The 142,617-nt window shown below is 38.6% G+C and overlaps 9 protein-coding genes, 1 long non-coding RNA gene and 1 pseudogene across 19 annotated transcripts; 4 read left to right on the top strand and 7 right to left on the bottom strand.

Annotated features, from left to right (window-relative positions):
• Positions 1 to 22,467: 22,467 nt before the first annotated feature.
• On the bottom strand, positions 22,468 to 23,770 carry LOC138138651 (uncharacterized). Its single transcript, XM_069058653.1, has 4 exons — positions 23,540 to 23,770; positions 23,184 to 23,491; positions 22,660 to 22,989; positions 22,468 to 22,597 (listed from the first exon to the last, which is right to left on the bottom strand). The coding sequence occupies exons 1-4, from the start codon at positions 23,768 to 23,770 to the stop codon at positions 22,468 to 22,470; spliced, it is 999 nt and encodes a 332-aa protein (XP_068914754.1).
• A 23,883-nt stretch (positions 23,771 to 47,653) lies between these two features.
• Ctu2 (Cytosolic thiouridylase subunit 2) lies at positions 47,654 to 49,218 on the top strand. Of its 2 annotated transcripts, none has more exons than XM_069058530.1 (6): positions 47,654 to 47,831; positions 47,882 to 48,153; positions 48,212 to 48,458; positions 48,509 to 48,644; positions 48,692 to 48,967; positions 49,008 to 49,218. In XM_069058530.1, the coding sequence occupies exons 1-6, from the start codon at positions 47,755 to 47,757 to the stop codon at positions 49,014 to 49,016; spliced, it is 1,017 nt and encodes a 338-aa protein (XP_068914631.1). In that variant the 5' UTR covers positions 47,654 to 47,754; the 3' UTR covers positions 49,017 to 49,218. The 2 variants fall into 2 exon arrangements, with proteins under 2 accessions (XP_068914631.1, XP_068914630.1); XM_069058529.1 differs by having other exon boundaries at positions 47,655 to 47,831; positions 49,017 to 49,218.
• A 74-nt stretch (positions 49,219 to 49,292) lies between these two features.
• Positions 49,293 to 76,520, top strand: l(2)gl (LLGL domain-containing protein l(2)gl). 4 transcript variants are annotated; one of them, XM_069058516.1, is made up of 14 exons: positions 49,293 to 49,437; positions 49,660 to 49,760; positions 56,717 to 57,138; positions 57,348 to 57,565; positions 64,172 to 64,401; positions 66,644 to 66,875; positions 66,928 to 67,461; positions 67,518 to 67,706; positions 67,764 to 68,054; positions 68,116 to 68,635; positions 68,708 to 68,957; positions 69,006 to 69,252; positions 69,401 to 69,441; positions 75,565 to 76,520. In XM_069058516.1, the coding sequence occupies exons 2-14, from the start codon at positions 49,677 to 49,679 to the stop codon at positions 75,658 to 75,660; spliced, it is 3,354 nt and encodes a 1,117-aa protein (XP_068914617.1). In that variant the 5' UTR covers positions 49,293 to 49,437; positions 49,660 to 49,676; the 3' UTR covers positions 75,661 to 76,520. The 4 variants fall into 4 exon arrangements, with proteins under 4 accessions (XP_068914617.1, XP_068914620.1, XP_068914618.1 ...); XM_069058519.1 differs by lacking the exon at positions 69,401 to 69,441 and having other exon boundaries at positions 49,294 to 49,437; positions 69,006 to 69,111; XM_069058517.1 differs by lacking the exon at positions 69,401 to 69,441 and having other exon boundaries at positions 49,294 to 49,437.
• LOC138138549 (uncharacterized) lies at positions 64,181 to 65,129 on the bottom strand. Its single transcript, XR_011162051.1, has 2 exons — positions 64,953 to 65,129; positions 64,181 to 64,900 (listed from the first exon to the last, which is right to left on the bottom strand). It is a non-coding gene; the product is annotated as an uncharacterized lncRNA (long non-coding RNA).
• Positions 76,521 to 76,878: 358 nt separating the features above from the next.
• LOC138138543 (aldehyde dehydrogenase, dimeric NADP-preferring pseudogene) lies at positions 76,879 to 104,578 on the bottom strand (annotated as a pseudogene).
• A 9,575-nt stretch (positions 104,579 to 114,153) lies between these two features.
• On the bottom strand, positions 114,154 to 116,627 carry LOC138138544 (aldehyde dehydrogenase, dimeric NADP-preferring-like). 3 transcript variants are annotated; one of them, XM_069058527.1, is made up of 2 exons: positions 116,474 to 116,627; positions 114,154 to 116,040 (listed from the first exon to the last, which is right to left on the bottom strand). In XM_069058527.1, the coding sequence occupies exon 2, from the start codon at positions 116,029 to 116,031 to the stop codon at positions 114,538 to 114,540; it is 1,494 nt and encodes a 497-aa protein (XP_068914628.1). In that variant the 5' UTR covers positions 116,032 to 116,040; positions 116,474 to 116,627; the 3' UTR covers positions 114,154 to 114,537. The 3 variants fall into 3 exon arrangements, with proteins under 3 accessions (XP_068914628.1, XP_068914629.1, XP_068914627.1); XM_069058528.1 differs by lacking the exon at positions 116,474 to 116,627 and adding an exon at positions 116,322 to 116,339; XM_069058526.1 differs by lacking the exon at positions 116,474 to 116,627 and adding an exon at positions 116,104 to 116,182.
• A 6-nt stretch (positions 116,628 to 116,633) lies between these two features.
• Positions 116,634 to 117,121, top strand: LOC138138548 (ubiquitin-like protein 4A). Its single transcript, XM_069058534.1, has one exon. The coding sequence runs from the start codon at positions 116,634 to 116,636 to the stop codon at positions 117,024 to 117,026; it is 393 nt and encodes a 130-aa protein (XP_068914635.1). The 3' UTR covers positions 117,027 to 117,121.
• maf-S (MAF bZIP transcription factor K) lies at positions 117,066 to 117,661 on the bottom strand. The gene is made up of 2 exons (XM_069058533.1): positions 117,519 to 117,661; positions 117,066 to 117,463 (listed from the first exon to the last, which is right to left on the bottom strand). Exons 1-2 carry the CDS (start codon positions 117,555 to 117,557, stop codon positions 117,098 to 117,100), a joined length of 405 nt encoding a protein of 134 aa, XP_068914634.1. The 5' UTR covers positions 117,558 to 117,661; the 3' UTR covers positions 117,066 to 117,097.
• Positions 117,662 to 117,697: 36 nt separating this feature from the next.
• On the top strand, positions 117,698 to 118,261 carry LOC138138546 (uncharacterized). Its single transcript, XM_069058532.1, has 2 exons — positions 117,698 to 117,829; positions 117,877 to 118,261. Exons 1-2 carry the CDS (start codon positions 117,748 to 117,750, stop codon positions 118,221 to 118,223), a joined length of 429 nt encoding a protein of 142 aa, XP_068914633.1. The 5' UTR covers positions 117,698 to 117,747; the 3' UTR covers positions 118,224 to 118,261.
• Hrs (Hepatocyte growth factor regulated tyrosine kinase substrate) lies at positions 118,214 to 120,588 on the bottom strand. Its single transcript, XM_069058525.1, has 5 exons — positions 120,400 to 120,588; positions 120,263 to 120,347; positions 120,105 to 120,208; positions 119,387 to 120,046; positions 118,214 to 119,336 (listed from the first exon to the last, which is right to left on the bottom strand). The coding sequence occupies exons 1-5, from the start codon at positions 120,434 to 120,436 to the stop codon at positions 118,300 to 118,302; spliced, it is 1,923 nt and encodes a 640-aa protein (XP_068914626.1). The 5' UTR covers positions 120,437 to 120,588; the 3' UTR covers positions 118,214 to 118,299.
• Positions 120,589 to 120,653: 65 nt separating this feature from the next.
• On the bottom strand, positions 120,654 to 123,054 carry LOC138138541 (zinc finger protein 559-like). 4 transcript variants are annotated; one of them, XM_069058523.1, is made up of 6 exons: positions 122,964 to 123,054; positions 122,621 to 122,820; positions 122,517 to 122,564; positions 122,383 to 122,427; positions 121,978 to 122,331; positions 120,654 to 121,926 (listed from the first exon to the last, which is right to left on the bottom strand). In XM_069058523.1, exons 5-6 carry the CDS (start codon positions 122,246 to 122,248, stop codon positions 120,707 to 120,709), a joined length of 1,491 nt encoding a protein of 496 aa, XP_068914624.1. In that variant the 5' UTR covers positions 122,249 to 122,331; positions 122,383 to 122,427; positions 122,517 to 122,564; positions 122,621 to 122,820; positions 122,964 to 123,054; the 3' UTR covers positions 120,654 to 120,706. The 4 variants fall into 4 exon arrangements, with proteins under 4 accessions (XP_068914624.1, XP_068914621.1, XP_068914622.1 ...); XM_069058520.1 differs by having other exon boundaries at positions 122,517 to 122,820; XM_069058521.1 differs by having other exon boundaries at positions 122,517 to 122,799; positions 122,964 to 123,041.
• Positions 123,055 to 142,617: the final 19,563 nt, after the last annotated feature.

Below are 142,617 nucleotides of genomic sequence, written 5' to 3'. Positions count from 1 at the left end.
TTTCGCAAATATCGATAGTTTTGAAAAAAATAATTAATGAATTTCGATTAATCAAAAATGCGCATCGTAAACTTCACTCTGCTGGGACCTTTGTGAAATATTGAAAATTTCGATACACATGCAGCGAGTCAAATGTAACTAAGATATTGGAAAAGTTTTTAAAAAACGAATTAAGTCGATAGCCCGTGTACTTTTTGAGAACAGAATTTTTTTATTCGACGATCAGAAATAACCCAGAACTTTGTATTTTTGCTAAAATTTACCTATTTTAAATGCTTTCTTCGTCATCCCCATTCTCATGTAAACAAAAAACATTGTTCAATTCTATGTTGACAAAATCAAAAATTGGTTTTACTCGTCCGAAATATAATTTTCGAATTCGCAATTGACACGCAAACAATTAATTTGGCGAACTCAAAGCTACCAAGCACTAGAGTGGTGGGAGGCGAAAACCTTTTTCCGCCGGTCTCTGGTAATAACCCAGATATCGCCAGTCTTCCGCCAAAATTCAAACATTTAAAATTTCAAACTAAACCCGCGAAATTGAACAAATTGGCCATGTCGTGATCGTCACCGAAGCGGTAGGACCTCTACCACAGATTACTCATATAAGCAGATAGTGCACTTGACCAGCAATGCATTGATTGTAGCGGTCCAAGATTCGTGCCGCGGTAGCTTTCGTTTGGTTCGCGCGAATTTAAAAAGTGAACCGATCGACGCGGAATACTAAAATTGTAAATAAAGCAAATAAAACGAATATATGAGTTCTAATCAATTCTATTGATGTTATGTCCATGAAAATTATACAGAAAATAAAACCAGAATAAAATATTAACGTAATATATTTTTCAGAAAGAAAAAATAATGAAAAAAAGGAATACAATTCAAACAAATCAATTATTCTAAATAAAACAGTAAAAATGGAAACGGTCTAACTCATACAGACTTAATTGTGGCAAGAAATAAGTTTAAATTTTGTTGTAGTGAATTTAAACTACAGTTTTATTTATACCAATTAATTGTAAGTTTTCGTATCCCACCTCCACCCGGCGGCACGGCAATTTTGCCGGAGTACATACACTATTACGGATAATACTATCAAGTAATAGTGCAGTGCTTATCAACATAATTACCGGCGTCTCGCCTCCACATTTTGACTTTTTTGTATTTTATGTTCTGTGTCAATGTTAAGGAATTTCCTCACGATGTGACATGAGTATAATAATATACCTTTTTGAATTTCAACCACCAATGTGTTCTCTAAGTCCAAAATTTTTAAATTTTTAAAAAGAGATTGCGGTACTATTCCTGTTGCTGAAATTATAAATGGTAAAATCGAAATTTTTTCTAAACACCAAAGATCTCTCATAGCAACGGATAGTTCTAAATATTTATTAATTTTTGTATTATATGTCTGTGTTATATTGTGTGAATTTGGAACAGCTATATCTAAAAGATATGCTTGCTTTTGTTGTTTATTTAAAATAATAATGTCTGGTCTGTTATACTGAATGTGAATGTCAGTTAAAACTGTGCGATCAAAATATAATTTGTAATTGTCATTTTCTAAACAACTTTCTGGTTTATAAATGTAATGTGGTTGTGTATCCTTTAATAAATTGAATTTAACTGCTAAATTCATGTGTATAATTTTTGCGAATATATCATGACGTTTTTTATATTCGCTTTGAGCCAAAACGGTGCAAGAAGAAATGATGTGTTCAATGGTTTCCCCTTCAGTTCCGCAAATCCTACATTTATCGATGATCGATTGTAAACCGCATATGTGTTTTTTATAATTTCTTGTATTTATAACACGATTGCAAATATGAAACCCTCCGTCTCAGGGTGAATATTTGATTTCTTAAGCCATGCATGAGAGGCCTGAATATTAACTTCTGATTGTTCCAGTTCTTTAAAGTATCTCCCATGTAAAGACTTCTGTTTTATATTTGCAATTGTGTCAGGTATATTTGGCTTAACAATGTCTAAAATTATATTATCATTTAAATTTAAAGGTGTGTAGTCTTTATCGGCTGAAACCAAAGCATTGAAAAAGGTGTTATCACGAGCTCTATTGAGGAAATAATTTTTTAGTGAAGCAATTTGATTTTTTAGCAATATTTCTAGATTTGAAAAACCCCTACCACCGTTTTCGCGTGGTAAATTAAATCTTTCAATAGCAGATTTAGGATGGTGTTTACTAAATTTTGTAAAAAGAACTCTAGTTTTAATGTTTATGTTCTGTAAATTAGTTTTGGACCATTTTATAACACCGAAAGAATAGGTCAGTAATGGAACAGCATATGTATTAACTGCTTTAATTAAATTATTACCGTTTAATTTTGATTTTAAAATAGATTTAATTCTTAAATAAAATTGTTTTTCTAAATTTTCTTTTATAATTGAATGTTGAATATGATTTGATTGATTAATACCTAAATATTTATAAAATTCTCCTTTATTTAAATTTTTAATGATTTCTCCTTCTTTAGTTATATATTCTAAATTTTCGTAATGACCGCGACATATTGATTGCGTTTTACACTTATCAATACCAAAACTCATGCCAATATCATTTGAGAAATTTTCAGTTATTGTTAGTAAAGATAAAATGTGATTCTTTTTAAATGCATAAAGTTTTATGTCATCCATATAAAGAAGGTGATTTAATTTGGATAGTGTGGTATTATTAACTCTAATATTGAAACCATATCCAGTGCTATTTAATAGATTTGTCAAAGGATTGATGGCTAGACAAAACCATAAAGGACTTAAAGAATCTCCTTGATAAATTCCCCGTTTAATTTGAATAGGCTCGGATTTTAATTTAGTATTGTTTATTGATAAATTTAAAGTAGTTTTCCAAAATGTCATAACATGGGATAAAAAGTTAATCAAATCCAAATTAATTTTATAAATTTTAAGAATTTTAATTAACCATGAATGTGGTACTGAATCATAGGCTTTTTTGTAGTCTATGAATGCGGTACAAATATTTCTATTATTTTTTCTAGCTTGTTCCATTATTACCGTATCTATTATGAGTTGTTCTTTACAACCAAAACACTCCTTAACACAACCTTTTTGTTCTTCATTAAGTATATTTAATTTTTGACAATGGTCGTAAATTATTACTTTAATGCAAGATGTCATAATTTTATAAATTGTAGGCAGACATGTGATTGGCCTATATTTTGATGGATTTTTAGTATCGGAATCTTTTGGTTTCAGATATGTTATACCATGGGCCAAAAACTCTGGAAATGTGTTAGGTTCCCTAATAAATCCGTTAAAGTGATCAAGTAAGCATTTATGAATACAAGTAAATTTTTTTAACCAAAAGTTATGAATTTGGTCACCTCCAGGGGATTTCCAATTATGTGAACTATTAATATTTTTAACTAAAATTTCAAGGCTAATTTGAATATGATGTGGATTATTACTATCTGGTATCTCATTTTCTAAATTAGGAATCCATTCTGCCTGATTATTAAACTGAACTTCATTTGACCATATTTTTGACCAGAATTCTTTAATTTCATTTATATTTGGCAGACCATTATTATTTTGAGTTTTATTATCTGCTAAATTTTTGTAAAACAACTTCTCATTATTTCTAAATAGTTTGTTTTCAAATTTCCGTTGTTTATTATTTTTATATCTTTTTAATCGTTTAGAATAAATATTCAATTTTTGTAATAAAGTGTCTTTAATTTCTATTAATGTTTCATTATATTCGTTATATTTTAAACAATGTATTCTGTTTTTATTTAAAATCGATTGAATACAGTTATTTAGATGATTAGAATTTATACCCTTTAAATATTGAGTTATTCTACCTAAATCTCGTCTGATATTGTTAATGCGTTTATTTAGTCTTCGTTCCCATTTTGGTAATTCTTTAGCTTTTATATTATTTGTCTGGTCAATTTCTTTTGAACCATTTAATCTGATAATTGTTAAAGCTCCACTATATATAATACTGTGTAATTTTTTAAAACTTGTCGTGTTATTTACAAATTTAGGTCAAATTAATTGATTTAAAATTTCAATCATTGCAAAGAATTTTTTGGAGCTTTGTTGTTTAGGTAATAGTGGTCTATTAAATGGTTCTATATGTTCAAATTCGTTCAGAGTTCTATTAAATTCATCTTCAATTTGTTCTTTAAAATTTTGATGGTAGTAAAAATTTTGATTAATAACATGTATATCATTATAACTCAAGTCTAAATTATTTATGTCGTTTTGTATCGTGTTGTTTGGTGTTGAATTACTTTGATAACAGAAAGAGTCATTATGATTTGGTAAACTTTGTAAACTTTGCGGTTCAACAGAATTTTCAACTAAATTATTAGAAACTTCATTATTGTCAGAATAATTAATTGACAATTCTAACTTTACATCATTTTTGATCTTTTCGGAAATTGCCGAAGGGATATAGTTTTTCTTCATAATGGCTCTCCTCTGGTCAGCTAAATTTTGAATAGTAACAGGAAACTGGGGGTACTTACTTTGGAATGCTTTAAATAAATCAAGCCTGTAAGTACTCACAACATCCTGTAGTTTCGTGATCCGAAAATATTCCCGTATAATGAAAATATTCATTTCCATAGTCCATTTTTTGCGTTTTCTAACTAGTGTAGCACCATTGGATTATTAGGCTTTGGTTCTAAAGATATTATGTTATAGTCAATTATAATTATTATATTAAGTATATATTTCTATATTTTCTGGGTTAGGCCGTTTTATCTTTTACACTACCTCAAATAAATGCTTCACAAAGTCACAAATGCGATACATTCAATAACATTCTGTTTTTAAGTGTTGGGCAATTTATGTTGCGGTTATAGGTAATATTTTAATGCATAATAAATTCTCACGTGGAGATACAGTTTTAGAGAATAATCTAAGGGAAAATTCTTCTTTATCGTATTTATTTACAAAACCAACTAAACAGGTTTTTCGTGCGAACCAAAAGAGAGACTTGCGCACTGAAACTGGAAACAATTCCAGGTCCGAGTGCACTATCTGTTTATATGAGTAATCTGTGCCCCTACGTTGTGTGTTGTGTGTTTTGTACAAAATGACGGCAGACTAGCTCGGGATGCAAATGGCGGACCTGCAGGGTCGACAAACTTCGAAATAAAAATGCATAAATCGGTGGGGGGACGCCTGTATTTATTTTACGCATACATGAATAAATACATTCTCGTTTTCATCTACAGTGCTGATCGTAGAGGGATATGGAGGGAGCACTCTTCAAAAAAGTTGCTACGACCGCGCTTTTCTGTAGACTTAATAAAAGGTCTCCAGATGAGCCGAGCGAAACCGAAGTTAACGCAGATATTTCATCTTTCCAGTGGCGTCCCTTTAACTTTTTTTCAGGGGACGATTTTTGTAGGAATTGTAGGAAGACGACCGTAAATATTTAGTTTAAAATAAAAACAAATCACAGTTATACAACTGAAAAAATACAAAGACAATTCACCAACCGGTTCACGTCTAAAAAACCACATCCCAGTAAAATGACGGAACACCGACGCCTATGAAGCATCTGATGCCCAACGACCCTCGTCACGAAATTTCACGAAGTACTGGCGGTCATTTTAAAAGGCGTCATAAAAGGTTTCCGCACAGGTCTCGCGACGTGCCGCTTTCTTTCCATTGCCAGCATAGGCAGTGCTCCCTCCATATCCCTCTAGGGTGCTGATTGATACCAAACCCGATTACATGATAAATTAAACAACTTGGCGGTGCGACTTTACATGACATAACAAGAAAAATACATAACACAATAAATTTGTCTACCGACCTCTTGTGGAGGGTAGAAAGTAAGAGTTCCTTTTCTTTTTGTTTTTTTTTTGTCGGAACGAAATTATACAACAAATAAAATTACAACAACGGTTGTTCAGAACCTAAACCCGTAATACAAGAACAAAGCGGCACCGTGAAACAAATGATATAGGTATCTAGAACCTACACTGTAAATGGGATGAGTAAAACCCCCAAAAATCATCCACAAACGATGGCGCACCATAATCTTTTCAATTGCCAAAGTTACACAACATGTTACATAAGATTTCGCGACAAGACTCTAGATTACAATGACAGACAATCGAATTCCTTAAATGAATATTACGGACCTCGGACTCTCAGCTCTTCAAGATAGCACGTGGTCTCCGATCGCGAATTTAACCTAGTACTCGCCCCCCAATCTCCTAATTTCTATCCTATTGACGTCGGGTCGTCCAAGTTCCTGCGACACTTAACGCGTTATGGGTACAGTGCCCCAGCTTGTGTCCTCCGAATCGCCACTGCGAAGACAACATATGATGAAACAGAGGCCTTCCTCCAAGGCGTTCGAGAAACTCAGCGGCCAAGATCACACGTCATGAAGGGGCCCTGCGGGCGCAACAAAGGCCCCCCCACGTCCGGCTGTTTTGGCTGGCTCTCGTTTTTCATTGGAACGTGGTAACTCTGCCCCACACGTCGACAATCTCACTTCGGCCAAACATGTGCCGCGTTCTCTAAATGGACTCCCGTTTTCCCAATTTAAATCGCTGACGTAATATTGTCTGCTAAACATTTCTACCTTCCTAGCCCTACCCTGAACATGAACTCGCCCAAAGGATTTTTAACTGTTTGCCTCTAAATAACTCTGCTTTTAAAGCTTGGACGCGGCCACCGGATTCCCACGGTTCACCCCTTACTCCCTCTAACTTTGAAAATGGGCTCGTCCCACGGATTTTACCTACCTTATAACTTTATTGCGACGTTCCCTCAAGAATTTACCCACCCTATCAATTCCTACTTCACCCGAGCTTATCGGAATAACAAAACGAAACAACAAACCTGCTAGACACTACTTGTTGTCGGTAAGATCATACTACCTGAATTACAACGCGCAAACTGTCGGCGACACACGAGGTTCGCACCTGTAATCGACCAATCCGTGTCTCCTCCGCGATTGGTGAATGTTTACGGAGCACGGCCCTGATTAGTGATTACATTGACAATACACCAGAAAATGCACGACTCGAGATTCGTAACCGCAATAACTACGGGGTACTCAAGAAGGACTGTTTAAGTTGGTAACACTGGATCGTATTTTAAATCGTATAACAGGAGGAACTTCCGGTTGTTGGTGGCTTGTCGTTAGTAATGCTATACCTATATCAGATATTTGTAAAATAAACCAACAAAACATATCCATTTGCAGTGTTATTATAAATAACCGAATTAAAAAATTTTCTTAATTGTACTGCCAACTTAAACAGTCCGTCTTGATCACCCGGTACATTTTCAACTAAAACAATCACAATGAAAACGACGGTTCAACAAACACCACCGATCACTTCGAGAGCTGAAAATCCAGTCTCGCGTTTTTCGTGTACCAACCGTACGTAATAAAAATTTACCAACAGTGCACAACAAAAAAACCAAAGAGTTCCTCTTGCGTTTGTTTCGGCGGTGGCAATTTGAATTAAAACTGGGGTATTACAAGTTTTTAGAAATATGTTTATTCAATTAAGATTTACACGCATTAACATTCCTGGAGTGATAGATCTGCACAGATATAGTTGAGTTGAGACAGCGAGTCAATGGGCAGTATTAATAAAAGGTAGCAAATGCTTTTGCTAGCTATTTTATAAGCAATTGCTTTAAGTGATATTGGGCAGTATTAATAAAAGGTAGCAAATGCTTTTGCTAGCTATTTTATAAGCAATTGCTTTAAGGGATATTAATAAAAGTGTAGTAAATGCTAGTGAGACCTGGCTAGCAAATGCTTTTGTTCGTTTTAGAAAGCATTTGCTTGACGATATTAGGATTTGCTTCTTTTACTATTAATAAAGTTTAACATTTACTTGAAATAGTAAGCAATTGCTAGGATAAATGACATTCTCCTTCATGTCATACTACGAGTAGTATCGGCTGTTAAAGCACCATAAAAGTATGTTCCAAGTGCCAAGAAACCAAGAAAATTTTACAAAGAAAGGAAAGACAATACCATTACAAGAGAAGATGATGTAAAATTGTTTCATTTCCGAAATGAAAGTGTTCAGTGGATTGCTGATTTTCTTGTGAATGACCACCGAAGGGGGAGGATTTTTTCAAAGGAAGGAACCTCTGCCGGGCCATGGATGTGTGTGTATGTCTCCTCGGGGCTGACGGTAGGGTGGTGGAAGGAAGATCAACACTCTTTCGGCCACCACCGCGAGGTCAGCACGGGTTCGAGTCCCGTCGGGAAAAGGCGCCCATGGGTGTATAAATGTTGTTGTGTATGTCTGTGAATGTGAGGTGGAATGGGCGTGGGTGGCCGGGGAAAGTGCCCCGGAGCCCCGTCGCATCACCTGAGAAAGGCAAAAGGAAATTGTAATGGAAAAAGCGGCCGACCGAAAGGTACCGTAAAAAGCCGTATGGCTAAAAACGGGAATGGCAATAAAAAAATAAAAAAAACTATTTATAGGATTTCAGATTGGGGTAGCTGAACTCATGGAAGTAAGTCAACCAATTGTATCGAATGTTGTAAAATTTGTCACGGGAAAAATTATAGACAAGGCACGACTTTGGATACATTTTCCTGGCGCCCTGCGTTGAACGGCAAGCAATTACTTGTCAAGATGTCAAGTAACTAGCATATGCTTTCGTCAAAAGGATTTGTTTATTAATACGAAAACAAGCAATAATTGCTAGAAGCAAAAGCTTTTACTTTAAAGTAAATGCTAATGCTAAGTAGCAAATGCTTGGAAGCATTTGCTTATTTTTATTAATATCACCCAATGGAGTAAATGGAGTAATAAACTGGAGGGGGATGGTTTCTTATTGGTTAAAGGGCGCGCGAAGTATGGTGCAGCTCAATGCACACAGCCGACAATTTCAAGCTTCCATAGTCTCCTTGCTGTCTTGTTGTATGCCCCATGCTCTTGTGTTTTTTGTATTTTTTCAGTTTTTTCAGTATTTCTGTGTTTTATTTAAATTTATTTTCGACTGATGAAAGCCAGCTATTCATGATGACGCTACGAACCTATGACCTATGAACTATCAGTATACAGTGCCTGTTTTTTAACGCTGGCCATAGGGATTTACATGACAAAAACTTTGGGTCGTGTTAATAAGCTTTTTAGCAGGAATTTTTAAGTGAAATTTGGCAGAATATTAGATTAGTATTTTATACATCAATTTTAGTTTATTTTATACTACAGAATAAAATAATTACGGAATTAATTTAAAAAAAGTACTTTTAATTTCTTACATTATTTTTTGCTCAGAAGGTTCTATAATCGTTAGACAGTTACAAAATGTTCGACAAAATTTTTATGATCGTCTTGGTTAGTGTCTTGCAGCCTATAGAAGACAGTTTGAACAATTTATGAAATGAAAATTCAATAGTTATTTACACAATTAGTGGGATAAAAGCAATATTACAGGATTCGAATGTGAAGATTGCAGATGACACGGGCGTTAGCCCGAGTTGATCTGTAATCACACGAGTTTCCTGTAATATGCTTTAGCCCACGTGTTATGTACAAAATTTTATCTAAGACCGCCCCGAATTAAAAAAAAAGTAAATCTTATTTATTTCCGCCAGTTTCATTACACCACTCAGTGGAATAATAACTTACTTATCCCACTGAGTGGGGTAATGAAGCTCACTTATCCCACTGAGTGAAGAAATGTGTCCGGTAATGAAATTCCTTATTCCAGTCAAATGAGTGGGATAAGTGTCATTTATCCCACGGGATTAGATAAAAATAATTAAAATATGTAGTTTAATATTGTTGAAGTAGAATTTTATTTATTTTGATGTTATTATGTTTCCTATGTTTTATGTTTATGAAATAAAACTGTACATTTTTCAAAGTCTATCCCATTCAATAATTTCTTTATTTGAAAAGGTGTCCATTGAAAATTATTACTGTTTGACGTTTGTTGGGTTTACATTACGTCAGCCTACTTGGCAAGCTACGTGGTAAATTTAATAAACCTGTTTTTGCTATAATTCCGTGATTATTTTGTTTTGTACGATGGACCGAACTGAAATTGATTTATAAAATACTAATCTAAGATCCTACCAAATTTTACTTAAAAATTCCTACTAAAAAGCTCATTAACAGACCCTAAACTTTTTAGCATGTAAATCCCTATGGCCAGCGTTAAAAAAAGGCACCGTATATATCTTTAGTCTATGGAACTATCATTGAATATAGTCCGGACGCCTTTAGTTGACAAATTCCGGCGCATACCGAATGAAGTTTCGTGTCTAGTCGTCATAGCTGGATACAGAAACGCAAGAGCCCGTGACAGTGGCGTAACATTTAAAAGACTTTAGTCACGTAACTCACATAGACAATTTATTAATGTTAAGAAATATGTATTAAACAAAACAATAATGGATAATTTAGACGAATCTGAGCGACAAATAGCAGCAAATAGAGAGCGACAAAGACGTAGGAGGGAACAAGGAAGCCAAGAAGAAATAGATAACGAAAATGATCGTATAAGATTAAATTATACGCAAAGTAATAGCGAAAGAGACACATACTGAATCAAGCCGTTTGTCACAGGAAAGAAGAAGCGAAGAGATGTCAGATACTCAGACAAAAATAATGTTTCAATATTTTATTGCTCCGTGTGTAAGCACGGACCGGTCCACTGGTTATGATGATAACCGACACAGTACCTAAATGGGATGAGTAAAACCTCCAAAAATCATCCACAAACGATGGCACACCATAATCTTTTATAATTGTTAAATTTATACAACACGTTACCTGCGATTGAACAAACAAGACTTTAAATTTACAATAACTAACCCCCTAACGAAACTACACTCCTCTAACTCTCAGCTCTCCCGCATAACACGTCGTTTACGATCGCGGAGTGAACCTAACCTAGCTGTCGCCCCTATATCTATTATTCTCTACACTACCTCGCGCTCGTCCAAGTCCCTGCGACACCTAATACGTTATGGGTGCAGTGCCCCCGGCTTGTGTCCTCCGAAACGCCACTGCGGAGACCACACTTGGTGAAGCAGAGGCCTTCTACCAAGGGCGGGTGAGAAGTCCAGGATCACACGTCATGGGGAAGCCTCGCGGGTCCCACGTCGGTTCCTTAGCGGCCATCGTCTTTCATTTCCTCTTTTTTACTCTGCCCTCGCGTCAACTACCTAACTCCGGCCAAACACGTGCACACGATTTTTCTTGTGGCAAATGTACCTATGTTCGTCCCCGAAATGGACTATCGTTTATTCCACCATTTCCACCCCACGACGCCCCGAGTTTTATCCGCTCATATGAAAACCCCACGCTATTCGTCCATACCTCACGGATTACTCGAAACCCCTGATTTGATCAATTCGGCCGTACATCATCGGAATAAACAAAGAAACAAAACATACCTGGGAAACACGTGTAGTAATTTAAATGGTCCTACCTGAATTAAACCACGCACCTCTCTAGGATATCGAGTCGCGCCTTTGATTTGCTTTCGACAGTAAAAAAATGGACGATTCAAGGATTATACTAACAAACACTCAATTTTTAAATAAAGCAACAGAAAACACAACCGTTCAGTTCGAGAGCTAAAAGTCGAGACTCGAGAGAGCCCATTTCTTTTTCAAAATGGAACCCAAAAAGTGATCCCCCAGTACACAGCGGTCGGAACTTTACGTCGATCTTCGTCCGTCGTCGCTTCTGCCTAGTTTCTTTTGGTTTGTTTTAGTTGGTTTCGGCGGTGATAATTTAAATTCAAAGTGGGGTATTACAACCCATTCCGTTAAACAGGTAGGTCTACTTTTTGCCCATTGTCAAAACATTTAGTGATTGTAAATTGCATCATTTCTGATCTTATTCCAACTCGAAAATGTGTCCGATCAAGCCGGGTTGTTTTATAGAGTTCTGGAAATTCTGAAATTTGTGAAAATCTTCAGGGGGTGGATAAATTCAATAAATTCGTATTTATCTCCACACCAACTTGGAGTTGCAACTAAACTAGGATGCGAAGCAGCAATTCATACCACACGAACCTTTGTTAATAACGATCAAAACCGTGGCAAAGTTCTTCTTAAATTAGATTTCAAAAACGTCTTTAACTCAGTCGAACGGGATTGTATTCTGAAAGAAGTCCAATGTCATAACCCACTTCTGTACCCTTATCTTTATCAATGCTATAGAAATCCTTCAACTTTATTTTTCGGTAATCATTTAATTTCTTCTTCTGTTGGAGCCCAGCAAGGAGATCCCTGCGGTCCCATGATTTTTAGTCTTGCCATTCAACCAATTATTTTTCTTTGGATTCTCAAATGAATATATGGTATTTAGATGATGGAACCTTAGCTGATTACCCAGAAGTAGTTTTATCCGACTTTAAGAAAGTTATAAATTTATCTCAGGAAATTGGCCTTGAATTAAACTTTAACAAATGCGAGATCTTTTGCTGTTCTGGAGACACAGATTTAAAAGTCATAAAGGAATTTCAAAATTTAGCACCAGGCATTAAAATCTGTGACCGAGAAAGTCTTTTAGGTTCTCCAATCTTTGACCAAGGTTTCAAAAACACCGTCGAAAAAACTATAATTACAGTTGAAAATCTTTTAAACAACGCTGAACTCTTTAACAGACACGTGGCTTATACTTTAATCAAAAACTGTCTTTTTATACCAAAATTTAATTTTTTATTAAGAACAACTCCATTTTGGAAATTTTCTAATTATGTTAATTCAATTGATTCTTCTTTAAAGTCTTGTTTAGAGAGAATACTTAATTTACGTTTAACTGATTTACAATGGCGTCAGTCCACTTTACCGATTAGATTTGGTGGTCTGGGAATTCGTCGCATTTCCGATATTTGCCTCCCTGCTTTCCTATCTTCAATTAATGGGGTTAAAAAGCTTGTTTCTTTATTACTAAACTCAAAGGATAATGAGCTTAATATTCACCATTATGATGAAGCTTTAGCAGTCTGGGGTGTAGCAAATGAGAACGAAATACCAACAATCCCACAATTTCAGAAGAATTGGGATAATATTAATATCAAAGGAATAATTGCCAATGACTTAATCTTTAATTCACCTAGAGACTTGGCTCGTTTTAAGGCTTTGCAATGCAGAGAATCAGGATCTTGGTTACATGCAATACCTTCTCCTAATATTGGTACTCTTTTAGATAACACTTCCTTCCAAGTTTGTATTGGTTTAAGATTGGGTTGTAATCTTTGTACACCTCATATTTGCAAATGCAACGCGAAAGTTGACGAAATTGGCACCCACGGTCTAAGTTGTTTCAAAAGCAGTGGTAGATTTTCAAGACACACTGAAATTAATTCCATTATCAACCGGTCTTTAACTTCAATTCATGTGAATTCAACTTTAGAACCAAACGGACTGTCTCGGGATGAGGGAAAACGCCCAGATGGGATGACTTTAGTACCGTGGATTAAAGGTCAACCTTTGGTTTGGGACGTTACTGTTGTAGATACACTTGCAGACAGTTACGTATTGAAATCATCTGAAGTCTCAGGTTTTGCCGCTGAAATGGCTTGCAAACGCAAACATAGCAAATATAGTTCAATCATTTCGTCAAACTACGTGTTTAAAGGTTTAGCATTTGAAACCTTAGGCCCTTGGTGCAAAGAAGCCATCGATTTCATTAATGTCATCGGAAACCGACTTATCGCGGAATCAGGCAATTCAAAATCAAAGAAATTCCTTTTCGAGAGGATTTCCCTTGCCATTCAACGTGGAAACGCTGCAAGCATTCGGGGCACTTTTCCAGATTCCGCAATATTATCGGAAATTTTTGTATTATAAAACAAAAATGTTTATGTAATTATGTTATTAATATAGCACAAATATAACTAATTCAATAATAATAAAGTTTTTAGGTTCCACATCCAGATATTTTTACACACATGTGAGGGGCGCAAAATACCTTTTATTAAAAATGCCTGTAATAACTTTGATGAAAAAGAAATTGAAACGAATACAAAAGACAGAAATTAAGGTTAACGAAGTACAAGAAATTAACTAGTTGAGTACATCACAAAGATAAACGACAAGATGAATGCAATAATATTTAAAATAACAGAAAAACGGGCACATGACAGACAAAATGACAGTTTAATGCTTGCAAAACAAGTAAACAAATTATAAGGCAGTTATTACAGACAGGGACGGATGAAAAACCCTCTTCAAAAACCGTATCCCAGGTATTACTCATATTTTACAATTCGATTAATGACAAAACAATGTTTAATTTGGAACTACACGGTCAAGGTACGCCAACGGGAACTTAGAGCTGGAGGTAACAAACTTTCGGCCGCGAGGGGACTCAGAAAATCTGAATCGTCTTGAAAGCAGCGACATTTATAGGTACTCGGGGTATCGCGTGTCGGACTACTGTGTACCGACCAATTCCGAGTGATATAAGCGTTCGGGGTTATACGATGAGCTTCTCAGAGTCGCGTAGAGCAGAACTTGTTCCACCTTCCCCAACCAACCGTTTCCGACAAACTCCCAAGATCCCTATAACTGCGACGGGGGCTTCACGTCAGCTTCTCAGAGTCGCATACAGCAGAACTTGTACCACCTCCGTTATACGGTCCTACATAACCGTCGCCCCCACGGAAATTTGACTAAACAACTCCTCCGACCTCCTGAATGTCACCTAGCTCCCATGTGATCGTACTTACAACATTTGAACTCTAACTTTTCCGAAATCTAGCAACAAGACAAAGAAAAACAAAAAAACCGAGTTTAATTCAAACAAACGAAGAGTAACATTCAATGATGGGAAAATCCAGCAAAACAGAGCGCAACATTAAACAATGATAAAATAAGCAAAACAAAACGCAACATTAAACAATGATAACATAAGCAAAACTAAACGCACATTAAACAATGAGGAAATAAAAGCGAACAAAACGCGAGGCTAAATAACGATAAAATAAAACGCTTTAAAAGGGAATACAATACTCGCTGGCAATACTAAACAAAAAAAATGGCGGGTCGGGTGCCGTTAGAAAATGTTAGTGAAAGAAAAACAAAATGGACGCACGCGGTCCGGACGACGGCTACTAATCTTCGAAATTAACAGATTGTCAAAAATGGACCTCCCGGGAGAAATTTAGGGATAACGCTTAAAATTAACAAATGGACGCCTCTTAAAGAAACAGCATGCAACAAAATGAAATCTACAACATACCCTTACCACGTGGTCCTGGTCCCAAAACAAAACACAAAAAAAAGGCAACGAAAGTGGGATAAATTACCCAGGTGAATTAAAAACGTTGAATTCTTCACGGGGACACAAAATATCTACTCGGAACGGTAGTGTAATCGGTTCAGATGTAACTTACAGATTTTTGGAATATTGGATCGCTCTTCGCAAGGTCTGTTCGTTTCGAAAAACCAAACAAAAGTGTCCTACCCCCTTCAACCGCCCGCGCGAGCCCGTTTCATCCCCGCTATCTTTCCGCTTTTCAACAGCGTCGCCAACTCGCCAAGATTACCAACCCCATCCCTTAGTTCCTAGTCTAGCCGCTAGTACCTTCCCATTTGGCGCGCTCTCGTGGCGGTACCGGGAATTTTAAAATTTTAAATTTTAAACTGGGTCACTACAACGTATTGAAGGATGTTCAACTACAAACTACATAAAAAGAGTAATCAAATTAATTTGTAATCGAGTTATCCATGAATCTGAAACCGTATGTCGTTACTTGAACTCCATGCTATAATAATCACAGCGCGAAACACAGGTTAGATCTCGACATATTAATCGCAAAGACATACGGATTCAAATCCATGGAAGACTAGATGACAAATTAATTTGATCGCTCGATATAATTGTAAGTACGGTGCGATCCATTAAAAAATAAATCGAGTCGGTGTGTTACCTATGGCAACCCATGCTATAGCATAGGCTCCAAAGCCAATTCGATTTATTTTTTAAATGATCGCTCGGTATTATTGGTGACAAATTATTCTGGTCGTCAAAGTCATTTGAGTGACATAAAGTTGTAAATCAAGCATTATAGAGATTAATTTGGAAAAATATTCGTTCAACTGTGGCACTTGAATGCGGCAAACTTAGCAAATTAAAAATAAAAGCACATTAATTAGGACACATATAAACCATTCACGATTATTTCAAATTCGGACTATCTATGAAAATCTGACATTTTAGTTGGCAGTATTGTGATTTGTCTTAATAAATCTATTTTAGGTTATAATTCAACCGAACACTGCTCCCAAGTTGTTACATTTTTTAAATAATTGAACGCATTAGGAACAATAATCGTAAAATTGTAATTGAAATGAAACATACATATTTGTAGGGCAGTTCTGGGTAAATTCGTATTAACTAAATTAATGACGGACCTCAACGGCAAACGCAGGCTTTCCACTCTTCTAACGCATGATGGCAGCTGACAGGGGGATAGGGAACAAATCTTTAAAACCACGGCTTTCGAATGAGACCACCCCCGCCCCATTACGACCCCTACAGTCTGAATAGCGAGCATTTCAAAAAAGGAAGTTATGTTGTCGCACCCTGTACAATGCTAAAGTACGTGTTGTTGATCACCATTGATCACACTTGATGTTAAAACTCAGCTGACGTTAAATCTCAATTAAGTTCAAATTGTCGATGCGCGCACAATGACAGATTGTGACAGATGACATAACCTTTCAAAATGAATTTTCTTCATAATTTTTTTTTCGTTAGTTATTCGATGTTTTAATAGTTATTCTGCTAATCGGGGCGGAGACAAATCCAACAATATAAAGATCATAAAAATCTGTCCAGCCGTTTTGAGTTATAAATAGCGTAACTAACCCGACTTTGTTTTATATATATAGATAGTATATTATGCACCGAGGGAGTGAAGTGGATGATTTTTACCCGAGGTGCAGTTTGTAGCCCGAGGGCGTACCCCGAGGATTCTACAAAGCACTGAGGGTAAAAATCATTCACTCCCGAGGTCCATATACTATTTTTTGCAGACCCTCAGCTGACCAAGATCCATAGGATTTATCCACACGAGATTGACCTTGAAATTTGCAAATAGCAAATGGCAAAGGCGGTGTACCTCTGGCATAAATACGCCTGCGTCAGAACAGAGCACCGTGGCTGCGTGGATATCGCGTCCGGTTTAAATTTGGGAGGTTCGAGGTTCAAATCCCCGACCAGACTGTATTATAGTTGAATAGGGTTTTTTTTCAGAGGTTTTCCTCGTCTAGTCCTGTGTCAGATTTCAAAATCAAATACCCCAAGATAATTAAAAAACTCGGTGATGTAGGTGGTATTAACGATTTCAAACATTTAAATTTAACATAATTATTAATTAGAAAATGGATAGAAATGAAATTCAAAATTGTCAAGATGGTGTGCTTGCTTGGTAATTTATTGAATTATCAATACAAATTATTTATAAAAAATTTGGGGAGACCACGTCCCGATCTTCCAAATTTGCAAACCGTTGCAGGTAGTGTTACCTCTGGCGTACGGTGGACGGGCGATCGTAACGCTCCGGAGTGACAGAGGAAGCTGACCCCGGGTGGACCTGATGGACCGTCACCGACGAGTTGGAGATGCGTCCCGTTTGGTACGACTTGGCTCTGATAAGGGCCGGGAAGGTAAGGGCCGGGAAGGGTAGAATAAAGCACGTCGTTCTTCTGGATAGGTTGGACTCAATTGCCAGTACGGCCGCCGGTGGTCGCTTTTATTTGCTGTTCTCATTTAGGCGCCGCCATCTCAGCGGGTGTTCGGAAACGAAACGTTTAGGTTTCCACGTAAGGCCTGCCCTCGCAGCGGGTGGTCAGAGACGAACCGTTCGTGTCTCCACGGAAGCCCCGTCCCCGCGAGGTGACACGCTCGCTCCCCCAGAGAACCCAACATCGGTAAGGCGACCGGCGGCGTCCTGACCGTCCATTTTATTATTATCAATACAATAAAAACGAACTAAAACTAACAGTAAATGAAACAGAAACGAGGTTATCAATAGGTACAATACAATAACACAAAATGAGATGCGAGATTAACAAACAGTGAATGAAATTATCAAATAACACAAAACGAAATGAAAAAAATAACCAGTGAATGGAACAGAAATTAAATGACAGGTACCTTTTTCCTTCTGGAGTGACTTCATACAGCCCCATGAAGTCGATGGCAATGGTCTGCCAGGGCTGCTGTGGAGTGTGGGCTCGCAGCGGGACCGCGGCTTTTACGGGACCTCTCTTGGTGGTCGCGCACATGAGGCAGCTGCGGACGTCCCGCTGGGCTGTAGGCCAGGCATAGAACCTCGTGAGGGCCCGGTATGTTTCGTCTTGGCCTGGGTGTTCGGCCTCCGGGGAGTCATGGAACTCTTGCAGCACCCGAGGTCTCGCGGCCTCCTGTACCCACAAAAGTCGGCGCTGTCCGTCCTGTTTGACAAGACTCCCGTCCACGATATGGTAATTCTCGGCAAAGGCTCTCTCGGGGTCCCTCCGCTTTGATTCGCTGTAGCCGGGCAACCATTCCTGGGAACTCCGGTTCAACGTGTTGTGCTAAATTTACCTCTTCCCTCATCGGCACCAGCATCCGGTCGTCTTCTTACGCCTCCTTGCACACGTGGTCGTCGCTGGGCTGTCGTGACAGCAAGTCTGGGAGCTCGTTCTCTTTTCCGGGGACGTGCTCGACCCGCAAGTTGAATTCTTGAAGCAGGAGCGCGCATCGCGTGAGCTTGGCGTTCGATTCCTTGGTGGTGTTGAGCCAAAGGAGTCTCTTGTTATCTGACCTCAGGACAAATGGCCTCTCCTCCAAGTACGGCCGGTACTTTTTCACGACGCATACGATGGAGAGATATTCCTGTTCGTTGACATTCAGGCGGGCGCTGACGTAGGATGTGATACGGCGTTGTGATTCGTGCTCCTGGAACAGGATAGCGGTGATACCCACGCCGCTCGCGTGTGTCTGAAGGATGAAGCCCAGATCCGGATCTGGACGGTGCAGCACGAGTGGTCGATCCAAGGCCTCCTTCAAGTTCAGAAGGGCTTCTTTAGCGGCGGTGGTCCTCTTGAAGCTCTTACCTTTGTGAAGAAGGTCTGTCAGCGGGGCGGCGATCTCGGAGAACCGCGGTACATATTCCCGCATCCAGTTTGCGAGCCCCAAGAAACTCTGAAGTTGTTTCTTGATCCTGGGTGTGGGCGCATCACGTATCTGCCGTAAATGTCCTTCCTGGGGCCGATTGCACTTACTTCCGATTACGTGTCCCAGGTACGGAAGTTCGCATACTCCGAACCGACATTTTTCGACCGCGCAATGAAGCCCGTACTCATGGAGCCTCTCGAACGCTTGGCGCAAGTGTGAGACATGCTCTTCATGTGTCCTTGAGTATACGATGATGTCGTTCAGGTACACATGCACGCACTTTCCTAGGAGTCCTGCTAATACACGTGTCATTGGTTTTTGGAACGTGGCCGGCACGTTTTTTAGCCCGAATGGCATCACTCGGTACTGATACAATGTCCCGTCGGACGTCGCGAACGTGGTGAGATGTTTGGATATCGGGTCCATCGGGATCTGCCAGTAGCCGGATTTTAAGTCCATCGACGAATACACTTGGGCAGTCCCGAAGTCGCAAAGCATTTCCTGAATCGGTAGAAAACCGCACTGTGCCGTCCTTCTTCCGCACCAACACTACCGGCGATCGTTCGATCGCGTCCGACGCCAGCATGTCACTAACGCACTCGAACAGAGTGCCCTTCTTGTCCTGCGATGGGTGGTATGGCCGAATGTGGAATTGTTCGTCCCTAACTAGCCTAATAGTGTGACTTACCGCTTCCCGGCTGGCCAGCTCCAGCTGCTGCCTGGTAACGTCCTCTGCCTGGAAGATGCGACCGGAGACGAAGTTCGCTGATGCCTCCGAGTCTAAGATAGCCTGGAAGGTCCGTTGGCCAATGCGGACCTCGACCCGGGGAAGAGAGGCCTCGGTGGCGCTCAAGCGGTTGGCTCGGACCGTGGTGGGGATCTTCCGTCGGTCCTGCGCCAGTTTTATTGGGTCTGTTTCCTGGGTGCTGGCCTCAAGTACGCGATAACCTCCTTGGCAGCAAGTCGAAGATCTACCAACCTCTGGAGACCTTGGCCAGCCAAGATAGGTCGGGCTTGAGTCGGCATTTGCCCGATGAGTTCCTTTACCAGTCGGACTTTCGGTGTTTCCGGGAACAGCCGCTAGCGAAGAACACTTCCACCGGCTCCTCCCATCCTAGACTGCCCCTCTGGAATTGCTGGTAGAGGCCCCTGAAGTTGGCCTCGACACCGAACTCCTCCCTCAGGCGTGCTTCCACATCGTTGAGGCATCGGTCTCTGGTGGCGAAGAATTTGTTTTCTCGGGCGGCTTGTCCACGCAGCTGTCGGTGGGCGATCTTTGCCTTGACCCGTTCGGGCAAAGCCGCGTTGGCTGAGGTGGTGAAAAACTCCCGGACTTCGCTGATGAAATCCTCTGAGTCTTCATCCGGGTCGCCACTGAAGGTGGGCAGGTACTCCTCGCTCCGGAGTACAGCTGCTAGTGCTGCAGGCCACAAAATGGACGTGGCACTGCCCCCAGTGGGCAGTACCGGCTGGAGGGCTCCGTCGAGGCTCATGGTGACTACGGACTCCGGGGCTGCTTGCAAATTGTGGGTCGACTCACCTTCGGTGTTGGTTTGTGGCGGTTGAACGTCGTCCATGACGGGCTCTTCTACACCTCCTTCGAACAAACGGAAACGGGATCTTGTTATCCTCGACGATTCCAGTTAGAGGACTTCCTAAAGGGGCTCTATGGGCGCCAATTTGTTACCTCTGGCGTACGGTGGCCGAGCGACCGTAACGCTCCGGAGTGACAGAGGAAGCTGACCCCGGGTGGACCTGGTAGACCGTCACCGACGAGTTGGAGATGCATTCCGTTTGGTATGATTTAGCTCTGATAATGACCGGGAAGGGTGGAATAAAACATGTCGTTCTTCTGGACAGCTTGGACTCAACTGCCAGTACGCAATATAATAATAAACTGTCTGACCTTTAGGAGTGCGAGTTCGGGACTCATCTTTCTCCTATCTGAATAGTAGGCGCCTATACATTGATTGGTAGGGCTGATCAACAGACTTGTCAAGCATCGGGTTACTCTACCCCCTAGCTGATCGGCCTCCAGTTGCGAATCCAGCAGGTCGGGAGCATGGTAGGGATTTTGGGAAAAGTAAAAACAAAAATCGCGCGCGAGTGGGGAGGGTGCGGCTGCAGCCGACGTCGACGGAATGCTCCCGCTTGTGCGTTACAACGATGTTGGAGCCGAAGAAGAAATGAAGGAAAGGCTCGAGAGAATAAATATAGAAGAAACTATAAAAATTAACCCAGTTTGATTGCGCATTAGCTGGTCCTCTGGAGCTGGAGTCTGCCCTGGAATGAAATCTGAAACATACTCGGAAATGTTTGTCCGTCGAGATCTGTAATAAAAACACCGAAAAACTTCGCGAAAGACAGGAGGTGTCACTTCAGTCCTGTCAGAGGAGCAGACATAGACGGATTCGCGCACGAGGGGGTTTGGGTGATTATCATCGTTAACATCGTGCAGGTACTCCCTGATGGTTGGAAGATTTGCTTCCCGATGGAGTTGAGCGTTTCTGACAAACCAGGGTGCGTTGAAGGCGGCCCGGAGGAATTTGTTTTGCATGACTTGTAGTTTCTGGAGTTGCGTGTTGGACACGTTACCCCAGACCGCGGCGCCGTACATCATTGCCGGTCTGACTATCGTTCGATAGATCGTTATTTTGTTCTTTGTGGACAACTTGCTTCGCCGGCAAACCAGCGAATTAAGTTTCCCACGAACAGTCTGGGCGCGAGTTTTCACGTGCTCCACTTGAGCGTTGAATCGGAGGTGATTATCGAATTTGATTCCGAGGTATTTTGCTTCGGTTTTCCACGGGATGGCGCGGTTTAATATGACAATTTGGCCGGACGGTCGGTGAAGCCGCCGGGTGAGGAGAATCGCACTATTCTTTTCTGGATTCACGTCGATTCGCCACAAGCGAAACCATGTTTCCAGACTTTCAACAGCGCTTTGGAGCCGCTGCGTCGCTAGTTCGGGGGACCACAAGCGCGTGAGAATTGCAGTGTCGTCTGCATACAACGGGATCTTTGTTCCGTCGGGTTTGGAGATGTCGGCAGTGAAAATTGCGTACAGGGTCGGCAAGAGCACCGAACCCTGTGGGACGCCTGCTTCGATTTCGCGTTCCGTCTAGAGTGCGTGTCCGATATTCGCGTGAAAAACGCGGTTTTCGAGAAACGAGTTGATGAGTTTGACCATCGCCAACGGTAGGCCTGCCGCGTGGAGCTTATAAACAAGTTCATCGTGCCAGACGGTGTCGAAGGCTTTGGCCACGTCGAGAAAAATCGCGCCGGTTGATCGTTGTTGATTCATACCGTGTGATATAAATTCGGTGACGTGAATTAATTAGTCCGCGGTGGAGTGTTTGGGGCGGAACCCGAACTGTTCGTCAGGAATTGCGGCGTTGTTGTTAGCCATTTTGACCAGCCGGGTCAGAATAACTTTTTCAATGACTTTTGCTACGTTCGAGAGAAGACTAATGGGGCGATAATTTTGAGGAAATTTCGGATCTTTCCCGGGCTTGGGGATGAAAATCACGTAATGGGGGTGTTGTTTGGTTCCGAAAGGATTTCTTCGATTTCGTGCTCGAATACTTCCATGTGATCCAGGTCGGCGTCGGCGATGTTCGGTCTGCACTGCAGCTCCAAACTGTCAGCGAACGCCTCTGCTTTTACATCGTTCGAGAAAACGAGTCCGCGCGTACCGTGATTCGGTGGTAATGGCTTTTTGTTCGAGCGGAGCGCTTTCGCCATTCTCCAGATCGAGTTGTCCTCCGTGGTGAGAGATTCGAGTTTTCTTTCCCACCGATCATTGCGGTGATCGATGAGCGCGTATTTAACTTCGTTGCCGAGGCGGTTTGCTTCCATCCTGTCAACGGCACTGCCAATTTGGTAGGCTTTCCGCGAGGATTTCCGCGAAGCGCGGCCAATTCGTGTTTTGGAGGGTTGAATTTCTGTTCGCGTCGTTTGCTTCGTCGCCGATGTGAATCAGCACGGGGAAGTGGTCGGAGTCTAGTGCCTGAGAGGCATGTAGGCGAGTTTGAAAAAGGCACGTTTTTTAACAGTGCGATGTCGAGCGTATCGGCGTGGAAGTCGCGAGCGTCGTAATATGTTGGCTCCGGGGGAGCCTCAATTAGGATGTCGATGTTGTCCGCGTGTTCGATTAAAATTCGACCGTTGCGGTTCGCTCTTCGACTGCCCCAGGCCTCGTGCTTGGCGTTGAAATCGCCCGCGGCGATGACCGAGGTGCCGGAATCTAAAACTTCGTTGATGTCGTTTTCCCGGAGCAAGAGTCGCGGGGGGTGATAACACGAAATGAACGTCAATGGACCGGTCGCGGTCTCGATTGTCACGGCGGTGGCTTCCAGGTTCTGGAGAACGGGAAGCGCAACCTGGTGGTGTCGAATTTCACGGCGTACGTAAATGGCTGTTCCTCCTCCGGGACCGCGAGTGCGGTCGCTACGATAAAGATCGAAGTCCCGAATGTTGGGGTCTGGGGTTCCGGGTTGTAATTTGGTCTCGATGACCAAGAACGCGTCGAGATCGTAATCGTCTGCGAAGACTTCCAGCTCGTTGCGGGAGCTTCGCAGACCACGTGCGTTGTAAAATGCGATCTGTAGCGACCTAACACTTGACTGTTGTACTGTCATTAACATTGGTTATGCTGTTGGGGATACCCCCAGCCTCTCTGCCCAAGGAGCGTTAGACCGCACCGATGTGCTTCTAGCGTGTCCACGTTGCCACTAAGAGTCCGTTCCCGTGGGAGGGCATCGGCTAGGCCGATGGGCTTCCCTCCCCCCTTAGTCCCACACATAAATTGCGAACCGCGACTCCCGTTGCCCACGGAGCGGTGGGATTGGGCAGTCTGCCGGAACGCTTTATGGGTAAACAGATTGTGGTCTGCCGTTTACCCGTACCACGCCTGGGGACTAGACCGCAGTCTCCCCCGTCCTCTTCTTGCCCGCAGGCAAGAAAGGTCTTACACCGCGCATCGGTCCCCGAGACGGGGACCCTTGCAGTGTGTCACGAACATTGGTCCCCCGAAGGGGACCCTCTCATCATCCACTCATAAACCGTTCTCTTAACCATGCACCGCGAATCCGTCAACTTCGGGGAGCTGTCTGCTCCCCTAATCTCTGGGGCCCGAAGACCCGCACCCCGTCCACCTTCCGGGGACGGTTCACGTCGGCCCGAAAGCCCCACTCTCGGCCTCTGCCACAGGCCATCGCCAAATCCACTCGTTACCATTTCATTTCCCTTAACTTTGCCTTGTCACTTCTTCGGGGAGCTGTCTGCTCCCCTAGTTCAAAAGTGGGTGACCTAAGGCCACCCACCCCTGTCCACCACACGGGGACATCATCCGATGAGCGAAGCAGATAAACCTCCTTCTGAACCGCCCGATTTGCCCATAAAGTCTGCTACGACCGACCGTAGACCACGGGGAGGTCTGGGCGGGGTGTACACTCACGATCTCGGCAAACCACCTGTCGCGGCGCGATCTCGGGTGGTGAATGCACACCTTCTGCCACCACTGTCATTAACAGTCGAGAAGAATTTTGGGGATGATGGCGAACACGTTTTTGAGGATCTCCTCCTTTGAGTTCGACGTCTGAATCGCGTGAAGAATTTCGGTCAGGGCTTTACCGATCTCGGGGGGTTGCTTGGCGGTGGCCTGCGGGGGGTGGTTGCGGGCGCGGTGTTTTTAGACGCGGCTGCGTCCGCGAAGCTTTTCGATGCGTTGTTTGTTGTTGGTCGCGGTTTTGGTCGCGGGGGCGGTTTTTGTGGCTGAGGGCCTGATGAGGGCTGCGGGGGTAGCGGATTGTTTCGCGGGGGCCGCGGCCGGTTGTTGCGGTAGCTCGCGTGTGAGCACCGCCGCAATTTGCGCATTTTGCCGCATCATCATTTGTTTTTTTGGACAACTGGGTGTCGTGACTTAATCCGCATTGGCATTGACTTGGGGTCCCCTTTTTATGGGGCCGTTCGACCGTGACCGACAGGTGACACACGGCTTTCAATTCAAAAATCGCGCCCTTGTCCTTCTGGACCTCGACGAGGACCCAGGGGCAGAGGTTTTTTCGACCTGGAGGAGGTCATTCTGCTCACCTTGATCGGTGCCAGGCCCAGTTCCTCCAGGTCGGTTCGGACATCGTCGATGTCGATTTCGCACGGGACGGTCCGCAAGACGGCTCTGAGTGTTTTTTGCTCGAGGAGAGCGAACGAGTGATACGGCACTTTCCTCTCGTCGAGTAGGCGAGTCAGTGCGCGGAAGTCGTCGACGGTGACGGTGTTGACGCGAATACCGTCGATGCAGGTCTTCGCCTTGGAAAATTTGATTTGGAGCGTCGTCATCGCTCGAGACGGACACCTATTTTGCCGCGTCGCGGATGATTATCGGCCGGATTTTGTTCTCCGCCGGAGGTTTGTTTTGCGTCACTTGTTTGGCGGGCGCGGATCGATTGGGGTTGACGAGGGGCCTGGGGGTTGGTCTTTTTAACCTTCTTTGGGACCTCCGCTGATGGAGACCCCTGGCTGGGAAGTGTGTTTTTAATGGGACATGATCGGAAGTGACGGTTGTTCCTATGCTGCAATGGGGGTACAAGAAGGGGACGAAGTTTTCTGTTGAGAGGATGTGATCTGTGATGGAACAACCTGAGTGACTTAAAAAAGTGGGATCGGTGTTGTGCAGACGGCACAGCGGGAGAGTGGTTAAAAGGGAGTTCAGTAACCTGCCGTTGGGGTTCGTTAGAGTGTCACCGAAGTCTGTGTGACGGGCGTTAAAATCTCCGAGGACGATTGCAAAGTTATGTTGGGCCGCGTAGCGAAGCAGATCGGCGGAAAGACTGTCTTGGGGGCGGTTGTAGTAGGAGATAATTAGGATGGACATATTTTGGAGGTGGAGGTTGACTGCGACGGCTTCTAGATGATTGAGGTGGTTAGGGAGTGTGTGGGGAGTGGGGGCGAGGTTCTGGGCGACGAGGAGGGCGACGCCGCCGCTGCGGGTGGGATTAATTTCAGAGTTCCGCTGATAGCAACGACGATTGATTTTACCGTGTGGGTTTCCGAAATGGCCAGAATTGAAATTTTATCCTGCGCGAGAAATTTTTTGAGGGGATTGTATTTACGATTTATGCCACAGATATTTATGCATCCCATTTGTATCGGAGCCATTTATGCATGACAATTGAAAAAAAGGGGGGAACGTGGGGGCCACTTCACTGGTCGAAAGTGAGGTGGATTTTGTGTCCGTAGTGGGACACTTTTGTCACGACGTTGAAAACCGATTTGGAGGTGTTTTCGAGAATGGTTTGAATTTTCGACCGCTGCATGGGGAAGAGGTCGAACAGAGTCTTGGTCATGAAGGTGATGGTGGTGTCGTTTTCGAGGTCCGAATCGGAGTCGGTCGGTTCGGCGATCGCGGTCGGGGGCTCGATGATTTTGACGGGGAGAACGGGAGTTTCATCAATCACTAGGATCTGTTTGAAACTCGGGCACGCGTGCGACCATGCAGGGTGGGGGCCATTGCACGAGAAGCAAGAGGGCTCTTTCGCGGGGTATCGGTTTGGCGGGTAGCTTTCGGGGCATTTGGGGCAGGTGGCTTTATTAGTGCATTCGGCCTGACCGTGGCCGAACTGGAAACACCTGGGGTACTGCAAGGGTGTGGGGGTGGGGGGTGTGAGGTCTCGCACTCGAAGGTGCGGCCGTAAAGAACGATACCGTTGATTACATGCTAATCAACGGTATCGTTCTTTACGGCTTATCGGTCGTCAGAACGCGGATGAAGGAGGTGGGGCGATTAGATTTCCTGGAGACGATTCTCCAGGCCTTCACTATCGACAGTGAAGGGCAGAGGGTGGCGATCTCCTCGGCGGAGATATCTTGGGAGACGTCGCGGATGACCACCGACAAGGTGGGTTTTTTGGAGGCAGACGCGGGTCCGGGCGTTTTCCAATTTATGGGGGCGATGGTGATCGTTGGGCTGTTCGCAGCGACCTGAAGGATCTTTACGAAGTTGGGGGCGAGAGGGGCTTTGGTGATGACGGTTTTGTTATAGTTCACCCTGTAAAAAAATCTACTATCGTCTATACTCCATTTTGCGCTAATCGTTGGCCGCATATCTGCGCAATCCCATATGTTATTATTTGTCATTTGTTTTTCCAGCTAACTTAATTTGGTTATTACATTGTAATGCAATGCATTTTGATAGCTTCTCAATTGGTGTTCGTCATTTGTTTCAAAAGTTAGTGTTATTTTTTTTATGTGACGTTATACTTGTGACACATTGTTGTTTTCAGAATAAAAATCTCTATCAGAATTACTACAAAAAAATATGTATTCCCATTTGAAAAAAATATTTTGACAATTTAGCCTTGAAGCTCTTGGAGCTATACGTGAATTTAGTATGGCGTTTTGTAGCCTATTCGCAATCATTTAATTTAGTGTATAGATAATTAAAATCCTCCGATAAATAACGGAGCTATGGACTCGTATTCTTTTTTGGGAACACCTGTATATTAAAAAAAAAAAATTGTTACACAGTCTAGGACTGGTTTTACAAATCTATGAGTGAGGGGCATGATGACCAACTCAATAGACCGGGACCAATGGCTTAATGTGACTTCCGAATCACGAGATAGAATATAGCCTTTTTTTTTCGCCCTGGGAATTATTATTATTATTATGTCAATTGAATAATACTGACATTTCGATGGAATAATATTACTCAATCGTTATGTCAAAATTAAATTTAAACTATCAAACATCACAGCTGTAAAAAAAATAGGGGGATGGAAATCACCCGCTGTTGCCGAAGATTATATCGACGACAACCTAAATAACAAGTTACAACGAGGAAGAAAAACTGTGGGAAAAATTTACAAAAGCAAGGAAAATCTATCTGTAACTTTTAATGACTGTACTAATATCACTATTAATTATAATTACCATTTTAGATATAGCTGTTCCAAATTCCCATAATATAACACAGACATATAACACAAAAATTAATAAATATTTAGAGCTCTCCGTTGCTATGAGAAATCTTTGGAGTTTAGAAAAATTTTTTATTTTACCACTTATAATTTCAGCAACGGGAATAGTACCGCAATCTCTTTTTAAAAATTTAAAAATTCTGGATTTATGGAACACATTGGTAGTTGAAATTCAAAAAGGTATATTATTATAGGTACTGTTACGATTTAAATTTCGCGGTAAATCGTAAAGGCGAGAACGTTCTAGAACATTCCAGAACGGGCTCTCGGACCCCGACTTCCGGTACCGGCCGCGTCAAGGCGACGAGAGGAGGGGAAAAAGATATAAAGGTGGAACCGACGCCATGAAGGAGGTTCTCGACAGGTTCTCGACTAGTGCAGGAGAGGTCAAGACCGATCCGTGTGTGAGTGTCGTGTTCGAAGGGGGAGATAAGGGGGTGTTTTAGTGTACAACAGGAGCTGGCGAACCCGTGGAGGAAGACCAAATCGGCTGGAAAAGCATCTTAGAAGAATCCCAACCGAAACGCCGCGGCGGATAAAGGCTTCCTTCACGAGGGTCAACGACCCTACGCACAAGCGGAGTAATTTCGTCACCCTGTTGGACCGGCGTCATCCCCAAGGACCCCTCCGGAGAGCAGGACCTCACTCAGGACTGTCCCTGGCCGAGGAACCCGAGTCCAGGAGCAACACGTGTCTGGCAAGGTCTTCCAGCGTCTTTCCTTCTGTAGTCCGCCATCTTGGCTCATTTCTTTTACATTAATACATGTTATCAGACCGGGAGTGACCTCGCCAGAGACGACGCGCTCGCTGGGTCTCAACGTTTTTTTTTGTATCATCTTATCACTTTGTCTTGTAGTTTTTCCACCTTTTCGCCGGGGCCCAAGGCCTTACTGTTCACGTTTTCCTCTGGGAAGGGTCGAGGGGAGGAAGGACCCGAGGACTATCCGAGGATACGGGCGGCGTGATTGATCAGCGGCGAAAGAAGGACTCGGAGGACCTTCCTCCAGCTCCGTTCTTCCCAGGACTCATCTTTTAGATTCCAAATACGAGGCCCGGTGTAAGGGAAGTTTTGAAAAATCCTTTTATTGATCTTAAATTTGTGACTTATTAATTTAGAAGTTTAGCCTGGTAGTACCGGCACTTTTTGTGAATATCACTAGTTGTTTAAGCGCCATCAGCGTATCATTTTGGATCACTTCTGGACTTCATTTCCTTTCATTTCACATCTTACCATTACTTTGAACCCTTTGAATTGTTAATCTTAATTGTTTTTGTCGTAAGAGTCAATGCTTTAACTTAGTTTTCAGTGTAACATTTTGAGTTAAATTCTAATATCTCCTTATTAGACTACAGTGTATCGCCCGCAGTGGCATCTAGGTTGGCTTTATTTCATTAATTTGTCTCACTGTATATCTAAGAAACGAGGATTAAACTCAGTTATTATTATCATCTGTGTTTCTATCCAACACCTGGTATAACACCGTGTTTGTAAATCAGCATTTGTACTTTTCTACAGTCTTGCTCTCGAGACGTTAGTGTGTATGTGTGCCGGACCTGGAGACAATCAGTCACGAAAAGCGTTATTTTAAATTATCCCCGGAGTAGTTGGGAAATTTAAATTTTCACCAGTTGTGGTAGAGAATAATAACGTAACAGTACTCATGTCATATCGTGAGGAAATTCCTTAACATTGACACAGAACATAATACACAATAAAGTCAAAATGCGGAGGCGACACGACGGTAATTATGTTGATAAGCACTGCCCTATTACTTGATAGTAATATCCGTAATAGTGTATGTACTCCGGCAAAATTGCCGTGCCACCGGGTGGCGTAGGGATAGATTACCATGGTAACAAAAATTTATCATAGTGTGTGTCTCCAGGGCACTTATATCAACCGATTGTTGATTATAAGCCTACCTAAGCGAAGAGCTGTGTTACGGGATTCGCGATTCAATAAATTCAAAAACGACTTACCGTTGGGGCTGGACGTCTGAATTTCGTTCGTGTCTCTGTACGCGGTGGAACTCACTTCGTGTTCGAGATGTTAGAGTTTTGTAGTTACCGACGAAACGAACTCTCTGAAACTGACTAACTTTCTTCTTTTTTTTTCGGCCTCCCCGAGAGGGAGGGTTTTATGGTCGTTTTCGAACAGACGAATCGTGAATCGAAAAACGCGCCAATGATACACGATGGTAGAGTGCAACCACTTTCAATGAAACTAAATGCTAAGATCTAATAGATAAAGAACTAAACTAACTAAAATGTAAGGAACAACAAAAGAAAAAGTAAAGAGAGAAAAAAGGAAAAAAGATCAACTATGTACAAATTCAAACATTCTGCCCGCCAAAAATGCGGTGCATTTTTCCTATTGCGATGGCAACGGACACAACTTCACCACCGGGCGTCGAATGCTGCCGTTGGTAGTCTTCATCGTCGCGACGCGGACTACCCCATCCCGACCGGGATGAACCTGCTCTACGCGACCCAAACTCCATTGCAACGGTGGAACTTGATCGGTTTTGATTAACACGAGAGTACCGGGAGTTACCTTTGTCGAAGTGCTACTCCATTTGGATCGTTGTTGTAACGTGTGTAAATATTCCCAATGCCAGCGATTCCAAAACGACTGATGCATCCGTTGGAGGAGTTGCCAGCGAGAGAGACGATTAAGTTCGATTGACAGAAGGTCGGGCTCCGGCAAACAGGTTAGGGGTGCCAGCGTTAAAAAATGTCCAGGTGTAAGCGCGGTCAAATCGTTTGGGTCTGAACTAATTGCACAAAGGGGTCGCGAATTGAGTACAGCTTCGATTTGTGTCAAGAACGTGTACAGTTCTTCAAAAATTAGAACCTGCTCGCCAATTGTACGACGCAAAGGAATTTTTACCGATTTGACTCCGGCTTCCCACAATCCGCCAAAGTGTGGCGCGGAAGGTGAATTGAATTCCCAAATTATCTGCTCTTGTTCTGCAGCAGCTCGCATTAACTTTTGGATTTCCCGGGCCGCTCCCTTGAAATTGGTTCCGCAATCGTTCACTATTCGGGTGCAACGACCACGGCGCGCTATGAATCGTCGAAGGGACGCTAGAAACACCTCGGTGGACAAATTAGAAGCTAGTTCTAAGTGCACAGCCTTAGTTGTGAAACACACGAACAGACACAAATAGGCTTTTGTGGACTTTGCCCCGCGACGACGGATTTGGGCAACAGCAAAGGGACCAGCAAAGTCTACGCCAACGCATTGGAATGGTTTTAGCTGTTGCACTCGATGAGAAGGTAACGGGGCCATGGGTTGCGTAATGGTCACAGGACGGACCCTGAAGCAGACACCGAACGAATAGCCCTTTGCGGGGATAAAATCCAGAAGTTTTGCAGCAATAAGAAATGGAGAGTTCTTAACTCCGGGTGAAGATGAACTCTGTGGGTGTGTTCAATCACAAGTTGCGTGAACCGATGTGAGCGCGGAATGACGCAGGGTGTTTCGCGTTGAAACTCAATTGGGAGTTAGAGAGTCGACCTCCAACCCGGATAATTCCGTTTTGATCAAGGAACGGAGCTAGTCGCTGAATCGGCTTGGCGCATTGTTGATTGTTTTCCAGTTTGAGGATCGTGTCTTCAAAGGCCGAACGTTGCGTATGTTTGATCAAGACGTTCATCGCGGTGGTTTGTTCGTCGAGCGAAATTGGTCCGAAACGACGATTCGAATTTGAAACACGGCAATTGTGAACGAAACGAAGAAGATGCGCTATGATGATTTTGATCCTTGACAACGACGAACAATTTTTGATTAGGCGATCTAAGGCGTCTTCTTCGGTGGCGATTAACAAAATGGTGCGACGCGTTTCGCTGTTAATCATGGCTTCTTCACGGAGGGAAGCCGTCGACGGTTCGCTAGGCCAAAAACCAGGGTCTTGGTGCAGCCAGTTCGGGCCGCGCCACCACAAATTGTGATTTTTCACTTCGTCGGGAAGTAGGCCTCGCGATGCGCAATCTGCTGGGTTATCACTAGACCGAACATGACGCCAGCATTCCGAAGGTACCTTGTCCTGAATGTACGCAACTCGATTGCTCACGAAAGTTTTCCAACGGTGAGGTGACGCCCGCAACCACCCTAAAACTATCATCGAGTCGGTCCAAGCGGTCACGACGGTGATGTTACATTCGACGTACAATGAACTGACATAACTAAGTAGTTTTGCCAGCAGGTGAGCACCACAAAGTTCTAATTGGGGCAAGGACCGACGTTTTAGAGGGGCAACTTTTGATTTGGCCATCACCAGGCTGATCGACACGTCACCGTTAACGTCCACCACGCGTAAATACACGGCCGCGGCGGCGGCGGCGTAGCCCATCTCCGAGGCATCGCAGAATCCATGTAACTCGCACGAGAGGTGTTGCCCGGTTAATAGGTGACGCTTTAATTCGGACATCCCCGGTAATTGAGATCGATATTGCTCCCATCGGTGGGTTATTTCGGTAGGGGGGGTTTCGTCCCACGACAAACCAAGACACCATAGCTGTTGTATCAGGTGCTTTGCGAAAAACGTTAAGGGCGATAAAAAACCGAGAGGGTCAAATTTCCGATAAAATGGTTCGCTTTGTACAAGTGCGGTCGGTCGGTTTTACGTTGAAAGAAAAGACATCTTGCGATGGTAACCACTGCAGACCGAGAATCTTCACGGAGGCAACTGAATCTCCGGAATCAAAGTTGCGAACGTCCTGCCGGAAAGAGGAGTCCAGATGTTCGATTAGCGGGAGCGCGTTGCTCGCCCATTTTCTCAGTTCAAACTGGCCACATTGTAGCAGCTTAATTAATTGCTCTTGCAATTCGAGGGCGTCTTGGACCGAATCGCAACCGGTGACGATGTCGTCCATGTAAATGTCGCTGCGAACTACGGCTGCCGCTCGAGGAAAACGCGATTGTTCGTCGCTCGCAAGTTGCAGGAGCGTACGAATAGCTAAAAAGGGGACTGAACAAACTCCGTAAGTGACCGTGTTTAGGTAGTAATCTTGCAGCGTATCGTCTGGAGACGACCGCCAAATGATCCGTTGGAATTCCCGGTCGTTGGGCGCAATCGATATTTGACGGTACATTTGGCGAACGTCGGCTGTAAAAACTACTCGGTGGAGGCGAAAATTGAGAAGTACCCTGACGATGTCTTGCAAAAGCTTCGGTCCGGTGTGCAGGGTGTCATTCAGAGATTGACCATTGGCGCACTTGGCGCTGGCGTCGAAAACTACCCGCAACTTCGTGGAAGCCCTGTCCGGCTTTTGCACACAGTGGTGCGGTATGTAGTAGCTTCGCGCTGTGGTGCCCATCGCGGGTGGCGCCAACGACATGTGACCCGCTTCCAAATAATCCTGCATGAACGCGACATAGTCTTTTTGAAGAGCGGGGTTCCGAATTAACCGATTTTCGAGGAGAAAAAACCGTCGCACTGCAATTTCTCGGGAATTTGGAAATTCTCTTGCCGATGTTTTGAACGGTAACGCGACCGTGTACCTGCCGTTTTCACTCCGAGTTACCCAGGCTGAAAATAATTCCTCGCATTGCGCGTCGGTAGGATTTGCGAATGTTTTTTCCGGTACTTCCTCTAGTTGCCAAAATCGTTTCAACGTGAACTCCAAGGAGTCCGAATCAACCGTGGTGAGACATGCATGAACTACCGACGGGGTGCGAATATCGACGGGTCCGTTTATCACCCAGCCGAATACGGTGTTGATTGCAGCGGGTTCACCGGGCCCGGAGCCTAATAAAACTCCTGGTTTTAAAAGGCTGGCGTAGAGGTCACCGCCGAGGAGCATCTCAACGCGGTGGGGAGTATTGAAATCCGGGTCCGCGAGTTCTAAATTGCAAAGGTGCTTCCAATTGCTGATATCTACGGGACCGGCCGGCATATCGCCCGCTAATTGGGGTAGCACATGGACATTGATGGTTTTCGATTGGTCTGGTTTGTTTCGCGGCTGGATACGGCATTCAACAAATCCTGGGGAGGTTGACTCCGCGCCAGGGTTAATTCCTCTCACACGAATTTTCGACGGTGTGAATCGCAGACCTAATCGACGAAGACATTTTTGGGCGATAAAGCTGCCTTGGCTGCAATTGTCCAAAACGGCTCGAACGCGCTGAAAGTGACCTCGAGCATCCTTTACTTCGATCACCGCCGTTGCGAGAAGCACAATCGCGCTAGTCAGCGTTGTTAATGACGAGTCAACAGTTGACGACGACGACGACGACGATGTACCGGCGACGGTGGTACTGGACGCGGACGGTAGCGTCGACGATGGTACACCGAGAGTGGCCGGACTGGCGGACGATTTCTCGAAATGCAACATGGTGTGATGCCTCTCTTTGCACACACGACACGACGATTTCGAATTGCAAGCATTTGCATTGTGTGCAGGGCGAAGACAATTGATGCAAAGTCGTCGAGACTTTACAATTTCAAACCGTTGTCGCGAAGTTTTTGGCGTAAACTCCGGACATTTGTAAATGACGTGCTCTCCAGTGCACAGTGCACAATTTTGAGGTGACGAGTCCACTATAAAAACCGATTTCGCTTTCGACGTCGTGTTTACCTGACGAGACGAATTGTTTGTACTCGCAGGTTCCCGTGGTTTTCCTAGTGAATCCAAAACGCGACACTGACCTTCGATAAAGTCCGCCAATTGTTTGAATTTTGGAATCTCGGCTGGTCCCAGTGTACGTATGTCCGACTCAAACAATTTCCGAGTGTCCGGGTCTAATTTTTCCAACAGCAGTTGGAACCACATAAAATCTTCCAGCGATTCTGCAAGATTTAAAGCCATAAGGGCGGACCGATTTTCTTTGAACTTATCCGAAAGCTTGCGTAATCCGGACGCTGATTCGGATGTCAATTTGGGAAGCTGTTTGAGCGTGTTCCAATAGTGGTATGATAGTTTCCGCTTGTTTTCGTACCGATCTACTAGAGCACTGTACGCAATTGGGTAATTTTCCTCAGAAAGAGTTATCGCTTTTAACAAATTTAAAGGCTCCCCTGTCAGGCTACTAATCAAATATTGAAATTTCTCAATCCGTGCTAACTCCGGCCGCGAGTGAATTGCATTGTTGAAGAATTGAATGAACGAGGTCCATTCGCTAAAATTACCGTCGAAGGTACGTAATGATAATTTTGGCAACCGTAAGTGCGAACACGTTGACGAAGAGGAGTTGATCGAGTTGGGATTGGATGTGGGGCGTTCTACTTCCGGAAACTACCGTACATATGCCGCGTCAATTTCGTCAAATGCCTCGAAAAATTCTATCCGTATTTGTTCTTCGGCTTCCAAATCGGATTCGGGTTGAGTGGCGACGTAGGCAATAATCGCGGAATGTAGTGGCTCAAATTTTTCAAAAATTGATTGGGCTCGTGCAAAACGTCTTTTTAGCAGAGCTCGCAATGCTGGTTGTTCCGTCGCGGATTGAGCAACCTCTCGAATTTCGCGTAATTGGTTTATCAAGCTGTTTCTCAACGCACGGTTTTCTTTTACTTTTGCGGCCATTGTTCCAACTTTGTTTTGATGCGATAATCCGAAATGGGTGGTCAGGTACCAAGGGAGGTAAGCAAAAGGGTTGGGAAACAAGTAATAAATTTTCAACAATTCGACGACCGATAGGAACGAAATTACTACCTCTCTTTCGGCACTTGGCGAACAGATGTTGGAAAAACCCGAAAAGTACAATGAAGTACGTACGTACGTACCGTTATTTTTCAATTGATGATTTGCGACTTGAATGAAAACGAATGAAATGAGAAGAAATAGAATTAAAATGCGAACTAATGATAGTGCTAATCTACTTGCTAGACGAAAGTGGTCACACTGCGCTAGAGACACTTAGTACTAAATTTTGAATTCAGTAATTGACAACGAAACAAAACAAAACAAAATAACAAATTGAATGCGATCCGGCTCGAAGGACCAAAAAATGTGTGTCTCCAGGGCACTTATATCAACCGATTGTTGATTATAAGCCTACCTAAGCGAAGAGCTGTGTTACGGGATTCGCGATTCAATAAATTCAAAAACGACTTACCGTTGGGGCTGGACGTCCGAATTTCTTTCGTGTCTCTGTACGCGGTGGAACTCACTTCGTGTTCGAGATGTTAGAGTTTTGTAGTTACCGACGAAACGAACTCTCTGAGACTGACTAACTTTCTTCTTTTTTTTTCCGGCCTCCCCGAGAGGGAGGGTTTTTTGGTCGTTTTCGAACAGACGAATCGTGAATCGAAAAACGCGTCAATGATACACGATGGTAGAGTGCAACCACTTTCAATTAAACTAAATGCTAAGATCTAATAGATAAAGAACTAAACTAACTAAAATGTAAGGAACAACAAAAGAAAAAGTAAAGAGAGAAAAAAGGAAAAAAGATCAACTATGTACAAATTCAAACACATAGAATTGATTACTTTTGTGTTTAATAAAAGGTAATCTTGTTTATTGTTTCTTCTCTGGTAGTTGTAGATAAAGTATAGTATTCGACTCGCGTATAATAGCTATTACCCACTTAGATGATTATACATCACTCGCTGACGCTCATGCTGTAAGTTTCATCTTCGTGAGTAATAGCTATTATTATACACTCATTGAATAATATACTATTTCATGGCATGACCAACTTCGCAGCTAAGGTCAAGTTTATTTACATCTCATCTTACTAACCTCTGGTACGTCACTCCAGGCCTCAAGATCACATCCTCGGTGTTCTAGTAAATCTTGCTCCTCACTCTGTCGCACCCTTACGAAGGTGTGCAACCCTCATTGGAAATTACCAAAAGAAATGAAATCTTAACGAGAAGCAGCTACACAAAAAGACGAAAGAATGGTTATATGACTTATTGACGAAAATAGAAGTTAAAAATAAAGTCTTAATTGCCGGTGGCGCTCACTAGCGACTTCCACTGCTGGTACCTTTGTCCGTACATCCCCGGCAAACCCCCCTTGCACCCGTATCCTCCGAGCTTGTGGATGGTGGTTACAATCCTGCAAGTGACACGTGAGAAACAACCAAAACTGGTACATACCACCCGTACCTGTTGGAACTTCTGCATGTATCCTTGCACCGCCAGGACCGAGCAGTAGGTGTCACGGGCGCAGTGTCAATTAATGTCATACAACATGATGATAGGTTATGATAGGTATTTACGACTGTTTTACAATGGAGCATTTTTGATTGTGTCAAAGAATGACCTTGACGATCAAAATTTATTGCTCGCGACTGTACTTAGATTATCCTCACTATAATAATGATACAATTGGACAGATTTGAACACGTGATCAAAAATGCTGATGAACTATTGGAAGTTATAAACATGAAAAAATAATCAGTATAATTTTTGATATTTTTGTCTTTACACCACTGTACAAATTTTTCATAAACGACCTTATGTTTTCTTGATTTTGTTGGCAGTAAATTTTGTATGGCCACATTTGCGGCTTCCCTAATCTCGGGAGGAGTACAAGAAATATCACTAATATCACTCATAGGTGGATATTGCACAAATATCTTCGAACAAAACTCACAAATTATTGCAAAAATTGAAATGTCAAGTGAAGTAGTTGTTTCTAATAATCAAAGGTCACTGCGTACTTGGTTTTATGTTCGTTTATGTTTAATGTATTAAAACAAAAAATTTTAATTTAATGTTCGCACAAAAAATATCGTACGAGCCACTTGCGTAAAGTCATCTTCCGCTCATTCACGCATTAATTAAAGGCAGTCGCTCCTTCGTCGCTCGTGCTTTAAAAAATGCGCCCATGCGGGAACATCGTCTTCCCGCACTTGGTTCGTAAATAACTATTTTGTATTAAGTGCGCAAAATGATTGTTTTTTTTTGGCGCATGAGAATGAGTTTTTGGTCGAGACTTCAAACTCATTCGAATGCGCCAACAAAACAATCATTTTGCATTGTACGGCAAACGGCACGCGCCGCTTTCCAACCTTTTCAAACCCAACCTTTGTGCCCGTTAATCGCTCATAATATCCAATAAAATTTTACGACCTACAACCAAATTGAAATTACAATACAAATACTTCGACTGCGTCTTTAAAATTTAATTTCATACTGTCCGGTAGATGTTCGATTACATTATCAATAGAGCATTAAGCATTAAAAATCGGTAAAATAGGCAGGGAAAAAGGCATTAAAAATTCGAAGATAAACATTGACAATTAAATGTTGCTATAAGTATTATTGTTTCAGTGATTCACTGTACATTATAGAAAAAAAAAAACATCATTTACAACAATCAAATACATTTTCTCAAAATTCACTGATTTTTGACAGATCTTACAAAAAACAACACGAAAACATCACTTGAAAAAATAAGACTTCTAAAGTTCCGCACAAATTTATTTAATTTGTCGGTAACTTTCGACATTATGACAGAAACGATTCTTATTGTAAAAAATTTGAAAGTGAACGAATATCACAGAAAGAAAGTAATTTCCAGGTAAAACGAGATAAAAGCAGAAAGGGGGATTATAGTAAAACTCGAGTCAGGTAATGTAGATACCGTAATGGGATGGGATTTTCTATGAACTGTAGATAAAGTTAGTTCGTTGCTGCTATGTATTCCATGAAAAACAAAATTTATGTCAAAATTGGCAGTTATATAAGCCAAATGGGCTTTTTTTAGGAAATGATCAATTTGAGTCCGGTAGGTGAGTTGCAACAGGGAAGCAATACTTACCAGACTGTTTTATTTTTATAAATCAAATCTGACAGTGAAAAGTTAAAAAGTCAAAAAAAATTCGGTCATTGTTGTAACATAACATATTTAGCCGTGACAACCAAAAACAAGATAGTGGAACGTATTGATATGAAGATACAGGGTGTTTCTGAAATAAGTACATTAATTTTAACTGGTAATAGAACTCATCAAAAGGAACAACTTTTCTCTCTGTCATTTTGGCGAAAAACGTTGCGTATGGCTTAAAAAAATAGGAAAGATTTTCCTAAAACCGTTCATATCTCGGGCGATTCGAAACTCCGCACGGATCCAGGTAAAGGGATTAAAGGTGCATGAATCTCCGCACGTTTAAAAAATTTGCCCATTTTGGGTGCACTAAACTCCGCACCAGTCGGGCACAGGTAATCTGGACGGGCGGCGCAGAGCCCGGTAGTAATTCTTAGAAGGGTTTTTGGAAAAATTATAAGATTTTAAGTTTCTTAAACGTTTTTGAACAATTTTAAACTTCTTCCTTAGTTTTAAGTGAGCCGTTTGTTTTAAAAGATGTATCCCATACGTGAAACCACTAGTCAACGAGGTAAAAATCAAATTGTGTGTGAAAATTACATGTTTAGTTTCCATCATGTGCTTGGTTCAAGTGAATCGCGCTGGAGGTGTATAAATAAAACCTGCAAAGCGTTTATACTTACTGTTGGTGAAGGAAGTCAAAGAATATTCTCTTCCGGAAAATTTTCACATTACCTGTCCTTCGTGCGGAGTTTAGTGCACCCAAAATGGGCAAATTTTTTAAACGTGCGGAGATTCATGCACCTTTAATCCCTTTACCTGGATCCGTGCGGAGTTTCGAATCGCCCGTTTCGGCTAGCTAAAGGATCATTATTGGACGACACCGTTATTCATCCCCGTTTCAGGTACAATCTTGAATATAAATATGCTGAGTTTGTTTATACATATTTCTATTTATTTTGACTGCGTCCTAGTGACTAGAAGTTGAGTTATTATCCGAGTACGTTTTAAAAATGGGTGTCCATGGCAAGAATAAGATTTCTACAAACGGTTACCGGAAAAGTATAAAACGTAGAATGAAGGCAATACGTAATAAGAGGTAAATATAATGAATATAATTTCTTTTTCAATTTTACTCTGTCTTACTTTTCGCAACTGTACGACACTTGCATTTATTTCATATAAATGTTCATCAAGTGAGCTGTGCATGTATAAAAGCACGTTTAATTTAGTTACATTACAAAAGTAACATTTATGATAGATCCATGATCCATTATAGGTTATCGCCAATAATAAATCTTTATTTGATGAAAATACGGTGTGATCAAGAATGACTGAATCTGTTGGTAACAATGAAATTTGGCAGATTTGAAATTTACCATCAAGGGTTCATTTTTATAAGAGCATAAACATAACCAGCATAACCAAAAATGTTTTTAATGTCGTCTCAAGTTAAAAAAATTCAGCCAGTGCGGATTACGAGACAAAAAAAAAACAGTACTTTTCAATTGTTTCATTGCCAACAGACTCAGTCATTGTTGATCACGCTGTACAAAGACAAAAGCAAATAAGAATTATATTATAATTCAGAATAAGTGGCATCGCGGTAGGCGTTGGAAATTCAAATTTACGTTGGCAGCAAGACCCTTGCTAATAATACCCTAGTTTCGATGCTGTTGGTAACCTTCGCTTTTAATTTGGCCTTGATATTATCATTGGAATCGTTTTGTGTTTATTTTCTTGTTATGTTACCTCGGGGCTTGGGGCCGGACGGCCGTGATGCTCCGGAGTGACGAAGGAAGCTTGCACCTGGTGGACCGTCGACGACGAGTCAGATTTGCGCCTTTTTGTAGTGAGGAGTTGGCTCTAACAAGAGCCGGAAGGAGTGGAAGAAAACACGTTTTTACACCTTGACTGCCTGGACTCAACTGCCAGTGCGACCGCCGGTGGTCGCTTTTACCGTTTGTTGGGTCCTCACTTAAGCGCCGCCCACTCATCGATGTCGCTGAGCGTTAATACTGTACATGGAGGCCACGCCCTTACGGGGGTAACACGCTCCCTCCCCCAGAGAACCCAACATCGGTCAAACGGCCGGCGGCGTCCTGACTGTCCTCTTTATTTGTCAACATACATCACAAACAATGAACAAAACAAGAAACAATTTTAAAACCTAACTACCCTAAGCGAGGTTCAAATGCCCCCCCGTCGTCCTCGGACTCCGTGTCCCCTTGCGGCTCCGAGTCGCTGTGTTCGACCTCCGATTCCGACCGGTTGGCCATCCAGATCGGCTCAGGTGGAGGTCGAAATTCTTGGGGCATTTCCCTTCGGTTCTCCCGGACCCGTTGGCGCGCGAGATGTCGGCGCCGGTGTCGTTGGAGTTCTTCTTGTGTGGGAATTGGTTGGTCGGGTAGAAGTTGCCCCACAATGGTGGGTCCCGCCGCCACGTCTTCCTCTTCAGGTGGTGGTTCCACTGTCGGTGTGTCCTCCCTGTCGGGATGGGGTTCTCTGGTTGGTGCGTCTTGTTCGGGTTCCGCCGGGGTCTGTACTGGTGCTGGCCGGAGGTGATCGATATGCTCGCGGGTGGCATAGGCTCCGCGTTCGACCCAGTAGCAATTGCCACGGGCGTTGGCGATGACTCTAACAGGACCTATCCACTTGGGCTCGAACCCGCGTCTCGCATGATGGCGAACCAGCACTTGGTCGCCGGCTTGGAACGTCTTTGTCGGTGGTCCGGGTCGTACGTACCGCTCCTGGTACCGCCGTTGGTGGCTCCGGGCCCGCTGATGTCGTTCCTCAGCTGTGTCCGGGATGGGACCGCGATCCCATTCCCACTCCCCAGGTGCGCGGAGGTCAAAGCCCAGGAGGAGATGGCTGGGTGTTTGGCCGGTGGCAGCGTTCTGTCGCCGGCGAAGGTTGAAGAGCCCCTTGGCTAGGTGTCGGTCCCAAGGTTGATTCGGGAACGTCTGGTGCGCTATCCTCAGGATCTTCTTTACCTCCTGGTTTCTTCTCTCCGTTGGGTTAGCCCGGGGGTGGTAGTTGGCAGTGGGCCAGTGCCGGACTTGCCAACGATGGCAGGCTCGCTTGAAGGTGTTACTGCTAAACTGGCTGCCATTGTCCGAGATGATGTCCCGAGGATACCCCCATCGGCTGAAGACTTCCTTTTCCAGGATGGTGGTGGTCACCCTGGCGGTGGCGGCTGCCACGGGGAAGGCTTCCACCCATCTGGAGAACAAATCTGTTACCACTAACAGGTACCTTTTTCCTTCGGGAGTGACTTCATATGGCCCCATGAAGTCGATGGCGATGGTCTGCCAGGGCTGCTGTGGGGTGTGTGCCCGCAGCGGGGCCGCAGCTTGCACGGGGCCTCTCTTTGTGGTGGCACAGATTAGACAGCTGCGGACGTGGTTGCGTGTGTCCTGCTGAGCGGTAGGCCACGTATAAAACCTCGTGAGGGCTCGATACGTTTCGTCTTGTCCTGGATGTCCGGCTTCCAGAGAGTCATGAAACTCGTGCAGTATCCGAGGCCTCGCGGCCTCTGGTACCCACAAGAGCCTCCGTTGTCCGGCCTGTTTGACAAGGTTTCCGTCTTCGAGGAGGTAGTTCTCTGCGAAGGACCTCTCTCCGGGCTCTCTTGGTCCCTCCGCCAGGATTCGTTGTAGTCGGGCGACGATGCCAGGAAAGTCCTGGTCAGCGTGTTGTGCTGCCTTTACCTCGTCGGCGAGTGTGGGGACGTCAATGGCGTTGAGGACCTCTCGATGCTGTGAGTCCCTCATTGGCACTAGCATCCGGTCGTCTTCTTCCGCCTCCTCGCACACATTGTCGTCGCTGGGCTGGCGTGATAGCAAGTCGGGGAGTTCGTTTTCTTTTCCGGGGACGTGCTCGACCCGGAAGCTGAATTCCTGAAGCAGAAGCGCCCACCGCGTGAGCTTGGCGTTCGACTCTTTGGTGGTATTGAGCCAAAGGAGGGCCTTGTTGTCTGTTTTCAGGACGAACGGCTTCTCCTCCAGGTATGGCCGATACCTCTTTACGGCCCACACGATGGCGAGGCACTCCTGCTCGTTGACATGGTACCGTCGCTGGGTCTCGTTCAGGCGAGCGCTGGCGTAGGACACGATGCGTCGCTGGTCTGCGTGATCCTGGAACAGAACGGCGGCGATACCCACGCCACTTGCGTCCGTCTGGAGGGTGAAACTCATGTCCGGATCTGGGCGGTGTAACACGAGTGGCTGATCCATGGCCTCCTTCAAGCTCAGGAAGGCTTCCCCAGCGGCGGTGGTCCACTTGAAACTCTTACCTTTGTGAAGGAGGTCTGTCAGCGGGGCGGCGATTTCGGCAAACCGCGGCACATACTCCCGCACCCAGTTCGCCAGTCCCAGGAAACTCTGCAACTGCCTTTTGGTTCTGGGTGTAGGCGCATCACGTATCTGTCGTAAGTGTCCTTCCTGAGGCCGGTTACACCTACTCCCGATCACGTGTCCTAGGTATGGAAGTTCGCTCACTCCGAACCGGCATTTCCCGACCGCGCACCGAAGTCCGTACTCGTGGAGTCTCTCGAACACTTGGCGTAAGTGTGAGACATGCTCCTCATGTGTCCTAGAGTACACGATGATGTCGTCCAGGTACACATGGACGCACTTCCCCAGAAGTCCTGCCAACACTCGTGTCATCAGTTTTTGGAACGTGGCCGGCGCGTTTTTTAGCTCGAATGGCATCACTCGGTACTGATACGTCGCCCCGTCGGGTGTCGCGAACGCGGTGAGGTGTTTGGACGCCGGTTCCATCGGGATCTGCCAATAGCCAGATTTCAAGTCCATTGACGAATACACTTGGGCAGTCCCGAAGTCGCGAAGCACCTCTTGAATACGGGGTAACGGCGCCGCCTCGTCCTTGGTGTTTTGGTTCAACCGTCTGTAATCGGTGCAAAACCGCACTGTGCCGTCCTTCTTTCGCACCAACACTACCGGTGAGCAGTATTCACTGTCTGATCGCTCGATTACGCCCGACGCGAGCATATCTCGAACGCACTCGAACAGGGCGCGCTTTTTGTCCTCCGATAGGTGGTACGGCCGAATGCGGAATGGTTCGTTTTTGACTAATCTAATAGTGTGACTTACCGCACTGACTGTCCTGGTCACACTTTCATCGTTCATCACTCCCGCGAACTCGCGCAGAACGTCCAAAAATTCGCGGGCACATGACGACGGAAACTCGTGGCGCACTTCGTCTTCTATCCTGCATGTTCCACTTGCTTCTGGCTGTCGCTGGTTCCAGTAGGTGGTCCTCCTGGTCCTGGCACCATGGTGGACGCAGCCCAGGGTGAAGTCCATCGTTGCTCTCGCGTTCCGCAGCCACTGGTGCCCAAGGATGACCTCATCCCTTAGCTCGTTGACGACTAGGAATGGTACATCTTCGTAGCACGCTTCTCCGATGTGGAGTGTGGCGACGATCCTTCCGGAAGTTTCGACGGTCGCTTCCCGACTTGCCAGCTCCAGCTGCTGCCTGGCAACCTCTTCGGCTTGGAAGATGCGGCCGGAGACGAAGTTTGCTGAGGCCCCCGAGTCCAAGATCGCCTGGAAGGTCCGCTGGCCAATGCGGACCTCGACCCGGGGAAGTGAGGGTTTGGTGGTGCTTAAGCGGTTGGCTCGGACCGCGGTGGGGTTCTCCCGTCGGTCCTGCGCCAGTTTTCCTGGGTCTGCTTTTTGGCTGCTGGCTTCAGATGCGCGATGACCTCTTTGGCAGCGCGTCGGAGGTCCGCCAAACTCCGGAGACCTTGGCCGGCCAAAATGGGTCGGGCCTGAGTGGGCAACTGCCCGATGAGTTCCTTCACTAACCTGGTTTCCGGTGCCTCCGGGAAGAGTCGTTGGTAGAGGGCTGCTTGCCTAGCGAAGAACACTTCCACTGGCTCTTCCCAACCAAGGTTCCCTCTTTGGAATTGCTGATAGAGACTGGTGAAGTTGGTCTCTACGCCGAACTCCTCCCTCAGACGTGTCTCCAGGTCGCTGAGGCATCGGTCTCGAGTGGCGAAAAATTTGTTCACTCGCGCAGCTTGTCCACGCAGCTGTCGATGGGCGATCTTCGCTTTGACCCGTTCGGGTAAGATCGCGTTCGCTGGGGCGGTGAAGAACTCCTGGACCTCGCTGATGAAGTCCTCCGGGTCTTCATCTGGGTCGCCGCTGAAGGTGGGCAGGTACTCTTCGCTTCGGAGCACAGCCGTTGGCGCCGTGATCGACGAGACGGGAGTAGCACTGCCCCCAGTGGGCAGTACCGACCGGAGGGTCTCGTCAGGCCTCATGACGACTACTGGCTGCTGGGTCACTGGCGAACCGTGACTCGACTCACCTTCTGTGTTGACCTGTGTCGGTTGGGCGTCGTCCATGGCAGGCTCTTCTCCAACTCCCACTAGTTGACGGGAACGGAATCTCGTAATCATCGGTGCTCCCCGACAGGGGGCTTCCTGGAGGGCTCTCTTCGACGCCTTGTCGAAGTTGGCCCCACGTTGGGCGCCAATTTGTTACCTCGGGGCTTGGGGCCGGACGGCCGTGATGCTCCGGAGTGACGAAGGAAGCTTGCACCTGGTGGACCGTCGACGACGAGTCAGATTTGCGCCTTTTTGTAGTGAGGAGTTGGCTCTAACAAGAGCCGGAAGGAGTGGAAGAAAACACGTTTTTACACCTTGACTGCCTGGACTCAACTGCCAGTGCGACCGCCGGTGGTCGCTTTTACCGTTTGTTGGGTCCTCACTTAAGCGCCGCCCACTCATCGATGTCGCTGAGCGTTAATACTGTACATGGAGGCCACGCCCTTACGGGGGTAACAGTTATAAGTATTTGGAATTTCCTTGTTTCATTTATGAAAAGTGTATTATTTGTCTGGGGGTTATCTCTGCTGTGGGTGAAAACCATGTCAAAATTATGTAACGCATAACCTCAGAATAAAGTAATGACGGTTTCACATGTTTACTAAATTTTTTGACATAAAATAAAGCTCACTTTTGAGAATCAACGCCTACCTCGATGCCACTTATTCTGAATTATACTATAGTTAATTACTTTAATTTAAGCAGTAAAAAAACGTAACAGTGCTTTTGAAATCAACAATATCATATGCGTAAGATTACTACTGGCGGGAATTAATCTGCACTGTGTTGTTTTGGAACTCGTAATGTAAAGTACAGTATTTACCTGCATGTCACTATTTACAAAACATAATTACAGAGCCAAAAATAATGTATATTTATTTAATTATGAAAATAAACTGATTTATAATTTCAAAATTTTTATTTTCTTACTTATAACTTTAAATCATATTCTGGGGAATCCGACGGAAATTTCGTAAAGCGGCTCGGGATTTAGAAACAGGGCAGAGTAGCAGGTAGTCTCCTTTGGGCGAAGTGCTCCTCTTCACACTAGGAGGTAACAAATACTAATCCCCTCATTATTAGCACTGCCAGTGTTGCCAGATGATATTTTTAAAATCCCCCAACTGGAAGCACGAAATCCCCCAAAAATAATGGTATTTTGCAGAAAAACCCCCAAAATTTCCAATAAATAAAACATTTATTTATTATACTCAACTTGGTAATTGTTCACTTTAACTACTTCTGGAATTTTCGCGTTTTTTCTGGCTAGACAGTCTCAGGACGTCCTCCTACATCGTTTCCCACCAGTCAAACCTTGTGCAAATGAAAATTTTCCTTATCCTTTAGTTATACTAAGACTTGGCGCGACCTTGACGCGACCTTGAAACACAACAAGAGAGAAAAAAAAGGCATTTGCACAAGGTTTGAATGGTGGGACACGATCTAGGAGGACGCCCTGAGGCTGTCTAGCCAGAAAAAACGCGAAAATTCCAGAAGTAGTTAAAGTGAACAATTACCCTCAACTTAAAAAAAAAAAACAAAAAAAAAATCAAATATGTATACTTAACGCACTTAACGCCTTCAGGCACGCACAGGAAGTCCCAAAAATATAAATCAAATAGGTATACAAATTAAATTAATTCATCAGATTAAAGACAGCTGAAAGTTGTACAGTTAAATTCAAAATATTTTGGTCGTCTATGTTATTTTTTGACAAACTTTGGCGTTAATTGTGACATTGGCGCGGCGATGTCAGGCTCATGATGGTATCGTGCGTTCACTTAAATTTATCCTCAAAGTTGGCATTGAAGAGTCGATTGTGATCGCACCACTCTTGTAAAAACGTAAGATTTAAACAGCTAATCCGTGATCCGTAATACGTATAGTGCGTTCACAATCGACTCTTCAACGCCAACTTTGAGGATAAATTTAAATGAACGCACGATACTGTTGACGTTTAAATTATTTTTGATTTTTTGATGACAATAAGGCTTGATTACACAGTGTAAATTATAAAATTCTGAGTTCTGACATAAACGAATAATTTTTTAGTGACATTGGCGACCAAAACGTTTTGCATTCGACTGTTCACCTACCTATGAATTTAGGGTATTCCTGAAAAAAGTTCTAAAATTGCTACATCTTCTGCTCTGCTACACATGTAAATAAATTTGAAAACATTTTTTTAAATAGTATTTTTATCTTGAATATTGATAATATGCTAGTTTCTTCCTCACCACCAAAAATAATTTCCCCCCAACAAAAACCCCCAAACATTTATACCCCCCAAAATTTACCCCATCTCTCTAAAAAACCCCCAGTTTTGGGGGAAAAACCCCCAATCTGGCAACACTGAGCACTGCATGGTAGTGCCTGTCGTAAAACGGTCAGCAGGTGTTGTATGGTTGGTTGTATAGTTACGAAATAGATATTTTCGTTGGGTGATGGGCACCCTTAATCACATCATACATAATGATGATACATAACCTCAAACTCAATGAGTTTGCCACACAACACACACTGCTTAAGCACTGCTTCATAATTAATATTTTTAAGAATCAGTATGTGTAACGTGGGTGACGATAATATAGAAGATCTCGAGAATATTAAATATATGCCTGTTAAAGAAAAATTGTCACCGTAAGCGTTTTATATTTTAAAAAACACTGATTCTAACCTAAGTTTTACAGGTTTTCAAAGTGTAACAAATGTAGGGAACAAACGTCCAGTATAGTACTACGTTCTAAAGATAAATATTGCAAAAGCTGTTTCTTAGCTGGTACCGTTCACAAATTCAAAGCTTTATTGGGAAAACACAAATTAATCCGTCCAAATGAGAAAGTCATGATTGTGCACAAATGTGGGCATCCAAGTACTGCACTTTTACATTTTGTTAAAACTGGAATAGAATTGGAAACCCATAAAAAATTACACTTTGATCCTGTTGTGTTATTTATTGAAGGTAAATAGGTATATTGTAACATAATGGTCATGTAAGTATGTGATTCTTGTTATTTTAGACTATTTACATCTATCTTTAGAAGAAAGACAAGATTTAATTAAGAAAGTAGAAAAAGAAGTGGGAAGTTTTAAGTTTCCAATGCATTTTACAGCTTCAGCAAAATTAATTACAGATGATACAGGTGATACTCTGAAAAGTAGGGGTAGAGATTTGGAGCTCACTGACAATGATTCAAGTATTGTTCATAAGTTCCTGGAAAAGCAAGTCAACAATACTAATAAGAATGATTTTTGGAATATTGTGATGTAAGTGATTGGAGTAAAAAAATTCAGAAATGATACTCATTTAATTTTAGGCAAAAATTTCTAATCAAGATTGCCAAACAGCTTGAGTGCAAATATATTTTTATACCAGAACTGTCAAGTGATGTTGCATCTAAACTTTTAATAGATGTATCTTTGGGCAGAGGAGACCACATTTCGCTCAATACAGTAAATTTTGTGTTGTATCTATTATAAAGATTAACTTGTTTTTGTAGGGATTTTGTGACTCCAGGGATGATGCTGTAAAAATTTTAAGACCATTGCGCCTTTTTGATGCAAAAGAATTAGCTCTGTACAACTATTTAAACAATTTAGAACCTGTTACCTTCAGAATACCCCTAGATAATCCTTATAAATCAGTGCAACAACTGATGAAAAAGTTTGTTAATGATTTACAAGTTAACTATCCAGCTACAGTTACAACAATTTTAAAAACAGGTGATAAATTGACAGTCAGTAATAAATTACGAAATAAATGTGAATTTTGCGGTGTAAGTTAATGAATTAGTATCACACTTATATCAGAACAAGTTGTTGTAGGCCCCAATTGGAAAAGAAAGGTCGGAGCTAACCTCAGCAGAGTCAACACAGTTTTCGCATTGGGTGTCGACAAGGCCACCTGATGCATGTTTGACCCCTCAAGAACGTTATGCAAGCGTTTCAGCGTCTTTCGACAATTTAAATAGCAACGATTATTGTTTCGGTTGTAAAATGTTACACAAATAAATTTTAATTTCAAATATTTTTTAAATTGATTTGTGCGGAGCGCTCTCTGTATAGTTTAGTGATTTTTTTGTTTTTCGGTTGGCAACTGGCAACAAAGCGAATTCTCCGCCTACTTTTCATATTCCGCCGGTCAGTGACTCAACTACGTGTAATGGTGCGTTAGCGTTAGTACAGAAACTGTGGTTATTCGTGCAATTCATGAATATAAAATTGGAAGTGTGACATAAATCGACAGGTAAACAACGGTCTTTTCTTTATAATTAAGACACCACGCGTACGTGTTTCACTTTCGACGGTTTATACTTGTATTTATCGGCATGTCGAGCAGGCGTTGGCCAGTAAAAAGAAACAAAGTAGGGATTTGACATATGTCAGAATTGTTTTGTAAATAATTCCGGGTTCCGATCGAACGAGTAAAGATGTTGTGTTCAATTAACAAACCAAACGGTTGTTACAGAGTAATCCACAGGAGCGATGTTCAAATTTATAAAGGCCAAAGGACCTCATCCTACAGCTGAACGCCAGAAACTGCAAAAGGATTTGTTCTGCTACAGAAGGGTGAGTATAAACCCCGAAAACAGCGTTTGCAACAAGTCAATTTTCACGAAACCTTAATTGTTGTGTAATTTCGCAGAGTTTAAAGGGCACTTTGTCTCCATTTTCGTAAAAATCGTATTGTTCTGTCGCTTTATTATTATCTTATCAAAACAAACACTGCCTAGGGTTGGGCTACAGGTGTTCTAATTATCTTTATTATTAATGTTAAATACACCGAAACTTACCTAATCTTTATTTGGTTAAGGTTTATGTAACGTCTCGGTCTAAATTTTTTGATGATTTATTGTTCAAAAGTGCGTAGAATTGGAAAAATCTCTCGTTTTGGAATAAGAAAACTCCAAATTCTTGGTGCTGCATGGTTTTTTTCTCTCAACCAACAAGGTCAAGGTTGATCAGATCAAATTATGTATTATTTCTGCACCATTGCCGACATTGCTATTTCACCGGGAACGGTCAGAGCATGGTTTCAAGATAGGTTTTAATAAGCCATTCTCGTCAATAATACAATTGTTATCATTCTTCTGTTTGTTCTTAAACAATTTCTTGTTGTGCTGACACACATTTTTCAATTTTTATTTATTCAGAAGAACAATAACAATTGACTAGCGGAAGGTCTCAACTCGTGCGGTGGTTGTTTAGAAATTTCATCGTCTCGGTTTGTGATCGCTATCGGTTCGTCATTGTGTAAACACTTTTATCTTTATCATTTCCTAGAATTGGTTCGGTGGTACTAAATTGTTATAATTATCTTGATTTGGCCAATAGTTTTTCCACTAAGATCTAGGTTGACAAACCCTTTTCTTATCTTGTTCCGTTTATTTGTACCCTCTTCTAGGTACAAATAAGTAAATACCTGTCGTCCGTTTCCCAAATTATGATCAAATATTTGTGTGCAGACGGGTTTACCTGTCAACTACCTGAACACGTTTTGTGTATTTCGCAAACGAAACTTGTCTCGACAGAGATAACGTACATAATGTATTAAGTAAGTTCGATCAAAACTTGCTCGAATACGGTAAATACGAGAACTTCTGTCGGACGACTAACGCATAACTGTTTCCGTTCATTTTTGCCTAACCCCGATTTGGTTTTTGGATGTTGCGGAGTCGATCTGATGGTGCATACAGATAGTGCCTGGTGCTCGTGAATGATTCATTCCATCAGACACATCCTGTTGATAATGATGATCAATTGGTTAACGATATTTTCCGAAAATCGCTTCGTGATGCGACTATGATTTTGTAATGATCGTCACGTCTCGTTTCTTTTTCATATCTCATTGATATTCTGCGGATTAATTTGTTCGGTTATCGTAGTATTACACATCGGAAAATTTATATGAAGTGTCGCTTTATTGTACTTTGTAAGAACAGAAAGAGTTATGAATATCTTTATTGTCTTGAGAAATGAACGAAAGGTTTTTAGAATTTGTCAATTCCATGAAAGGAGTGACAAAACGGAAAAATGTACAGAATGTGTTAATCGTGAAGTAAATGAAAATAGTAAAATAAGCAGCGTTAAATATTGGTGTTTATGTTTCTGTCTCAAATACCTATATACCGCGTGAGCAACAATTACTGTTTGAGTTGGCAATAAAAAAATGTACTTGAAATTGGCAAGACTGTGAATTCTACCTATTTCCGTTTGTTTCATTGTCATTATTAACAGCTGACAAATTTCAAATGTAAACGTCTCGATTTTTTTTTTACTTTGCATCCATATGGATGCACATGGCGCTTAACGTGTTAAAAACTCATTTTTCAATAAACCGTTGCTTCGCTCGCATCACACATAACCTAATTTTCGGCGATCGATCAAATTCGCGTGACTTCCGGTTATGTGACAAATTAGCCAACAGGGACGCAAAAAAGTCACCATAATTTTATTGCCAACTCAAACAGTAATTGTTGCTCAAGTAGTATTATGCAATGAGCGCCAAAAGTTTGGAATAGTGGAAATATTTTCTTTCGGTTGAATTTTACGAAAATAACTCGTGCAGATCAATTTAATTTTTTTTCAAGAAATAATTTTCCTTTTTCGTCCTTTTCCGTTTCCCGATAATGACGTTACTGTCAATTTGTTTAAATGGCAACCCTAAATTTTTGTTGCAGATTTGGATAGATTTAGATTTTGAGGTCATTGTTCACTTTAACTACTTCTGGAATTTTCACTTTTTTTCTGGCTAGACAGCCTCAGGGCGTCCTCCTACATCGTTTTCCACCACTCAAACCTTGTGCAAATGAATTTTCCTTACCCTTTAGTTATACTAAGATACTGGCGCTACCTTGAAACACAACAGGAGAGAAAAACAGGCATTTGCACAAGGTTTGAATGGTGGGAAACGATCTAGGAGGACGTTCTGAGGCTGTCTAGCCAGAAAAAAACGCGAAAATTCCAGAAGTAGTTAAAGTGAACAATTACCGATTTTGATTCGTACCCATACCACAGATTACTCATATAAACAGATAGTGCACTCGGACCTGGAATTGTTTCCAGTTTCAGTGCGCAAGTCTCTGTTTTGGTTCGCACGAATTTAAAAACCTGTTTAGTTGGTTTTGTAAATAAATACGATAAAGAAGAATTTTCCCTTAGATTATTCTCTAAAACTGTATGTCCACATGAGAATTTATTATGCATTAAAATATTACAACCGCAACAAATTGCCCAACACTTAAAAACAGAAAGTTATTGAATGTATCGCATTTGTGACTTTGTGAAGCGTTTATTTGAGGTAGTGTAAAAGATAAAACGGCCTAACCCAGAAAATATAGAAATGTACTCTTAATATAATAGTTATAATTGACTATAACATAATATCTTTAGAACCAAAGCCTAATAATAACTTACAATTAATTGGTATAAATAAAACTGTGGTTTAAATTCACTACAACAAAATTTAAACTTACTTCATGCCACAATTAAGTCTGTATGGGTTAGCCCGTTTCCATTTTGATTGTTTTATTTAGAATATTTGATTTGTTTGAATTGTATTCCTTTTTTTATTATTTTTTCTTTCTGAAAAATATATTGCGTTAATATTTTATTCTGCTTTTATTTTCTGTATCATTTTTATGGACATAACATCCATAGAATTGATTAGAATTCTTATTTGCTGAATTTACAATTTTAGAATTACGCGTCGATCGGATCACATTTTAAATTCGCGCGAACCAAACGAAAGCTACCGCGGCAAGAATCTTGAACCGCTACAATCAATGCATTGCTGGTCAAGTGCACTATCTGGTTATATGAGTAATCTGTGCCCATACATCATGTATGACATTTGGACTGATGGTTCTTGAGATATCGATTTTTAAAATCGAAAACAAAAAAAAATCAATAAGAAAACGATACATGGTTTAATTTCGATATTTCAATATCAGCAAAGTAATGTTGGAATCAACAAACCAAAAGAATAAATGTAGGTACATTTTTGAAAATTAAGGAACTTATAACGCGGTGCTCAATTTAGAATTCTGAAGAGGATTTATTGAATGACCTGTGCGGTCTCCCAATCTCACCCTATTGAATATGTTACGAGCTACGAGGTTATGTCTGAAGCAAGGTTTACTTCAAATAAAACGAAAACGGACGGAAAACTGAAAATTATCGAAAACATATGTACGTTGATTAAATACCTGCCAAGCCAAGCAACTTTCACATGAGATGATCTTTTTTGTTCCCAATAGAAAAAGAAGAGTTTATTTAGCAATACTGGATATTTTCTAGTTCCGAATAGGGACGGACATTTATTTCTAAAAGGAACTATGTATGTAATATGTTACAATGCGACAAATTATGTCATGAAGAGTTTCTCAAGAGATTAATTTTTTTAAATCAAATGCCAGAAAAAAATGTCATCATTGTTGGTACGCCCCAGATCGCTGTTATATCACAAAGAAGGATGTTCAAATAGTTTTCTACAAGAAGTAGTTATTTTATGAGCGTGTTCGAGAAATTTCATGTCCGAGTGGTCATAAAAACGACCCAACTTGTCATCGGGAGCAGTAGACGTTATATTATTTGTGCGACCATCTTTACGTTGCTTTTAAATAGTTACGACACTCACGTTTTTCAAGATATTTCACATTTGTCTTTTTATTTGAATTACTGCCAACTTCTTCCACGTAGTAAAAGCTAAAAATTGTTCGGCCAAATCAGGACCTAATTAAAATTTGACATTGTTTGCAACGTTCTAAATATTTTATTTCTGCTCAAGTATTTTCTATGTAAAGATGACTCTATTTACTGTTCACATCATTAAGATAAGAAAAGTTCTAGTAAGTAGTAACAACAGTAATTTCAACACACGTACGACGTAGATCACGTTTCAAGAGTGTACTGATGTTAGTTTTGTAATTATGTATGTATTGTTCCGGGCCGCGTCATTCGTTACATTATTAGGTGAAATATCTTTTGTCATTTATTATTCTGAACAAACGTTAGGTTGTTCCATAATAAATGGCAGTCAGTGCTAGTTAAATTCAAATAAATACGTGTACCTACATAAAATACATCAGAGTACATTTCGAAATGGCATATCACATTGAGATTTACGTACTCTAAATCAGTTCTGATTTCCATGAAAAATATTATTTTAATTCTGAAGAAAATCTAGATTCAAAACAATCCTACATGGGATATGAAGTTGGAAAGATTTAGCGGTTTTTTAAAATATAAGATACGATCAACCATTATTCTGCAATTTATTACCAAGTTTTTATTAGCTCGAACTCTTCATTTAGTTTGAATAGCTTTTTGGCATTTTTATCTTTGTAGATTGCCGAAATACCGGAATTGAGCAAACGAACTACAACTACAACACTTACACTCGTTAAGTCATCAATTAATGCGGTTTAATTTGAGTATTTCTTTTTTTATTTATCTTGTTCTTATTCCGCCTGCTCGTCCTTCGGATTCAACAGAATCAAGCGTTGTTTCAGATAAATGATTAAGTATCTTGGCAAGAAATTAATATTCCTGACAGCTTGACGTTAGATCTTCCTTCTATTGTTGTATCGGGCGTTCATTTAAATTTATCCTCAAAGTAGGCGTTGAAGAGTCGATTGTGAACACACACCACGGATTACAGATTATGGATCAGCTGTTTAAATCTAACTTAACTTTTTGCGTTGTTTGTGTTTTTACTCTGCAAACTAACGTGTGGTGCGTTCACAATATAATACATATATCATCTTTTCCGCAAAATAACCATCACATCTGTCTCATCTCTCTAAAATTGATGACTACTGGACAAGAATTTCCGTTCATATTAATGAATTCACGTGGATAGTTTCATTTTATGAAAAAATTGAGCGATTAATCGACGATATACTGTTGTATTATATTCAAAAAAAATCGCGTACACCTACAGGCCATGCCCATATACAGAAATTTTTGCCGCTTTTATGTGAACTGTCAATTTTTAGGTGAAAAGTGCGGTGATGAGGCTTTAATTTATTTTTTTAAATTAACGATTCAAAAATATTGAGTTGTTTTGCACCTAATTTAGCTCCTGTAAGTGTCCAAGATTTTTTGCTCTTTTTTACCAAACGAGTCGTTTTGTGTGATTAACTGATTAACCAGTCTCTATTTTTTGAATGAGAATTTTAATCTTTATATGTACTATAACAATGTAGCTTTTGTGACAAGACTCCGTTTCTATCACAACAGAAAATTTTCGCCCTTACCCATAGGCGGGTACACATTTTGATAGCCAATTTATTCCAAATTTTAAATCAATTTGTAAGGCTTTTCCGTAAAAACTTAAAATAGGAAAATGTTTTATTTAATAAGTTCTGCTACATATTAAATTTAACACACGCATTTTAGATATCGCGCGTTCAAATGAAATCCTGGGCTGAGTAGGCGTTGGAAAAATTAAACCGTCTAGAACAGTGTAAAGTTTGAATTTCCCGCCGTTTGACAGGAATGACATTTGTTTATATTTAATCGCAACATAATTAAACATGTTTGTTTTCAGCAAAGGGTGCCCTTAGATATTTGCTTCGAGGATAGAAATCGTTACGTTATTCTATTTTTGGTGTAAAACATGTCAAAGAAAGAAAAAAATGAAAAAATTTTTGGCTCTAAATTTTAGGTTAGCTGTCAACATGCTCCAATTAATCTACGCTTTAAAAAAGCACAACAATTGACGGTTTCCAACGCCTTCCCAGCCCAGGATTTCCTTTGAACACTCGATACAATCTGTATATATTTTTTTGTAAACTGAATTTTACTCTTATCGTATTACCGGATTAAACAGCTTATACATTATGAACTGTATGTTGGTGAAAGGAACGGGAATCATTTTTGTCGAGTCACGTGTCTTAGATCCCGTAATCATTTTGTTACTGTGCGAGGTAATTACACGATTAGATGGTTCTACTCGAGCAGTTTTCACCGATAATCACATCTTAAAAATAAAAAATGACGATCCAGGTTTCAAAGATTATGTTTTTAATTCGTTTTAGAATTCCATAAGGTGGAGTTATTCTACTTGGTCGGTCCAGAGAGATGAATTTACAGTAGGAAAGCTAGTCTTTCCATGCAAACCAAAAAGAACAATTAAATCCAATCGTACGGCCATCAATTTGTGCACTGATTGATTCTTTAACTGTATTAAAAGGTTGATAAGAATCGACCGGTCACGTTTTCGTCCCGCTTTCCTGAATTCGTTATTGAGATGTCATTGCATTTATTAAATCAACGTCCCACACAACGTTTCCAAAGGTTAAATTTATATAAATCGGAGGCCCCAAACACGTGTCCCATCTGGAACTGGTAGCGTCCAGTGAAAAATATTTTTTCTCACAAAAACGTCAACATCTTTGATATTCGAATTGGTGATGGCGCCATCTGACATGTTATGTTTGTCAACAATAGTTGAAATGAATCGTGAAGAATTCCGAAGGCGATCGTTTTTGCAAAATGTGATAAGTTTTCTCTGATTCCAGACCCTGCAGCATGGATTTCCGCACAAACCAACGGCGCTGGCCTGGGACCCATCGTTGCGCCTCCTGTGCATCGGAACGGCCACCGGGGCTGTGAAGGTGTTCGGCCGCCCGGGAGTGGAGTTCTACGGCCAACACCAGAACCCCATCGCCGTAACCCAAGCCGTGTTCCTCCCGAACCAAGGTCGCGTCGTCACCCTCTGCGACGACAACTCGCTGCACCTGTGGGAGGTGAACAAGAGCAGTCTGGTCGAGATGAAATCGCAAGCTCTCGAGGGCAAACTGAAGAAAATCTCGACAATGTGCGTCGAAAGCGCCGGCAAATACCTACTCTTGGGTACGGAAGGCGGCAACATATACCTCCTCGACCTGGCGACCTTCACCATGACTCCGGACATCATCTATCAAGACGTGGTGATGCAAAAGTAAGTTGTCCCCAACGGAGGGAAAAGATTGTCGCCAGTTTTGCTAAATCTGCGAATTCTAGTAGCGGGAATATTTTCGATCAGAGGCAATTGTTGAGCATTTGTCGCACGTTTAAAGTAAAAGTGGCGAGGATCAAGTAAGTTGTGTTTTTTTTCCCGACGTCGAGCAGTGACCGACGATCCATTTGATTTCGGTGATGTCGTTGCAGTGTTCCTCAAGATTATAAACTGAATCCGGGAGCGGTCGAGGCGATATTCGAGCAACCAGAACAGCCGAACCACATTCTCATAGGATACAACAGAGGCCTAATTGTGCTGTGGAATCGCAGCGACAACTCGTCAATAAAAACTTTTGTCTCGAATCAGCAGTTGGAAGCACTTTGCTGGCACGAAGATGGCAAGACGTTCACGAGTTCCCACAACGACGGTAAGTCGTCAGGATGTCCGTGAGCTAACCACAACGTAATTATTTAAATTGTGCAAAAATATACGCTCACGTTACTTATTCGTTTATTCGTTAAGATTGAAGTTTAATAATCGATTTCTTGAAGAGGCTGTGCCTTTTGTGAGTCGTTAATTTATTCTGTGTAGTTGAATAGGAATGTACACAGAATGGTTAATGGCAAAAAATTTCCAGAAACAACTATCTTATCTTTATTATCATTGATCTATTTTAAACTGTTCTCTGTTTTCGAGACTGTAGAGGAAACATGAAACATGACTCTACTGATTAATTACAACTGATTAAAAATCCAAATACAGTTTTGAAAATGTTTGTCAACATTTTTTAACGAACTTCAAATTTTATGTTTTCACGTAAAAATGCGTGTTTTAAAATAAACTGTTTTTAACACAAATACAGTCGAAGTTCCCGATATGTAACATCTAAACTCCAGAGGATCGTTAAAAAGTACAGACACTGTTAAATATTTTGAAAGCGGTTTATGGGAATTTAGTGCAGAGTTAGGGGTATTTAAATTCTATTATCTGCAATCTTTTCAGTTTTATACCATTATGCTTTTTTGAGATTGAAGACTAACTAGTTTTTTTAATGATACAGTAATTACTAAAATTCATTCACGTTGTTTTGGCATAATGGGAGGCCATTTTAAATTTAATTTGATAGTAAAGCTGCCTGTTGAATTAGGTTATATGTATTTTTCTAAGTTCGAGGTGCGTCAATTCTAGTGCATTGTTGTCAGTGTTTCTAGTTTGCAATAGAAGAATACTTGGACATCGCGGGAAATTCAGCAACATGTTATGTTCATTTTGATAGGCTCGCATGTCAGGCACTTTGGTAACGGAAATCAGTGTCTCCAACTTTCAAAAAATAAATCATGGTCTCCCATTATGCCAGAACAACGTGAACTGTGTTTATGCATAGATCTTGTCGTTATCAACAATCGAAAAAAATAAAGAAGAAAATGCGCTACTTCCAACTAATGTTAAGGTTCTTGTAAAATTGGAGTGCTTAAAAGAAAGTTAACTAGAAATTTTAATGATGAAACAAAATTGAAAATTTTTTTTGTTTTAAACAGATGACCAAAGTGTTCTCCATTATCTTCTTGACAATAATGAATACGTTAGACAACGATTTGGAACGAATCATATTACAACTAGTATTTGCAATTTTGATTGTTCCACGTTCTTCTAATTGTTCGATGTTGAGTATTGAGATAAACCCAACTTTTTACGTGACCGCACAAATAAAAATCAAGCGGAGTCAAATCGGGTGACCTAGCCGGCCATTCAACTGCTCCCCTCCACTCCATTCATTTGCCGGGAAATGTTTCATCCAAATATTGGCGCAATTAACGTCCAAAATGAGGTGGGTCTGTGTCTTCTTGAAACCATATGGTTCAGCTGGGATCTACCGATTTTCATAGTTTGAGAATAGTTTTGTTAGTCTGCGAACAACTTGTTGTTGCAAAAGTTCTAGATATCTCTCTTAGAGGTCAAATTGTCATTAATAACGAAAGAACCGATAGTATGCTGCCCAATAACACCACACCAAACATTATGATGAACCTGCTCTGTTTGACCGATATCTACATTTATGGCAGTTAACTTAACATATCCATTTAAGTAGAAAATTGACTTATATGACTATTTCCTCTGAAAAATTTAAGCCAATCAAAAAGCTCGAATATTTGAATTTTAGCCAATAGCGATCGAATTACAGCGATAATACTGCACTAGTGCAATTATCGATAATTTGCACTAGTGCCAAATTTTCGCGTAGTCCTAATTAAAAAATCATTTGGTATTAATTTTATATTTTAAAAAGAATTACGTTTATTTGTAGTTACTTATCATGTAAATTTTTCTCAGGAAATGGTCTGCCAAAATATCCTCGTGCATGTCAAATTGTCGATAATTTGACATGCACTCGGGATATTACTAGTGACTATGTATTTCCTTCGAAAAATTTAATCCAATCAAAAAGCTCGAATATTTGAATTTTAGCCAATATCGATCGAATTACAGCGATAATACTGCACTAGTGCAATTATCGATAATTTGCACTAGTGCCAAAATATTATTTTCTAACAAATTGAAGTGTACAATTTGAAAAACTGAAAGAAATTTACACGTTAATTAGTAACTGAAGGAAAGAACTCCTGAGTTTTCTGGTGAAAACTGCTCGAACACTATTGCTCAATTTGAAAAATTCATAACGAAAAAGTTATCGCACTCTGAATATTTTTCTTAACGTTTTTCACCTCCATTACGACAAAGAAATATGCCCTTTAAATCTGATTCGCCAGTTCTGGGCCACCTGTATACAGCGTGCTCCAAAATTATCGCCAAAAGATGTTACACAGCAACTTCCCATGTCAATATTAACGCGAAATCGTAATCAAACGTTTTTTTTTATTCGTCTGTATGATTTTATAGCTGAGGTTTAAATTACTAAAAAAGTGGCAACATTGTACAGAAGATGTTCTGAATGTGATAATAATAGGCAGTAGTATAATCACAGCAATCATTTTATCATAGTGTACAGTCATACTAACGATCTCTAGTATACAGTTGGTTGCGAAAAAAAAAACGGGAAAAGAAATTTTCCTAAGGTAAATTTGATTTTGTCCACTTGTCAATTAATTATCTACACTGACCGGCACTTTGAATTTTAAGTAATTCATTGTCTTGAAAAGTGTTATTTAAGTTATTCTTTGCCGAAGAATTGCCAAAATTTGAACAGTATTTTCAATTAGTATCTAAATAGTTATTTTTGTATTAAGTGCGCAAAGTGATTGTTTTTTGTTGGGGCATGAGAATGAGTTTTTGGTCGAGACCGTCAGGTCGAGACTTCAAACTCATTCGAATGCGCCAACAAAACAATCATCTTGCGCACGAAATACAAACACTATTTTTTCTACAACAGCAATTTAAAATTTTTGAATTTTTTAATTTTTGTAAAATTTTCCTTGGATGCTAAAATATTCGTCAAAAAGTTTCCTTGGGTGCTAAAATATAACTATTTTAGCATCCAAGGAAACTTTTTGACAAATATTTTTTCACTATCAAAAATGACATACTTTGCGACTTGATAACGATGCATAAATGTCACGTTTTTTTGACAGTTGTAGAAAAAATAAATAAATTATATTATAACATAATTACATAAACATTTTTGTTTTATAATACAAAAATTTCCGATAATATTGCGGAATCTGGAAAAGTGCCCCGAATGCTTGCAGCGTTTCCACGTTGAATGGCAAGGGAAATCCTCTCGAAAAGGAATTTCTTTGATTTTGAATCGCCTGATTCCGCGATAAGTCGGTTTCCGATGACATTAATGAATAAATTAATAAATTAGTATCTCGTATTGTCAAATTAAATCTTTTAACACGTAATTTAGATAAAACAATTCGGTTGCCATGGTGACCACAGCACTCCCGATCATTGAAAATATCTCAATTTAACTATTATAAAAAAAATAAGCACAAATATAATTTCAAGAGGGTCGCGGGTTCGATTCCGACCCAGGGCGAAAAAAAAGGGCTATATTCTATCTCGTGATTCGGAAGTCACGTTAAGCCATTGGTCCCGGTCTATTGAGTTGGTCATCATGCCCCTCATAGATTTGTAAACCAGTCAAGATTCAAGATTCAAGATTATTGATTAAAAAAATCATACTGAGTCGCTCTTTGTGCCGGTCAGTGTACTTGACAGTACCTATCAAATATATTTTTTAAATATCATTGAATTTTGACCCTAATTCTAACCTATCTCTCGTAAGAAGGTTTCACACTACGAAAAAACTGTAAAAATGTGTCAATTTTATTCTCACAGTTCCTGCATTTTTGCAACCAACTGTACCCAGGAAATGAAAATAATAATTTTGACATTGCAAATTGTAAGGTAAATCGATGTTGCCAAATGTAAATAAAAAAAATTAAATAAAACGAGCGTTTCGAAAGCCTTGTAAAAGAAGGAAAACAAGCTTTTTTTAAAGGAACATGTCAGTTATGTCCAATGTCCATATGGCCATCTTAAAATAATATGAATACACATACATAGAGTGTTTAGGTACATAATCTCTTTGTTCAAGTCTTTGCAACTCTTTATCTTATGTAAACATACAAAAACGAATTATTTTTTAATTATTCATTATTCAGTATAGCATATTTTATCATGTTCTGTAAAGTTTTGGCCGCAGTTTTGAAATACTCTGTATAATTAAAAAATTACGAATAGTGAAATTTAAGTTCACGTAATTACTATGCCAAATTACAAGGAATTATGAGAAACCGTTTTCAATAGCTATTTATGCACCAAGGGCGTTACAACGATGATTACGCCCGGAGAACGATGAATCCAGCTCGAGGGCTTTAGCCCGAGAGATGGATATCGTTCGATGGGCGTAATCATTCGGTGACGCCGTGGTGCATACAAGATTTTATTTTTCACTATACGTGTTCTTTAAAAAAAAAAAAAAATTGGCATCTTTGCAATTATGAATTGATGAGGGCGTTATGAATTCATTACGCCCGCTTATTCGTATTACGCCCTGTTTTATTCCCCGGTTGTTATGGACATGTTTACGTATTTCGTATCCTAGGAGTTATCATGCAATTATACTAAAGTGAAAAATAATAGCTATTTATGCACCAAGGGCGTTACAACGATGATTACGCCCGGAGAACGATGAATCCAGCTCGAGGGCTTTAGCCCGAGAGATGGATATCGTTCGATGGGCGTAATCATTCGGTGACGCCGTGGTGCATACAAGATTTTATTTTTCACTAAACGTGTTCTTAAAAAAAAAAAAATTGGCATTTCTGCAATTTTGAATTGATGAGGGCGTTATGAATTCATTACGCCCGCTTATTCTTATTACGCCCTGTATTATTCCCCGGTTGTTATGGACATGTTTACGTATTTCGTATCCTAGGAGTTATCATGCAATTATACTAAAGTGAAAAATAAAATATTTAACTCTATCTGGTTAACTGAAAATATCGAGCAATCAAATTAATTTGTAATCGACTCATCCATTGATTTGAATCCGTATGTCTTTTGCGATTGATATGTCGAAATCTAACCGTGTTTCGCCAAGGCGATCTTCATTTACCAGGCCATGACACTGACCAAAGACAGTGTGCTATGGAATGGCCTACCACAGTCTGGCAACATTGCTTCACCAACATTTGGTGAAAAAATTCGAAATCCACTAAACCTGTCATTGAATTTGCATTTGTCAAATATGAGTGATCTAATTTTGCGACAGTTTAAAAATGCATTATCGCATTGTAATATACAGTTTAAATCCACCTTGGGGACAGAAAAATAACGGTGCTCATTACTGATAATATTTCAGATGTCCTGCTGTGTTCCGGGCTATTGAAACTGTTTGGTTATAAACTAACGCGAGGTGGGCATTTCCAACTTAAATATAACAATTTTGTTCTCCCCATTGCCTGAATCCCACCCCATTTCTTGTAATTTGCTTCCCAGTCTCATCTCAATATTCCTTTTTAAAGCCAAAAAGATTTTCCCAAGTGATTGTGGGGGTCATTACTAATTTTGATTATTTCTTCCCAAAATGTAATTTCTTTGTAATTAGAAGTTATTGGCACCGCGTTTGGTAGAAGTCGCTTTATTTTGTCCCCATTTATATCTGTTCCCCTAAAATGTTTAGCACAAGCATGGCTGCTTTTGCGATTTCTTCACTTTTCGATTTTGCAAATATCTTTCCAAATTGGGTTCGTTTCCTCATTTAATGGAAACTTAAATACAGGTACCTACGTAATTTGAAGAAGACGCATAATTTGAGTTGCAATTTGGTACGCAACACTTAAAAGGCGCTTTTAATTCAGTTTGACGAATTTGACCAAGGACTTGTCAAAATTTATTTTAAATGTCAAATTGGTTTCAAAATTTTAGGAACATCGTAGGTCATGGAATGGCCTACCAGAGAATGTGGCAACGCAGCCAGTGTCCTGGCCTGTAACTTTAGATCGCCTTGGTTTCGCGCTGTGTTTATTGGAGCGTGTAGTTCAAGTAACGACATACGATTTCGGATTCATGGATAACTCGATTACAAATTAATTTGATCGCTCTTTATAATCGAGTCAGCCTTCGAAGTGTCCGTGATTGATTCAAAGTCGATTCTTAAATCGATTCGTACGGACTTAACCTTTTTATTCCGCAATCTGTTATCGACTTATCGGTCAATGCAATATTAAGTAAATGTGCGGTATATGTACTATTACAGGTGCCTTGAAAGTGTTAATTGCCAGAATGAAATTGCGCTACGTCTGTTAATAACATTTGCGTTTTTAAAAGGTTTTCCAATGAATTGCATTTTTTACAAGTTTTGAGACCACACTCAATTCCTCACGGCTTTTGTATTTTTTGTTATATTATACTACCGAACTGGCGATACATAGATCAATTAAAATTTATAACCTAACAGAAACGAATACTTAATACAACGAATTTTTATTGCAATCTGTCTCTTGTACATTGCTTGTTTGTTCTTTTTTTTTTGTGACAAATCATGACATTATTGTTTAATACTTAGGCAGTTACATGGTCTGGGATCTGGACCAGAACGAGAAACCCAGCAGGGACCCGGTGACAACCTACGGTCCCTTCGCCTGTAGAGCCATCCCCAAGATAATCAGAAAGGAACTGAAGGGCAAGTCTTTGATAGTATTTTCTGGTGGTTTACCGAGATCGTCGGGCAGCGACAAATACACAGTGTCCGTCATCCACGACGACCAGCACGTCGCTTTCGATTTCACCAGCAAGGTAAGAATCGGATTGTCGACATGTTTTTGCAAAAAACAAAAAAAAACAGAAAAAACCCCGCACGAAATCGGTGCATTTCTTAAGCAAAATTGGTTTGTTTCCACGCTAGATGGCACATCAAAATTCCGATACAGAGGAAGAAACGTTTGGGAATGAGGTATTTGTGACTAATCTGTGTGTGAAGTTGATTTTTTTTTTGGTCGTTAGTTCGATGCATGCGTGTTTGACCTTTCACCTTCATGAAAGTGTGATTTTTGTAAGGTTTTTTCTTAGTGGTTGTGTGCATGTACAAGTGACGCCGGAATGGCACTCTGATCGCGTCCTGCACCAGCAGCAGGTCAAATTATTGTTAAATTCGCTTCTCATAGAATAGAGAAAATATTGTTTCGGTAACAGTTTCTTCTAATCTTAATCATCGCGTGCCAATATTTGTTTCTTTCAGTAATGGGTACTTGCGCTACGCTTGCGTAAACACCAGCTCGTAAATATTGGAAGGAACCTAAATAATAAAATAATATTTCAAAAATAGAGTCGAAAGATTTCAGTCTTACCTGCGCGAAAAAAAAACATTCTGCAATATTTTTACGGTGTCGTGGGTCTGTTTTTATTGCGATAAAATTTATTAGAACACGTTTGTGGTTAAATTTATAAACTGATTTGTTTGAATATCGTTATTACTGATATGTTTCCTATGTTTTGAATGGCGAAATATATTTGTCATCGGTGGAATGGATTATCTCAAATGAGTCACTCAATTTTACAAAACTTTAAACGTAAAATATGACAAATAAAGCAACCGATACTAGAGTGGTTTCAAGATTATTTTTCTATCTACGAATGTAGTGAAAAATAGAAACTTTACATGTTTACGTCATCGACGTTTCGCTTATTTGCGTTTGCAATTTTTAACAAAAATTTCGCATTTCGAATCGAAACGTTTACACGTTAAATATTTTAAGTCATGATTAAATTATAAAAGTAGCACACTTTAATTCTAATTTCTCTTAATCATCATTACAAGTTATAAAACGAATTAGAACGATCTAAATTTATCAAGTAAAAAATTCACAGATTTAAATTTCGGGCGCCAAATGTGAAAATTTTTTTTTTTTATTATGTACCATTATTCGGTTGTGAATAATCTGCACATTTACACATTCCGTTCGACATTTGGTGCACGCTTAATCCAACGAAATTTGCACTTAAATGGTACTTTTATTAATTTAGGGAGTTCATGAATAATGCAAGAGAACATTATTTTAAAATTAGATAAGTTATTATTTTAGAAGTGAATCAATTGTTTATCTTGGTAAGATGTTGATTGCTCTTGAGCAGTGGCGTCGTGGCTTGATTATTTTGTTAAAATTTTGCAACTTGGAAAACCGAAATTGTTTTGTCGTAGCAAATCAACGACATCGCTTTTGTAACGAAAACTAATTCTTCTGAAATTTAGCACTACTACGAATGGACAAGGTGAAGTCTCAAACATCAAGATTCAAATAAATATAAATCTGTTGCACAAAGGAACGTTTAAGATTTAAAGTTTCATTACTTTCAAAAAATTACTAAAAATTCCAATTAAGGATGGTTTATAAAATAAAGTTCTGAAAATCTCTCTAAAGAACATTTACGTGTAGAATTAGTTTGAATACAGGAACCCTATAAAGAACGGATAAAGAAAAAAACATAAATCTGCAGTGACCTGGTCAGCCGCCACTGTTTTTTTTCCATCGACAAATTTTATAGGAATTTCTTACTAAATTAAAATTTACCGAATTCACATGCATTTCGAATCGTAGTTGTTTTCAAGAATATTTAAATTTAAGACAAGATGTTTAATAATTTATTCAGAGTGGTGTTATTGTCACCTTTGTCAGAACTTACAAGGCTGAAACAATCGATTTAGTTATAATGAAGATGTAACTGTCACCTTTATTAGAATTTACAAGATCAGTTCGCCGAATTGATCAACATGATGTGTAGATTTTTTTGTTCAGGTAAATATGTTTCAGGCATTCATCTGTCATGTGTTGTTTTTTCTAAATAAGATAAAAGATGAAGATATTTATTATCTGTTTAGATTGTTTATCAGTCATTAGTACCGACTGTAGACTACCTACTTTTTATTTTATTTTTTTTTGGAAAAAAAAACGAGTTTTGCTGTTATTGACTTTCAACATTCGCAACGATCATTAACAATTTTTACCAAGATGTTCATTTATATGTATTGATTTTTTTTAAGGTGATAGACTTTATAGTGATCGAATCGAGAAGCGAAAACGACGAAGACGAAGATGTTCAGAACAACCATGCGACAAACGGCCTAAACAAAGGGGAACCGGACGCTCTCGTCGTTTTGGCCGAAGAAGAGTTGGTCGTGATCGATCTCCAATCCAAGGATTGGAAGATGATAAATTTGCCTTATTTGGTGTCGCTGCACGCATCCGCTGTCACTTGTAGCCAACACGTTTCCGGTATGTATTGTGGCAGACGTGCACGAAGAGATTCCAATTTCGAAATGCTTAGGGGTGCCCGACGAGTTCTGGGAGCAACTGAAAGATGCCGGAAAAGCCCAAACGAACAACATCTACTCAGCCAGACCGTGGCCCATCGACGGCGGCAAACTTCTGTGTTCGAAAGGGAGCACCCCGCGCAAGGAATTATTGCTGACTGGCCACGAAGACGGCACCGTCCGCTTTTGGGACGCCGGAGGGGTCACCCTCACCCCCATGTACAAATTCAGCACCTCCCAGTTCTTCGCCGGCGACGACTTGGAAGAGGCCGTTCCTGATCCGGAAGACGTCGACGACGACTGGCCGCCTTTCCGCAAGACTGGCGTCTTCGATCCGTACTCCGACGATCCCCGTCTCGCCGTCAAGAAGGTCGTGCTGTGTCCGCTGTCGGGATCGCTGATAGTGGCGGGGACTGCCGGACACGTCGTCGTTGCCAAGTTCGATACGGAAGTGCTAGACGCAGAGGTGAAAGTGACGACGATGAACATCGTGAGCGATCGGGACGGATTCGTCTGGAAGGGACACAACCAGCTGCCCCCCAAACTAGGTTTGTCGGAACGAACTACAAGAAACGCGACGGATCTGACGGATTTGCTTTCGCAGGAGAGACGCACCAACCCAGGGGCTTCCAGGCCACTTCCATCCTTCAGTTGCATCCGCCGGCGGCAGTGACGGCGTGCGCGTTGCAAGCCGATTGGGGTCTGGTCGCCGCGGGAACGGCGCACGGACTCGCCCTTTTCGACTACTTGAAAAACAAGCCGGTCATGGTCAAGTGCACCCTCAACCCCAACGGTAAGTGATCGCGACTGCAGTTGCCAGAACCTCCGAGTTAACGTCGACCGTCGTCAGATCTCACCGGCGCCGGCGACACTCCCATCTCGCGCCGGAAATCGTTCAAGAAGTCGCTTAGGGAGTCGTTCAGACGTTTGAGGAAAGGACGGTCGCAGCGCCGAGCCAACATCGAGACCACACCGACGACGAACTCCCCTCCAAATCGGAAGCCTCCACAGTCCGAAGACGGTCAGTTCAGTCCGTTGGAGGCCAAACCGGTCGAGAGACAGATCGAGGCGCGTCCCGTCGACGATTCGATGAGTTCATTCGTGAGATGCCTATATTTTGCAAGAACTTTTCTGATCAATGGTAATGACACAAAATAACAGCGGCCGGAGTTGGATTAGTTTTTTCATGAGTTGAATTGTAGTACAAAACACAAATCCGACCCTGTGGGCAGGCATCAACAACGGCACCGTCTATACCTTCACGATAACCGTGCCTTCGTCGTCGAAAAGAGATACCGACGACGTCGCCTGTTATATCGCTAAGGAGATCCAGCTGAAGCACAGGGCGCCCGTGATAGCCATCGCCGTCTTGGACGGTTCGAACAGGCCTCTGCCCGAACCTCTGGAGGTGGAGAAGGGCGTGGCACCCCTACCGGACACCACCCAACCTCATCGGGTGATAATAGCGTCAGAGGAACAGTTCAAAATATTCACGTTGCCGGCGGTCAAGGCGTTCTGCAAGTTCAAACTGACGGCGCAAGATGGTGCCAGGGTCAGAAGGATGGCATTCGGAACTTTCTCCTGCAAGAATCCCGACACGGAGGCGACACATTCCGAAATCGACTTGTTATGTTTGACAAACATCGGAGACTGTCTCGTTTTTAGCATTCCAGATTTAAAGAGACAGTTGAATGCGGCGGCGATCAAACGCGAAGACATCAAGTGAGTTCAGGATCTCGTTCGGTTCAGAAGAGTGTTTGTTTACTTTTTGTTTTTCTTTATTTTGTCTCGTAGCGGGATTTCTTCGCTCGTGTTTACGAAAAACGCCGAAGCCCTTTATCTCCATTCCTCGTCCGAACTGCAGAGATTATCGTTGTCGGCGACGTGTGCGACTACCGCGAGGTGTTATCTTCCACAGCCGTCGGGCGAGAGGGAAGACGCCGCGTCCGACGACGCCAATTCCGAAGGAGAAGAGGCCCAGAACGAGACCCCTTTAGTTAACGGAAACGCCGACAGTAAAGAAGGGAGCGTCGGCGGCGAAAAGGTAAGCGTCCACCTGTTCGACCTTCTGCAGTAACCGACGCGTTTGCAGACGGAAGAAGTGAGAGAGAACGGGGAGGAGGCCCTCCACAACGTGACGGTGTCGAGCAGCGTCGGCGACATCACCATAGACAGTGTCAAGGATTACCTCGGCTCAGGTGAGGAGCTTAACAGACGCATTTCGGGCATGTGCGTGACGAAAACGGTCACGACAGTGATAAGTAGTAGTCAAGACGGTGCCGTCACGTCTTCCAGTACGACCACCACGACGACGACCGCTGCTGGCGCCCAAGAAAATAGTAAGTGATGCTTTTGTCATTTTCGACTCAAAAGAAAAAAATATGTGCTCTTCTTGTTGCCAAATCTGTACGAGTTGTGCAGTTTATAAATAGCTTGTTCGTTGTTATTATCTGCTTTAAATGTGTTCTTTTTTTGTTGCTTTTGTAGTCATAGAGAGTGACACGGACGGACCTGCACCGATATTAGAGGTTAGCCCTGTTACACACTTTTTTTCTGATCGAACGTTCTAGCACGAGACGAATGACAACACATAACACATTAACCGATCTAACATTTCAGTCGGCTGATGGTACCGTTTCGCCAGAAATAATCTACTTACTTACCAATTGCGAAGAACTAACAACAGTTTTGCAAATGGACCGATCTGAAGCGAGAATTTCTCAAAGAAATTTTCTTCAAACTTGAGAGGAGTTGAAGTGCTATCGAAATAATTTGGTGGTTCAATTGACAATGAAAAATGACAATACGTCACGTCTTTTGGTCCAATAATGTTCGCTTTTATTTGAATTATCTATGAGAAATTTAGGGTAATCTTTTGAGTTCTTGAGTGGTTGGTGATGTGAATACCAAAAATTAATTTCATTAACACGATAAATATTTTGTTGATTGTGTAAATTACGCCTTCATGTAAAACGAAATCAACATGTTAAACACCGTTCATGTTGTTTTGGCATAATGGGAGGCCATGATTTATGTTTTTAACGTTGGACACTGTTTGATTTCCGTCACTAAAGTGCCTCACATACGGGACTTATCAAAATAAACATATTGGGTGATTCAGAATGGTATTGGATAAATATGGCAACTATGTACGAAAATGTATGTGTCAATTTTGTGGGTGGGGTACAGTTGACATTTGTATGACGTTTCATGTGCGTAGAGCAGGTGTGGCGTTATTTAATTTCAGTTAACAGGTTCTGAAATAGGTATTATTATGTCTGCTAAAGTGACGTATGCAAACTATTAATAGTTATTTATGCAACAAGTGAGTAAAGTAATACTTTTTTTACGAGAAGGAAAATTAGCCGCACGAGCGCAGCGAGTGCGCAAATCCGCCGAGTAAAAAAAGATACTTTACTAACGAGTTGCATACAAAAAAATTTTTGGCGCCCGTAAGTTTAGATAACAATTTTTTCGACACTCAAAATTTAAAAATTTTCTCCTGTGTCCTCGTTTTACTCGCGTTTTAAATTGGCCCACTCATGCCAAAAAAATCCCAATTTACATACGAGCTCATTAAAAAAACTACTAATTATGAATGGAAAATTTTATAATTGCGTCAAAAAATGACACGGTACGGCACTTTTTTTAACGCAAAATGCGCGCATAAATGAACTGCTATGACTATGGCATCAATCGAGATTTCTGACCTGCACTTACGCTGCTTGATTATTATCTGTTTCCTCATTTAAAAAGCACCATTTTCAAGGAACCTGTCCCACAATTGATGATTTGAAAAGCAGAATTAAAGAAGAATGCGAGCGAGTAACTCCTTAGACATTGGTGCGTGTTTTTGAGAACATGAAGAGGCAATGTGGCTCGAAGCTCAAGGCTACCATTTTCAACACTTGCTCTAGAGTAATTTAAAACACATTATTGTTAATTGTTTATTGTTATTACATTACTTGTTTACACATATTGCGCGGATTTATTTGTTTTTGTTGATCTGGGTAAACTCCGTACGCTGATAGATTGCACGTTTTTAAATTCTAGTTCCAAAACAACGCAGTGTGTTGGGTTTTGTAAATAGTTAATTTTAGTTGTTTCATTTTTGTTTGGTTTTGTTCGGTTTAGTTTTAGCGCATAGTTTAAGTTAGTTTTAAAAATTCAATTCGAAAATAGTTACACCCTCTTTCATTGGTTATTGCGCGTTAACCGATTCACAATGCCGTGCAAAATCGGGGTTGACGAAACCTCCCCCACCGGTGAGGGACATTTTTTGGAAGAAAGAGAGACTTCGAATTTGACCGTGTTTGTGAAAACACCTAGTTTCGTAACCATCGTCTCGTGTCGTGAAACCCACTTAATTGAAGTGGCACCGAAGTCCAAAATTATCGTTGAATTCCACCCATGCCAATCGGTCCATGGTCTCTTCACGGTCCTCATTAAAAGGTAAGTCAATTTTGATTTAACGAATTGTGGATCACGGGGAAAATCGAACAAAGCTCTTCGCTTAGGTAGGCTTAAGTCAACAAAAACTGACTTAAGTGCCCTGGAGACAAACACAGTGAAAAATACTAAACTCTCCATCTCAATTGTTTCACGTTATGAAGAAAACCGTTGTAGCCTTGTAGATTAATTCCCGCCACACTTGTCTCTGTCTTCCGTCAAAAAATGTGCAATCTTATCAGCGTACGGATTTACGTATACGACCGTTCCTAGCGCTCTGACGGGATAAAACGGCTGAAGACTGATTCGTCCGCGGCGGCAGTATTAAATGTTAGAGTCAATGCAAAATCTCTTAGAATCGTAGGAAAAGAACCGTTCTTCAGCTCTCTCTGAAATTGTCATTTTATTACGATTTTAATGTTTTTGTTTTTTATAGCCTACTTGACCACAAATTTTTTGAAACATACGCTATCATTGCACATTGACTTGACAATTTTCAAAATTGCGCGACTATGAACTGTCAACTCTAGAGTGGTATATAAGAGAAAGTAGGCTCGATCGTGGTTCCTAGGGGAGTGTTTGAGAGTGAGAGTTAGATTTGAGTTGGCAACCTGGTTTTCACAAAATTTGTGAAGGTAATTCAAGCAAATTTAAATAGTTAACATATTTATATTTTATTTTCACTCTAGAGACATTTTGTTAATGAGCAATTTTATTTAAACGCAGATAATGATTGTTCTCTTGTGTCGAAGGACCAAAATTGATAGTCGTATATTGGATAAACTAACAATTTATTGAATAATATAAAACAAGTAACAAGAAAGTGTTTGTATTGAGACGACTCTTGTCTTGAGTCAATCTTTTTTTGTTCTGTCCTTGAGGGTTGATCTCTGCTTTTGGACGTCCTCACCCCTTCGACAGAGGGGGTGTCCCAAAAGTGGTTGGACGAAGTTCCAACAATGATAATTTTGACAATAAAAGTGCAGCCAATTATCATCGAAAAACGCCCCTAGGAACCAGGATGGAGCCAACTCTCTTCAATATACTAATTTTAGAGTCAACTCTATCCTACCTACAGAGTTGCCACATACATTTTCATACATAGTTGCCATATTTATCCACAACTATGTATTTTGAAACTATTTTTACAAACTAGTAAAACTGACAACAATGCATGAGACAGCGTACTAAAGTTTATTCACGTTGGAACTGAAAAATACCTATCAAGTTGACCTATTGATAGCGAATAACATAACCTCTTACCTCTACGCATGACATGGCTTCTTTATTGGCGACATACAGTTAATTTCAAAATTATAGAGTACACCTAATTTTCTACAGTGTGAATTGCACTTACATTTTTTGTCAATGATCAATGTCAATTTTGACAAACAAAATGCCTAATCTAACCGAAAAAGCGAAAATGCTCATTCTTTCCAAATTAGAAGAAGGATGGTCGATCCAGAGGTAGTTCAGTATTATAACATCGCGAAGAGCATCGTGCAGAGGATAAAACAGACACTATTATGGTGTTCTAAAATATCAGCGACATTTTATGTTGTCAAACTCACTTAACCTATATAAAAAATATGACGCTCAAATTTCAAAAAGGAAAAAACTGTAATAAATCGACTTCTTGATTTTTGAGGTGTACTCGATAATTTTGAAATTAACTGTACACAGCTAAAATATCTATTATTATAAAAAAATCGCACTGCCTAAAAACTAAGTAATTTGACCTTGACCAAGAAAATCCAACGTGAATGAACTTTACCAAATTAAATGCAAAATTTCCATGGCCTCCCATTATGCCAAAACAACGTGAATACATTTTACGCTATGAATTTGAGTTTGACACAAGTGTCGCCAATCCACCGGTGCATAAAAACCAAAAAAATACCAACACCGTAAAGAAATAGAGGTAAAGTCAAAACGAAACATGACATCACGTGGTTTGCGCAGAAGACGAATGTGGGATTTGTAGATCTGTAGATCTGTTGAATCGCTTACGTACTATGGCGGACAATAAATTTAGGCCAGCCTGTCATTGGCTTGACATAAATATGTGAAGCCGGCATTATGTTCAACTAACCCCATTTTCGATTTTTGTCATTCTTGTCATCGTGACAGCAATAATCAAAATTAAAATTGGGAAAAGAAGCGTGCACTAGAGAGAAGGAATCTAGGTAAATTGCTCGAAGACGAATTGCTCGAAAGTCAATTGCTCGAATTGCAAGTTCCTCGAACGGCAGTTTCTCGAAAATGTTTTGCTCGAAAGTAATTATCATACACAGGATAATGCGGTGATTGTTATTACAAAGGCCACATCCGTATTGCATTTAATAAATTTAAAATAAAACTGTTTTACACAAAAATTTTAACTTCTGATTTTTACACTGATAAGAGAATTCATTTCTAAAATTTATAAACGAAATTACCGAAGAAAAATATGAATTAGATTTTAAATCAAACGATATTAAAAATGTGAAGACTGGTTTTATTTATGATGAGGGATTTGTAATTGCGGTAAGGCGGTAAGGCCGTTACAGATCTTCGGGTGCAGGCATTTGAGATTCCATTATTTTCTCCAAGGCCGCAACAGTTTTTTTTTTTTTTTATAAAACAATAAGTTTATGCAATATACAATTGGGATATAAGGTTAGTAAGTGCATTATAACAGAATCGAGAAATTTTTTTACAGGAATATTTTGAAGGCATTAATGTCATTGTTACGACTAGTCCGTAATTACTAATAATTACTAATTACACTCCAATTACACATTTTCGACCATATAAATTCGAGCAAAACATTTTCGAGAAATTGCAGTTCGAGGAACTTGTATTTCGAGAAAAGTTACAATCGAGCAATTGATTTCGAACATTTGATTTCGAGCAACTGCATTCGAGGAATTTGTCGGAGACGAGAGAGAAGTGCTACTACAAATTAGTTATGCTAGTGGGTCATGATCCGTAAGTTGCGAAAACGGCGAAGGAAACGCTAAACAGCTAAACAGCTAAACCTTCAGTTTGACAAACTGACACATCAGTCATAATGACAATAAATGGTCGCTTGCATTGACTTTTTTGAAATGTCAGAAATTTGCCGGGCTAAATTTATTGTCCGCCATAGTATATGACAGTGGCGGAGTAAAAAAAATCTATTTACGCTATATAGTGGAATGTTCTAAACATGAAGATAGTTTTCATTATTCTATTCGAGGTTCTACAACAAAAGTAGATGACGTCGGAGTAGAATTTCTTTCGTCAGATGAAGAAAATTGAGTTTTTATTTAAAAAAATCATTTTGTTTATAAATAAAAATTTTTGTTCGACACTGTCAGAATTTGAGAATTTTCTCCTGTGTGAACGGATTTTGATAAATGTCAAAACGAAACGTCAAGCTAATTTTAAAGATTTTAAGCCATTTGGTGCCTTTAAGGGGCTCGTCGAACAAAATAACGTTGTATTCAACTCGCTCGTGTGTAAATTGGGCTCTTTTTGGAACTCGTGGAACTCGTTAAATAATAATCTACCATTATGTAAAATTATGCTTACTATAGACTATAGTATTGCCGTTATAACTTTTTATCTGCTCCGCCCACATAAATTGACCAGTGAGAATCAAAGCCAGATTCAATCTGTATTAGTTTTCATCACATTTTCCACGTAAAAAAGTTAAGGTTAGAATTTTGCTGTCAAGCCCTCAAAAATACTTGATGTTCAACCGATCTCGGGTTGAAGTCCATTCGAATCGATCCAAAATTCGATTTTTATTTTTCTTGGCCAACTAAACTACCAAATTGACTTGATCAAGTGGTATAATCTCCTTCAGATCGGGGTAGTGTTCCAAAACTAGTCTAGGATGAGGTTTACACTTAGGGATTAACACGGTAGCGTCAAGTTTAATATAATAGTGACTCCTGCACAAGATAAATGCAAAGAAATGGGAGTGCGTTTAGGTGGTGGTACTAGGGCTTCTGGTCGGACTCGTTCCAAGAGTCTCTAAAAGCATGATTTAAGAGTCTCCGCTTTTTCATTGCAAAATAGAATTTCAATCGATATAAATTTGACGTTTCCGTGTGCAGGTACAGCGGTGAACAAAAAACAGTTTCCTGTTCGGAAAAAGTCAAATTTTTGGAAACTTTTTTTTGGTCGATACCGTTCTTGCTCTTGTTCTTGCTACATGAGTCCTTACTTTGCAGATTAAAAAAATTCAAGTTAGTGACATTTTGCTCCGCGCCCCGCTGGCATCAGCTGAAGAATTGGACTCCGATGGTCAGTTGAACGGAGACGCATAATCGGTGAAACTAAGTAACAATTGCCATATCAACATGTCCAGTATTTCGTATGATTTTCGGGATTCATTTGGGGTCAACGTGCCTGAACAGTTCTCGTGGAGTCTAATAATTTGTGAACGTTTTGATTAGTACAAAGTTAAAAAATTGACTTAAGTTTATTCTCGTGTAAATCCAGTACTTATCTAGCGTAGACGCTCTATTGGGACCATTATCGTTTCAAAATTGTCACAAAATCTCGGAATACTGTACTTGTTTTTTTATATATAGTATGTATGTTCATATCGTTAATAATTATTTAGATGTTAAATCAAAAGTTAATTTTGAAATATTTACAATGAATTTTAACAATAATAAACTTCGATGTTGCCGTGAAATTTGTAAAGTATTTTGAAAGATAAAAGCGTGATTTTTTATATTATCGAAACAGTATTTGTCACTGCTTAGCTCTTTTGTACACTCTAATGGATTATCATTTTAAGTCAATAATTTATTAAAAGAGGGATCCTAAAATTTAAGCCGTTTCTACCAAAACTAGGAAAAACTGTTGACATCGTTTTTTCCAAATTAATCATTTTTTACACGTAGTAGCAGCGGTGTCAACAGTTTCTACAAAGCAGCTTTTTATACAAACAAAGTGGTGGAGGTTAACGAATGAGTGTGAGAGTGCAACCTTTTTTATTAGACATGTTGGCAACAGTTTGTCACTGCCAACCAGAAAAAAAAGGTTTGTTTTATGGCCTTAACATTTCGTTATAATATTTTATATTATGGTATTTTATTCACATTTTATTGAAGATTATATTTATGAATGATTCACATGACAGAAACATCACTGAGTGAATAAAGATTTTATTGCTGAATTCTTCTTTTCTTGACACCCTGCAACAACTATTATGGTCAGTCAACGTGACATGACGGAAAAGGGTTGTAGAGGTCTTGGATTTTCTCATGGGCTATGAGTCATACTGTCTCATACAGTCTCAAGTAGGCGCTATAAACCAACCGGAAAACGAAATTCGTTACGTTAGTGTCGTCTCTCTCACGTCTATTTGCATGTAAAGTAGTCGACGTTTTCATTTACAGAGTTTTCACTAGTTTAAAATATCTGCGTCTTTGCGCAGATATTTTCAAGGTCACAGCCCATGAGAGAATCCAACACCTCAACAGTTACATTTTCTGTAACTAGGCAAACAAAACTCATTATAAAAAAAGAACAGAAACATTCACAACCAGTTTTTAATTAATATTATTATTACAAACATGAACAAATTAACAAAATTAATGCAAGCGGGAGTGTATGCCTTCACGTCCTTTACTTCTTCTGTTTATAATCGAGATAGTGGCAGGCGCACTTGGCCGCAAGTGTGACAACCACCCCCAAGCCGAAAGTGATGACGTGCCACAGATACGTCATGGGAATCGTTGGCCTCTTTTTGGTCATGGTGCAAATAAAATTGATCTTACTGTCAGTGTAGGGCGGGTATCTCGCATTCTGCAGTTTTTCCCCCAACTTTCCGGTATTTTTGATGAGAGTTCCCTTCTTGTGAGAGAAAGTGTCGAAGGTGTACTTTCCGTGGTAGGCCCCCAGGCCGCTGTTGCCGACGCCTCCGAACGGCAAGCTTTCGCAGGAAAAGTGCATCAAGGTGTCGTTGACGCAGACGCCGCCACTCGACGTGTTCTTTATGAACAGATCAACGTCGGTGTTCTTGTTCGAGAAGACGTAGAGCGCCAGAGGCTTCTCTCTTTGATTGATGAAGTTGATGGCGTCGACGGCATTGTCAACGTTGATAATGGGCAAGATCGGACCGAAAATCTCTTCCTGCATTATAGGGTCGGTGGATTTGACGTCCACGACGATCGTGGGTTGGATGTAACGTTCCTCCGCGTCGCAGTCACCCCCGTAAACGATTTTCGTCCCGTCGAGCAACTTAACGATGCGTTTAAAGTGATTGCTGTTGATGATGCGGGCGTAATCTGGCGATTGTTTGATTTTGTCGCCGTACCATTGCACCATGACTTTCTTCGCACTTTCGATAAACTTCTCCTGCACTTGTTTGGAGCAGAGGAGGTAGTCTGGAGCTATGCAGCTTTGTCCGGCGTTGATGCACTTGCCCCACATGATCCGGTTCACCGCCACGTCGATGTCGACGCTGCTGTCGACGTAAACGGGACTCTTGCCCCCGAGTTCTAACGTGGTGGGAGTGAGAAACTTAGCAGCCGCTTCGTTGACGATTCTCCCGATGTGGGTGGACCCCGTGAAGAAGATGTAGTCGAAACGGAGGGCCAAAAGAGCGTTGGTTTCGGGAATTCCTCCTTCGACCACCCTGTAACAGTCGTTATCCAGATATTTGGGAAGCAGTTCGGTGATCAGTTTGGAACTGGCGGGTGACATTTCTGAGGGTTTGACGATGGCGCAGTTTCCGGCGGCTATGGCGCCGGACAGCGGAGCCAAAATCAACTGGAAAGGGTAGTTCCAGGCGCCGATGATAAGGACCACACCGTAGGGCTCGCTGTGGATGAGCACCTGGTCCATCACGTTGACCAGAGTCTTTTCTGGCTTCTCCGGCTCGACCCACGACGCCAAATTGTAGATCGCGGTGCGAGCGTCGTTCTTCAGATAGTCGATTTCGGCCAGCAGGGCTTCGTTCTTGGGCTTGTGCAAGTCTTCGGCTAGCGCTGCTTGGATAGCGTCGCAGTTTTCTTCGTACAAGCGCAGTAGCGCCTTCAGTTGGTTGAGACGGAAAGGCGTGCTTTTGGTGACTCCGCTAGAAAAGGAGTTGCGGAGAGTCGCCAAAATTTCCGACGGGTTGGACATCTTCGCCTGAAAATGGACGTGAATTCGTGTAAAGTGTGCCTTACTTTGCTCGTTCCAGTTAAAGTTCAAACGATAAACTGCGGCTTATCACTGCAAGATAACAAAAGACTTGAGTGAAAATAAACAAAAAATATTTGCTAATCACTCGACTCCACCCGCACGATGAAGCCGCGACAAGTACTACAAGACTAAAGCCATAAAAAGCGGATCGATGACACTCACCGTTTAGGTGCTTCTTGAATGAGGTGAAGAACTGGAGTCCACTCGGTTCGAAAAAATTTAAATTATTATCGTCAAAACTGACTGACCGTCAGACCTGTTGACCTTACGACAATGACTACGTTTTAGTGATCAGTTCGACGCTTCCAACTTGAATGTTGTCTTTGCATGTTATTCCTCACCTTGAAACCGAAATAGTTTAATGTTGATACCATTTTGATTACACACACATAAAAATGGTTATTACTTGGATAAATATGAAAACGCGGTGGTTCTATTTATGTTGGCACTGGAGAAGCTGTTTTATAGATGACCTTCCTCACGCGGATTCACACTGAACGCAACAATCTTAAATTGTATAATAATAAGAGTGGGGTCTTGTTGCTGTGTCATCTGATATCTTGGAAACTTTGTACTCTGTTTACATTCCGATTTCAAAGTAGAAAAATTGAATTGTAATAACAAGTGCGTGAGTTTTTGTAAAATGGGTTGAAATTATTTTTCATTAAAGCCATTAAAGCGCACACTTGTTCCATATTTTTACAAATAAACAGTAGCGAACAAAATGGCATTTTCAAGTAAAAAAAATATATACAGGGTGACTTTGAAAGTTATGCAGATATTTTAACCAGTGGTAGAATTCCACAATTCAGCCAATAATGCCTTATACAAATGTTGATATTTTTCTAGCTAAAGGGTCTAAAAGTTTTTCAAAAAAAGTTTGGGAGCCACTGAATTTTATGGAACACGGGTCAAAAAAAAAATCATTGTTGGGCTCGTTTCTCTTTGTTCTGGTGTCAGGCAGCTCCAGTTATGATAGGAATGGGGGTTGTCTCTAAGGAAATACTTGAACTGTTTGAGTAAATATATTTCAAAATGAGTGTCGTACTTTGGTCATAAAAGTTGGTCTGGACCTGCTGATCGCTGCTGCAGGAAGAGCAGAGGCCTGTGGACGAGGCCGCAGTTCGGTCTTGCACCGTTCAGCCGCGGTTCTCTCTTCTACAAAGAGTAGGGGTAGTTCACCCTGTGTCGCAGACACATACCTACCACCCGCACTACGTCTACTTGACACAGTTACCTAGCCTAATGTTTCTTAAAGCTAACATCATGGTAGATTTTGTTTGTTATCATTTAATTCAAAATTAAGTCACTTCGACAAGAACCTCAATCTTAATCTCAATTTCAATCACAAATCACAAATGGAGAAAACCGATATTGTGTTTGATCTATGGCGAAGCCCGTGGACATTCAGAGTTAGCACGGCAAATCTACGGTGAAAGGTTTCCTCAAAGGATACTTCATACTTCCTAATACTCGAACCTTTGTAAACGTTGTACAGCATCTTCGCGATTTCGGGCGTTTCGAAATGAATAAGCACCATCTTGGCCGCCAACGAGAAGATCGCATTTTAGTTGCAGAAGAAGAAATTCTTCACGAAACTGAAAACGAGCCACGAACAAGTACTCGGCTTCTTGCAAATCACCTGGGAGTTTCTAAGTTTGTAGTTTGGCTACGAGTTCAAAACACCGCACAGGAAATTCGTCAAAACAGGAATTCTGAGTTGAGGTGTTCCTTTTAACCTGTGATAGTATGCGTTGTTCTAAAGAGTTTTAGCCAAAGTCACCTTAGTAAAATGTGTACGGCAATGAAGATACAATAAGTTGATTTTTTTTTAAATTTTTGAAACCGGTCCTGCTCAAATTTGCGCTGATTTGTTAGAAATTAGAATTGACAAAAAAAAATCAAATGAGCATGGACGTTAATCAAAAATACTGTCAGAGTTGTCATCTAATTAGTCGGAATGGCTTTATCATTACGAAAATAATGAGCTCACAGATATGTTGCTAATGTATGGGCAATGTTATCACGTTATGAGAATGCAGCTGCGGCGTCCAGAGAGTACGCAGAGCGATTTCCAGAAAGACACCATCCTGGGCCACGTCAGTTATTAATCTAGGACAGCGGAGAAATAGACAGGACCGGACTCAAAATTTTAGAAAACAATAAAAATATACAATCAATTATCTCCCTTAATACAAACATTTTACTAAGAAGATTTAGGCTAAAATTCTTAAGAATAATGTATAGTATCTCGTGTTACAAGGAACCCCTCAACTTCGAAAACACCCTGTATATACTGAAGCTTGCATTGTAAACGATGGCAGGCATTTTGAGCAATTTCTTTGATGTTTCATTTTATGCTTTTATTTACAATTACAGTAGGTATTACTGCGTTGTTTAAGCCTTTGTCGTTTTCTGAATAAGTTGCAGGCACTATTTTATCATCACTTTACACATTTTATCAAAGATTCATGATGAAACTCAAAAATATTTAACGATAAAGAGATGAGATCTGTCACTTTTAATAAAAGTTTTTTTATACTGATTCAAATATGTAGATGCAACGAAATTTCCATAAACAAAAATCTTCTGTGTCGCATATTTTTTTGTATTTCACGGCCTTATGGTAGTGAAAAAAAAATCATGTAGGTACATATTATTGGTACAGGGTTATTCTCGTAAGATGACGAGCTTGGCCAGGTAAAAATGCAACCCAAACTACATTTTACAAAGCATATCTGTCATTGCATTTTTCGTTCATATTTAGTATGTGAAAATGTTTTAGAACCGACATGATCCTACTGACCCATTACCTTTGCGATTTTAATTGCTTATTATTGTTATTATTACGCTATTATTGCGTAAAATTTTACAATGCTCTTCCTTTGCATCTTAAAAATATGGGCTTTAAATCCTTCAAACAACATTTTAAGCAATTGTTAACAGAAAATGTATTCTATTCTTTCGAAAAGTTTTTTTCATTCATGAAGTCCTTATACATTTTTTTTTAAATATTACTTGTATCTCTTTATTTTATTGTTGTTTTTTTTGGTATTTGTAGACAATGTGTAAAATTGTATGATTTATAACACGCAAATACATTATTAAATCATTGAGATAGATACGTATTTTTCTGTCAGAACTTGACATTCATTAGGCTGACGTTAAACGCTATCTATGTTTTATGTGCATTATGATAATGTAATAGGGATCGAGATAGCTTTATAAATCGTATTTTGGGTTGTACTTTTACCTAGTCAGGCTCGTCATCTTACGTGAATAATCCTGTAGTTAGTACCTAATTATTGCGTTGGGGACTTATAACGAGCGTTCAAAAAATTGTGGTCAACCAGGCACAAACCTGACCTGGCCTAACCTCGTTACAGAATATACTATTATGAGGGTTGATTAGGCGCACGAGTCCCAGGTGTAGAAAATGAGCCGTAGGGGAGTTTTCTATGGGACGAGTGCGCCAATGCCCTTATAAAACGAGTTTTTTGTTATTTTTTCGAATTTGCATCATTTTTTAAATCTTTAAAACAAAAAATTAAATTTTCAAATTCTGGGGAATTTTGTATTGGGTAATTCAAGATAACGGATGCAACTACGGTGTGATCAAGAATCTGTTCTCTATTGGTAACAATAAAATTTAGCAAATTTGAAATTTACCATCAAAGGTTCATTTTTGTAATAGCATAAACATAACCGGCATAACCAAAAATGTTTTTTGTAATTTGCCTCCATTTTGATTCTCTAATAGACATATTAACAAACGCGACGTCATCATCTGGGATGTCCTTATAGCCATTATTTCACGGAACATTTTACGAAAATTTTTAGGTTGGCAAAGCTTGATCCGTCATGCGTGTCAGTTTAAATTACAAAATGTGCAAAGAATTATTTATCAGGATTTATCAGGCAACAAATTCGCGACCGTATTTTTGGCAATTTCACGTATTTCAGCGGACGTACATGAAAGATTATCTTCCATATTCGTGTTTTGTGACAGAATTTGGATAAAACAAAAGGCGACTTTGAAGACTTGATGAAATTTTCACTTTTAAAATTAAGACATTACCAACCGCCACAAAAATCCCTAAATCGAGGAAAGTAAACATTTTTGTTTAAAAACGACTTGAAAAGGGCAAATTACAAAAAATAGTATAAAAAACTCGTTTCATAAGACCTTATAGTATAAAAAACTCGTTTCATAAGACCTTGAAGCACTCATTCTTTAAAATAACTCGTGGCCACGCCACTCGTTTTTTAATCTTGAATTTGTGCTTCAAGACTGGTCTTATGAAACTTGTCTTTTAATATACTATTTAATGTCTCAAGTTAAAAAATTCAGTCAGTGCGAATTACGAGACAAAAAACACCAGTACTTTTCAATTGTTTCATTGCTAACAGACTCAGTCATTGTTGATCACGCTGTACATCTACAACAGATGTTAAAAAGTAGAGTTTGAACGTTAATATTGGAAGTTTTTTGGTGTAAATGACAATAAAACACTGAAATATTGATAAAAAAAATTTAGAGATGTATTAAACCACGAGTGCTTTAATAGATCGCCATAAACGACTCCAACTTGAATACAATAATAGACCTATTAGAGACGCAAATTCGAAAAAAACTTTTTTGCAAAAGAAACAATTCGCGCCGTTGATTGTTCGCCAAATAAGTGATGTTTGATATCTACGGTTTGACAGCTGACGAAGCTACGCCACAAAAGCGAATACTAGACCACCGTATATTTTTTTAGCATACGTTACATTTAATACCATTTCTCTACATCTGCCATGTAATTGAATTAAGTCAAGGTTTACATTTCTTGTTTAACTTGTCCCACTAATTTTTATATTCTACCTGCTATAAATAGCCGCTGTCCTTACACCTTGAACTTGGTTAAGTCGTTGAATTAACTGCATTATTACGACCGTCAATTGTTAATTGTTGATTTTTATAATTTTGCGCCTAACGACCTAAAGAAAAATTATTCTGATCGTTAATACTTAATCACTTAATTTTGCTAACGTTCATTAGACATTAAATTAGAAAACAACAAATTATTTTAATTATGCTTAACCTCCGCATGTGATCGTTACTGTATTTTATACCACCGAGTAATAACTGATTACGAAAATTGTTCAAAAAAGTTAATAGTTTCATTATTTGTCATTGAATATACATTCTGTTATTATTTTTAATTTGATTGTGTGCAAGGATAACCGACACCTTGACTTGGACTGGGAAATACAATGTAGTAGGTATTGTTCGCGTTTTCTCGAAGGACCAGATTTGCGGTATCGTTTGGCGCTTTTAAAATTGGTGAAGCAAAAAAAGACTTATTGAATGATGTTTTTGGTTTTATTTTTTAGTTGCAAGTGCGATACAGAACGAAGAAGGGTTTGCGTTAGGGGGGGTGGTAACCCCCACCAGTGGTAGGGGTAACGACCTGACAGGTATATTCATTTATGCCTGGTGCATTTACAATATTTACATTACGACTGTCAGCTTACTTGGTGTACGGTGTAGGTACATATTTATTACATGATACAAAAATTCATCTAGCTTGTTTCAAACTGATTATTTTACTAATATGTATGTACTATTGCGAGCACGGAATTTCGGGCAGACTTGAAATTTGACTGATATAAAATGTGAAATAGGCTTTAGGTGCTAGACGTATTAATAACCTCATTTTAATATCCACTATTGTCACATATCATTTTCACAAATTGCATTCATCAATCCTGAAAAGTTGCAGGTGCTTAGATGTGATTTTCCAAAAACTGAAGAGTGTTTTATTAAATTTTGGAAATCAATAGCCAAAATGTAAAATAATTGTGCATAATATTTGTGACAGTTTATTTTGAAGTCCAGTCAAAATTAATTATGACATTTATGACAATAAAGCTTAGACTACATTGGGTTTTTTTAAATGACATTTAAATTGCTGCCCGAAATTCCATGCTCCCAATAGTACATACATACTTCAAATTAAAAGAAACAGCGAAAAAGTTTTTACAGCAAACATTTTCGCTGCTTCACCTTCTACCGAGCGATCATTTAAAAAATAAATCGAGTTTGCTTTGGAGCCTATGCTATAGCATGGGTTGCCATAGGTAACACGCCGACTCGATTTATTTTTTAATTGATCGCACCGTATAATGGACGTGTATGTACTTACGAAAAAAAAAAAAAAATCTTCACATTTATTTCTGAAAATAAATATCTTTTTTGGTTCGACACTGTCAGAATTTGAGAATTTTCTCCTATGTGAACGGATTTTGGTAAATATCACAACTTGTCAAAACAAAACGTCAAGCTAATTTTAAATATTTTAAACGATTTGGAGCTTTTAAGGGGCTCGTCGAACCAAAAAACGTTGTATTCAACCCGTTCGTGTGTAAATTGGGCCTTTTTTGGCACATGTGGGCCATTTTAAAACGCGAGTGAAACGAAAAAAGGCCCAATTTACACACAAACTGGTCAAATAAACTACTATTTTCTATAATTGATTCAAAAAATTGGTATTCACGCACAGTTAAGTATCGAGCGATCAAATTAATTTGTAATCGAGTCATCCATGGATTTGAATCCGATTGCTATGTCGAGATCTAACCTGTGTTTCGCGCTGTGTTTATTGGAGCGTGGAGTTCAAGTAACGACATACGATTTCGGATTCATGGATAACTCGATTACAAATTAATTTGATCGCTCTTTATCTATGCGTGAAGTGGGTCATTTTCTTACATACAATTTTTTTTTACCCTGTTGTAAGATTAAAACTATACTGGGTGCCCCAAAATTCGCGGAACAACTCAATGGGGCAATGTCAACTCATGTTAGAAGATAATGAGAAAAATAATTAAAAAATTCTATACCTCTTAGATTTGAAGATATGGGGGCTCAAAAGGTGCAACTTTGATCGCGTTTGACTACTTGTCTTTTACTAGCCAGTGGCATAATAATTCTGAACGATTGTGATCACTGATGCGATCAGGTTTGCAATTATTTTCTTTATTATTTCCAGCATTTCCAAGTGGTAATTTTATGTCCGTTTTACCTCAAATAACGTAGGTACGGCAACATGGCTTTGATTTTTCTCTCTCATTTCCATGGATACAACAAAAATGAACTATTTGCAACTATTGGGATAGATAGAATGTTTTTAAATGTTGCCACATTTAGTGTAACGAATAGGTCCATATCTTCTACAAAAAAGAAGATTGATTTTTTAAACATTTTTTTTACCTGATTTTTTAATGACTACTTAAAAACGTACTGCTAAGTTGTCCCGCGAAACCCAGTAGAAACCATACATAACAGTGTGTGAAATGCGATTTCACACACAAGCTTTTCTGTTTTTCACTTCACACACTGTTCTCTATTAGTTACCTAGCAACATGGTCACTTCAGATTTCTTTTAAAAATTTGAATTTTAAAATTTAGTTTTGAAAGCAATTATACAGAGTGGTCCCGATATAACCTGCCAGAAGAAATCCAGTAATAGGTGATGATGAGTAGAACTGTCACTGTCATTTTTTAGGTGAAAAGTGCGGTGATGTGAATTTTATTTATTTTATTTTTTTAAATTAACGATTGAATCCAAAAATATTGAGTTGTTTTGCAACCAATTCTAAAAACATTGAGTTGTTTTGCACCCAATTTAACTCCTGTGTGTGAACGGTGTGTAGGTACCTACCTACTCACTTATTCACATCATTTTAATGTTTTTTATATGGAGCGGCAACCATACGTTTTACATTCAGTTTTTACGCCTACTTGGACTACAATCATTTATAATAACCTTGAATTTCTACAATCGATACACAGTGAGGATTTTATTTCACTGAACATCAACACTGTTAACCCTATGTTCAATTTAAAAAAAATCATGTCAATGCATTACAAACAGTTACAACATATCCAAGCAACCTCTGATGATAAACATGGAAACGCATGTTCAGCGAAATATTTAGATTGTCACTATAGTTTCGAAATGAAATACTTTTAGGCACGAGTAACTACCTAAAAGAAATGTCATGTAATGTCATTTTTTATTCTAGAAGAATTCAAACAAATATGTAATGCCATTTCATTGTTACCAACAGATTCAGTCATTCTTGATCACACCGTACTTTGGTATGGACAACTAAATTTAAAAAAAAATCTATCTAGGTTTCGGAGGGAAATTAGGTAACCGTTCTTGTAAGGCACGCGTTATAAATCCAAAGACGATTTTGATGAGAATTTTTTTAGCACATACTGTATACATTGCAACTAAGCTAGAGTGATTTTTCGAACTTGAGTCAAGTCAGAAAGCAAGGATTGTCATTAGTCATTTTTGATAAAAATAATTTAAATAATTTCCTCAATAGAGCTCGTGATAATACCTTTTTTAATGCTTTGGTTTCAACCGATAAAGGTTACACCTTTAAATTTAAGTGAGAATCGTCCTCAAATGTCACATGATTTATATTGACAAATCACAACTCCGAATTGTTTGAATAGCAACCAATCACAATTTAATTAAGCGGAAATTTTCCCTAGGGAAAATTTCCGATATAATTTACCTAGGGAAAAGTTTTTTCGGGCGATTCTCTTCCGAATATGCCTCGGGACAGGTATACAAGGTGTCCCCAAAAAAAGAAGACGAGTCCATAACTCCGTTATTTATCGGAAGATTTTAATTATCTGTACACCAAATTAAATGGTTGTTAATAGGCTACAAAGCGGCTTAATAAATTCACGTATAGCCCCATGGGCTTCAAGGGTAAACTGTCAAAATATTTTTTTTCAAATGAGATTACATATATTTTTTCGTAATTCTGATAGAGATTTTTATTCTGAAAACAACAATGTATCACAAGTATACACTTAAATACCAAAAATTTACAAAAAAAAAGTAAAAAAACGCTACTATCGTCTATGTTCCATTTTGCGCTAAACATTGGCGGCGTATCTGCGCAATCCCACATGTTATTATTTGTCATTTGTTTTTTCAGCTACCTTAATTTGGTTATTACATTGCGATGCAATGCATTTTGACAGCTTTTCGCTTGGTGCTCGTCATTTGTTTCAAAAGTTGGTGTTATTTTTTTTATGTGAAGTTATACTTGTGATACATTGTTGTTGTCAGAATTAAAATCTCTATCAGAATTACTAAAAAAAAGTATGTAATCCCATTTGAAAAAAAATATTTTGACAGTTTAGTCTTGAAGCCCTTGGAGCTATACGTGAATTTATTAAGCCGTTTTGTAGTCTATTAACAAACATTTAATCTGGTGTATAGATAATTAAAATCGTCCGATAAATAAGGGAGCTATGGACTCGTCTTTTTTTTTTTGGGGACACTGTATATCGCCAGAAATTTTTTCTTGCAGTCCAAAACTCGTGTTTGTCGCTCAAAATTACCTTCGGGCTGGCGTCCTTGTGTAATTTTCTCGCTACAAACACTCGTATGTCAGGACTGCTCGAAAAAATTTCCGGCAATATATCTGTCCCTTGGTATATTATACAGGCTGATTCACGTAGCCCGTTCATTAGAAACTTTCTGATTTCCCCAAATCATATTAATATGAAAATTGGTAGTTGACTATAATCGATTACTCCAAGTTCAAATGAAATATTTTCAAAATGGTGGCACTTCCGAAAATACCGGAAATCGACGCCATCTTAATTTTTTTTAATGGAAAGGCCTCATTTTGACTTCACATTTCGATTCTACGTTAAATTTTGAGTTTAGAGCGTCTTTTTGTCAACACTTATCTATCATCGTTTTTGACCTATGTCATCTTTTTTGCAAAAAAGCGAAGTTGCAGGGCTTCATTAACAAATTAATAACTCTTGAACCATCTGAAATAAATAATAGATTTTTTTTAGTTGAATTCCTAAAGACCTGGCCGATCTTTTCCGCCATTAATGAAATTTTTTTAATGTTTCATACGCCTACTGAAATTTTTCAAAATTGCTAATCAAAAAATGTCAAAAACTTCACTTTTTTAAATGGCAACCACCATTTGTGACACTAGATATAAATGTAAAATTTAATTCTAAGCCTACTTTTATTAACATTGTGTATGCCTATTCCCAGCCGTTTTGGCGTAATTTCGATTTTTTGAGTAAAATATTGTTTTTTTTTTATCAAACAATTGTTTTATTTGAATTTTTATTCAAAAATCACATGCAATAAACAGTAAATAACAACGAAATAATAAAAAATAAGCAAATTAACAAAAAAATATTTTCAATAAATTCATTTACATTAAAATATTTTTTTGTTAATTTGCATATTTTTTATTGTTTTGTTGTTATCTAATATTTATTGCAATGCTATTTTTGAATAAAAATTCAAATAAAACAATTGATTATAAAAAATAATATTTTATTCAAAAAATTGAAATTACGCCTAAACGGCTTCAAATAAGCATACATAATGTTAATAAAAGTGGCCTTAAAATTTAATTTTACATTTACATCTAGTATCAGAAATGATAGTTGCCATTTAAAAAAATGAAGTTTTCGACATTTTTTGATTATCAACTTTAAAAAATTGCAGTAGGCGTATGAAACATTGAAAAGATGTCGTTGATAGCGTAAAAAAGCGGCCAAATCTTTGGCAAGTCAGTAAAGTAAAAATAAATTATTTATTTCTGATGGTTCAGGAATTATACATTTTTTAATGAAGCCCTGCAACCTCACTCTTTTGCAAAAAAGATGACATACGTCAAAAACGATGACAGATGAGTATTGACAAAAAGACGTACTAAACTCAAAAGTTAACGTAGAATCGAAATGTGAAGTCAAAATGGGACCTTTCTATTTAAAAAAACAAAGATGGCATCGATTTCCGGTATTTCCGGAAGTGCCGCCATTTTTAAAATATTTCATTTGAACTTGGAGTAGTCGGTTATAGTCAACTACCAATTTTCATATATAATATACCAAGGGACAGATATATTGCCGGAAATTTTTTCGAGCAGTCCTGACAGACGAGTGTTTGCCGCAAGAAAATTACACGAGGGCTTCAGCCCGAGGGTAATTTTGAGCGACAAACACGAGTGTTGGACTGCAAGAAAAAATTTCTGGCGATATATATCTGTCCCGAGGTATATTCGGAAGAGAATCGCCCGAAAAAAATTTTCCCTAGGGCAATTATATCGGAAATTTTCCCTAGGGAAAATTTCCGCTTAATTAAATTGTGATTGGTTGCTATTCAAACAATTCGGAGTTGTGATTTGTCAATATAAATCATGTGACATTTGAGGGCGATTCTCATATTGGGAAATCAAAAAGTTTCTAATGAACGGGCTACGTGAATCAGCCTGTATATGAGAATCGCCCTCAAATGTCACATGATTTATATTGACAAATCACAACTCCGAATTATTTCAATAGCAACCAATCACAATTTAATTAAGCGGAAATTTTCCCTAGGGAAAATTTCCGATATAACTGACCTAGGGAAAAAAAAATTCGGGCGATTCTCTTCCGAATATACCTCAGGACAGATATACAGGGTGTCCCAGAACTGGCTCCCCAGAGAAAAAAGGGAGCCTTAGGGCGAATATATTAACGTGTATTTTGAAGAAAAAAAGTCCTATCTCAAATGATAACCGAGAAAAGACATCCTGAAGTTGACCAATTAGAGTTGAGCATCATTAAGGTGGAATAATCGCAATTTTGCGTTGCCTAGGTTTCCTTTTTATCCGTAAACCTCTATAATTCTGTCCATTTGATTTGGTCCACTACATTTATTAGAATGATTGTTTACGTCAGTTTGACATTTGTTATAGAATTTCGCTGCGATATTTAATTCAAGTGTATCATTTAACATGTATTCTTCCTCTGAGTACGTAGATATGATTCTTACTTTTGCGCGATGTGGGAACAATGCACGTGAAGCAGTAAGGTTGTACCGTGACAATTTCCACAAAGACAAAACAATCCTGAAATTAATCGCTCGGGGTCGAGAAACGGGTCAGATGCAGCCAATTCGAAGAAGAAGTTAGGGGTGCTCCAAGAAATGCAAGGACTGTCGAACACGAGGAAGCCGTACTGAATGTCTTTGAGGAAGACGGCACGAGTATTCGAACAGTTTCTCGTGAAATGGGTTTATCCAAGAGTTCGGTGCAGAGTTCTAGCTGATAATAGGAGGCATCCATACCACTATACACGAGTACAACATCTTCTGCCAGAGGATTATCCAATTAGGCGAGACTTTTATCTATGGTTAATAAACCAAAACGATGCTTCACACTTCTTGTCACGGATACTGTTTTCTGATGAGTCGCTATTTTGCCGGTAAGGTTGTTCCAATTATCACAACCTTCATATCTGGGCAGAGGAAAATCCAAGAGAATAATTTCTCAGAGGTTTTCAACATAGGTTTTCTGTTAATTTGTGGACTGGGCTATTGGGCGATCGTTTGGCAAGTATAAGCGTGGTGGATCCTTCCATTTGTTAAAATTCCGAATCCCCGGCTCTAGATTGGACCGTTTGAATTCCCCGCAAGATTAACGGGGGCAAGATATGCTCAGTTCATTGGAACGGAGCTACCTGATTTACTTGAAATTGTACCTCTTGCTTATCGCATAAATGACTGGTTCCAACATTTTAGCAGAAACGTTCGGGAAATTTTGGATAACCAATATCCACAGCGCTGGATCGGTCGAGGAGGACCGCATCATTGGCCTGCCAGGTCTCCAGATCTGAATCATTTATCGGCGGCCCATAAATTCAGAGGCTGATCTGAGAGTTTAAATTCAGGAGGCTTTGTTTCAGTTACTGAAGAAATGATAACTAACGCTACTACACGAAGTTTGTTACGTAGAGCACAATTGTGCATATAAATGAATGGTGGTCATTTCGAACATCTGCTTTAACATTGTTACCTATTTAAATAAATGGTTCTTTTTAGAATCGCCATTTTTATTGTTTTATTTCGAATTTTGCAATTGTCAAGTCTTGATGTTGATGACAGATAAACGTCAACGAATTTTTATATCGGAAAACGTCAAAATTCCAGTTGCCCAAACATTTTATTGATTTGTGCGATATCAGAGATTTTTTGTTGTTGTTTAGCAACCGATCGGATTTTTTAGTAATCCCATTTGAAAAAAAATATTTTGACAGTTTAGTCTTGAAGCCCTTGGAGCTATACGTGAATTTATTAAGCCGTTTTGTAGTCTATTAACAAACATTTAATCTGGTGTATAGATAATTAAAATCGTCCGATAAATAAGGGAGCTATGGACTCGTCTTTTTTTTTTTGGGGACACTGTATATCGCCAGAAATTTTTTCTTGCAGTCCAAAACTCGTGTTTGTCGCTCAAAATTACCTTCGGGCTGGCGTCCTTGTGTAATTTTCTCGCTACAAACACTCGTATGTCAGGACTGCTCGAAAAAATTTCCGGCAATATATCTGTCCCTTGGTATATTATACAGGCTGATTCACGTAGCCCGTTCATTAGAAACTTTCTGATTTCCCCAAATCATATTAATATGAAAATTGGTAGTTGACTATAATCGATTACTCCAAGTTCAAATGAAATATTTTCAAAATGGTGGCACTTCCGAAAATACCGGAAATCGACGCCATCTTAATTTTTTTTAATGGAAAGGCCTCATTTTGACTTCACATTTCGATTCTACGTTAAATTTTGAGTTTAGAGCGTCTTTTTGTCAACACTTATCTGTCATCGTTTTTGACCTATGTCATCTTTTTTGCAAAAAAGCGAAGTTGCAGGGCTTCATTAACAAATTAATAACTCTTGAACCATCTGAAATAAATAATAGATTTTTTTTAGTTGAATTCCTAAAGACCTGGCCGATCTTTTCCGCCATTAATGAAATTTTTTTAATGTTTCATACGCCTACTGAAATTTTTCAAAATTGCTAATCAAAAAATGTCAAAAACTTCACTTTTTTAAATGGCAACCACCATTTGTGACACTAGATATAAATGTAAAATTTAATTCTAAGCCTACTTTTATTAACATTGTGTATGCCTATTCCCAGCCGTTTTGGCGTAATTTCGATTTTTTGAGTAAAATATTGTTTTTTTTTTATCAAACAATTGTTTTATTTGAATTTTTATTCAAAAATCACATGCAATAAACAGTAAATAACAACGAAATAATAAAAAATAAGCAAATTAACAAAAAAATATTTTCAATAAATTCATTTACATTAAAATATTTTTTTGTTAATTTGCATATTTTTTATTGTTTTGTTGTTATCTAATATTTATTGCAATGCTATTTTTGAATAAAAATTCAAATAAAACAATTGATTATAAAAAATAATATTTTATTCAAAAAATTGAAATTACGCCTAAACGGCTTCAAATAAGCATACATAATGTTAATAAAAGTGGCCTTAAAATTTAATTTTACATTTACATCTAGTATCAGAAATGATAGTTGCCATTTAAAAAAATGAAGTTTTCGACATTTTTTGATTATCAACTTTAAAAAATTGCAGTAGGCGTATGAAACATTGAAAAGATGTCGTTGATAGCGTAAAAAAGCGGCCAAATCTTTGGCAAGTCAGTAAAGTAAAAATAAATTATTTATTTCTGATGGTTCAGGAATTATACATTTTTTAATGAAGCCCTGCAACCTCACTCTTTTGCAAAAAAGATGACATACGTCAAAAACGATGACAGATGAGTATTGACAAAAAGACGTACTAAACTCAAAAGTTAACGTAGAATCGAAATGTGAAGTCAAAATGGGACCTTTCTATTTAAAAAAACAAAGATGGCATCGATTTCCGGTATTTCCGGAAGTGCCGCCATTTTTAAAATATTTCATTTGAACTTGGAGTAGTCGGTTATAGTCAACTACCAATTTTCATATATAATATACCAAGGGACAGATATATTGCCGGAAATTTTTTCGAGCAGTCCTGACAGACGAGTGTTTGCCGCAAGAAAATTACACGAGGGCTTCAGCCCGAGGGTAATTTTGAGCGACAAACACGAGTGTTGGACTGCAAGAAAAAATTTCTGGCGATATATATCTGTCCCGAGGTATATTCGGAAGAGAATCGCCCGAAAAAAATTTTCCCTAGGGCAATTATATCGGAAATTTTCCCTAGGGAAAATTTCCGATATAACTGACCTAGGGAAAAAAAAATTCGGGCGATTCTCTTCCGAATATACCTCAGGACAGATATACAGGGTGTCCCAGAACTGGCTCCCCAGAGAAAAAAGGGAGCCTTAGGGCGAATATATTAACGTGTATTTTGAAGAAAAAAAGTCCTATCTCAAATGATAACCGAGAAAAGACATCCTGAAGTTGACCAATTAGAGTTGAGCATCATTAAGGTGGAATAATCGCAATTTTGCGTTGCCTAGGTTTCCTTTTTATCCGTAAACCTCTATAATTCTGTCCATTTGATTTGGTCCACTACATTTATTAGAATGATTGTTTACGTCAGTTTGACATTTGTTATAGAATTTCGCTGCGATATTTAATTCAAGTGTATCATTTAACATGTATTCTTCCTCTGAGTACGTAGATATGATTCTTACTTTTGCGCGATGTGGGAACAATGCACGTGAAGCAGTAAGGTTGTACCGTGACAATTTCCACAAAGACAAAACAATCCTGAAATTAATCGCTCGGGGTCGAGAAACGGGTCAGATGCAGCCAATTCGAAGAAGAAGTTAGGGGTGCTCCAAGAAATGCAAGGACTGTCGAACACGAGGAAGCCGTACTGAATGTCTTTGAGGAAGACGGCACGAGTATTCGAACAGTTTCTCGTGAAATGGGTTTATCCAAGAGTTCGGTGCAGAGTTCTAGCTGATAATAGGAGGCATCCATACCACTATACACGAGTACAACATCTTCTGCCAGAGGATTATCCAATTAGGCGAGACTTTTATCTATGGTTAATAAACCAAAACGATGCTTCACACTTCTTGTCACGGATACTGTTTTCTGATGAGTCGCTATTTTGCCGGTAAGGTTGTTCCAATTATCACAACCTTCATATCTGGGCAGAGGAAAATCCAAGAGAATAATTTCTCAGAGGTTTTCAACATAGGTTTTCTGTTAATTTGTGGACTGGGCTATTGGGCGATCGTTTGGCAAGTATAAGCGTGGTGGATCCTTCCATTTGTTAAAATTCCGAATCCCCGGCTCTAGATTGGACCGTTTGAATTCCCCGCAAGATTAACGGGGGCAAGATATGCTCAGTTCATTGGAACGGAGCTACCTGATTTACTTGAAATTGTACCTCTTGCTTATCGCATAAATGACTGGTTCCAACATTTTAGCAGAAACGTTCGGGAAATTTTGGATAACCAATATCCACAGCGCTGGATCGGTCGAGGAGGACCGCATCATTGGCCTGCCAGGTCTCCAGATCTGAATCATTTATCGGCGGCCCATAAATTCAGAGGCTGATCTGAGAGTTTAAATTCAGGAGGCTTTGTTTCAGTTACTGAAGAAATGATAACTAACGCTACTACACGAAGTTTGTTACGTAGAGCACAATTGTGCATATAAATGAATGGTGGTCATTTCGAACATCTGCTTTAACATTGTTACCTATTTAAATAAATGGTTCTTTTTAGAATCGCCATTTTTATTGTTTTATTTCGAATTTTGCAATTGTCAAGTCTTGATGTTGATGACAGATAAACGTCAACGAATTTTTATATCGGAAAACGTCAAAATTCCAGTTGCCCAAACATTTTATTGATTTGTGCGATATCAGAGATTTTTTGTTGTTGTTTAGCAACCGATCGGATTTTTTAGTAATACCTGAGGACGAGCTTCCGGGATTGGTGAAATTAAAAACTTTGTAACTCGGTAATTTGAGCTAGCAGAAAATTAATTTTAGTCAATTTAGAGTCTTTTTTGTTGTCGGCACATGCCTGTTTTCTCTGGGGAGCCAGTTCTGGGACACCCTGTATATCGCCAGAAATTTTTTCTTGCAGTCCAACATTCGTGTTTGTCGCTCAAAATTACCCTCGGGCTGGCGCCCTCGTGTAATTTTCTTGCTACAAACACTCGTGTGTGAGGACTGCTCGAAAAAATTTCCGGCAATATATCTGTCCCTTGGTATATTATACAGGCTGATTCACGTAGCCCGTTCATTAGAAACTTTTTGATTTCCCAAAATGATATTAATATGAAAATTGGTAGTTGACTATAACCGACTACTCCAAGTTCAAATGAAATATTTTCAAAATGGCGGCACTTCCGGAAATACCGGAAATCGATGCCATCTTTGTTTTTTTAAATAGAAAGGCCCCATTTTAACTTCACATTTCGATTCTACGTTAACTTTTGAGTTTAGTACGCCTTTTTGTCAATACTTATCTGTCATCGTTTTTGAACTGTCATCTTTTTTGCAAAAAAGTGAGGTTGCAGGGCTTCATTAAAAAATTTAAAATTCGTGAACCATCAGAAATAAATAATTTATTTTTATTTTACTGACTTGCCAAATATTTGGCTGCTTTTTTGCGCTATCAACGACATTTTTTTAATGTTTCATACGCCTACTGCAATTTTTTAAAATTGATAATCAAAAAATGTCGAAAACTTCATTTTTTTAAATAGCAACTACCATTTCTGATACTAGATATAAATGTAAAATTAAATTTTAAGGCCACTTTTATTAACATTATGTATGCCTATTTGCAGGCGTTTAGGCGTAATTTCAATTTTTTGAATAAAATATTATTTTTTATAATCAATTGTTTTATTTGAATTTTTATTCAAAAATAGCATTGCAAAAAATATTAGATAACAACAAAACAATAAAAAATAAGCAAATTAAAAAAAAAATATTTTAATGTAAATGAATTCAGTGAAAATATTTTTTTTGTTAATTTGCTTATTTTTTATTATTTCGTTGTTATTTACTGTTTATTGCATGTGATTTTTGAATAAAAATTCAAATAAAACAATTGTTTGATAAAAAAAAAAACAATATTTTACTCGAAAAATCGAAATTACGCCAAAACGGCTGGGAATAGGCATACACAATATTAATAAAAGTAGGCTTAGAATTAAATTTTACATTTATATCTAGTGTCACAAATGGTGGTTGCCATTTAAAAAAATGAAGTTTTTGACATTTTTTGATTAGCAACTTTGAAAAATTTCAGTAGGCGTATGAAACACTAAAAAAATTTCACTAATAGCGGAAAAGATCGGCCAGGTCTTTAGGAATTCAACTAAAAAAAATCTATTATTTATTTCAGATGGTTCAAGAGTTATAAATTTGTTAATGAAGCCCTGCAACCTCGCTTTTTTGCAAAAAAGATGACATAGGTCAAAAACGATCACAGATAATTGTTGACAAAAAGACGCTCTAAACTCAAAATTTAACGTAGAATCGAAATGTGAAGTCAAAATGAGGCCTTTCCATTTAAAAAAATAAAGATGGCGTCGATTTCCGGTATTTTCGGAAGTGCCACCATTTTGAAAATATTTCATTTGAACTTGGAGTAATCGATTATAGTCAACTACCAATTTTCACATTAATATGATTTGGGGAAATCAGAAAGTTTCTAATGAACGGGCTACGTGAATCAGCCTGTATATGATAATATAATTTCAGATATTGTTGAGCCAAATATACCTACTTGACACTATAGCAAATATAAAACAGAAGTCTTTACATGGAGATACTTTAAAGAACTGGAACAACCAGAAATTACATAATACATATTCAGGCTTCTCATGCATGGCTTAAGAAATCAAATAAACTAGGCAAAAATGAATAGGGAATTCCACAATTTTTCTTGAAAAGCAAAATAATTGCCCCAATCCTCCCACGTATTCTTAAACACAAGATAAATTTAAAATGCTACAGGTACTTGAAACATTACATTTAATGTGTATATTGATATATTTCTAACACATTTCATTACACATTTTAAACTGTATTTATTAAAAATTCAAAAAAAGAAAAATTCCCTATTCATTTTTGCGTAGTTTATTTTTTTTATATTTGCAATACAAGATCGTGTTATAAATACAAGAAATTATAAAAAAACACATAATGCGGTTTGCAATCGATCATTGATAAATATAGGATTTGCGGAACTGAAGGGGAAACAATTGAACACATATCATTTCTTCTTGTACCGTTTTGGCTCAAAGCGAATATAAGAAACGTCATGATATATTCGCTAATATTATACACATGTTAAATTCAATTTATTAAAGAATACACAACCACATTATACAGGTGATTCTCAAATAAGTTTGGAAAAAAAATGTGGAGTATCCTTGACACAAATTAATTCTGCGTAAATGACTTTTGGAGGTGAAATCAAAAGGATGGAAATTACCCTATATCCTTGTACAAAGTATCTATAAAAGAACATATATCAAGAGTCCTGTGGAACTGTGCGGCTCTATATTTTTTTTTTTGGCCGAACTATGTCAAGCCGTTGACGCCGGCAAATTAGATGTCAAATGACAAATGTCAAATTATTAATTAAATGTTAGCGTCAATTGTGAGTTTGGCGTCTTAGTTGTTTTGCTTGTGATTTTCTTCAACAGTCTTTATCAAAAGTAAAACGTTTTTCCGCATAAGTGTGAACTGTGAATACCAAAAACAAGTTACGAAGTAGGAAGGTACGACATTTATTTTCGTACGTTTACAGTAAGTAATAAGCAATCTTTTCAGTAAACCGCAATGATTTTATCGCTAGAGCAAAACAACTTCATTGTGATGTCGTATTACCGAAATGGTACCCTGCAGAATGGAGAGTGGGTTTATTCTAATAAACGCTTACAAGGAAGAATTTTTCGGAAAATTTCCAAATGATAACATGCGGAAGCAAATTTAATTCCACATGTTGGAAGGATTGTGGATAGATTTGTGGCAACTAGAAGTATCGAAAAAGGTAAAACTGTAGGAAGACCGCCAGTGAATGACGAAATTGTTGAAGATTTACGCCAACGAATGGAACAAAACTCAAAAAAAAATCCCTTAGGAAGTTATCACTTTAGACTGATGTACGGTCGGTGGACAAATAAAACTGAGACACTTAAAATTTAATCTATGTACCTAAATCAGACCATTGATTTGTCAATATATTTGTCAATGTCTATATGTATAATATGTCATACCAAAGTTAACCTATTTGTGATAAAGCCGTAATTAGACGATGCAAATTTGTAAATTTTGACTTCTATGATTGTCATTTTTGTCCCAGTTTTATTTGTCCATCGACTGTACCACTCTCCACTTGTCAGAAAATTGTTAGAAAAAAAACCCGATGGCATCCTATAAAGGTTGAAGTATGGATTGCTGCCTCACGAAGGAATTTAATTGCTTTTATTATAAAAATCAAAGAACCTGTCATTAATGAAGTTACATAACCTCTATTTTTCTATTTGGTACCACAATATGCGACAAAGCGGCAAAAATCAAATATGTATATTCGAGTTCCACAGGACTCTTGATATATGTTCTTTTATAGACATTCTGTATTTTCAACGCCTATGAATAGGGAAAATTTGTCCGAATTTGTTCACTTCATTAGCAACCATTGTTACATCAACTCCACAATAAAGTTGTAGGTGCAAGCACACTGCTTTGTAAATGTTTCTATGGAAATGATCGAGAGGAATAATGTTACGTTTGTGACTGACAGGCACATTTTACCTTTGATTATTATTGTTGCTAAACTACCAAGATAATCAGGTAATCACCTTTAACTCAGCAGCGTACTAGCAATTTTGACCAAATTTTCAATCATTTGTATCTCGAAAACGAAAACACTTTTTTCTTCAAACGTCCGTAAAATATGACATTGCACTGCTGCATTGATAATGCTAAAGTGTCACTTCATTGTCATGACATCTAACGAGTTGACCAGCGTCCGTGAAGTTATTATCTCCGCTGAGGAGCGTCCGTGAAGTTATTATCTCCGCTGAGGGCATCCGTGAAGTTATTATCTCCGCTGATGCGCGGCTGTAAAGTAAACTAGCTAAATCATTTTAAAGTCCTACCTGGTTTTTTAACATATCTTAAATAATTTGTTATGAAGGTTTGAAGAAAAAATAGTATAATGTTATTCGGAGCAAAAATGGTTTTATGTGCTTTGGCTGGTTTGTCTGCCTCACTGCGTTCGGCAGCCAATCTACCAGCCGCAGCACATAAAACTTCATTTTTGCTCCATGTTATGAAACATAATATATTATTATAAGAATTTTTTTTTGTCTGACTTCTTCTCATCATCACCAATTACCGGTTTTTTTTTCCAAACTTATTTCAGAATCACCTGTAGTTATAAACCAGGGGCCCGTTTCATAAAAGTTACAATTCACAAATGACAATTACAAATCGACAAATTTGTTGGATTTGTCAAAAGTTTCGTTTCATAAATCTACAATTGACAAATACAATTTACAAACGACAAACAACGAATAACAATTGTCATTCGGACCAAATACAGGGTGTTTTTGAGATGCGTGCACAAATTTTAACCACGAGCTATGGGCTTCATGTAGAACTCGGAAAAAATATCTAAAAAATTCTATGTCAAAAAATAAAATGACATTTATTTTTTGAGCTACAATTTTTTTTAATTGCTTTTAGTCTTCTACGTTGTCAAACAACCTCGTAGGTAAAATTTCGGCACATTTTAAAGATACACCCTGTATATCATATTTTATAAAACGTACACCAATGCGGTTTCCTTGTTTTAAAGCATATTTCCTATAGGTTACTTCGCATTGGCGTACATGCGTACCAATGCGGTTTCCTTGTTTTAAAGCATATTTCCTATAGGTTACTTCGCATTGGCGTACCGCTGGGTGGTGGAGGATTAGTATGGGTAAGTAGGATCATGTCGGTTCTGTCATCGTTCCAAAACATTGTCAAATACAAAATATGAACGAAAAATGCAATGACAGGAATAGCTTTCAAACTAATAGAATAGGTACTATTCAGGACACGGAATCTTGGCCAACATTTTTTTGCATTTCTAAAAAAAAATGATGTAAACCAACCATTAGTGCCATTAATAAGTGACAATTATTAAAAATTACTTTGAAGTTTTTCTTGTGACATCAAAAAAGCAGGGAAATGGCATTATCGAGTCAAAAGTTGGGTAATATTTAATAAAGGGCAGTTCACACATATTTGTCAGTTAAATGTCAGTTGTGGCCAAGATTCCATGTCCGGAATAGTACCTATAATACTTGGATTCCTGATTTAATTTTTAAATAGCAAAACACAATGTATGCTTTGTAAGATGTAGGTATCGTGCAATTACAATCGTAATGTTTATTTTATTAAACAATGTTACAACATACCGGGTGTAGAATGGATTTTGGTAAAAAAAAAATTGTACCTAAATTTTTTTCTAATTATTTTCTAACACCTGGTTCTGTTAGAGAAGAAAAATTAAATACATATTAAAAATCTATGGATAAAATAGTAATAGCCATGACTCCCGACAATAATAAAGTTCATTTTTTGACAAACGTAACGAGTTTGCTGATTCCTCAGAGAATGAACTCTTTTAACAAAGAAGAAAAAGTTAACTTCGTAAACATTTCTTGCATTCTATCCTGAGCGACTAATTCCAAGTTTGACCATGTCAAATATCATACATTGTCATCTTTGGTTGCTGTGTTGTCACCTCGGTTACACTTCACAGCTATTGCTATTTTGACAAATTCCTTTTTCCATTATTGTGTACTTCCGGAAGAGGTTAAAAAACAAAAATAAAATAGAATTGGGAACCATTTTTAAAACTTTACAAGTTTTGTATTTAAGGTTTGTTCTAAAATAATAAGAGGAGCCAATATCCAAGGATTTTTAATTATCCACGTAAAGTGCCTGCTTCAGTTCCAGCGCCAACTTTAATAACAAATTCAATGGATCGCTCGATATTTTGGGTTGCATTTTTACCTGGTTAGGCTCGTCATCTTACGTGAATAACCCTGTATAATATGTAACTGCAAAAGTGCAAAAATATGTAGGAGTATCCACGCACGTCATACTAAGCATTAAAAAAATTCAGTCAGCAACGCTTTCTTGTATGGTTTTATTGAAATACACAATATGTAATTAACTTATTTTACATTTTTTGCAATCAACAATTCGGAGTGTAGGACGTGCACATTTCTCGTAAGTATAAATTATAAAACATGCTTTTGAACTGGACATCTTTGAGAACCAAGTTTCATACAATATTTTCCAGCCGCTTTATCCAGCATATCAACACTTTTTATATCATTGTAACTGAATCGCTGATTGCAGAAAGGGTACAAGTCAGTGAACAGAAATTTTGAGACACGCAAAAACATTGCTTTTTTTGGGACTTGCGTATGATTATTGATGGAACTTCAATCAAAAATCAAATACATATTGAAACACTATCCTTTTCAGCAGTATTTCAAAATATTTGCTTTACTCGGTTAAGACATATTCTAAGAATATGTTCCGTTACTGGACATTAGCAACCGAATTTTTGGTTAAGTGTTCCGATACTAACAGATTCCTGAAATATAATATGGATAGTTACGGAATGGCTGTCAACTGAAAATGGTAACTTATCTGTCACCAAAACGACCGGCGAATTTAGTTCGGTCATTTCGGTTAAAAATTTTTTTGACGTCAACGTTAGCTGATTACTACTATTCAGAACTAAAGATTCTTTGTAATAGTTTAGTACCTTTTATCGAGTAACTTGATTCAAAATGAAACAAGAATCCGTAAGTATTTTACAACAAATTTAAATTTCGTACGAAAAGCATAACCAGACCATTCCTTTAGTACCAGATTTTGCAGATTTTCAGTAACCAAACTGTCAGCTGTCATTTAAATACCGGTTACTTACGGATTGTAACGGAATATACTCTTAGTGATTTTTCAAGTAATAATCACAAAATGCTAGAGAACATGACGTGTATCCTTTCTGCAATCAGCGATTCAACTGTTATACTTCGTCCAGCGAGAGATTGGGCGATTTTAAATTGTAGGCTTGTAACCCAACACTACAAAATGCACTAGAATATAAGTTTGAGAACGATTGTAAAGATTACAATAATGAAGATAAATAAAGACTAAATAAACGAGATTTAGGTAGAATAACTCAATATTTAAAGGGTATAAATTCTAATCATCTAAATAACTGTATTCAATCGATTTTAAATAAAAACAGAATACATTGTTTAAAATATAACGAATATAATGAAACATTAATAGAAATTAAACACACTTTATTACAAAAATTGAATATTTATTCTAAACGATTAAAAAGATATAAAAATAATAAACAACGGAAATTTGAAAACAAACTATTTAGAAATAATGAGAAGTTGTTTTACAAAAATTTAGCAGATAATAAAACTCAAAATAATAATGGTATACCAAATATAAATGAAATTAAAGAATTCTGGTCAAACATATGGTCAAATGAAGTTCAATTTAATAATCAGCCAGAATGGATTCTTAATTTAGAAAATGAGATAACAGATAGTAATAATCAGTAGTAATATAACGAGTGACATGGACATTGCTATTTCGACTGAATTTTACGAGTTGCTATGATCTTGGAAATATAACGAGTGCGAAGCGAAGCGTAGCACGAGTTTTATTTCCAAATATCATAGCAACGAGTTATTCAGGAGAAATATAATCAGCACATGTCCATGTCAAGAGTTGTATTTTACATGAGAATTTAACAAACCAGAACCACAGATATTTAGGAAACGGTATTTATTAACATTAACATAGGCATTTATAACATAAGTGCTTATTCACAATGGACATAAGACATAAGAAATACATAAGAGATACCTAAAAATAATTTATAAATTTGGGCAATTGGAAAATAATTTATGTGTCCATATAACTCGAATATGATTCTCCATGCCTTTTTGTACACAACGTTGTTCACTGAGGTCACTTCTCATAAGTTACGTAAAAATTAATAATATATCCACTGCATGTATCATGAATTTCTTATGCCTTATGTCAAGCTTATGTCCATTGTGAATAAGCACTTACGTCTTAGCAGTACTATTGGGGACAAAATACTTTGATCGTCATTCTTCTGTCACTTCAAAACAAATTAATGTAAACCAAGCATTAACGTCAAGTCAATAGTGATGACAATTTCAAATTATTGACTTTTCTCTTGTCAAAAATATGGCACTTTCCACCATTCAAAAATTTAGAATCATTTCCCTTGTTTCTGGGGGATTGTCCATGGGCCAAATTGCCTTGTGGAAACCTTTTCAATTTTTCCTCCTAGGAATATCTCCTTCAGTTGTCCATTTTTCGGTATTTAACATTTTGCAATGATGAGTTTGACAGTGACAGTGGTTGACAGTAGTAAAAAATAAGGTTAACCGTCCTAATGCTTGCTTTACAACTTTATGTCAGTCAACTGACTCTGACATTTGTCCCCAATAGTACAATCCATTTGTTTCCATTTCTGCAATTTTTATAATGACACTAGCTGACCCGGCGAACTTCGTACCGCCTCAGAATCAATCAATGTTGTGTGAACTTATTAGGTGAATCAAATTAAGTTTTTTTATTAAGATAAAATGAATAATTAAAATGAATTGAAATTTAATGATTTAATGCATACACAAATTTAATAAAGTTGGTTGCAAAAAAAAAACGGGAAACGAAAATTTGACAATACGGTTGGCTTCAAAAAAAAACGGGAACTGTCAGAAAAAGTTCTGTCAGATTTTATTAAATTTTTATAGTTTGAAACGGCCTTTTAGAATTTAGGTTAAAAAACTGCACTTATGTGTCAGAAATACTACTGTCAAACAGACACAAATTGACATAAATTGACAAATTAAATTTTCAGTTCACATTAGGTCAAATTTCATTTCCCGTTTTTTTTAAGCCAACTGTACCTATCAAATAAAGAAGTGTAAGACTTGGTTTTTGCCCAAGGGCGTTATCCCTTCAATATTTGATAATTACTCGGTCAGACTCATCGGTACACGTTAAATTAGACAATATCAGCTACAGTCGTACGATAATCTAGAATCGGACTCACCTCCACCTCATTCAGTCATTCAAACGGTAAAGCACAGGTCTGGACTCGGGTTTACTCAATGGGACGGTACAAACATGTAAACGATAAACACCTGACACATCTGTCACAAATCAAGGTCATACAGTGACTCACCCGGGGGATTCCTCCCCCTAGCCCGATCATGACGAGGGGCTCCAATCACAGGCGTCGTCTTCAGAGCGCTACGTTCCGGGTTTGCGTTGGATGGTCTGGTAGTACCTGTAACAGCCCCGTGTGCAGTTTGGGATGCACGGTCCGCCCGCGGTCTCCACAGAAGAAGACCGCCACGGCCATCAGCGTGTGAGCCTACAACCCACTTCCATACGATACTGTGCTCCCTCAGTACAGGAGAGCCGGGGTTACCTCCCAACCGTTTATCAAGCACGTATGATCTGTTACATTTGGTTGTCACCACCGGCCGTCTCGACAAGACGCGCCCAGTCAACGGCCGAGCCGTGTCATGAGCCAAAGATGCCTCACCCGGACATCCGGTGCTCAGGAATTATACCATGGTATCTGCCAGAGGTTTTAGCGCATTGGTGGTATCGGGGCGGAGACAAATCTAACAATGTGTAACACAATAAAAATCATTGGTGTGAGCTCGTGACACATGTCGAGTACTTTTTAGGTTATATGAAATCACTGAATTAACTGAACGATCAGATTATCGACCGGGGTTTAAAATTATTGAATTACTAATATCGCTATTAAAAAATAGGGGTTGATGGTAGAAGGGTGAAAATTTAGGGTTGTATGTATTTTTTAATGCCACATCATAAAAAAATAAAAATAAACAATTTTGTCCAAAAAATAAAAAATAAAAATTTGGGGTGGACCACCCTTATCACTTAGGGGTATAAAAAATAGATAACAACCTATTCTCAGACCTAGTGAATGTACATATAAAATTTCATCAAAATCGGTCAAGCCGTTTCGGAGGAGTATGATAACTAAAACTGTGACACGAGAATTTTATATATTAGATATTTAAACTGTCAAAAGCGAATTTGTTGATTTGGTGACAATTGAAGAGTTAGATGCAGAATAATCGCCTATTTATTTTGTACCTACAGAATAATCAAAAAAGCTCGCTCGTAATTGGCTGTTATTCAGTCCAATTCTTAACGTTCATTGGTTCTTCGACACGTGCGTTGAATTCTCGACATAATATTCAAATTAGCCTTGAAATTTTAGTTAAAATATTAATAGTTCACATAATTGGAAATCCCCTGGAGGTGACCAAATTCATAACTTTTGGTTAAAAAAATGTACTTGTATTCATAAATGCTTACTTGATCACTTTAACGGATTTATTAGGGAACCTAACACATTTCCAGAGTTTTTGGCCCATGGTATAACATATCTGAAACCAAAAGATTGCGATACTAAAAATCCATCAAAATATAGGCCAATCACATGTCTGTCTACAATTTATAAAATTATGACATCTTGCATTAAAGTAATAATTTACGACCATTGTCAAAAATTAAATATACTTAATGAAGAACAAAAAGGTTGTGTTAAGGAGTGTTTTGGTTGTAAAGAACAACTATAATAGATACAGTAATAATGGAACAAGCTAGAAAAAATAATAGAAATATTTATACCGCATTCATAGACTACAAAAAAGCCTATGATTCAGTACCACATTAATGGTTAATTAAAATTCTTAAAATTTATAAAATTAATTTGGATTTGATTAACTTTTTATCCCATATAATGACATTTTGGAGAACTACTTTAAATTTATCAATAAACAATACTAAATTAAAATCCGAGCCTATTCAAATTAAATGGGGAATTTATCAAGGAGATTCTTTAAGTCCTTTATGGTTTTGTCTAGCCTTTGACAAATCTATTAAATAGCACTGGATATGGTTTCAATATTAGACTTAATAATACCACACTATCCAAATTAAATCACCTTCTTTATATGGATGACATTAAACTTTATGCATCTAAAAAGAATCATATTTTATCTTTACTAACAATAACTGAAAATTTCTCAAATGATATTGGCATGAGTTTTGGTATTGATAAGTGTAAAACGCAATCAATATGTCGCGGTCATTACAAAAATTTAGAATATACAGGGTGATTGACGAAAAACCTTTGATGCTGTATCTTGCTTATTTTTTATCCGATTTGAATAAATGACACCTCAAATGAAATAATTTTGAAAACACTTCAATATCAATTAAATAAAAAAATACATTGCGTCCAGTTTTTGACAGATGAACATCAGCTTCTTTTTTTCAAATAGCACTGTACATTTTTTTTTATTCAGTATTGTAGAGATTTGTCTTCTGAATATAAAAATGCAAAGAACTATACCCATTCATTAAACAAAAGTCAAGAAATTAAAGAGTAAATGTACAAAATTTAAAAATCAAGTGACCAAAATAATCAAGAGAGAAGTTTGTTCTAAATGCTCGAAATGACTAAGTGAGCTCTGAGTATTCATTTGTCAAAACAGTTCGATAATAATGTTGCTGGGGAAGAAAATTTCCAAAGACGATTTAGTGTTAACCTGTGGTGTGGCATTTTTGGAGATAGAATGGACTAGTGGATCCCTTTTTTATTGATAGCAGTCTCGATCAAACAAAATATCATGTTATTTATTATCAAACGAAATAAGCAATTTTCTGGATGAGATACTATTAGCAGTATTGAATAGAGTCGTGTTTCATCAGGACGGCGCCATACCACATAATGCACACATGAATTTTGTATTTTCAAATCATTTAAATTATGTTGGTGAACGACGAATGGGTGCTCAAGGAGCTATTCGATGGCCCGCTAGATCCCCAGATTTGAATCCATTGGATTTCTTTATATTCATTCGAAAATTTCGAGACAATGTTTATTTGACCCCACCAGGCACCCAAAAAGAGTTAAGAAAAAAGATAGTGCGAGTATGTCAGGAAAAACCCCGAAATTTTTTACTGAATGCAAAGATGGGCACTTTTAGAAGGTATCGACAGTGTCTGCAACAGCATTGAGGAAATTTTGAGCAACTAGAATAGATTTTGTATTGTTTACAAATTTGATTACTTCATTTTTGATTTTCAATTTTTTTCATTTAAAATACATTTTTTGTTTTTTCTTTTAATGTAAGAATATTCAGAAGAAGATTCTTTATAAGAACGAATAAAAAAATATATACAGTGTAATTTAAAAAATTCTTTATAAGAACGAATAAAAAAATATATAGTGTAATTTAAAAAAAAAATGTTGGCTATCGTCTGTCAAAAAATAGATGTCGAAAAAAATATCGAATAGGATAATAATGAAGTGTTTTTCGAACTATTTCATTTGATGTGTCATTTATTCAAATCGGATAAAAAATAAGTAAGATACAGCGTCAAAGATTTTTCGTCAGTCACCCTGTATAACTAAAGAAGGAGAAATCATTAAAAATTTAAATAAAGGAGAATTTGATAAATATTTAGGTATTAATCAATCAAATCATATTCAACATTCAATTATAAAAGAAAATTTAGAAAAACAATTTTATTTAAGAATTAATAGTTATTTATTTAACGAGTTCATGTGTAATTTTGGCTTTTTTTGGAATGAGTGGACCAGTTTAAAACTCGAGTGAAACGAGAGTTTTAAAGGTCCACGAGTTCCAAAAAAGCCCAAATTACACAAGAACGAGTTGAATACAACGTTTTTTTGTTCGACGAGCCCCTTAAAGGCTCCAAATCGCTAAAAATCTTTAAAATTAGCTTGACGTTTCGTTTTGACAAGTTGTCAAATTTATCAAAATCCGTTCACACAGGCGACAATTCTCAAATTCTGACAGTGTCGAACAAAAAATCTATTTTACAATCAAAATTAAACGGTAATAATTTAATTAAAGCAGTTAATACATATGCTGTTCCATTCTTGACCTATTCTTTTGGTGTTATAAAATGGTCCAAAACTAATTTAAAGAATATAAACATTCAAACTAGAGTTCTCTTTACAAAATTTTGTAAACAACACCCCAAATCTGCTATTGAAAGATTTAATTTACCACGCGAAAATGGTGGTAGGGATTTTTCAAATCTACTAATTCTACAACACAATCAAATTGCTTCCCTAAAAAATTATTTTCTCAATAGAGCTCGTGATAACACTTTTTTTAATGCTTTGGTTTCAGCGGATAAAGGTTACACACCTTTGAATTTAAGTGATAATATAATTTCAGATATTGTTGACCTGACCTGACCTGACCTGACCTGACACTATAGCAAATATAAAACAGAAGTCTTTATATGGGAGATATTTTAAAGAACTGGAACAACCAAAAATTAATATTCAGGCCTCTCATGCATGGCTTAAGAAATCAAATATTCACCCTGAGTCTAAGTATTTTATATTTGCAATACAAGATCGTGTTATCAATACAAGAAATTATAAAAAACACATATGCGGTTTACAATCGATCATCGATAAATGTAGGATTTGCGGAACTGAAGGGGAAACCATTGAACACATCATTTCTTCTTGCACCGTTTTGGCTCAAAGCGAATATAAGAAACGTCATGATATATTCGCTAAAATTATACACATGAATTTAGCTGTTAAATTCAATTTATTAAAGGATACACAACCACATAACATTTATAAACCAGAAAGTTGTTTGGAAAATGACAATTACAAATTATATTTTGATCGCACAGTTTTAACTGACATTCACATTCAGCATAACAGACCAGACATTATTATTTTAAATAAACAACAAAAGCAAGCATATCTTTTAGATATAGCTGTTCCAAATTCCCATAATATAACACAGACATACACTTAGCGACAACTGATTAGCCTCACTCCAAAATTACGCTTGTTTGCATGTTATGAAGTGTTCGATTTGTTTTGTTATACGTTATCAAATTATATGAAATTTTAGTTATTAAAAATCAACTCAATTTTTGTTTAGTCCTTTTTTAAAGAATAAACGTTATTTAAATGAGAATCGCCCTCAAATGTCACGTGATTTATACTGACAAATCACAACTCCGAATTGTTTGAATAGCAACCAATCACAATTTATTAAGCGGAAATTTTCCCTAGGGAAAATTTCCGATATAATTGACCTAGGGAAAAAAATTTTCGGGCGATTCTCTTCCGAATATACCTCGGGACAGATATATATCGCCAGAAATTTTTTCTTGCAGTCCAACACTCGTGTTTGTCGCTCAAAATTACCCTCGGGCTGACGCCCTCGTGTAATTTTCTTGCTACAAACACTCGTGTGTGAGGACTGCTCGAAAAAATTTACGGCAATATATCTGTCCCTTGGTATATTATATATGATAATTTTGTCGCGACATCTGATTAGCCTCACTACAACAACCTAAGTACAAAATCAAAATATTCGTCAAGTTAGATCAGTTTAATAGTAAAACAGGAACAAAAAACAATAACAAATAAAATAATAAACAAAAACTACTAAAAAGTTAACATTAATAGTGTGTGTGAGATCCTCCTTTGCGGAATAGAATTAAATAAAGAATTCAGGTATCCTTGGGTTATGGTATTCCAGGCAGCCTGTATGACATTGGGTAAGTTGCCCTACGTTGTGGTATTGTTGACCATTACCATACAACTGTCTGAAAACCCAACCCCAAACATTTTCTAAAATGTTTGTTTCGGGTGACACACTAGGCCACTCGAGCACATTAATATTTTTTTCCTCTAACCAACTACTGACCAAGCGTGCACTATGGACTGCAGCATGATCATGTTGGAAAACCCATGGTAAGCCATCCATGGTTCTTTCTATTATAGGTTTGACCCGTATCAAAACATCCCTATATTTCTGAGCATTTTGAATTCCATTTAAAATTTCTCCTTTAGACGTAATTGCGCCCCACACCATTACCCCGGCTTCCCGCCTGTGGTGACGAGTGCCAAATTCTTTTTCTTTTCTTAAGTCATGAAAATAGTATAAATATCCATCTGGATCGTCAAGGAAGAATCTGTTTTTTTCGTGAAAATTACACTGTTTCATTGCTCTTGTCACGCCATATGGTTTCTTGCAAAATGGAGGCGATTTTCTCAATGTCTTTGAGTCAAAACGGTTTTTTTTTTTTCAAGCGACGTCGACTTAAATGTGCACACTTTTTAATCAGCCTCTGTACGGTTCTTAAACTAGCTGCAGATTCTACTGCTTCTTTAATTTTTCTGGGAGTCATAGTGGAATTGGTGGCTTCGCGTAAAATAGTTCTTCTTTCCCTCGCTATTGTAGCAGTTTGAATGCCACCTCTATAATTTTTTCCATAATTTTCAATATCTTGAACAAAATTATTCACGACCTTGGCACTACGATTCTAGCAATTTCTCGATTGGAGTACCTTTCTTCTCTTAAACATTTAATACTGCCATTTTCTTCGGCAGTTAGTCTTTTTCCACGACCCATTTTATTTTAAGAACTTCAAAGTTTAATGTAAATAACCTATTTATTATTTTTTTGAAAATTTTACTTACTTTAAACTGTATTATAATTAGTGAGGCTAATCAGTTGTCGCTATTAAAATATTTCTTTTGGAGAAAAAATTCTGCAGTTATTTCTAAGTTGTCAGAAGTAACAAATTGTCTTCCAAACCAACCGTTGGTTACCTTGGTGCATTGAATGAGTTTAGCAATAATACCAATTAGAATCAAAATTTTGAAAAAATCTGTATTTTGTGGGTGAGGCTAATCAGTTGTCACGGAGTGTATAACACAAAAATTAATAAATATTTAGAGCTCTCCGTTGCTATGAGAAATCTTTGGAGTTTAGAAAAAATTTCTATTTTACCACTTATAATTTCAGCAACGGGAATAGTACCGCAATCTCTTTTTAAAAATTTAAAAATTCTGGATTTAGGGAACACATTGGTAACTGAAATTCAAAAAGGTATATTATTGTACTCATGTCATATCGTGAGGAAATTCCTTAACATTGACACAGAACATAATACACAACAAAGTCAAAATGCGGAGGCGAGACGCCGGTAATTATGTTGATAAGCACTGCACTATTACTTGATAGTAATATCCGTAATAGTGTATGTACTCCGGCAAAATTGCCGTGCCGCCGGGTGGTGGAGGGGTAGTATAAGATTTACGACGATGAGGACTTCATTCCAGGAGGCACAAACAATCTGCATTTTGCCGATACTCGGCATCTCTTTTTAATAACCAGCAGATATACTAGACTAGCACGTCGACGGGCAAAAACTGACCACTATCGTAAATCTTCATTATTACAATCTTTACAACCTACCCTAAATCCATAATCCATTGGAAGTCAAAAAGCTAAAGTTCCAATTTCTCGTTCCCAAACTATATAATTGGTGCGATTCTGTTTTAAAATTTGATACTGCTTGAAGGATATATTTGAAATTTTACGTGCGCTAGGTACTGCTTTCTCTACGTAGAATTTAGTGATTTTTTTGTATCAACCAATCTCTCGCTGGATAAACTATAACTGAAAAACTGTTTTGGTTTTTCCAGCATGTGGTTTTGTAGGATGATGTTCGTTGTTAGATCACTGTCTAAATTGTTCATACAAATAAAAGATATTAATAGAATATAAAACCTCATTCTACTGGTCAACAATTACGGTGAGTTCGGCGAAGATATGCAGAAAAAAATCATTTGTACGCGTATCATATCGTCGATTGGAGAATCCACATTTGACGTTCATGCCTATTCCGATGGGTTCTGATAGAGTTTTTTGTTTCAAAACATTTCGTAGTGTAACGAAGTAAATATGTCAACATATTTGCTCCTTTTAGTCCGCAAATAGAAAGTAGTAATTTAAAAAAACGGTACAATACTACTGCGGATTTTGTTTGAATTAAATAAAATTTGGTGGTTAAAAATGGTTGCTTTGTCAAAGTTATCAATTTTTAAAACACCAGATTCTTTTTTGAAAATTTGATACAGGTATTCCAAAACTGTCGCCAAAAAATACGAAAAATGTAATCTTGCAACGTGTATGCAAAATATGAAAGTGAAATCATAATTTTTAAGGTCAATTTTGCCACCGGCGGTAAAAGATGAATCACCCTGTATAGACACTGTAAAAGGGATGAGTAAAACCCTCAAAAATCATCCACAAACGATGGCGCACCATAATCTTTTCAATTGCCAAAGTTACACAACATGTTACATAACATTGTGCAACAAGACTCAAGATAACAATAACTAACGACCTAACGGAATATTACGCTCCTCTACCCTCAGCACCTCAGCTCTTCCTGATAACAAGCGGTTTCTGATCGCGAAGCTAACCTAGCTCTCGCCCCCCTGTCTCCTAATTTCTATACTAGCGACGTGGTCCTTTAAGCCCCTGCGACACCTAACTCGTCATGGGTGCAGTGCCCCGGCTTGTGTCCTCCGAATCGTAGACACTACAGCTGATGAAACAGACGCCGTCCACCGTGGGCGGTCGAGAAGCTACACAGCCAGGGTCACACGTCATGGAAAAGTCTCGCGAGGACCACGCCGGCAATCCCACGTCGGCCCCTTTTTTGTGCCACTTGGTAGGTACACCTGCCCCCGACACGACAACCTAACTTCGGCTAAACACTTGCCCCGATTTTCCTTGTGGCACAGGGATGGCCGTTCCCTAAATGGACTCCCGTTTTCCCATTCCAAACCGATCGATACTGTAATTGAAAACGAGAATCCAAATATTTATTCAAGTATGTACCTACCAATTAAATACAGGCGTCCTCCCATCGACTTATATTTTTTTATTTCGAAGTTTGTCCACCTTGCAGGTCCACCATTTGCATCTCGAGTTAGTCTTACGCCATTTTGTATAAAAACACACAACGTAGGGTTTTTTTTTCCATTTCGATGACGATCACGACTTGGCCAATTTGTTCTGTTTCGCGGACTAGTGATATTGGGTTATTACAACAAGCTCTGACAGTTGATCTAGTGCAACTTCTGCTGCAATATTTCTGTTACTGTTGTCGTCAGGATCCCTTATGCTCTCAAAATCATTTTCCCATGGTCTCCACATGCAGATTTTTTTTCATTTGCACTATTTCATTCAGAAAACACAATGTTAATACAGCAAACGTTAAGAGTCCTGCACTGACGAATATTTTTGAATAATATGCTTTTTCTGTTTATCTACTTGCTGCTTGCTGCCAGAAGTTAAAATTATTTACACATTACAAAATTTCGAGTACGGACAAGGCGGTCTCAAGTACGGACCATTAAGTTGCAAAAGTTCGGAGCGTGCCTAATCGACCAAAATCAAGTATTATTTACGGACAAGCGATAAACCATTGTAGGAGGCTTATTTTATAACGAGTTCCCAAATATACAGGGTGATTCACATAGAGTACGAGCCTACAAAGCTCTGGATCCAACCCAAAATACATATCTCAGAGTTCTGTCTGTAAAACGACTCTTATTGTCGAGTACAGGTGTTTATATGGATGATATGCTCGGAGTATGGAACTTTGTTTATCGTATGTGGAGAAAAAGTACGAGGACACCTCAAGTAGCACTCTTACTCATAGTCGTAACAGCCACTGTCGCAAAGAAAAATTGAAACCACAGGATCAATAAAAACATTCCTAATCGAAAATACTGTATTATTTTTTTTTTAAACTCTCATACAAAATGTTAACAGATAATTACAAACTTACGCTAATACTGAAAAAAATCACTATTATGAACATTATTGGAATTGCCAACACGACAAAGTGGATAAGTATAAAAGTAGTATCAAATTCGTTCCTGTTAATCGTACGATTATTACTAGGTTGACATAATATACAGGTGAAAGTAAGTTTTGCGGAAAACAAAATAAACACCAACGACCTGTACGTTATTAAATATTATCTCGAAAACCTCTTACCATCTTAAATTTCTAAAAGAAAACTATAAGAACTAGAAAAAGCACCGCAGGTTACATTACGTTATGTTTAAATGTGTTTGGTATCTGATACAACACAAAAATCACTTGAGAAAATTCTTAGTTTCTAACAAGTGTTTACAACCGACGGCCGAGGCAAAACCGATACCAAACACGACCAGGTATGACAAACACTTGAAAGAGACGCCTTGGCGCTTTTTCAGCAGCAGCTGAAGAAATTTCAACTTGCGATCTGAATACGGCGGATACCTCGACGAAGCCAGAGTTTCCCCCAAAATCCCCAAATCCTTATAGAGACAACTCTTCTTATGAGAGAACGTGTCGAACGTGTATTTGCCGTGGTAGCTCCCCATCCCGCTGGTCCCGACTCCTCCGAAGGGCATGTCCGTCGCCATGTGCATGATCGTGTCGTTGACGAGAACCCCGCCAGAGGAAGTGTTGTCGATTAGCAACTTGACGTCTTTCTTGTTGTTGGAGAAAATATAAAAGACCAACGGCTTCTCTCGCGCGTTGATCAGTTTGATAGCTTCGGATGCGTCGTCTACCGTCACCACCGGTAGAATCGGACCGAAGATTTCGTCCTTCATCACCGGATCCTTCAAGTCTACGTCCGTTAAGATCGTCGGCTCGACGTACCGGTCGGAGGCGTCGAAATTGCCACCGACTGCGGGTTTGTGCTGTTTGATCAACGCGACCAAGCGCTGAAATTGGCGGTCGTTGATGATGCGGCACAAATCGGGCGACTGTTTCGGATCGCTACCAAAGAACTCACGAATTGTCTCTTTGGCGCAGTCCACGAATCGGTCGCGAACGTCTCGGGTGCAGATCAAGTAGTCGGGGGCCACGCACGTTTGGCCCGCGTTGATGCACTTCCCCCAAAGCAATCTTTTCGTTGCGACTTTAATGTCGGCGCTCTTGTCCAAATACACCGGACTTTTACCTCCCAATTCTAACGTCACCGGAGTCAAGTGTTGACTGGCGGCGGTGTGGATGATTTTGCCGACTTGACTCGAACCGGTGTAAAAAATATAATCAAATTTTTCTTTCAGAAGTGCAGTAGTTTCCGCAACTCCTCCTTCAAACACTCGATAGCAATCGCTGTCGAGATACTTGGGTATTGTCTCAGCCATAAATTTCGAACTGGCTGATGAGACCTCTGACGGTTTGATCACAACGCAATTACCTGCAGCTATGGCGCCGGCCACGGGAAGTAGAGTCAGCTGGATGGGATAGTTCCAAGAGCCGATAACCAAGACAACTCCGTACGGGTCATTATAGATGTACAGGGAATCGAGCATGTTGACGAAACCTTTCGGGGGCTGCTCAGGCTCGACCCAACTGCGTAAATTCGCGATGGTGTGTCGCAAATCGTTAATCAAATAGTCTATTTCCAGCAGGATAGATTCTTGCTTGCTCTTGCGTAGATCCTTGCCCAAAACTTCAATCATTGCCTCCGTATTTTCTTCGTAGAGACGCTGCAAAGCCTTCAATTGCTTCAAGCGGAACTCCACGGGCTTGGTCTTGCCGCTGTTGAAAGTATTGCGCAAGGTTTGCACAAGTTCAGAAGGGTTTGTCATTGTGACGGTCTGAAAAGTGTAAATACAAAAACTTCGATTGCTATTTAAGGCAGTAACGAATAGAACACTCACACGATTCACTCTACACTTGAACTTTGTTAACAAGTAACAGAGTCCATAAAAAACAAGTTTTTTTTAAACAAGACGCTTCCTGTCATTTGGTGAGGTGAAAGCGCCAAAATTAAATTCCGGTAATTGTTTTTTTATCATGGATTTCACCGCGCACGCATAAATTGAAAGAGAAAGTCGATTGTAAAATCGTAATTAAAATGGAAAACATTACAACAGACCTGAATCTCGTAGAATGGTAAGTCGCCAATTGACCGCAAACATCCGTCCGTTGCATATTTTTGTCTTTACGGCTTAGTTAAAACGAAAAGCAACAAAACCAAATACATGCGATCTAAGATTAAATAAATATTTAACTTTTGCTTTTACTTACTGATGAATTGTTTGAAATATTTGCCTAATGCCTAACCTCACTCGTTGTGAACTTGACATCTGTCAAATGTCAATTATCTGTCAACTGTTGACAGTAGATCCACAAGTGACAACAAAAAGCAGCCCCGTTTTTATGTTGTAATTTGTAGTAAGCTGTTAAAATGAAGATAATAGTGAAAGGTATTCGTGGGGGTAGTTGCGTTGTTGACGTGCAAGAAACCACGACGATCCTGGAGCTGAAGCGGAAGGTTGCCACTGACATTAACATTCCAGTGGCGCAACAAACAATGGTGTTGTTCGGGAAGACGCTCCAAGACGACAAAACAGTGGGCTCATATCCAAAAATCAAAGACGGAACAAAGTTGTACGTCGCCGTTAAGAAACCGGACACCCTCAACGCCGCCCTGACACGCTTCTTGCGCCAGTATTACTCCGATCAACAGTGCACCGCGATCGTTGACGAGTTCATGAAAGACTTTCAGAATAAAGTTAGCAATCTAAGCCTCGACGATTTAGAAAGGATAGCAAAAGCAGATATGGACAGTAGTGCATAAATTTCGCCATTTTTTTTTTGTACCTCGATAACGAATAAATTGTACTATTAAATACATCTTTATTGTGGATATTACAGAGTTTCTAGTTCACTCGGTATTGGGATTTTATTGTTGATAGCGAATTTTTTCAGAGCTTCGTATCTCGTTCGAATACTGTTCACCTCCTCTTTCATATGTTTGACGTCGTCTTGCATGTTCTCCATGTCACGCCATTCTTGCGTCTTTTCCGTCTCCAGTTCGTCTTTCTGTTCGATCCTCTTGATTCGACAAGACGCTGCGTAACCACGATTTTTCAGCGTGCGTCTACGCTGTTTCATACGAACAATGTCTTCCCGAGACAAACCTCTCAGTTTCAATTGGCGGTTCAAGTCCCGCACAGATATCGACACCAACTCATCGTCGGAAATGTCCAAGATTGGCCCAGGAGAAAGGGGAGGCTAAAATACGCACCGATTCGAATTACCCGACAAATTTTAAGGTTAGAACACCTACCAAAGACTTTCTGTCCGATTTGCGCTGTTCTTGCGGCATTTGTGAGTCCCTATCTGCTAAATTCACGTAAATGCGTCCTAAACGAAGACCAATTACTCCAAAATATGCAAGTCATCCCGTTCGATGATAAATTCCAGATCGCTCCGCCAACGTGAGTAATTCATTGCGTTTGCGTCACGTTGGCAGCGATCACGCGGTAAATTCAAATTTTTACGAACACGTCAAAATTATGGGTACGAGAGACCACCAAGAATTCAAAAATGCGCTGAGAGACATCGCTCAGCACGCGCACAAGCTGGACAGTCCCTTCGGTGAGTACTAACATCCATTCGCACTGTCTTGAGTGTCTTCGTCGCAGATCGGGTGAGGTGCGCTGAGTGGGTACGAAAATTGGCCGGCCTCCCCGACGACAACCTCGAAGCCGCGAAGATCCGCAACGAATACGCTCAATTTTTGCGCATCCAAGTGTGCAACGGCTTCTTGCACTGTCCTTTTCTCAACAAACCTCCGACCAACAATCTGATTTCTTTGGCCGAGCGGCTGGGAGACTTGATGTCCAAGCAAATCCCGGACTTGCCCAAAGCTGGACCCATAGCGCCAGTAATTCACCATCGTTCTCCAGACGGACGCGCCTATGTCGCCGCCAAGCAGATAGCCGGGGGTGTGTTGTGCTACCTGGCAGTAAGCCCGGATGGTTTAGACTGATATATCTTAACATTTATTGAATAAAAAATAATCCACTACATGATTAATACATTGACGTTGATTAGTAGTAACAGGTTTAGTCGTCGAAACTGATCAGTTCGGCAGTTCGAGCTTCAGTTTTCTCGCCTTGTTGGGGCGGTTGCGGGAACTGCCCTTGCGGGGGTTGATTCGGGGGTGGAGCTTGCATCGGAATCGGTCCAGGTCCCGGCATGGGACTCATCATGGGTTGACTGTTGATTTGGTGTACACCATAGTTTGGCATTTGTTGGAAGTGAGACTGGGGCGGTGGTCCTGGTGGCATCTGATGGGCGATCTGAGGCGGCACCCCCGGATGTCCCATTTGCGGCGGATTCTGTTGTAGCATGGGTCCGTACTGATAACCGTGATAAGACGGCGTCGGGGGCGGAGCGCTATTCGGAGGAGGCTGCGGAGTGAACTGATTGCTTCCCATGTAACCCATGAGGTACTGCTGCTTTTGATGTTCTTGTCTCATCTGCATTTCCCTCTCCTGTTCCTGGATGCGTTGCAATGCCAACTGCCTTTGATATTGCAAGTACTCCTGCTTCTTCTTCCTCATGATTTCCAATTTGTGCGCCATCTGCAGTTGGCGCTGACGTTCGGCTTCTTCAGCTTCTCGCCTCAGTTTTTCGCGATGCTCTTCTCGCAGATCGTCAAGCGCCGCCCTGGCGTCCTTCACTTGGGTCAACTTGTCCTGAAGTCGCTCGTAATGCAGGCGGCTGTCGTCATGTTGCTGGATGTAGCGCAAAAGTTTCGAGTGCATGGCGGTGATGTTCAAGAAAAGGGTCTGGACGCTGGTGTCGTTGGCTATCGAACGGCCTCGACTCGAGTTGCTCTTCATCCGATTGATGAAGATCTCAACTTGAGACTTTAGAGTCGTTATGAATTCCTCGAGGTCGTTGTCGACCACGCCGTTTTCTTTGTGTTTTGGCTTGACTTCGGTCGTGGGAGCTGTGGCCGGGGCCGAGGGACTCGTCGCTCGTACTTCGCTCGATTCGTTCTGTTGGATTGACTCCCAATAGGAACGATTCAGATATCTTGCCAGTTCTGGATTCGTTTGCTCCTCGACTGGTGACGGACTGCGCTCTATGGGAGCTGTAAAAATCAAAATAAAACACAACTTCTGTTCCATTGTTCCCCTTTACCTTTGTACGTATTCACCATCTTAAACTTCTCCTTTTCCTTCTCCTTCGCCTCAGCTTCTGACTGACTGATCGCGATCGCCAATTGCAACTCCTCCTCTTCTCTCAACTCCTCATCGCTCTTCCTCGGCGGAGTCTGACTCTGTTGCGCCAGTGAACTGTTAAGATACTCTGGCGGCAGCTCGCTCTCCTGCTTCTCCGCCGCGGCCTTGCTGGCGGCAGTGGGTTTGGTGGCTTGGTCGTAGCAAGCGTCGCACACTCTGACTTCCTTCTCTATTCCGTACTTCGGCAAAGTCGTGCTTTTCTGGCTGCACTGGTTGCAGAACACTTGGCCGCACGCCCTGCAATGGTGCTTACGTTGCAACAATCCGAAAGCGATGCGACAACGGTGGCACACGTCTCCGTCCGCCCATTCCGGCGCCGAGTCCGCGCTAAACATGGCGTCAGATTCGCGAAAAGTTGGAAACTTGTAACCGTCCGATTTCATCAGTATCATCGTGTCTTTGAGGGCGCCGTGTTTGGGGCTCTTGCGGAAAGCGAAGTTCCACGCTTGGATCAGTTCAAACAGCTTCTGGCGAACGTTCTCGTGCGTCGTCGTTTTGGCCAGTTCGTACAGCGTGTCGCAGAAGGGGCGCGTGGTGAGCTCTTCATGCAAAGGGTATCCTGGACACAATTCCAATCATGAAGTCACAGTGGAAACAAAAAAATGAATGAGACTTACCGCAATTTTTTACCATGCTTTCTAAAACCAAAAGGGCGTACAAAGCGGTGTGCTGATTTGGGGAGAACAATTTCTTTTTTATGGAGGCTAGGGCATATTTAGGTCTGAAATGTTTAACTGTGCAGGAATGCTTATTAACAACGAACTGAAACACTTACTGTACATCGTTTTGACGAATTAAATCGCACAATTGAAGAATCGAGGGCCAATCTGGTTCCATCAGCAAATGGCTGGTAGCTTTGTCTGGATAAAAGACGAATTAAATTGTGAAATTCTGCGGTTTGTAAATTTTTACCTAGCAGCTTGTCGAAATTGCTACCGGTGCGAAACATGTTTAAATGTGATTTCCGGAGTTACACAAACAGCAATACACTTGGACAACTTCGAAAATAGGTGTTTGGATCTATTATTAACACTGTGTTATATCAATAATGAATCATCAATGACACTTGGTTTGTTCAACAGCTGATTTTGACAATTTTCGAACGTCGGTACTGCAGGAATCTGCACTAGATTGACACGAGACTGGAAACAATTAAAAGCAAAACAAAAAATATAATTATTTATTTCAAGATTATTTTAAATTAAAAAATGCTTCACAATCAGTTTTCAGAAAGTGAATCAGTCCTGAACTTTTGCGGCGTCCACCTGTGAACTTTAATTTTATGTTTGACCAAATCCACATTTTTCCAATAGGGCCGGTTGCAAAACTCACAAACGAATTTCCCCAGATTCATGTGGTAAATCTTGATGTGCTGTTTCAAGTGCTTTTCGTACTTGATGGCCTTGCCGCAGTACTCACAGCTGTGTATCTTGTCGGCGCAATGTCTGCGCAAGTGCAACTTCAATTTCGACGGAAAATGAAACCTCATGTCGCAAATGTTGCACTGGTGCGACTTTTTGGCTTTGTGGCTCAACATGTGACCGTTGAACGAGGCCCGACTGGACAACTGCTTGCCGCACAAGTGACACTGGACGCGGTTGTACTGCTTGAGATGTCGGTGTCTGATGTGTTGCTGTAGTTGGAAATTGTGGGAGAACACCTTGTGACACGTGGCGCACTCATGACTCTTGTGTATGTTGTAATGCACCTGAAGTCTGTGAGAATTTAGGAAGAACTGGCCGCACAGCTCGCACATCATTCGTTGTTGGACTTTTCGCCGGGATTTACTAGGTCTCGAGTGGTTCTGGACGTGCCGCTTCAGTGCTCTCAAAACTTTATAAGTTACGCCGCACTTCTCGCACATGTAAGGGCGGGCGTGACTCACTCGATATTTCTTTTTCCGTCTTACAGCCGACAGTGGCTTTATGGAAACCTCGCCTTTTTTCAACTCACCATAAAAGACTGACGTCTCTACTGGAAGTTTTTGATCTCGGGTTTGAAGCTTGTGCAGAAGCAAATCGATTACAGCAGACTCGTCCCCGTCCGTTTTCTCTGCAGTCATGGATCCTTCTTCACATTCCTGTCCCCCAGATGCATGATTCGTTTTTTTTTCGCTACTCTCTACAGGTTTGGCGACGATGATTAAATCAGCTTCGCGATTGGTCAGCCCCTTTTTCTGTTCCACCAACTTCTTCAGCTTCTCTTCTGTTACCAACCACGTTTTCTTCAGTTGATAGCTATATGCTAACAGTTCTGTACATTTAGTACACAACACAGTTTCAGGATATATCTCCAAATCTAAATCAGGCAGTACAACTTTCAGCATATCTTTCAGTTGAGTCGTATCTTGTTGTGTTGTCTCCCCGTACAACTGAATAATCTCTTCGTTGTTCAACGAACGAAAACAAATGCGACATACTTCCGAGATGCAATTACTGTCTGAAACTCACTCAGTTCTAAATTTTGCATGACAATATAGTCAAATACTACCTAACAAATAACTCTTCACAGATTTAAAATAGGGTTTTTCAACTAGTGCTTCTCTTGTTATGTTACTTGAATGATTGTTTAAATATTCGCCATCAATATTATCAAACAATTGGGAATATATTTGAGGCTCCAGTTCCAACTCTAACATATCAGACCCTCTTTCATTTACGAATAAATTCTGACTTTCACTATATTCAGTTTTGCTAATATTTTCTATTTCTGGTTCTACTATGACATAATCATTTTCACTTTTACATCGAATGTCGCTCATTAGAAGTGGAACTGTTTGAGGAAGGTCGGGGTCATACAAAGATAAATTTGACAACAATTCAAAATCTTCAATTGTTTGAAGACCTACAATTTTAGAATTTTAAATTATCAAGCATGCAACTCTAATTTACCTACTTTCTGCTCCACGTTTCGGTAAAGTTATTTCATCAGAACCTTCACCTGAAATGAAATTAACCAGATGAGTTCTTTGTTCAAGTAAAAACAGAATGAGGAATAACACAAGTTCCAGTTGATGATATTGAACCTACCTAAATGCAAAGTAGGCACAGCCGTTCTTGTCAAGCCACGTTTGGTTCCTACAACCAGGCAATTCTTTGAAAAATGTCTATTGCATATGTAGTATAAGTTGTACACTTTTGTGACAGATAAATCTTTCAGTGCAGGATTATTCACATTGTTCTTCCACTCTTGAAAAAGTTCAGGATCTTTAGGAAATCTGTGTCTTGTGGATATGTTGTCAGTACACCCCGGCACGCAGCATTTCTTTGTCTTTCTCTTTTGGTAATCATGATCCATCACTTTGTTTTGGTACTTCAAATGTGAAAACAAAGACTACAAATTAAATATTTTGGACGGTTACAGCAGCATGTCTTGTTTTGCAGACAACACAGAACACAAAAATAATTGAAAAATCAAGTTATTTTTGAAATATGAACAATATTTGAAATATAAATAGAGAAAATGTGTTTACTTACTTTACTTTTATAGGTTAGATTAAAATTTAAAACACGATAATTCAAATAGTGACCTGTAATCTGTAACTCTTGTTTCTGCCGCGGGTGACGCTCTAAATTTAACATTACAAATTCTGGCGGGAATCTATTATAATTATATTATTATTATACATATTTTCCAAACAAAAAACATAATACATTTTTCTACAACAGAACATACTTGAATATTAAATTTAATGTATTAGAAAATAAATAAATAAATAAATGTTTGGTTCTTTGGATAGGAATAACTTATAAAGTTTGTCCAGCGAGAGATTGGCTGGCATAAAGATCACTAAATTCTACGCAGAGAAAGGAGTATCTAGCGCACGTAAAATTTGAAATATACGCTCCAAGCAGTAACATTTTTGCCCTGAAATTATGCTCTAATTAATGTATTCTAGTGTTGGGTTAATTTAATACAATTTAAAATCTCCCAATCTCTCGCTGGACGAAGTATATCAAAGATTAGGCGATTAGGGAGGTATACAGAAGCCTAACAGTAAGAAGTAAGAAGTTCGTTTCACTCTGACAGTGACATTGGTTTGCGCCAGTTTAAAATTTGGATTGGTTTCTACGTGTTTTTTTCAAATGATCTGTTTATTATTGTTTTCATCTCATGGGAATAAACTCAACAACCTGAATATACCAAATTTTGCTTGCTTACGTTTTCATTATTGCATCGGTTGTATTGCAGTTTCTTGTCACTAAAGCTTCGTCTTTGGATGTTTTCCTTAACGGTAAGACCTTTTTTGTAAATCTTATATCGGACTTGTTTTTAATTAATTATATTATTATAAGACCAATCCATATTTTTATATTCAATTCATTCTGCTCACCTATAAAACACTATTTATCATACCTGCAACGAAGAATGGCATATTTTGAGCAGTTTTATCACATATTTATGCATCAGGAACGAAATGTTAAGAAGTTTCAATTTTGAATTTACCAAACCAACCGATGAAAGAACGAGATAGGCAGCGTGATAGAAAGAGATGCATAGCACTTAAATTTAGGGACACCAACAGCAAAGTGCCGCCGGTTGACTGAAACATCTTCTTACCTCCCTAATCTTTGCTTATACGGTGATTAACAGCCCAACCTGAGATTTTTAAATGTTAATGTGTTTCTGCAGGTTCATCGTTTTAATAAAATATTCCATAAGAAATACAAAAATTGAGATGAGGATCCCGATCCACCACACGAAAAATGTTACATATAGCTGCTCCAAACCCAAAATTTCTGCAGAAAATGTTCCTTTCTTCTTGCTTAAAGCTACCTGTATGTTGTACGCAACTTTATCATACTGATATTGAACGAATCCGCTAGATCTGATCCTGAGTAGCAATTCATCAATCTGCGGAAACAGAGGATAACCCTTAACAAAAAATAAGCGAATCTGCAGTGGAAAAATCAAAATCTTGGTAAGGTGCAACAGTGGGTAACCAGTAGAGTCGACATAATTATGTGAAGAGTACTCGTAACTTCTCTGAAAGCTGCAAGTCACAGAATCTTGTCGCTCGGCAGTTCTTTCAACACAAACCGAGTGGTTTCCGCATTGCACATAATTTTTCCAAATATGTTCTTCGTCTGAGTTACTATAATCACGATAGAATGAAGCTATGAAATCGTCGATGTTTATGAGCAAACTGGAGTGGACGATGTCTGACAAGCTGTCAATTTGGTGGTCGTAGCTGTTTTTCGACATGACAACCATCAATTTGCTTTTGAAGATCGTGGAGATGACCAAACAAGATGGAATCAAGATGAAAACCACAGCCCTAAAATATTTTGGTATTTTGGGTACGCTACACTCTAACAAGATTTGATAGAGCATTAGCAAGCACGGCAGAAAAGGTTGTCTGTAGAAGGCGTGGCAAACCATCACTATCAAGAAGAAGGAAGAAAGGATGGTCAAGTAAACTGTTATGGTGAAAATCAACGTGAAGCGCTTCCAGAGCGGTACAATCTTGGCTTTGGGAACTACCCAAAAAACTCCATCTTCCATGTAAGAAAAGGTCATGTCAAAATCTTGTTCTTCTTCTGATTTATGGTGGAAAGCTCCGACAACCATGTCGCCCTTTCGCCCTTGGAGATCTCCATATATGTGGTCATAAGAGCCGTTAACTTTTTCACCCCATAACATAAATTCGTTCTTTCGGGTATAATTCGGGGTAAATTCTAATTTTTTCGCTATAATATCAAATATCTCAATCTCGATCCCTCGTTCGGTCAAACACTTCGGACAAAGAGAATAAGGAGGCGACATGTTGTTCAAAATTTGAACGGTGGTATTTGTCCATTTCCTGGGCGAACTGTTGAAAGAAAAGTTGAAATGATCGTCCAAAGCACCTTTCACACAACTTCCCAAATGGAAAAACTCAACGTCGGGGTTGTTGACGCTTTCTCCCAAATAAGGTGCATAACTATAAATTTCCTGTCTCGCTTGTAATCCCTTCTCTATCACAATTAAATTAGTTATGTAATAGTCAGCAGCTGCACTGAACAACGAAGAATCCACTTTGTTTGTCACAACAAGAAATGTACCTCTCGGATTAATGTTTGGGTTTGTGAATAAATTTGTTAAGTGCAGACTTAAATTGTCATTATTCGAGTTAATTATGCAAACATCACTCTTCTCAAATTTAAACCAAGTTGTGGATTCTTTCGTCGTATTAATTCTAATGAGGGGACTCTTTAGTCGCAAATCTACATTAATAGCGTAAATAACTCTCCTGTTTTCGAGACTGCCGACGATGCTGTCCAGACAAACTGTTAAAAATTTCTGATTTTTCATCTTCTCTGGCGAAATGTTTGCACTACATTGACTGATTAAAATGAACCAAAAAATAAAGAACATCGTGTAAGAGCGCTAAATACACTATGTCATGAAGTCGATTTTTTTTTTCGTTCCAGTCAATTTATTATTCGATATGTAGTCTAGACAGCAAAATAAATCATTTCTTTAACAATGCTAAAATTGCAGATATTACTCTAATGTTCCTGTAAATATAGAATTATTATTGACGTTTATGGTTTTTGTTAACGGTTGAGGTGACAAGATTATATTCCAAATAATAATCGAAAATTTCCCACTATAAAGTATATCTATTTAGGTCGTTATATACACTGAATATTTTTATTTCTTACTGATAAATTATATGTCAATAATCCCTTAGTTACGGTAACCATTATGACACTCCTAATTCCCTTGGGATATTAAGAATCCATAATTTCCTGTCCCTTCAGTGTTATCACTGACATACATACTTTCTTTTCTGTTCTTTTATACTTATACATACTCGTACATATGACTTGGTAGGTAGTAATGTAGCACGAGCTTTCTTCATTTTTTTAAATAAAGCTTGAGAAATATTATTTTTTATGTTATTCACGGCGTCACTCATTTTTACGAAGTAATAGTTATTTATTCACAATCGGTTAGTAACGTACAGCTTTTCAAACCCCTTATTAAAAGTTGGAAAGTGAACGATTCCACTTCAACCGGTCAGTAATAGTGAAAAAAGGAGTCAGTAATAATGAGACGCAATCGGTCAGTAATGAAACCCATACTAACCCGTGTCCCGTTGTGGCGCTACTATCGCACCAGTCGCGGAAATCTCTAATCGTAGTTTGCTTTTCTCAGGTATAATACAGTTGGTTGCAAAAAAAAAACCGGCACTGTCGGAATAAAATTCACACATTTTTACAATTTATTCATAGTGTCAAAATTCAATGACATTTTTAAAAATTACTTGATAGGTCAAGTAGACATTTAATTGACAAATGGACAAAACCAAATTTACATTAGAAAAATTTTCTTTTTTCCGTTTTTCTTTTTTACAACCGACTGTAAGAGATTGACTGTTAATTTTTGTGCGGATTCCCGCAATTCTGGGGAAATACACTCTATTTTACTATCGCACATTTTGTTATTTAAATTTAATAAAATCTCAATCGTACACCGCCTACTAAGTGTTAATATTTTACCGAAATAAACGATTATGTATTATGGAAGTAAGTTTTTATTTATTTTTTATTATAATAATGTTGCTTGTTTTATTAAATGATTGATTGTGAAGAAAATAGTATACAAACCTCGAGAGAAGTACCATTCCTGTGTCTCAAAAATTAGTTCACCTCGAGAGGCAACCCTCTCGGTAAACTACACTTGTTCTTTCGACGGGAATGGAATGTGTTATATCTATTAGAATACGGTAGGTGTATTTTCCAGGGCGACAACTAGGTTTCAAGCTCGAGGCAAAGCCAAGTGCCTATTAGTTAAAGCGCTGAAAAATACGTACCTACATTTGCATTAGACTTTTCGGCTGACCGAATGTTTTATTTTGGCACTTTGGCAGATTTTTGTGAAATAACAAATGTCAAATTTTTTGGCATACAGAGCTGCCAACCCGATAGGTAGTTGATAGGTTTATTAGTCAATAAAAATTTTAAAAAACATTTATTGGAAAAATAATACAGGGGAATGCGTTTTTTACACTACTACACCCTAAAGAGACCCTCGGGATAGTAACCCGTTGCCCTCGGTAGTTATGACTGTCGTAATAAATATAGAACTATTTCGGCCTCCCCAACTGGTAAACACACCATTACCAGCATTAGGTACCTTTCAATTTAGGTTAAAGTAGCTGCGATTTACTGACGGATGTTATAAATATCTGGGGGAGTGCGGTAACATGCACGGTTAATTTTCTCTTTTTACTGTTACTTTAAAATTAATGTGTTCATTCATACTGTACTTTAATTTAGTGTAAAAATAGTTATTTACATAATTAGTGGGATAAAACCGTTATTACAAGACTCGAGTGTGAAGATTGTAGATGACGAGGGCGTAGGCCGAGTTCATCTGTAATCACACGAGATTACTGTAATATGCTTTAGCTCAAATTTGACATTTACAAAAATATATTTTGATAATTGTTAAATGTCATTTTCAATTGTTTTTATTCAAAATCAAAGCAACAAGATTGAAACAATTTGCTCAATACCAGGACAACCAGACCAACGCGTTAGTTTTTAATTTTTCGTGTATGGGTGTTGTCGTGCTTTGAAAACACGAGTGACTCAGACAGCTTTCCCTTCGATATACAGGGTTATTATAAATGATTGTCCCATCGCAGTTGGCGTTGAAAACCCACACAAATTTTGAATCTGCCGGCAGCCTCACAACGTTAGACAAACTACAGGTCGACCAGAACAGCTTGGCGAGTGACGCATTGGACTGAAATCCCTCCCACTAGCGGAGCGCGCTTGTCTGTTGGGTCTGGAAGTTTTAGATCGTGTACAAACGGGGGAAAATAAGCGCTTCAAGCTTCAAGTGAACAGCATGACCTACAACCATAGCCATATCCTTGTCTTACAGAGACTCGCTCGTTTCCTCTTGTGCGCATCTCATACGCCAAGTTCTTCTGGTCAAGCTGTACCATCTATCGGCCATACTAGTCTCACTCATGTTATGAGGCTTGAGGCACATTCAACTACGTCACCAACGCCAACTGTGATGGCAGTGATGGCACAATTATTTATAATAACCCTGTAGAGTGCAAAAGAAGCCGCATTAGTGCCATTTCGTCATTATTGCCAGGAAAATGTCTAAATCGTCTAGTCTTTGAACATTTTATTCGATGTTAAGAAATCGGAATCAGTTGAACAAAATGCAAGAATTGTGTAATTAATATTTATAATAAGTAGCTTTTCTGCTTGTTGCTTTTCAATAAATTTTGTCTGTTTGCTTCTAAATAAAAATGGGTTAGATAATGAAACCAACGTGGTAATACTAATATGTAATTACATTACTCAACACGAATGACTATAAATGAATGTGGTTAGAAGGTCTTATCCAAGCAGCCGTAGATAATAAATATTTAAGATACAAATGGGATAAGAGCATTATTTACAAACCCGTGCGAAATTTGCACGCGAAGTCGAGTTGTACAATCGCACAAGTTTGTTAATGATGCGTTATCACACGTGTATTGTACAATCTAGTACAATATTTTATCTACGACCGCCCGGAATTTAAAAAAAAGTTTTTTTTACCGAAGTGAGAATTGACCATTACTAATAACGAAGAATTTAATATACATATATGTATAGTAGGTAAAAATTCACAACAAAGTGTCATCATCGGGTCGAGTTTATTTAACAAATTGCAAAATTATGTAAGTAATTAATATTTATAAAAAATAGAATATCAATTATTCTTGCAGTTCATTAAATTTAAATCTCGATTTAAATTTTGATTAATTGGTTATTATAAAAAAGCGTGTGGTAAAGTAAATGCGTGTGGTAATGAAGTTCTTATCTACGCCCGTGGGATAAATGACACTTATCCCATCCATTTTACGTAAGATAAGAACTTATTACAAAAATGCGCTCGGTAATGAAAATGCGTGCGGTAATGAAGTTCTTGTCTCACGCATACCTAATATGTGTCATGAGATAAGTGTCATTTATTCCACGGGCGTAGATAAACACATTTACATACATATGTATATTATTTTTCGATATATTTTTTTTAATTTTAATTGAGTAATAATCATAATCATAACAGGGAAAGTACAACTTATCGGGTTTGCAGCTTTGTGTGTGAAAAAGTTTGACATTTGTTACTTCATAAAAATCTGCAAAAGTGCAAAATAAAACATTTGGTCAGCTAAAAGTCTAATACAAATGTCGTACGGTAGATATTTTCTAACGCTCCAACTCAGGCACGAGGCGAAGCCAACCTACAGCTTGCCCATTGTAGCTTGAGCCATGAGGGATGCGCAAAGTTGAATAAAGAGGTCCGATAAAGAGGTCCTGGAAGCAGGAAAGAAATACGACAAAAATAGTGTTAGACCACTGCGCATCCGGCTCTCACAGCTCAAGCTACATTGCTGCAATGGGGAAGCTGTAGTCGTCGCAGTGGAAATACACCTACCCTACTCTAATTTTATTTCAAGCCTCCAGTTAAGTCGCTTGTTGAGAAAGAGGCAGCTGTCTCTCTCAAATCTGAATTTTTAACCGATTACGAATGAAATGATTATTAAAAGAAAATCGCCAATTAAGACATTATTATCAACAACACGAAAACTAACTGCATTAATTAGTTAAAATGTAAAAAAAAGTTTCTTCCTATTTTATGTTCTTTTTATAATATTCAAGAAATAATCGATTCAAATATCCTGAAATCTTCTAATCGTTGCTAGATAATTTTTGAAGTGAAACTTTTTATGCGAGGGTCTTGAAATTCTGATCGGCAACCTTTTTGTGTGACGAAAAGTGGTGGGGGTAAACACAGTCTCGCACAACGGTTGCGCCAATATTTCCATCTCACTTAAATGTAATTGTGTATACTTCTGTCTTTGTCACACTCACGGCATTTATCGAAAATGTCCTCTCTTTAAATTTGGAGACTTAAAAATGAACAATGAGTTACGCATTTCGATATTGTTTAGTGTTATCGTTGTTTATAATTTATTTTCTTCATTAAAATATATAATTTTGTTGTGAATATACTATTTAAGAGAGATTGATGAATAATTACAATGTTTCCCTGTACTATTGGGGACAAAATACTTTGGTCATCATTTTTCTGTCACTTCAAAACAAATTAATGTAAACCAAGCATTAACGTCAAGTCAATAGTGATGACAATTTCAAATTATTGACTTTTCTCTTGTCAAAAATATGGCACCATCCACCATTCAAAAATTTAGAATCATCTCTCTTGATTCTGGGGGATTATCCATGGGCCAAATTGCCTTGTGGAAACCTTTTCAATTTTTCCTCCTTGGAATATCTCCTTCGGTTGTCCATTTTTCGTTATTCAACATTTTGCAATGATGAGTTTGACAGTGACAGTGGTTGACAGTAGTAAAAAATAAGGTTAACCGTCCTAATGCTTGCTTTACAACTTTATGTCAGTCAACTGACTTTGACGACCAAAGTAATTTGTCCCCAATAGTAATACAAAAGTTTCACTTCTATCGTGCGTCTTTACGACACATTCTGTTTTTTTATTTTAACACACGCAAACTTTGTTATACTTCAGGTAACAACACTGTAACTGACATTGGATAAAACCCTATTCCTGCGGGCTGTGGATTTTACCATGCAGTTAGTTCTTGTATTTAAATAAAAGCAAGGGTGTGTTTGTGTAAAGTAAACATTTATTGATAACATTATTAGGTCTTGGTTATTGATATAGTTCATTTTTTAATGCTGTAGAAAAAGTCAGGCAGCCAAATATACACTTTCAATAGTTCACTAGATTACTATTTCAATTTTGTAAATTACTTCAATCCATGATGCCATATGCCACAATAAATGTATTAATGTCAATTCGTGTCACTGTCAATTAGGTATTAATTTAAAGGCTAGTTTGGTCAAGGGTTTTTATACTTGATTTTCGATGGGCTGCACACTGCACAGAACAAATTATGTTCACCGAAAAAGTCACCCTCATCCGTATTAGGAAAAACATGATTTTGAACATTTACAAACATGTCTGTGATGAACATTCGGAACTTAAGGTTGGTGATACGGTTAAAATAAAGAAGAGCAGATGTGGGAATTGGATGTAGGTATTGAAGTGACTGTGGAACCACTGATTATACACCTTGGAGAGTCTGATGACGATTCGGATTAACCGGAAGAATTCGAAGATGAGAGTTGATTTTTTAAATCCATAATATGTCTGAGTTATCGTTAATGATTGTTTCTATTTAAGTACTAACTTACTGCTTTTTTTATTCATGAATTCTAGATTAAACACATTATTAAACACGTTTTCTCATTTCAACTAAATTTTTTTATCGAATGTCAAAACCTTGTCAGATTTTGACAAACAGAATTCTTAGCGGCATCGTGGATCCATATCTATTATAAATGAATTTAATGTATCTAGGCAGCCTTGATGACTGTATATTGGGTTGCCTGACTTTTTCTACAGCATTAAAAAATGAACTATAGATACAAACATGTATTTTTCTACTCGACCTATTCTATAATCCTGTAGGTATTAAATAGTATATTGTATATCAAGAGTTGAAAATGAAAGATTTCACACGAGTTTGCATAATTGAGCCACAAGCCGTAGGCGCGTGGCTTAAGCAAACGAGTGTGAAATCGAATTTTCAACACGTGGTATACACGATATTTTTCCGACGACCACAAAAAAACGCTAATATTCGGCATCCCTTCAAACTTCAAATATCATTCGACAGAGCTGCGGACAAAATAATTATGCCGTTGCGCGGAGATAGACATCGTTAATCATCGGCCCGTGTACAATATAAAAACACACAGCTGTCGGCCAATCAGATTTCTCAAATTTTTCATTGTACACGGTTAGGCTGTTCGTTCGTGTTCGTGTTGAAATCGTTTGCAATTTTAAATTTTCACTAAGGGAAAACTGTGTGAAATGTGCCATATTGCATAGTGGTCGTCGGAAAATGTTTTTTTAATTAGATAACAGAGTTCATTACCCACGGCCCGCTGAATAATAATTTCAAAACTCACGGCAAATATCATAGCAACTAGTTTATGAAGTTCAATCGCAAATTTTAATGCAATGGTATCAAGTATGCAAAGTACGAGTAATATGTTGTAAAACGTTAGTTTCCGTTTGTCGAATAATGAAACTTATTAATCAATTTCTCTTCATAGTCGTAGAAAATAGTAGTTTATTTGACGAGTTTGTGTGTAAATTGTTTCTTTTTTTGACACGAGTGCGCCAGTTTAAAACGCGAGTGAAACGAGCGTTTTAAAGGCCCACGAGTGCCAAAAAAGCCCAATTTACACAAGAACGAGTTGAATACAACGTTTTTTTGTTCAACGAGTCCCTTAAAAGCTCCACATCGCTTAAAATCTTTAAAATTAGTTTGACATTTCGTTTTGACAAGTTGTGACATTTATCAAAATCCGTTCACACAGGAGAAAATTCTCAAATTCTGACAGTGTAGAACAAAAAAGTATAGTATTCTACTCGCGGTAATGCCTATTACATGCTCGGATGAATCACGACACTCGCCTTGGGATCGTGACACAAAATCATCCTAATACACTCCGCACAATCATATCGCAACACCTGAATATTAGTAATCTATAACAATTTAAATTTACTGCTTTCTAATTTAATAATTTGAATTTTTTTGACGTTGTCAGACTGACATCTAAATAAAATATCAAAAAAAACATTCTTTTTTGTGCCTCCTTTTTGATACTTAACTGAAGAAAACGTGTAATAGTGCAGCATTAAATTATTGTAGATTCTTATTAATCCTATCGATTCAATTTTTGGTTAAATCGTCGTTATGAATGTTCAGCAACGTACTATGGCGGCCAAAAAATTTTGGCCGTCACTTTCTTGACATTCAAGTAAAGTGTAAATAAACCTTTAGGAATCGTAACCCCACTTTCGATTCTTGTCATTTTGACAATCAATTTAAACTGTTTGAAGCTCAGATACTCCAAAAATCGAAAAATCCGACATGAATAAACAAAATTAGAGCAATCATACATAGATAACCTGAGGTAAACGATCTGTGTAGTAGAAATGACAAAATAATTTTGAGTTTTAAAATTTACCACCCAAAAAATAACGTTCATAATCAAGACGGTAATCATGATGACAATAAAGTAGGGATTACACATTTTTTTTTGGAACTGGCAGACAATGACGGCCAAAATTTTTTGGCCGGCATAGTACTATCGCGGCCAAAATACTTTGGTCGTCAATGTGACATAAATGATATTCAATTGTAAAGCGAGCTTTAGGATGTTTAACCTTATTTTTTACTGTTGTCAAAATTATTTTAATCTATCAGTGTCATACAGGTGGGGTAAATCCCAGCTGCGGAGGCAGGGTTCAAAAGCAAAAGATCAACATGGTCACGGTTTAGACAACCTTCAGAAGCAAGTAAGACGATTCTATATTTATCCAAAACTGAAAGTGCCATATTTTTGACAAGAATAATTTGAAATTGTCATGTATATTGACATTAATACTTGATTTACATTTGCAGTGTCAAAAAGTGACGACCAAAGTATTTTGGCCGCGATAGTACGTCTTCACATCTTACGTGTGAAGAAACCGTGCAATACAGGAATCATAATGAGCCCGACGGAATTGAAAATGCAGCCTACAATATATTTGGAACAGTTTCCAATGCTAACGTGGATATTTGTTTTTTGATTTAAAAATCGTGAAACAAAGTTAACTGTGCACTTTTGTAAATTTTGACATAAATGTCATATTCGCTTGGTTAAATGAAATTGTGAAAAAACAAACAGTTTTTGGGAAAATGTTTATTGTCTGCATAAACGTGCAAATGTAGAGGCATTTTTATTACATTCGCCTTAAATCAGGATCATGTTTGTTTTCTCATCGTTCGAATACATTTTTTTTTGTTCGATACTGTCAGAATTTGAGAATTTTCTCCTGTGTGAACGGATTTTGATAAATGTCATAACTTGTCAAAACGAAACATCAAGCTAATTTTAAAGATTTTAAGCGATTTGGAGCCTTTAAGGAGCTCGTCGAACAAAAAAACCTTGTATTCAATTCGTTCGTGTGTAAATTGGGCCTTTTTGGCATTCGTGGGCCTTTAAAAGGCTCGTTTCACTCACGTTTTAAACTGGCCCACTCATCCCAAAAAAAGCTCAATTTACACACACAACTCGTTAAATAATACATACTTATTTACTTGTATCACAAGACTAGAAAATGCCATTTTGCAAGTGCAAGCATGGTTTGTGAGGCAGAGGCGTCAGCCGAGGCCCACAAATGCGACCACTTGCAAAACATTTTCTAGCTGTGTAATACACAACATTTTTTCGGCCGACAATTTATTTAAAGCAAAGTAATAATCATTTTTGTTAAAAAATTACCAGATAAGGAATTTATTTTTCTTTCATTGGCAACATAAAGGATCCAAGAAGCGACAGTCACAACAAACAAACGTTATTCTACCTGTAATTTCCGTCCAGGTGTTCCTTTTGGTGGAGGATCCGTGATGATATAGGGAGGCATCTCTTTGCGAGGCCATACCTACAGTGTTGGTACCACTACCTGGGGCTCGATTAACAGCAGTTAGTGCTGTTCACAATGGACATAAAACATAAGAAATACATAAGAGGCACTTAAGAATAATTTATAAATTTGGGCAATTGGAAAATAATTTATGTGTTCATACAACTCGAATGTGATTTTCCATGCCTTTTTGTACACAACAATAATGTTCACTGAGGTCATTTCTCATAAGTTACGTAAAAATTAATAGTATACATATCATATACACTGCATGTATCATGAATTTCTTATGCATTATATCAAGCTTATGTCCATTGTGAACAAGGACTATGATATGTTACCGACATTTTAGAAGAACATGGAGTACCTTATGCGCTCTTTGTTGAAGAAAATTGCATTTTTATGCATGACAATGTACTATCGGCCCCATCGAAATGTGAACGCCAAATTTTCCTAGTGTGTGTTGAAATATCAATCATAGGCGTGCGTTAATGTGTCAGATTTGTGACATATTTTCACAAACATAATTTGTCAGCAGATTTAATTTATTTTTAAACGATATACATGCCACTTGACCGTTGCGGAAAAAGCGAGGGCTGTAGCCAAACTCGGGGAAACTTGTAATAATTGTAATAGAAAGTTATAGGTAATACATATAGTACGCCACTGAACAAAGTTTTATTTAATCTAAACCAAAACAGATGACGTTTCTATGGCACCAGAAATTCGTTCACATTTCGATGGCTCCGATGGTACGACCCCACACTACAGGAATTGTGCAGCAGTATACAGGGTGATTCTGAAATAAGTTTGGAAAAAAAACCGGTAATTGGTGAAGATGAAAAGAAGTCATAGACAAAAAAAAAATTCTTATAAAAGTTTTTTTCGTTTTCGAGATACAAATGATTGAAAATTTGGTCAAAATTGCTAGTACGCTGCTGAGTTAAAGGTGATTACCTGATTATCTTGGTAGTTTAACAACAATAATAATCAAACGTGCCCGTCAGTCACAAACGTAACCTTACTCCTCTCGATCATTTCCATAGAAACATTTACAAAGCAGTATGCTTGCACCTACGCCTTCATTGTGGAGTTGATGTAACAATGGTTGCTAATGAAGTGAACAAATTCGGACAAATTTTCCCTATTCATAGGCGTTGAAAATACAAGGAAATAGGGTAATTTCCTTCCTTTTGATTTCACCTACAAAAGTCATTTACGCAGAATATTTTGTGTCAAGGATACTCTACATTTTTTTCCAAACTTATTTCAGAATCAGAAATGTTTCAGACCTCATACGCGGCATGCCAAGGAGGATGAAAAGCTGTAATTCGAGCTAGAAGTACAAATTGGAGATACTAGAGCCATTTTATACTTGCGTTCATAAATTTGCAATTTGACATAAATCTTTTTTTTTTTTGTTATTTTCTGCGTTATATGGGGTTGCTGGTGCTGTTAATCATCTTTTATGTTTTTCCAGAACCTAACATTTACAAGTAGGTACAATAGTTTTGATGTTCAGAAATTATATTTTCTAGAAATAAATACGTGTTGCGATAATTGTTATAGGGAATATACAGTATGGAAACTTTAAGTGGCATAAAATTTATAACTTGTACAATTGCAGCCACAGAACAGTTTACATCTACATTTATACAGGGTCTATCAGAACTGGCGGACCAAAATAATACGGTGGAATCATCATCTTCTGGGAATAATAGGAAAAATGTTTTAAAAAATCCATCCTCATTGGATTTTAAAATAAGAACGTTTTTAATTGACCAATCGCGTGTAGATATAAAATTACCTTAAAAAATTATATTAGTTCTAACTATCGAAACAAATTTGATTGTTGCATAATTGAATATTATGTCATAATAAATTATTTCTGACAATTACAAAAGTCAATAAAAACGCTTAATCTTTACTTCTTCAGAATACTTTGATATGCTTGTCTTATATGGACAGTGTGATGAGAGTGCCACAGTTGCTGCTCAGGTATTAAGTTTAGTCTCTTTTGTTACTTTCTTAAATAAACTGTCGTTTGTGTGGTCAAAAGATTTTATGCCAAATATTATAACCTGAAAATGTCCGTCATTGCACAAACAATGCGGATACCTAACAATGCATAAGCATCATTTGAAATGCGTCCATAGTTACAAAACTTACAAATAAAGCAGGAACACTAATTTATAGGTAACTTAACATCAACAACAGGATTGGTCAGTTTAAATTGCTTCTTTCCTAATCACTATTTAAGATAGATTTTTTTGAACATTTTTCCTACTATTCCCAGAAGATGATGAATTCACCGTATTATTTTGGTCCGCCAGTTCTGATAGACCCTGTATAGCAGGCGTTTATTTTTTTGAAGTGAAAACTTCTTTAGGCGCACTACATACATTTTATTCCTGGGCAGTGAATTAGTTTCATGCGACACGGTAAAATCGTAACGCACCACAAGCGAAAATCGTTCGCAGATCAGCGCAAATCGTCCGCAGAACGACACGGTAAACTAAAATCATGGGAGTCGAGATTTTTTTCGGAGCGAGTGAAAAACAATCAACTGTGCGTCACTTGTCAGTTTTCAATTTTCAGTGATAATTGTGTTGTGACCTGAGTGACCTCAGTGCAGAGCTGCAGGAGTAACTGTATAAAGGGCTTTTTTTGACAATGTATTGTGGGTTGAATTTATTATTCCGTCAGGCTCATTATCACTCGTGAAATGCCCTGTATAGTTTTATATAATATAAACGATAAAGACACGACAAATATTGTAAGTTTACAGATGAATGTAGGATTTAATACGTAATTCTCGATTATATGGCTTCAACTATTCTCAATTCATCTATTGGAAAAATTAGTGCAGCAAAATGTGAAGAGGAAAATTGACAAATTATCATAATACAGGGTATTGCTATGAAACTTTGTGTTGTGTTCAATATCATCGTCAAGAAAATAAAACTTAAACATCCAAACCTAACCTTACAAATTTTGCCAGAATGTATCTCTAAAAGCGGACGTACTCGTATTTGCAGTTTCTATTGAAAAATACAGATTTTTGACATTAATTCTTTATGCCTTGCTCCTTATTCCTCCAAGTACTATTATCCATAATGATATATTTTTTTATGTTTCATTGAATGATTATTTGATTTTTATACCTTGACAACGAGATATATTAAGTAGGCTATAATGCCCTAGGGCGTATAAATCATAATGCCCGCTTATTACGCCCGCTCAAACAAGTCGTCATAGATATGAGCCACCGCAAACTAGGAAATTTAGCAAAATCAAGTTCACAATTTATAATTTTTTTAAATGTTCACAAATTCAAATGCAGTGAAACATAAAACGTTGTATGCACCACGGGCATTACTCGATGTTTATGCTCTCGGGCACCTTAAAAACTCTCGGGCCTAGCGTCCCTCAACCTTTTAAACTGGTTGCCCTCGAACATAAACATCTTCATAATGCCCTTGATACATAAATAACTATTATAGAATAGGAATAGGTACATATTACAATGATATTACTTAAAATCAGTAACGGGCATCATAGAAGTTTTCACTTCTGTCGTGCGGTCTTAAGCACACACTCTTTTTTTTATTTTTGCGCACTGTAAATTGACTTTTTGTGTCAATGTGACGTTTATTAACAGTGGCGCATCAGCGTGTAAGTAATTAAAACTTCTTTATAAATTAAACAATTATTTTATTATACACAATAAATAAAAATCCAAAATTTAACAAACTGAAAACTTACAATTTAACAAATAGGTACAAGGATAACTTTTTACAAATTAATATTTGGTGTAGGCCCCTTGTTTATTAATAAAGTTTTGCAACCTTCGGTTCATTAATAACACTACGCCAATGATTTTTTCCAAATTACAATAGAAAAATAATGATGTACGGTTGGTGGACAAATAAAACTGGGACACTTAAAATTTAATCTATGTAAATCAGACCATTGAATTGTCAGTATATTTGTCACTTTCTACATAATATGTCATACCAAACTTAACCTATTTGTAATAAAGCCGTAATTAAACGATGCAAATTTGTAAATTTTGACTTAGGTGATTGTCATTTTTGTCCCAGTTTTATTTGTCCATCGACTGTACCTAAACTGTTCCGTGACCGCAACTGTACAGGGTGATTCAAGTTTTACCGCCCGAGCGAAAACACACACCTCTAATCAATTTAAAATTCTCAAAAAATTCAGGAATGATTTTGTATCGCTGTAAAAATTTCAAATTTTTTAATGAAACTAGTAAATACATAAACTAGGCAAAAATGTATAGGGAATTTTTCCATTTTTGAATTTTTTATAAATACAGTTTAAAATTTGTAATGAAATGTGGTAGAAATATAAATATATACACATTAAATGTAATGTTTCAAGTACTTGTAACATTTTAAATTTATCTAGTGTTTAAGAATACGTGGGAGGAATGGGGGAATTATTTTGCTTTCCAAGAAAAATTGTGGAATTCCCTATTCATTTTTGCCTAGTTTATTTCGTTTTAATTCAATAACCGCTACATTAATTTACATGATTTTTCACTGAGAGTCCTTTCAAACATTTAGGAAAAATTTGATGTCATTAAAATCATGAAAGCATCACCGGTTTTTGAAATAAATGGAATTCGATATTAAAGTGCAAAATTTAGCTATGATTTATTATTAAATTGGGCGGTCACTTCCACAAAAGAGGTTAATTTCATGATAAAAAGTGTTTTTTTTTTTAAATTCAACACTGTATCACATAATGACCGTTTCATTAAAAAGTGTCATCACTTCAGCACAGCTTCGTCTCCTATCACCATATCCAAACATCATTAGAACTTCTATCCGCTCGGTTTCACTTAAACGCTTTCACATAATAATTAATAAAATAGGTAGAAACTGTTTTCAAAGGTAACTATGTTTATTTATTTTTGAGAATTCTTATGTAAACTATTATTACATGTGATACATCGTTGAATTCAGAAAAAAAAAACTCTTTTCAAAAATCATAAAATTAACCCCTGTTGCCATTTAAAAAAAATCAAGTTAGCTTTGTATCTCGAAAACAAATGTAGGTATAAAACTGAAAAAATTGCAAAGAATAGAATTTAAATGCTCTTAACTATATACCAAATATCAAGGATTTCAGAGAAACCATTCACGAGATATTTAACTGTTGCCATACTTTGTAGCGACCCTGTATATTTATTGCGACAAATGTTCAAAATGGGCACCGTTTGTTTCTTAGCATATTGCAAATCGATAGTAACATGCATCCCTTACGTTTCATAACATTTTCGGTGTGATTTGCCTCAATTTAACTTTAACTGAAATCAACCTAACCTAACACGATAATTATCAATTTCTATTACGGATTTTTTTTATTCGTTCTGCAGTTACTACCAACAATATTATACAGGTGTCCCAGAACTCGCGGATCAAATTGAAACTGTATATTCCTTGATGGTAATGAAGGTAAAAAACGTTAAGAAAAATATTCAGGGTGCAACAGCTTTTTAGTTATGAATTAATCAAATTGACCAATAGAGTTCGATCTAATTTTCCCTTTATGAGAAAATTGAGTATCTTCCCTCAAATGCCAAGCAACGTATAATTGGATGAATAATAAAATTATTTTAGACAACGAGTGTTAGAAGTGCAACTTTTTTTCACAAGTGTGGAAGGTTATTAAACGAGTCGTAGACGAGTTAAATAATCCACACGCATGAAAAAAAAGCACGCTAACACGAGTTGTCTATAAATTTTTTTAAAATTTCATAAATCAAAACCTAATTTAACTGTAATTTGTGCTTCCATTTTGGTCAAGTGCGGTGGCCGGTTGTGGTAACTAAGGAAACATTATATTTTTATTGTTGTAAAATTAATTTGTCAGTTTTATGTCAGTCTCAATAAAAGTCAAAATTAGTGATTCAGATGAAGATGCTGAAATTACTAGTGGACTAAAGAAAGGTGGGTTTAATGTTACTAATTGTTCTAATCGTTATTTCAATTTTCATTTTGATAAATCACTTCTCTGTAGAACACGTAGGTATATCGTTCATTCATGGATTAAAACCAAGCAGTTAAAAAAAGTTCCTGACGTCATAATTTTTTTCACTAAGTGAAAAAAAGTGATAAGTACTTCTAACACTAAAATCAATGAAAAATAGTCAACTTTTTTTCATTGATTTTAGTGTTAGAAGTGGTACTTTTTTTCACTAAATGAAAAAAAGTGATGATGTCATCAACTTTTTTTAACTGCTTTGTTTTAATCTATGAATGAAGGAAATATATATTTTACAAAGGAACTTATTTATTAAAATGAAAATTAAAAGAACAATTCGAACAATTTGTAACGTTAAATCCAGCTTTCTTTAGTCCAGTCATTTGATTCATTTGAAAATTTGTCGATGATTCCATAGGTACTTGTTCGCTTGGCACTTGGTTAGAAATTTCATTGGAAGAAATTAGGTTGGCAAGCTTTATTTTATTTTCCGTCGAATCAGCAATGTAACCTTCAGCTATTGAGGACGTCTTCCAGCCTCCATGCCCTTTGAGATTGGTGATATCTCCTCCAGCATCCACTAACAAGGTAGCCGACGTCCTTCAGAAGCTATGGCCAGTGTAAGCTTTTATGTCGGTTAACTGAAGGAATTTAGCAATTAACGAAGGCGTTTCTCCAATTTTGTTGATCCCGACAGGTTGTTTGATACACTTCCCTTTTTGGTAATTTATGAAGAATCGTCGAGTTTCAGTGTTTAGTGGTAGAAGTGCAGCATATTTTCTGTAATATTTAAAAAACTCCACATTGCTTATAACAAACCTGCGATCAATTTTTGTTTTCGTATCCGGTACTTCCACAATTATCAAGTCTTCTTTTTCCTGGATGTTATCTATCGTCATTTTCGTTAGTTCCTCCCGTCGCATTGCTCCAGAAATTCCCATAATTAAAAGCACCTGCATTATAGAGACAACTGTCAGTACATGAAAATTATACGAAATAAAAATTTTAATTATACCTTCATGAATAAGTACGTTTCGTCCTCTGCTTCCAGTAAAAATTTGTTAACTTCTTCCCTTGTAAACGTTTTGGATTTTTTCGGTTTATAATTGTCCGACATCCGTTTTAAAAATGGCACAAGTTTATTAAATTTGCTGATATCGATATTGTGTTTTATATTAATGGTGGCTTTTATTAACATCGAGTAGGTGGACCACAATGTTGAAGATTTCATAGTTTTGCTTTTTGCAACGAAGTATGCAAGGAGGATATTTTCATTCACTTTTCCTGGACACTTTTTTCCTTTACACCATTCCGAAAAGATGTGGTAGGTGTGCTCATACACTTCTTTGGACTTTTTATGTAGAAGCCCGGCAATTGCGGCATTTGCAGCTTCAGGATCATTTGAACCACTCATTTTTATTGAAACTGACATAAAAAAGAAAATTTCAATAAACATACAACGTTTCCTTAGTTACCACAACTGGCCACCGCACTTGATCAAAATTATCTATGTCAAAATCGAAGCACATAAAATTACGGTTAAAATAGGTTTTGATTTATGAAATTAAAAAAAAAAATTTC

The sequence above is a fragment of the Tenebrio molitor genome, chromosome 9 (assembly GCF_963966145.1).
Source record: "Tenebrio molitor chromosome 9, icTenMoli1.1, whole genome shotgun sequence".
Lineage (NCBI taxonomy): Eukaryota > Metazoa > Arthropoda > Insecta > Coleoptera > Tenebrionidae > Tenebrio > Tenebrio molitor.
Note: the sequence above shows the minus strand (reverse complement) of the source record. Positions and strands in the feature narration are given on the sequence as shown.

What these genes read in the sequence shown, in the direction of transcription:
- maf-S (XM_069058533.1), bottom strand. Translation starts at nt 117,557, where the DNA reads ATGCCGCAAGAACAGCGCAAATCGGACAGAAAGTCTTTG. An exon ending in AATCGGACAGAAAGTCTTTG is followed by an intron (nt 117,464 to 117,518) that starts GTAGGTGTTCTA and finishes TGCGTATTTTAG; the next exon opens with CCTCCCCTTTCTCCTGGGCC.
- LOC138138546 (XM_069058532.1), top strand. Translation starts at nt 117,748, where the DNA reads ATGGGTACGAGAGACCACCAAGAATTCAAAAATGCGCTGAGAGACATC. An exon ending in CAAGCTGGACAGTCCCTTCG is followed by an intron (nt 117,830 to 117,876) that starts GTGAGTACTAAC and finishes TCTTCGTCGCAG; the next exon opens with ATCGGGTGAGGTGCGCTGAG.
- LOC138138651 (XM_069058653.1), bottom strand. Translation starts at nt 23,770, where the DNA reads ATGACAGTACAACAGTCAAGTGTTAGGTCGCTACAGATCGCATTTTAC. An exon ending in GAGGAGGAACAGCCATTTAC is followed by an intron (nt 23,492 to 23,539) that starts GTACGCCGTGAA and finishes CCCGTTCTCCAG; the next exon opens with AACCTGGAAGCCACCGCCGT. An exon ending in CCAAACAACACCCCCATTAC is followed by an intron (nt 22,598 to 22,659) that starts GTGATTTTCATC and finishes TCGCCCCATTAG; the next exon opens with TCTTCTCTCGAACGTAGCAA.
- Ctu2 (XM_069058529.1), top strand. Translation starts at nt 47,755, where the DNA reads ATGTGTAACGTGGGTGACGATAATATAGAAGATCTCGAGAATATTAAA. An exon ending in GATTTTTGGAATATTGTGAT is followed by an intron (nt 48,459 to 48,508) that starts GTAAGTGATTGG and finishes ATTTAATTTTAG; the next exon opens with GCAAAAATTTCTAATCAAGA. An exon ending in ATAAATGTGAATTTTGCGGT is followed by an intron (nt 48,968 to 49,016) that starts GTAAGTTAATGA and finishes AAGTTGTTGTAG; the next exon opens with GCCCCAATTGGAAAAGAAAG.
- LOC138138541 (XM_069058520.1), bottom strand. Translation starts at nt 122,784, where the DNA reads ATGGATCATGATTACCAAAAGAGAAAGACAAAGAAATGCTGCGTGCCG. An exon ending in TGTGCCTACTTTGCATTTAG is followed by an intron (nt 122,428 to 122,516) that starts GTAGGTTCAATA and finishes ATTTCATTTCAG; the next exon opens with GTGAAGGTTCTGATGAAATA. An exon ending in ACCGAAACGTGGAGCAGAAA is followed by an intron (nt 122,332 to 122,382) that starts GTAGGTAAATTA and finishes CTAAAATTGTAG; the next exon opens with GTCTTCAAACAATTGAAGAT.
- Hrs (XM_069058525.1), bottom strand. Translation starts at nt 120,436, where the DNA reads ATGTTTCGCACCGGTAGCAATTTCGACAAGCTGCTAG. An exon ending in CAATTTCGACAAGCTGCTAG is followed by an intron (nt 120,348 to 120,399) that starts GTAAAAATTTAC and finishes TCTTTTATCCAG; the next exon opens with ACAAAGCTACCAGCCATTTG. An exon ending in ATTCGTCAAAACGATGTACA is followed by an intron (nt 120,209 to 120,262) that starts GTAAGTGTTTCA and finishes TAAACATTTCAG; the next exon opens with ACCTAAATATGCCCTAGCCT.
- LOC138138548 (XM_069058534.1), top strand. Translation starts at nt 116,634, where the DNA reads ATGAAGATAATAGTGAAAGGTATTCGTGGGGGTAGTTGCGTTGTTGAC.
- LOC138138544 (XM_069058527.1), bottom strand. Translation starts at nt 116,031, where the DNA reads ATGACAAACCCTTCTGAACTTGTGCAAACCTTGCGCAATACTTTCAAC.